This window comes from Malania oleifera, chromosome 7 (genome assembly GCF_029873635.1).
Source record: "Malania oleifera isolate guangnan ecotype guangnan chromosome 7, ASM2987363v1, whole genome shotgun sequence".
Classification (NCBI taxonomy): Eukaryota; Viridiplantae; Streptophyta; class Magnoliopsida; order Santalales; family Ximeniaceae; genus Malania; species Malania oleifera.
In genome coordinates this window covers 97,312,507-97,456,685 of record NC_080423.1, presented here as the reverse complement: position 1 = coordinate 97,456,685, position 144,179 = coordinate 97,312,507, and the positions used below count along the sequence as shown (strand labels likewise).

Below are 144,179 nucleotides of genomic sequence, written 5' to 3'. Positions count from 1 at the left end.
GGACTCCTCTTTGTTCATATATAACCACAATTTTGTTTTGTGCTATTTCTTGGTATATGTGGATGATCTAGTTAGCACTGGCAGTGACATGAACTTTGTACCTTATATCATTGAACAACTTGGAGTTTGATTCTCTTTAAAGGACATGGGCCAGCTTCATTTTTTCTTAGGAATGGAAGTCATTTCAACTAAATCCAGTCTCTTCCTCTCACAACACATATATTCAGGACTTCATATCTAAAACCAACATGACGGGTGCTAAAGAAGTTTCTACTCCGCTGTCCACAAGCACAACTCTAAAGTTGGTTGATGGGACGACATCTTTTGATAGTATAGAGTTTTGAAGTGTTATTGGAGGTCTCCAATATTTGTCTCTCACCCATCCGGGCATTTGTTTTTCAATAAATAAACTCTCATAGTTTATGCACAAACCCACAGTAACTCTTGGGCAGCTGCAAAGAGACTCCTCCATTACTTGAAGCAAACAATATTTCAAGGCATCCACATAAAAAAAATTCCAGTTTTGATCTCACAACATATTCCGATGCTGATTGGGTGGGCAATCTTGATGATCATACATCCACTTCCACATACATAAGCTTTCTTGGATCAAACCCCATATCTTGGAGTTCAAAAAAACAAAGAGCTGTTGCAAGATCGTCGACTGAAGATGAATATAGATCCCTTGCAAATGTTGCTTCAGAAATTGTGTGGCTGCTATCACTATTCAAAGAACTCGGTTTACTAGTGAAAGCTTCACCGAAACTGTTATGTGATAATTTGGGTGCAACTCACCTCAGTTTTAATCTAGTGCAGCATTCTTGGGTGAAGCATATTCAGATTGATCTACATTTTGTTTGTGATATGGCTATACATGGCATTCTCAATGTTCATCACGTCAACACTCAAGATCAACTCATAGATTTACTGACAAAGCCCTTGTCATGACAACACACTAATTCTCTCAAAAACAAGATTGGCTTAGCCAATGGCAGCTCCATCTTGTGGGGGCGTATAAAGGATGACTCCTCAAATCAAGCACAAGATCATACAACTTGATTATTAGGCTGAAAATCTGGTTGTAACAGCCAGAAACTTTTTGTAACAGCTAGGCAAATCATGAGTTAAAACTTTGTAATAGTTAGGCAAATCACGAGTTACAACTTTGTAACAGTTAGGCAAATCATGAGTTAAAGCTTTGTAACAGTTAGGCTTATTTTTAACTTTCATTCCTAGAATAGATTTTGTATACTTGTATATATTTCCACACAAACATTTGTAATGAGGGTGAAATATTCTTCACGAGAGTAATTAGAATTTTACTGTCAATGTTTTTAAACTTCATCAAAACCAAGGTCTTAAATTTCGATTTCAACTCAAATTTCGAAGCTCCAAAATTACGGAAATTTCGACGAAAATTTCAATTTCGATGTCAATTTCGATTTCGATTTGAAAAAATAACTGAAATTAGTAGTAAAGCGTGAAATTCTTTGTGAAACTTTAGAAATGGTTAACAAACATAATAATATAAATTTTAGGACTAATATATTACAAATTAAATACATCTTTGTTTTGTATGAGGTGGAAAAGTTGTAAAATAGTATGGGTATCAAACATATTTGTAAGATAATGCACATTAAACATATTCAGTTAATACAAATGAAATTCATAAATAATTTAAATATTATTTCTTATACAAATAATGATAATGTAGACATGAATGGCTAAATAAAATGTTACTGTAAGTTTATTTTTTCATATAATTTCAATAGAACTTGTAATAATCTTTTGTTTCGATAAAATAAATTAAAAGAGAAATTTCACTTCACTCTTACATCTCTCATTTAAATTCTGATAAAATTTCATTGTATAGTTAAAATTTTGACAAATTTCGAGATTTCGATAAATTTCGGATGATTCGTTGAGATTTCGATGGAAATTATGCAAGATGGAAATTGACTGCCATTTCTATTTCGAGGGTGATGGAAATCGGAAATTTCGACAATTTCGTGAAAATTTAAGACCATGATCAAAACTATTGTATACTTTTGGCTGATTAGTTAAGCAAGAGTGCTATAACTAGTACTGCATGGCCCTTCACAAGGTGTGAAGTGTTCGAACTGTGACACTGACTTGCGCGCTACAAAAGTAATAGGTGTTCTAGAGAAGGCTCAGAAAGGAGAACTTGGAAATCCTTTGGAAGGTTAAGCATGAGATGTAGCAGGCATAGGAATTCTAGTGGCTAGAGTGAATCTAGAGGCATTTTATATTAGAGAGACATTTGTGGGTTTTCATCCTCTAATAAGAGAGAATGCCATGTCATATCTCAACCAATGAGAAGGGGATAGATTATTTGCCTAATGGGGGGATGATACATGGTTAGGGCAACGGATGAAAAGGGACGTGTGACAACTGACAAGTGACACATGATGCATGCAAGGATTGCAATGAAGAAAGTTTGAATTGTATAGGGTGGCTTCTCTCTGCAGGGCAATGGGGAACAAATAAGGAGATTCTTGCCTGGATAAATCACCTCTTCATTTGGAGGAGGTTTGCCAAGCGACAAGAGAGCAAGGCTCGAGGTAATTATTGACTTGTTGAAGTTCTCTAGTCACTCAAAAGTAGGAAAAATGGTAGGACCTCATGATCTTAGGCAATTCCTTTTTAGGAGGGGTGAACAAGAACAAAAGGTTCGAGCCAAGCTAGCAAAGGCCAGCACTATGCCTGATTATGTTAAAGCCAAAGCTTGACCAACGCTTTTATATTTTGGAGGGTTTAGTGCCAAAATACAAGTTGGAGAAGGGAGCTTCCACTAGGAGTGCCAGGGACCACCTATACTTGTTGGAGATATTGGTGCACCGCATTATTTAGAGTCCCAACTGTGAGGAGAAATTGAGACATGTAGGGGTTTTGGATGCAAAACTTCTTAGTGCTAGTTTATACATTCAACTAGATAAAGATAGAGTATTACCTGATTTGAGCCATCTTATCTCTTGGGAGATAACAGATGAAGAAAATGAGTATTTGGTCAAAGATCCTTTGGAAATGGAGCTGAAAACAGCTCTAAATTCTATCCCAAAAGATAGTAGTCCAGGTCCCGATGGCTATGGATCAGGATTCTACTAATCTTGTTGGGAATTCGTTAAAGAGGATTTGTTGGAAGCTGCCAAGGAATTCTTCACTAGAGCGCCTCTTTCCAGATTTTTCACGTCTATGTATTTTGTTCTTATCCCTAAGTTGAAGGATCCAAGAAGCTTTGAAAAGTTTAGACCAATTAGCATGTGTTCTGTCGCATACAAAATTTTTTCAAAAATTATTGTAGGTCGATTGACACATTGCCTGAATAGAATTATCTCTCCAGAGCAAGGGGCTTTTCTCCCTAGTAGAAGTATTTTTGAAAATATTACTCTGGCGCAGGAAATGGTTCACTCAATCAACAAAAAGAGTAAAGGGGGAAATGTAGTTTTAAAAGTGGATATGGCAAAGGTTTATGATAGGCTTGACTGGAGATTTTTTATTTGAGTCTTGGAGGGTTTTGGCTTCTCTAGTCATGTTTTAACTTAATAGCAGAATGTGTTAAGACCCCATGGTTTTCGATCATGATGAATGGTACATATAGGGGTTTTTTCAAGTCTCATTGGGCCTTTGGTAAGGTGATTCTCTTTCTCCATATTTATTTATTTTGATAGAAAAAATACTTTTTAGATTATTATAAAAAAAAAATTGAGGAAGGCAGGATTGGATATTTTTATCTTCCGTGGGGAGCTCCTTTAATCTCGCATTTATTATATGCAGATGACTTGCTTGTTTTTGCTAACGGAGAAAAGAGATCCTTGAGGATGCTTTTGAAGATGTTGGATTTGTATGAAAGTTGGTCTGGCCAATTAATCAACAAGGAAAAATTTGCTCTCTTTTTGTCCAACAAGATCAATATTTCCAGAAGAAGAGGGCTTTTACAATTGACGGGTTTTGCGGAAGGAAATTTTCCAATGATGTACCTTGGGGCTCCTTTGATTTCTGGTCGAAAATGAAATGGTGTGCTTGGTCAAAAGCTTTGTAAACCCCTAGATAAAGGGGGTGTTGGCGTAAGGGACCTTAATGATGTTCAAAGATCTTTTCACATGAAGTTTGCTTGGAGACTGATGACGGTAGATAATCTTTGGACATGGTTCTTTTAGGCTAAATACGTTAAATAAGGTCACATGGCTTCAATCAATTATACTCCTATGGGCTCTTGATTTTGGAAGACAATCTTAAAGGTCTTTCCAAAGGTCTATGGGAATGTTTATGTGAAGGTTAGAGAAGGAAAGGTTTCCTTTTGATTCGTTAAGTGGTTGAGCAGTGGTCCCCTTGCGGAGTGTACTTACACGGTCCAGCACCCTGAACTTAAGATTCAAGACTGTTGGGAGTTTGAGAATTGGGATACAAATATGCTGAAAGATTTGGGGTCCCCAAAACGGATGAGATTTTGTTGTCATCTATAAAGTACAAAGTGGGGTCTAATGTGTTTATTTGGAAGCCTTCCATTAAAAGAAAATTTTCAACTGCCTCGGCTTGGGAGGTGATTAGAATTAAAGGGGAGCAGTACCCATGGATGGAGTGGGTCTGGCATAAATTACTACCTAAGAAAGTATCCATGTGTATGTGGAAAGCCATGTTCCAATGTCTTCCTGTAGATGAGAGAGTGCGGAAACTAGGAGTTGATATGGTCTCTTGTTGCAACTGTTGCGTGAATAAAAAAGAGGAATCTCTTAATCATGTTCTGAATACGGGATCCATCGCAAGTATGGTTTGGAAGAGAGTTGCGTTGCTCTTGGGAATTCTAAATTTTGATGATGAACCTTAGGGGTGAAAATTAGTAGATGTTTCAGATGTGCCAAAAATTCAACCCAAAAAGGTACGATCATCGATTTGTTACGTACTATAATTTCTTGGAGACTTTGGCTCAGACGTTGTAAAGCCCACATGGAAGATAAGTATGAGTTGGGAAACACAGTTTGGTTATTGGTGAGATTTTGGCTCGCAAAAATTGCAGAAGGCGTGAAGGGTTCCTTGCCTGCTATTGATAAGAATTTATTGGAAGAGTTCCAAGTGAAAATGATAACTCCGAAGGTTAGAACTCCTTGAAAAGTAGTCTGGGAAAAACCTCCTGTAGGTTGTTTGAAGCTAAATATAGATGACTCTTGTAGAGGAAATATGGGTTCTTGTGGTGGTGGTGGTATCGTCCGCAACTCATCAGGTAATATTAAGGCCGCTTTCTCTGAAAATTTTGGAGCGGAGTTGTAGGCTCTTACTAGTGGTGTTCGGCTCTGTAAAGAGTTGAGATATCAGAATATTTGTATTGAAAGCGACTCGGAATTGGTGGTGGGATGGATCACATCTGGAATTTGCTCTTCCTGGTACTTATGGGACTTTTGGGAATTGTTAGAGGAGCTACAAGGCCTTCAGTTCTCTATAAAGCACCAATTTAGAGGAGGTAATCAAGTGGCAGATTACTTGACCCGTCAAGGCGAGGGAGGTAACACGATGAGATATTTTGTAGGTTTGCCGAGTAAAATAAGAGGTCTAATTTGTACGGATAAGATGAGTATTCCAAGCCTTCGTCTTTAATTGTTATCTTTTGGCTCTTCTATGTTTTCCTTGGGTTTTTGTTTTGCAGGTATTGGTCTTCGGTTTGCAAGTTTCTTTTTTTTGGTTTGTGTTTGTTTGTTTTGAAAGTTGGTTAAATGATTCAAGTTTTGTTAGGCTTGTTGTGGTTTTGGTGCCTGGGTGGGTTTTGTTAGTTATTTGTAATTCCCTTGTGGCTTATTTGTAACCATGGTTTTCCTCCGACATAAGTGAGGGCTATTAATAAAGTTGGGGTTTTCGTTAAAAAAAAAAAAAACTAGATAAAGATAAGAACTTGTGGCAAAATGTCCTAACATGTTGGATCAGTTCCACATATACACGGTTAATAGTGTGGGGTTAGATTGGGTTTACTTTGGACGGTTTCCATGTTCTAGTTAGAGTGAACTGATTTTGAGAGAGATTCTGGAAATATTGATATCTGGAAGGATTAGGCAGTCATCTCTCTCATAGAAAAATCAAGTTGATAGGCACGCTATTACTGCAAAGAGGGCAACTTTTGTCCGTTGAGTGTGCCCAGACGAGGGAGGAAATTTCCTACAGGGGGGCACTTATTTCTTTGTTTATGATTTTTTATGAAGTTTGTATTCCCTGGGCTTTTTTATTGTCAAAGAAATCTCGATGATAGGGAGGCTGAGATGCTACTCATTCTTCCTATTGTTAGTATGTTAGAATTTGAACTTTGGATGCCTCTGGTTTGTTCTTTTGTAATTTTTATTTTTATTTCCTTTTCCTTTCCTAATCACTTGTAGAAAGCTAAGAATTCCCTCTAAGGTTGTCTCTTAGGCTTAGCTTTTGTCCTTAATGAAAGTAACACTGACAATATGTTGATTAGAAGACCTAATGAAAGTTTGTGTTTTCTGGGTTGTTTGGCAAGAGAGAAATGCTCATATTTTTCATGATCATTCCTTATCCGTTGATTTGATTTGTTGCAGGATCATGTTTTTTTGCCTCACTGTGGATTCTTTTAGTTGGTTTAGCTGTTTTGGTTTCTCTGATTTTTGATGTGATTGGAAGGCCTTGTTGAACATATGTTTCTTTTATGCTTTTGTCATTTTTTATTTCTGTTTTTGTTATTATGTTTTGTTGTATGAGGTTTCTTGTCCTCCTTGTGTATTGTTCCTTCTCTTAATAAAGCTTCATTTTTTTTTTAAAAAAAAAAACATAAAATAAAATAGCAAAAGATATTGTTTTACGTAAGATTTGTACACAAAATGGTTGTACAGTCAATGAATCATTTTGTAAAGACGACTTATGTTTAGAAGGTGCATTCCCAAATGCAATTCTCCCTTTTGCCTTCAATTTAAGGAGGGTACTCTTAATTTTTGGTCATGGTTTAAATTCTCTCAACCTCGTACACCTATCAATTTAACATTCTGTCCATATGTAGGCAACTTCTTGGCTTTGAAAGTCTTGTTGTATTTATCACTTGACATCATATTGGTCAAGAAATTGTAGAGGATCCAGACTTGGACCTCTTCACTTGGAGTTATCCAAGATGTGTGCCTCCATGATATAGATGTAATTTGTTTGCACCAAGATGAGAGGTCTTTTCAGTTATACAATTCACACCTTATAGCACATTAGATTGGGTGCAAGGTGATAACATGGGAGATTATATTCTGATGCAATGTTTTTGATCGTTCGAAGCAGTTTCTGATTTGTAGGAAGAGAGACATCCAGTCCAGGGCCAGGTTGCCACATATTTTGGGAAGGAGTGAGGGGTATACTCAGTTTTTATCAGTTCGATTTTGTGTAAAACTGAACATCGAACTGAAACTGATCGGTTCATATAATTGCAAACCATTATCGAACTGTTAACCAACAGCTTGGTTAAAAAAATTATAGTTCTTCTGTCCGGTTTTTGGTTACTAACCGAACTGGACTGAAATTAAATTACTTAATACAACAGGCCCAATTTCAGAAGTTCAATGGGCCTTAAACAGGGTGGGCCAAGCAACAATTTAATCCTGCTGCAGCCCAAGTTGAGTACTCTGCTTGAAGTAGGAGAACTGCCTTTATAAAAGGAGAAGGCCCCACCAAATTGATGGCAACCAATGTGGGAGAAGACATCAAGGCTGAAGGCGTGAAGGCTAGGTGAGGGCTGGGCTTCCTCATTCCTTTTGAGGATCTTGTCCCACATCAGTAAAAGATCAAAGAAGAGCACTCATCCTCTTGTATAAAATGTCCCTAACCCTTCCCACTCTTCCGCTGTAAATGTATTGGTGTATATTCTAACTACAGTAATATTAGTATATAATAATATTGGAAAGCTAATAATTGAGAGTTAAATATTGGGCCAAAATTTTAGACAAAACATATATTTCAGTTTATTCAGTTTTTTTGGTCTGGTTTCCCTATATAACTGAAACCACAACCAAAAATAGGTTTTTTGAAATTGAGAAACCAAAACCGAACACTGAACACCAAAACTGAAAAACTGTGGCCAAATGTTTAACAGTTCGGCTTCAGTCCAGTTTTTGGTTATTCAGTAATTTTTGTACACCCCTGAATGACGGTGTCACAGAAGGGGGGGTCACCTATTAGGATGATTGCTTGCGTGAGTTTCAGTGATTTATTGCTTTATTGAAGTATACAGGGATCATCAGCCCTTAAGGCACCCTCATCTCTCTAAAGACTAAAGAAGAGGCAGAATGATAGAGTGGTGAGTAAGCAGAGCGCTTGAGGGGTTTTTTTTTTTTTCTTAGCTAGCAAGGGAGAATGCTTTTGATCCCCACCACAGGATGTGCGGGTCAAGAAAGCCTGTACTAGCAATTTTTTATGCTTGTGGTACATCTTTTTCTTTTCTCACACTTCAACATGTATGTACAGCACTTTTTTTTGACTATTTTCTTGCTTTTTATAGGAGGTACTTGCAGGCAGACCCTGCCCAGTAGCTGTTCCTCCAGACAACTTGACCGACACTACTGGTAATGCAGATTACTAGGATTGAGGAGATCACTTTTGGCACTAATTCCCCCAGTTGAGGGTGGGAAAAGAAAAAAAAAATTTTGAGGAGCAACTTTTGAGAGGAGGTAGGAGCAGCGAAAAGGCGGGTTTTGCATGTAACAAAGGCGACACTTTTGATAGAGGCTTTGAGATAAACAATGCTAATGAGAATAGTGGTAGTAAAGATGGTTGTAGCGAAAAGGTAAACAAGCAGGGAGAGGATGAGCGTGATGCCTTTTCACGTCAGTTATCAAGAGGTTGGGGGTCCTTGGTTCCTTTAGGACTCTGAGGGTGAGTTGTGGGTTGGTGCTACATTGCATGGCAATAGTCTTGTTTCAGCCCTCTAGGGTGGCATTGGAAGAGTAGTCTGGCTGTTAAGGACTCCTTAGCCCATGTCTTTGCTTCAGTTAAGAATCTGTGTTCCAGACTATAGAAATCTGTGCATTTCTGGCTTAAGGATGGGAGAAGATTTGATTCCCATTGGGTCTCAACCAATGAGAATGACATAGATTGTTGACTGATTCAATAGGGTGGTGACACATGGTGAAGATGATAGATGAAAAGGGACACAAATGCACAAATGACAAATGTAGGACACTTGAGCTGCCTAAGAGAGTCAGGACTCTCTTTATGAATGCTGATTCGTGCCTGCCAAGCTGAGACTATGTAGAATATCCCATAAAGAGATTGGACCCTTCCAAATGTTTCAGCGTCCAGTCCTAGGGGTGCGTGCTGCAGGTCTGACCTGGTGCAAATGTGTAAACATAATATAGTTACATTAGGTCATAATTGTGTGTCCTACGTGGGACAATTTTATAATCAGTGGCAAGATAGTAATTTTCTTTTTTGCATTTTTAGTTCCTTGTGCAATATAGTTTCTGGTGCTACAGTGCATTCTCCGTTCCAATTTTATCAGATGTCTCAGGAGAGACAGTGCTTTGGGGCCTTTGCTTTCTTTAGTTTTTAATATTTGCGAGCCTTGGATCAATGGTAAGGTTACTCCTTTTGACCAGTTGGTCACAGGTTTGAGTCAAAGGAAACAGCGTCTCTGCATAAAAAGCAGGGGTAAGACTGCGTACACTATGATAAGTGATAGCCATCTCTCTACCTTCACAAAGTGGGGAGCCTTGTGGTCCAGGCACACCTTTTCTTTTAAAGATGATGAACATGGCAGTGCTGCTGCTGCTGCTGTTGACAAGGGCATCTCAACAATGGCACTTGGATTCTTGGAACACAAATTCTTAAATCTTCGGTTATGTTGATTGCAAAATACAATTTATTTATCAAATTCACAGATTTGGGTGCTAAACATGCATTCAAGAATTTTTCCAAAACCTATATCTGCATGACAGAAAGCTTCACAAAATGGGTTTGGACTTAGCAGCCTCAAATCATAGTCCATTTCTTCCAAATACACTGATTTTATTCATCTGATGATTGGGATGAAATAATAAGATAACTTAATGCCTTGATATCAGATTTTTTCAGGATGTACAAGCATCCAGGGTAACTAGTACCTGTAGTCTGTGGAAGATAAGGGAAAGGTAGCTAAAATGGTTTTGCACTTGCAACATAGATCAAATTACACTTAGTGGGAAAGAGCTATTTTGTTGATGTTAAAAGGTATTGGGAAAGGAGGGGGGTAGACCTAGACTAACTTGGACTAGTAAATAATTTTCTAGGATATTGCCCAAAATCCAGTAGAATGGAAGAAAAGGATTCACAAAATGGACCCCAGTTTGTGAGACTTAAAGATATGACTGCTCTTGTTGTACAAGCACTCCTAAATTTGGACTTTGGTTAACAAGATGCCATGAATGAAAGTAAAATATAATAATAAGATACTAGTGGATCACATCCAGATCATTACCCATTTCTCCTGCAAGCAGCAATTGATCAGGTCATGGAACATAGTTAGGTCCAAAGGATGCATAGCTAATTTTGCCTCTAAATTTGATCAACTTAATTTAGCTTGAAAATATTGCAGCAAAATATGTTGGGTGAGTTTTTTTGGTGTAATATGTGCGTCAAAATAACATTGAGCATACAATAAAACAACAGGGAGTACCACATTACTCGTTGTAATGAGTCTGGGTGTTACAGTATGGTATTAGAGCAGAATCTCAACAGGGAGTGTGGTGATGACACTTACCAAGAACGGAAAGTCTTGGTAGGTGGGTGGTATACACTATGTCAAATTCGAGTGACAAACAGCCCAAAAGCATTATTATCTTGGGGTGGGGAGAGTCCCACATCACTTGGGGAGGAGAACGGTTTCAGCTATATATGTGGGTTTGGAACCCCCGCTGGTCACGATGCATTTTAAAATTGTGAAGGGTTCACCCCAAAGAATTTATTGTGGCAGCAGGTCCAGGAGATGCAACAACAACAGCCAAGCCTTAAGTCCCACTAGGTGGGGTCAGGTATGTAAATCTTGAGAGCACGGTCTTTGGCAATATACGCTGATAGATGGAGGGCTGTTAAATCCTTATTCACTCTTTCATTTTGTGTTATCATAGGTCTGACACTACCCTTTTTACTGCCACTAATATTAACTAGCTCACTTCTCCTCATTAGTGCATTATTTGGCTACATTGTAGGCATGATCTTAAATTTCCACAAAATTGTCAAAATTTCTGTTGAAATTTCTGGTTTTTGTCACCCTCAAAATCGAAATGGCAATTGATTTCCATCTTGCATAATTTCCGTCGAAATCTCAACGAATCATCCGAAATTTATCGAAATCTCAAAAATTTTAGCTAATCTTGTCAAAATTTGAACTATGCAATGAAATTTCCTTGGAATTCAAATGAAAGATATGGTGAAGTGAAATTTCTCTCTTTATTTATTTTATTTATTGTTTATCGAAACTAAAGATTATTACAAGTGCTTTTGAAATTATATGAAAAAATAAACTTACAATGGCATTTTATTTAACCATTCATGTCTAAATTATCATTATTTGTATAATAAATAATATTTAAATGGTTTATGTATTTCATTTGTTTCAATTGATTCACTAAATATGTTTAATGTACATTATCTTATACATATTATATTACAACTTTTCCACCTCATACACAACATAAATGTATTTACTTGTAATATTAGTCCTAAAACTTATTATGTCTATTAATCATTTATAAAACTTCATAAAAGAATTCCATGCTTTACTATTAATTTCCATTTTTTTTTAATCAAAATCGAAATTGATATTAAAATTGAAATTTACGTCGAAATTTCCGTACTTTTGGAGCTTCGAAATTTGAATCAAAATCAAAATTTAAGGCCTTGGTTGTAGGCCAATCTGATATGGTATAATTGTAGTTTAACTTGATCTTTTTCTGTTAATTAGAATCTAATCCGTTATCTTTAGTCTGCATGCTTAAAAATATTATCAAATGCATAGTCAATCTTATGCGGAGTATTTCTTTAATAACCTCTTTAGTGAATAGAGGCTTTGGGAGAAATTAATTGTACTAATGAGAGTTTGGAGCAAATTTTTGTGAGTCAAAACAGGAGAAATTGGTGCCAAGTTTTTGGACTCCTAGGCTTCATCTAAAAACATTTCCTCATGATTTGTGTGTAGAGCATCCAGTGAAGAGGCCCAGAAGCATAGTTGATGTCGGGTGCGGAATTGGAGGCAGCTCAAGATACCTAGCAAGGAAATATGGAGCCAAATGTGAAGGCATCACTTTGAGTCCTGTCCAGGCCAACAGGGCTCAAGCTCTTGCAGCTGCTCAAGGATTAGCTGACAGGGTGTGTGAGCTTTCTGATTGCCCACATTCTGAGCTTTATTTTTCAACTTTATCAAATGTGAATGTCAGAAACATAGACCAATTTTCTGCACACCTACCTGTATTTTTCTTAGATATTACTGATGCTTCTGTAATAGTGTCTTCACCATGCTGGAAATTAACCTTAGGGAAGGTTTGTGATGGTTCTTAGAAAGTTTGTTGGCATTTTACTGAAAGAATGCTGAAGCCAATTCTTTGGGGCTATATTCTTCTGGCCTTTATGCTTCCCTAGAAGTAGGACAATCCTTTCCTGAGACTTGTTTTTATCTGTTTAATGGTATTTAGATCATAAAAATGCTCCTTAAATTGCTGTGTTTTGAATAGTATTTCCTGTACGATCTCACTGTCATATACTTCATTTATCTAGGCCTTCTATGACTTGCTTTGCAGGCATAGTAATTCTTGGTGTTGCAGTTTCTGCTTTTTTCTGTATTAATCCCTGATGCATGCCAATTCTTTTTTATTTTAATTTTTGGCACATTCCATGAACTGGTTGGAAAATGTGGGGGTGGGGGGGGGGGGGGTGTGTGGAAATGTGTCTGTTAATCACTTATTTGCATATTCTCTGAGAATAGCGACCCAGTGAATTAACGTTAACATCTGATCACTGGAAGCATGATTATCACATTCATTGTTAGGGCATATATAATTGGTTCTTATGATGATTACATTTTTAAAAAATTTCATTTACAATATTAATTTTCTGTAGATCTCTTTGATGGAAGTATGGAACCTCTTGAAAAATGGTGTGGTCTCCTTCTGCAGGTATCGTTTCAAGTTGCAGATGCATTGGAGCTACCATTTCCTGAAGGACAATTTGATCTGGTTTGGTCCATGGAGAGCGGAGAGCACATGCCTGACAAACAAAAGGTTGCTTATAATCTTTACTAGGATTTAGTTGGATTCATTGCCATTTTATTTAATCTAGGTTAGAAGAATAGTGGCATGCACGCCTTAATTCTCATAGTATAATTGTGTTATTATGGTTCACTTGTTCTCTCTCTCTCTCTCTCTCTTAGTTTGTTCGTGAGTTGGCTCGAGTTGCTGCCCCAGGAGCCAAAATAATAATTGTAACATGGTGCCATAGGGATCTTGCTCCTTCTGAAGAATCATTACGGCCAGAGGAAAAAGTGCTCCTGAACAAGATATGCAATGCTTATTATCTTCCAGCCTGGTGTTCTACAGCTGATTACGTAAAATTACTCCAGCCCCTCTCTCTCCAGGTGGCTACTCTTTCAATTTGCCAAACTTCACTTAAACCTTGGGCTCAGTAGCTCATCTTAAGTCATGTATTGTTTTTTACCCCGATCATGTGGAAAGTAATTATCCTGTAACCAAGATTTATCTCCATAAGTTAATCGATCCAAGTTCCAATTTGATGTGATCTGTTACTTCCCCATATATATAAACTCCTAAATTCTTATGCAGGATATAAAGACAGACGATTGGTCTGAATATGTTGCTCCATTTTGGCCTGCCGTGATACGCTCTGCATTGACATGGAAAGGCTTTGTGTCGCTGCTGCGCAGTGGTAAGATTGAAGTAATTTGCATGTATCAATTTTAAAAAAAAAAATTTAATAGAAAGAACAAAAAGAAGGGAAAAAATGGAAAAGAAAGAATCAAAATTTGCATTTTGCATCATCACTCAACCCGTCTTTTTTTGGAATGGGTCTAAATGTTACCAGGATGGAAAACCATTAAAGGGGCATTGGTGATGCCATTGATGATTGAAGGATACAAAAAGGATCTAATCAAGTTCTCCATTATCACGTGCCAGAAGCCTGAATAAAAAATGGCAGCATGTTGAAGTATGAGGATGGTTTGCTGCCTGAGAAACATTATTCATTTTGGTATATTTTCTTCTCTAAAACAGAGAAAACCTTAAATTCCAGTGGCTCACGCTCAGGCTAGACACTTATTTTCAGGCCAAAAAATTTCTCTTTGATTCTATCAACTGTCCTTTATTCTCCATTGTTGGATACACAGGAGAAAAGAAATGATCTCTTTGCTCCTCTTGATTGGTTGACAAAGAGGAAAGAAGAGCAAATAAGAGAGGAAAAAAGGAGGGTTGTTGTTGTCATTGTCATATTTTGTTTTGTTTTTGTTTTTGTTTTTAAATTTCTGTTTTTGTTTTTCACCATGTTGCACCAACCAACTTGTATCTTGTGAGGAAAATAGAAAATTGTATTCCTTAGTGTCACGGACCCCTAATTTAGACTCGGCTAAGGGGCCGTGCAGCACTCGTCGAGGCTCTCCCTCAACAGAATCGGTCAATAATCACCCCTTCAAATTTGCAAACGTGAGCATCGCATAAGTTTCGACAACCACTTATAATCATGAAATATCAGTATGGACACCGATGGGATAGGAAGGTAAGAGACATTCATGCTCAATGATAAAGTAAAGACTACTTATTTTATTCAAGTAAGAGAACACTATACAAGCCATGACACAAGTAATTTGATATTCATTTACAAATCCCTGGAGAATACATGTAAAGTCATCTCCCTACCCCATTAAATCCCCATTACACTGTCACCCCCTAACATTCTCCCCCACTCATTCTATCCACAACCTCGTCGAATTGTTGTAAAAATACTTCAATCTTTAGGTTTTGCTATTGTTGTCTTGAAGTTTGTAAATTCTTGGATTTTCTGTGTGCGAGATGCTGGAAGTCTTTTGTCTTGTCACCATTGTTCCTCTCCAAACCAAGTGTTGATGTTGACAACCTTCATCATTGTTGACTCTATCTACAAGGATCTTCACTACATCTCTGACTACTATCTTCATTCACGGAAGGGTTGGGCTCCTGCACTTCTATCTATACTGATCTTCTTCGTTGACATGAGGCTTTCCAAGAATCAAGTCTCCAGCTTCAAACTGTCATGGTCATGTAGGCTTTGTGAGTTTGTAGGCTTTCAAGCAAATGTCCATCCTGACAAATATGATTGTTCATCTGTCGCCATCTCAACAAGACATGATTAGTTGCAACAAATTTTACAAAAATTACTGCAAAAATAATACATCTAATAGGAAACATAATTTCCCAAAAAGTTGCTAGTATTTTTCCCCCATTCCACTCGCTACTTGGGCTTTTAAGGACTCCCCAAAAGCCTTAGGGCGCTCCTCATACACTTCTTTTCTCCCAAATCAGTGTTTAAGACCTCTATTCCCTCTTGGATTGTTATCAAGGCATTCAAGGCCTTCCGCTCAAGGTGTTCTGCTACGGGATAGGGCCCCATGCATAGAAAACAAGCAAGTGGTGGTCGATGTATCCCATTTCTTGCATCTTTGTCATTCCACTCTCTCGTTGTTCGGGGTCCCTTATTGCTCAAGAAGCTATTAGATCCCTTGTTACTTTCTCTGCTTGAAGATCTATACGCCCAGGAAGATCTCCGTTCATGATTGTTAGATGTTGGGTATTCTTTTTTGAGAACCATTTGAGTAGTCACCACCTGTTGCTAGGGTCCGACTTGAGAAATCCTTCAATCGTTCAGCTGCTGCGAGAGTTGAGGGAAGGTCACGAATCCCCTCCCTTCGTAGCTTATTCTTCAACCATGTTTTTAGTCCTTGAAGGAAGTGGAAGAGTCTGTCAGAATCTGCCCCATCCTTAATGTCAAGCACTAGGGCTTGGAACTCCCGTACATAACTCCCTATCGAGCCTGTCTATTGTAATTCATATACCTTGCAACACGCCATGTACTCTGTATTTCCTAGGTAAAACTGTTCTTTCAAGGCATGTTTAAACTCTTCCCAAGTATTGATGGTATACCGGTTGTTTTGTATGTCTTCACATTTGGTTCTCCACCATAACTCAGCATCCTCAGTAAGATATACCATTGCAATGTTAACTCGGTCCTCCTCTAGGTCAATCCTTGAGCACTTAAAGTAGTGTTCCAGATCAAAGACGAAGTTGTCTAACTCCTTTGTATCTTGAGCGCCCCCAAAACATTTAGGTTCTGGCACCTTAATCCGATTTCCCACACAAGTATCGGTTATTGGCCTTCAAGACATATGGGCCAATGCATTTAGCTTAGTGCTCACCTCTCGCAAGTTATTCTGAAATTGATCCATTAGGTTCTGAAGCTTACCCACCTCCTTCACACCCTCTTTCATGGTGCTAATAGATTCTTTGACATTATCTGCAAGCACATAAAAATCATCAATTAATTCTCGTAGGGAGGCCTCAAGCTCTATTGGCTGGAGCCCTTGGGATGTCAAGAATGACATTATGCCTTCAATGTGTTTCAATCTATTCTCAAAGGCTTCCAATTGTTCAATGTTCCTCTGGAAGACCTCAAGATCTATTGGTCTTTCCTCCAAGGATTTTATATGTGGAATGAGTTTCTCAAGTTCCACAATTCTCATCTTATGCTCAGATACACTATAGAGGTTTCCTCTAGTGTTCTCTCTATTGGGAATAAACAACAAATTCTCAGAACCTGTGAGAAACAAAATAGAGAAAATAACGCCAAAGAAAAATCAATCACATGCACAAGACAATATTTACGTGGTTCGGCAATTTTGCCTACGTCCACGGAGTTGCAAGGATTTCAATATTATCAGGAAGAAAACACAGAGAGTGCGGCGATACAATGCTCTCCCTCTCGCTCTCTCGCAGGTACAACCACGCAAACCCTAATCACCCGAAAGCAATCCTTTTATATGTTGCGCCTAGGGTTCCGTTTCGAATAGGCTCCAAAATTTTCCCGGGGGCGAACCCCTACGAGTACGGCTTGTACGGCCCAAGCCGCAGCGCTCATGGACTAAGCCTTAGGATAGAAATCTCTAATTAAATAAGGGTCAGGTCAGCATCCAAATTAAAACACAACTAGGCTCCATAAAAGCCCAACAAATCTTCCACTTGGAGACTAGTTTAATCACCAGTATCAACCGCAATCCTCCTAAACAAACAATCCCTCATCCTTGCAACTCAACCTCCTCTCCTCAAGTTAGAAGACCAACTGAAGCTGCACACAGCTTCAGTTTCTCAATAGTAACACCCTTAGTCAACATGTCTGCTGGGTTCTTAGATCCACATATCTTTTCAAGTATTACCAGTTTATCTTCAACAAGGTAACGGATAAAGTGGTATTTTGTTTGTATGTGTTTCGACTTTGAATGAAAAGCCGAATTTTTGGCAAGAGAGATTGCACTCTGACTGTCACTGTGTAGAATGCCCATCTTCTGCTTTTTACCCAATTCTTCTAAGAAATCATGTAGTCAAATCATCTCCTTTCCAGCTTCAGTTGCCGCAACATACTCAGCTTCTGTAGTAGACAAAGTAACAATCTTTTGCAAATTTGAAGCCCAAGATATAGCTGTACCACCCAAAGTAAATACAAATCCAGTAGTACTCTTTCTACTATCATTATCACCGGCAAAATCAACGTCTACATAACCTTGCAGTTTCAAACTTGCACCAGTGAAGCAAAGACATGTATCTGATGAACCCCTCAGATATTGCAGAATCCACTTTACTGCCTTCCAATGCTGCTTTCCTGGCCTACTCATGAATCTGCTCACAACTCCCACTGCGTGTGCAATGTCTGGCCTTGTACACACCATAACATACATCAAGCTACCAAGAGCTGAAGCATAGGGCACCTTGCTCATATGGTCCCTTTCTTCTTCTGTCTTCGGTGACTGTTCCTTGCTTAGTTTGAAATGACTACCCAAGGGTGTGCTCACTGGTTTAGATTCATTCATGTTAAATCTGCTGAGAATTTTTTTCACATACTCTGACTGTGAAAGCTTCAATGTACCATTAGCCTTGTCTCTAATAATTCTCATTCCAAGGATTTGTTTTGCAACTCCCAAATCCTTCATTGCAAACTGTTCTGATAATTGCTTCTTTAGATTATTAATCTCCTCAATGCTAGACCCTGCAATAAGCATATCATCTACATATAGCAATAAAATGATATAAGAATTGTCAAAGAACTTAACATAACAACAGTGATCAGCTTCACATCTTTTGAACTCAATTTTATGCATAAAACTATCAAACTTCTTATACCACTGTCTTGGAGCTTGTTTTAGACCATACAAGCTCTTTCTCAGTTTGCAAACTAAATTCTCTTGTCTCTGGACAATGAACCCTTCTGGCTGAATCATGTAGATGTCTTCCTCCAAGTCACCGTGAAGGAATGCCGTTTTCACATCTAACTGCTCAAGATGTAGATTTTCTGCAGCTACCATTCCCAGTACCAATCTAATTGTTGACATCTTCACAACTAGAGAAAATATTTCTGTAAAGTCAATGCCTTCCTTTTGCTGAAATCCTTTGACAACTAATCTGGCTTTGTAGCTCTTGCTACCATCATGTTCGTTCTTTATTCTGTATACCCACTTGTTGTGCAGAGCCTTCTTCCCTATTGGCAATTCAGTTAGTTCCCATGTCTGATTCCCCAACAAGGAGTCCATCTCATCCTTCATGGCTAACTCCCACTTGCTTGAACTTTTGTCCTACAAGGCTTCATCATAACATTCTGACTCACCACCATCAGTTAGTAGAAGATAATTTAAAGCATGTGAATAACGCTGTGGAGGTCTAGTGGCCCTGAAATATTTACGGACCGCAGCTACAAGTGTAATTTGAATTTCCTGCGATTCTACACTCTCCCTATCATCTTCACCCCTTTCCTGGACAGTATTTTCAGTCAACTCATCCAAGTTAATAAACTTAGAATTTTTCTGGTCTATCGCTGTGACATCTGATACTACGGTTGACCTGTCCTTGTACATAACCTGTTCGTTAAATATCACATTTCTACTTCTGATGATTTTCTTGTTTTGTTCATCCCAAAACCTATAGCCAAATTTCTCATCACCATAGCCAATGAAATAGCATACTTTGGACTTTGCATGAAGTTTACTACGAGTATTAGAATCAACATAAACATAAGAAACACAACCAAAAACTTTTAAGTAAGAAAAATTTACCTCTTTATCGCTCCAAACCTCTTCAGGAAGTCTAAACTCCATGGGAACTAAAGGTCCTCGGTTTATTAGATAAGCTGCAGTACTGACAGCATCAGCCCAGAAAGTTTTTGGTAGTCCAGCATGTAGCCTCATACTCCTAGCATGCTTGTTGAGAGTTCTGTTCATGCGCTCAGCCACACCATTCTGCTGTGGTGTCCCAGGAATGGTCTTTTTCATTTTGATTTCATGTGTAGCACAATACTCTCTGAACCCTCCATCTATGTACTCTCCTCCGTTGTCCGACCTCAAACACTTTTCTTTCAAACCTGTCTCTGTCTCAACCATAGCCTTCCACTTCTTAAAAGTTTCAAATACATCATATTTATTTCTCTAAAAATAAACCCATACCTTTCAGGTCGAGTCATCAATGAAAGTAACGTAGTACCTTGAACCCCCAAGGGATGCAATAGGAGAAGGACACCATAAATCTGTGTGCACTAACTCCAATTTTTCAGCCTTCGGTGTTCTGCCACTTTTCAAGAAACTCACCCTTTTCTGCTTTCCTAAGATGCAGCTTTTACACAAGTCAAAATCAACGGACTTCAATTCCGGTAGTTTCCCTTTTGACAGCAGCATCTTCATCCCCTTCTCACTCATGTGACCAAGTCTGCGGTGCCATAAGCTTGTATCAGTACTTGCTTCAGCAACTGCAATTGTATCTCTTGGACTTGAGGTCATGTATAGAGTACCAGATTTCTTTCCACGAGCCGATACTCTGGCTCCCTTTGTAACCTTCCAAGTGCCACCAGCAAACAGCATCGCATGCCCTTCATCATCAAGCTGTCCGACAGAAATCAAATTCCTTCTCAAGTCAGGAATATGTCGTACCTTCTCTAGTAACCAAGCAGACCCATTTGGCAATGACATCCGAACGTTTTCCATACCCACAACATCCAAGGCTGTACCATCAGCCAAATACACCTTACCAAAATCTCCTGCTACATAGTTCTGTATAATTTCATGGTGTGAAGTAGTATGAAAGGAAGCTTCTGAGTCCAAAACCCAATCATCAAGTGGACTGTCTACTGCAAGAAGTAGTGCATCTTGTACCTCTTCTATTACAGCATTAGCAGAATCATCCTCACTCTTCTTCTTAAGACTTTTGCATTGTCTACTAAAGTGACTCGTTTTCCTGCAATTCCAGCATTGTCCCTTTTGGCCAGGTCTGGATTTACTTTTGTTTCGATTATAATTTCTGGATTTTGATCTACCCTGATCTGAATTTCGGTCATTAACTCTGCCTCTGATCTCAAGGTTTAGGGCAAAGCCGGATCCTGAGGTTTTGCCTGCATCTCTTCTGCAAATCTCCTCAGCCAGAATTAAATCCCGTATATCATTATACTTCAGTTTTTCCTTTCCAGTAGAGTTGCTTACTGCCATCCTCATTGCCTCCCAACTGTTTGGCAACGAAGCCAAAATGATCAGTGCATGAATCTCATCATCAAAATCAATTTCTACCGACGATAATTGATTTGTGATAGTATTGAACTCATTCAGATGTTGTGCTACAGATGCGTTTTCTGCCATCTGTAAATTAAATAATTTCTTCATCAGATGTACCTTGTTATTTGCTGATGGTTTTTCATACATACCAGACAAAGCCTTCATCAGATCTGCTGTAGTTTTCTCCTTCACGATATTGTGTGCAACAGACCTGGACAGAGTTAATCTTATAACTCCCAATACCTGTCTGTCAAGGAGAGTCCATTTCTCGTCCTTCATAGTAGCAGGTTTTTCTCCTAGAAGCGGTAGATGTAACTTCTTCCCATAGAGATAATCCTCGATCTGCATCCTCCAGAATCCAAAGTTTGTGCCATCAACCTTTTCTATTCCAGACGCCTTTCCTGCTTCCTCTGCCATTGCTCCCACTCGAACCTAACCCTAGGCTCTGATACTAGTTGTTAGGAATAAACAACAAATTCCCGAAACCTGTGAGAAACAAAATAGAGAAAATAACACCAAAGAAAAATCAATCACACGCACAAGACAATATTTACGTGGTTCGGCAATTTTGCCTACGTCCACGGAGTTGCAAGGATTTCAATATTATCAGGAAGAAAACACAGAAAGTGCGGCGATACAATGCTCTCCCTCTCGCTCACTTGCAGGTACAACCACGCAAACCCTAATCACCCGAAAGCAATCCTTTTATATGTTGCGCCTAGGGTTCCGTTCCGAATAGGCTCCAAAATTTTCCCGAGGGCGTTGCCCCCGAACCCCCACGAGTACGGCTTGTATCGATAGAAATCTCTAACTAAATAAGGGTCAAGTCAGCATCCAAATTAAAACACAACTAAGCTCCACAAAAGCCCAACACTCTCTGGCGCCCTGAAGCTCTGTTGGCACGCCTCTCTCTTTTGACATTTTTGTCCCCAACGCTTGGAGTTCGAAGAAGTGTGACTCCAAGGTTTCAAGGTTTGTTGCTCTCGTCTCTAGCGCTTCAACGCGCTCTGTCTTTGCCGACTTCGTAGATTTCATCTTGCCGTTTTTGGTGCTCACACACACCGTGCTCTGATACCAACTGTCACAGACCACCAATTTAGACTCAGCTAAGGGGTCATGCAGCACTCGTCGAGGCTCTCCCTCTACAGAGTAAGCCAATAATCACCCGTTCAAACCTGCAAAGGTGAGCATCACATAACTCTCGGCAACCACTCATAATCATGAAATATCAATATGGACAATGATGGAACAGGAAGGCAAGAGACATTCATACTTAGTGATAAAATAAAGACTACTTATTTTATCCAAGAGAACGCTATACAAGTCATGACACAAGTAATTTGATATTCATTTACAAATTCCTGGAGAATACATGTGAATCCATCTCTCTCCCTTATTAAATCCCCATCACATTGTCACCCCCTAACACTTAGCTTAATAAATCCTTGTTTCTTGCTAGTATCTTACATCCTTCAGCTTGTTTTTTGTCTCCATCTCTATTCAACCTAATGGCTGATAATGCTTGAACTAAGGAATTGTTACACACAATCGCAATTTTATGATTGTAAGTTTTGATTGGTTGTTCATTGCATGTACAGTAAAAATCACATGAGACGCTTAGATTTGCACAATATATCAAACAGTCTCAATTATGTAAAGTTTGCTTATGCTATGAAAATTTGTAGTTACACGCACTTGGAGTTTAACAAATTCCGTCTCTATAAGTTTCAAGTATCCTAGGGGTTATGGGTTTGAGGTGTAGTTTGCAAAATTATAATGTAAGGTCATATATTGTAGACATGTCACGATGTGTCCTTTTTTTGGACCTCGCAAATACAAAAATTTTGTGTTCAGAGTTTTCCTTTTGAGAGCAAGCCTTTGATCAACAATAAGGTTGTTTTTATGATTGATTGAAAATAAGTTTGAATATAAGGATATAGTCTCTTTGTGTAAAAGTAAAGGTAAGACTGCATAGAATTTGAAAACCTTCCCTCTTTGTGGTAGGGGTGGCAAAACGGGTCATGACGCGATGGATTGCCCATGACCCACCCGTTTATAACGGGTTCGGATTTATAAAAATTAACCCGTTTATAAACGGGTCAATCCGTGACCCGCCCGTTATAAACAGGTCAACCCGGGTTCGGGTCTTATTTGGCTCCTTAAATGATTTAACCCACCTAATGAGAGAAAACCTAAATCCTTATTCCTGCGCTGCGGCTACCTCCTACTGCTCCTCCAGTCCTACCATTTCCGCAGCAGAACGCGAGCTCTTTTGCAGGTGGAAGGCTCGAACACTCGAAGACGAAGGGTTGCTGCTGGTTCGAAGGCTCAAAGACTCCAAGACGAAGTGTTGGGTTATTTCTTTCCATGTGGAGAAAAGCCCAAGTGGACTTTATTAAAAGCCCAAAGCCCAGCTGTGAAAACCTAAAGGAAGTTATAAAAAGAAAGGGAAGAAGAGAGGAGTCGTCACTTCTCAAAAGAAAGAGAGAAAAAAGTGATTTTTCTCATGCTGCCTAGATTTCATCAAGACTCCGATCCCGCTTCGTCTGTAGTCCGATCGAGCTTAAATTTGGAGGAGAGGTTCACGACTCAAGGAGTTACAATCTGAACAGTGGAGATCGGATTTGGAGCTCGGGAGTTGGGATTTTTGCCCGTGAACAGTAATCGCAAATTTGGTATATTCTCTCAAATTCTCTTTGTATTTGCCAAGATTGTTGATATCTTAATGAGAGATATTTGTATCCTCTAATTACGATTAGAGAAGACTTTGTGTACCAATTATTTGATTGATAGTGGAGATTTCAATTGGATTAGGTCTCGTGGTTTTTCTTCCTTATACTGGGAAAGTTTTCCACGTAAAAAATTGCTTGTGTTTTTGTAACTTGGTGTGATTGATTATTTTTCTTATTATTTTCAGCACGTATAAAAGTAGAGATACACTATATTTGCTTGCATATAGGGAGAAGAATTATTCCGTTGTGGTTGTTTATTGATATCTCTCCCAACAAAGTAATATCAGAGCCCGGTTGACAGATTGTCAGGTTGGCAGTTTGAGTTATGGAAGCAAATACTAGTAGAATGATTAATCTCAATGGTTTAAATTATCAGATATGGAAAGGAAAAATGGAGGATCTTCTTTATGTGAAAGATTATTACCTACCGATATTTAGTGCTAAAAACCAGAAAAAAAAAGTGTGATGTGGAATGGACTTTGTTACATCGACAGGTGTGTGGGTATATCAGGCAATGGGTAGATGATAATGTTTTGAACCATATTAGTGGAGAGACAAATGCACGTTCTCTATGGAGTAGGCTTGAACAGTTATATGCTAGAAAGACTGGAAATAATAAGTTGTTTCTGATTAAACAAATGATGGCTTTGAGGTACTAGGATGGGACTCCTTTATCTGATCACCTGAATACATTCCAAGGAATTATTAATCAGTTGGCTGGAATGAGTATTAAGTTTGATGATGAGATACAAAGGTTATGGTTGCTTGGTTCATTATCAAACTCATGGGAGACGCTCAGAACTTTATTATCTAACTCCGCTCCAGAAGGTGTAATTACGATGGATATGGCAAAGAGTTGTTTGCTAAATGAAGAGATGAGAAGAAAAACACAGGAATTCCCTTCACAATTAGAGATCTTGGTTACAGAAAATAGGGGGAGAAGTAAGAGTAGAGGTCTGAAGAACAAAGGTAACAGCAGGAGCAAGTCCAACAAGTTTGCAAATGTTGAGTGTCATCATTGCAGGAAAAAGGGACACATCAAGAAATATTGCAAGCAATTGAAGAAATAAAACAATAATGAGAAAGGGAAGGGAACGAAGAATGGAGATAACAAAGATGGTGATGATAGAGTTGCTACTACCACTCCTGCGGAATTCCTCATTATTTATGATGACGAGATGATAAATGTTGCATATCATGAGACTAGTTGGGTGATTGACAGTGGTGCCTCCATTCATGCTACATCTCAGAAGGATTTCTTTACATCCTATAGATCTGGTGACTTTGGAACAGTAAAGATGGGAAATGATGGCTTGGTTAAAGTCATTGGAATTGGGGATGTGTATCTGAAGACAAATAATGTCACGAGTTTAGTTCTTAGAGATGTGAAGCGTATTCCTGACGTTCGTTTGAATTTGATTTCTGTAGGTAAACTTGATCACGAAGGGTATTGCAGCACTTTCAGTAATGGCCAGTGGAAGCTCACCAGAGGTGCTATGGTTGTGGGTCGAGGCATGAAGCACTTTGCATTGTACATTCTGTAAGCAAAGATCTCCAACGACATTGTTAATGCAATGGAGGATAATGGTATAGCAGAGTTGTGGCACAAGAGACTGAATCACATGAGTGAGAAAGGATTAGCTCTATTGGGGACGAAAAGTCTACTATGTGGACTGAAAAGTACACTTCTGAAAAGGTATACTCATTGTTTGTCAGGGAAGCAGAGCAGAGTTTCCTTCAAGAATTCCCCTCATTCGAGAAAGTCTGAGATACTGGATTTGGTATATTCGGATATTTGTGGCCCTATGAAGACAAGAACACTTGGTGGCTCCAGATACTTAATGACCTTCATAGATGATCATTCAAGGAAGTTGTTGGTATATATCTTAAAGTCAAAAGACCAAGTGTTGGCTTAGTTCAAGAAATTTCAAACCCAGTTGAGAGACAGACTGGGAAGAAACTGAGGTGCATCCGGACTGATAACGGTGGAGAGTATTCTAGTCCATTTTATGAGTATTGCAGACAGTAGGGTATTTAACATCAAAAGACTCCTCTGAAAACTCCTCAATTGAATGGCATAGCAGAAAGGACGAACAAAACAATGCTTGAGAGAGTGAGATGTTTGCTTTCACAAGCCCGATTACCAAAATCTTTTTGGGGGGAGGCATTGAGCACTGTTGTTCATGTGTTGAATCTTACACCCTGTGTTCCTCTACAGTTTGATGTGTCAGACCAAGTTTGGATAGATAAGGATGTTTCCTATAATCATCTGCGTGTTTTTGGGTGCAAAGCATTTGTACATATTCCAAAAGATGAAACGTCCAAACTTGATGAGAAGCAAATTGTGAGAAGCTTTATGATCCAGTTGAGAAGAAAATTGTGAGAAGCAGAAATGTCGTGTTTGTAGAAGATCAGACGATTCAGGATATTGAGAAGGCAGAGAAATCTGTCTCAGGAGGGTGACAATTTGACTGATGTGGCTCCAATTCCTTTGAAGAATTTTTCATCTCAAGTTAAAAATGATGTTCAGGATGACCATCAGAGTAGAGGTGATATGGATGTTCCCTTACAGGTTCAAAGAGATGTTGAGACTGATGAGCAGTTGACAGTGCCAGAGATTCCACCAGAGATTCCATCCAGGAAGTCAGCCAAAGATCGACATCCTTCCACTTGGTATTCAGCAGAACAATATGTGTTATTGACTGACGGGGGAGAGCCCCAGTGTTTTGTAGAAGCCATGGAAAATGAACACAAGACAGAGTGGGTTGAGGCCATGCAAGATGAGATGCAGTCATTGCATGATAACCACACCTTTGAGTTAGTGAAGCTGCCTAAAGGAAAAAGAGCTTTAGAGAACAAGTGGATTTACAAGAAGAAGCCAAATGAGTTCTCTTCACGGCCACGGTACAAATCTAGATTGGTTGTAAAAGGGTTTGGTCAGAGAAAAGGTATTGACTCTGATGAGACCTTCTCTCCAATTGTAAAGATGTCATCGATCCATACAGTAGTCGACTTAGCAGCTACTCTTGACTTGGAAGTTGAGCAGATGAATGTGAAAACTGCCTTCCTTCATGGTGATTTGGAGGAAGAGATTTATATGAAGCAGCCAGAGGGTTTCAGAGTGAAAAGGAAAGAGGATTATGTGTGCAAGATGAAGAAAAGCCTATATAGTTTGAAACAAGCACCACGACAGTAGTATAAGAAGTTTGAGTCTATTATGGGAGAACAAGGCTACAAGAAGACAACTTCAGATCACTATGTATTTGTTCAAAAATTCTCTGATAATGATTTTATTTTTTTGCTACTTTATGTGGATGACATGCTAATTATTGGCAGGAATGCTTCAAGGATTGACCAGTTCAAGTAGCAATTGAGTAAGTCATTTGGTATGAAGGATTTGGGGCCAGTAAAGAAAATTCTTGACATAAGAATCAGTCGTGACAGGAGTGCCAAGAAATTATATTTGTCACAGGAGGAGTACATTGAGAAAGTGCTTCAGAGGTTCAATATGGACAAAGCTAAAGTGGTTAGCTCTTCTCTTACTACCCACTTCAGACTAAGTACAAAGGAATGTCCTTCTACAGATAAGGAAAATGAAGACATGGAAAGAGTTCCTTACACCTCAGTAGTAGGAAGTTTGATGTATGTAATGGTTTGCACAAGACCAAATATAACCTATGCAGTTGGTGTAGTTAGCCGATTCTTGTCAAATCCGGGAAGAGAGCATTGGAATGCAGTGAAGTGGATCATGAGGTATCTTTGAGGAACTTCTAGTTTGAGACTTGGTTTGGGAAACGGACAACCATTGTTAGTTGGCTCCACAAATGCAGATATGGCTGGGGATGTGGATACTCGTAAGTCTACTTCGGGCTATTTGATAACTTTTGCAGGTGAGGCTATAGCTTGGCAATCGAAACTTCAGAAGTGCATTACTCTTTCTACGATAAAGGTAGAGTTTATTGCAGCAACGAAAGCGACTAAAGAAATGCTATGGGCAAAGAAGTTCTTGAGAGAACTTGGTTTTGAGCAGCAAAGGTATGTGTTGTTTTGTGATAATCAGAGTGTTATTCATTTTGCTAAGAGTTCCAGTTTCCATGTAAGATCGAAGCACGTTGATGTACGCTACCATTGAATCAGAGATGCGTTGAACGATAAGTTATTGGAACTTGAGAAGGTTCACACAATGATAATGGTTCTGATATGTTGACAAAGACACTACAAAGGGAGAAGCTTGATGTTTGTTGTTTGATCGCCGGGATGGCGATTCCCTCCATATAGTTGGAAATGGGGAGATTTGTTGGGTTATTTCCTTCCATATGGAGGAAAGTCCAAGTGGGCTTTTAATAAACGCCCAAAGTTCAGTTCTTTTAGTGTGAAAACCTAAAGGAAGTTATAAAAAGAGAAGGGAGAAGAGAGGAGTCGTCACTTCTCAAAAGAAAGAGAGAAAAAAGTGATTTTTCTCATGCTGACCAGATTTCATTAAGACTCCGATCCCGTTTCGTCTGTGATCCGATTGATCTGAAATTTGGAGGAGAGGTTCACAACTCAAGGAGCTACAATCTGAACGGTGGAAATCGGATTTGAAGCTCGGGAGTTGAGATTTTTTCCCGTGAACAGTAACCGCGAATTTGGTATATTCTCTCCAATTCTCTTTGTATTTGTCAAGATTGTTGATATCTTGATGAGAGATATTTGTGTCCTCTAATTACGATTAGAAAAGACTTTGTATACCCATTATTTGATTTATAGTGGAAATTTCAACTAGACTAGGTCCCGTGGTTTTTCTTCCTCACACTGGGGAAGTTTTCTTCGTAAAAAATTGCTTGTATTCTTGTAGCTTGGTGTGATTGATTATTTTTCTTATTATTTTCAACACGTATAAAAGTAGAGATACACTACATTTGCTTGCATATAGGGAGAAGAATTATTCCGTTGTGGTTGTTTATTGATATCTCTCCCAACACGAAGGCCTCTTGCTTGTTTCGCGCTGGTTCGACGTCGTCTTGTGCTGTTGCTTCTTCTTCTTCGTGCGCGACGCAGGCAGAGAACAAGAAGCCTTCGTTGTGCTGCTGCTGCTTCTTCTTCTTCTTCTTAGGCTTAGTCTTCGACTCCCGAGTCTCCGGTGTTCCTTGATTTTGGGTTTGAGAAATTTGAAAATGGAAGGGATGAAAATCTGGGTTTGCCCTCCTCCTTCAGGCTTCAACCGAGAGATGAGAGATGAGAGATGAGAGATGTGTTTAATAATTTAATTTTTTGCTTTAAAAATCTGCTCCTTCCTCTTCTTATCCTCCTCCTCCTTCAACCGAGAGCTAAGAACTAAGAACTGAGGGATGTGAGATACGATTGATAATTTAAATTTTTGCTTTAAAAATTTTAAATAATTAATTTTTTATTTTTTTTAAATGGGTGATGACCCAAACATTTAATAAATGGGGCAGGTTAGAGTTAACATGTGTGATCCATTTAACATTGATCCGTTTATGACTCACGATCCGCCTGCCCGGGATTTTAACAACCCTACTTTGTGGCCCAGAAATATATATATTATATAAAACATTTATATATGTCAAAAGTTTGAATTTAAAAAAGGAGAGAGATTTGTGAATAGAGAGTCCTCCACAAGTGATTTAGAATCCACCAATCATAAGAGGTTTTATCTCAGTATTTAGACCATTAAAATGGTGTTATCCATATCATTGTGATCCATATTAAACTGTCTAATACGAAATTCATGTGTATAAGTGTTAATGGGAAATTTTGCAATTAGCAAGTTTCAAATTTTAAGTAGAAAAATCATCTTGAATATGTTCTTTTCGAAGAAAAATATAATGAAATGAATATTCAAAATGAAAAGTGTTAGGCTAAAATAGAATTAACTAAGTGTGCAATATTATATAATGGATATGTAAAATTATAAAGACAATCTTGATTTGGAAGCATGAATTTAAAGTCTTATATTTAAATTTATGTATATTTAAATAAAAATAATATAAAATTCTATTGAATTTTTAAGTTCATACAAATTCAAATTCAAAATACATCTTCCCAAACACTACTAGAATTGTTTATTTCATTTCATTCCGTTCTTCAATATTAAATACCAGTGAGCATCTTCATTACTCAACACATTATGGATGTAGATTACTGTAGTGAAGTGTAAAGTGGATCCAGAGTGTAAACATGAGAGCTTTGCACGTTGAGACAATGCTTGAATGTCCCATTCATTCATTACAAAACTAAATAAAGGGGGAGAACGTGAGAAAGAGTTCTTACATTTTGATTATTTTATAGGGCCCTGATGTTTACCTCTTTTCAAGTATAGATATTAAGTGAGGCTTCTCAAAAAAACCAAACATTTCAAATGACGTACAAAGAATTTAATTTGAGCTACTCTCTTGAATGATCTACGAGTGACTTGAAAGGACTAATAATTATTGTTTATTAGATGCTTTTTTATTCTTTGGATTAAGTTTAGGTTGAGATAGGCCGAGAGGGCCTCTTAACCTTCACATGAGTGAGGGTTAAAATGCATAAGAAAAAAAAAACTAACAAAAAAACACTCTAAATATATTTTACCCCATACCCTATAAATGATATATCAACTGTGACAGAAGTATTATATCAATTTTAATATAATAATATTCGATTCAAGTAAACTCTACAAAATAATAATTTACGAACTAGGTCGATGCAGTACCCTAAATATTGAAAGTTGAACAATATTTGAGGATGTAACACAATATTTATCAGTTTGATAAAAAAAAAATCTCATAAGAGGGTTCTACACAAATTAATTTAGATATAAATCAATGAAGAATGGATGTATAATCTAGTACTTTATAGGTTTTTGTCCTAATATTTTAACGCATTATAATAGCATAAATACAAGAACAAAACAAAATGGTATATATAATTTTAATTTTTTAACGCTATACTAATATTAAATTTTCAAATATCACAATAATGTGTGATAATAATTTAGTATAAGGTAATAATAATAATAATAATGTAATATTTCATAAATAGATGAGTATTATATTATCATAAATGGATAATCTCGATATTAGAATACATTTTTTTCAAAAATATTATCAATGTATTATTGTGTGACAGTAATGATAATACTATATTATAAGGTAAAATATATATTGTTATATAATTTTATTAATAAAATAATATTAAAATATTTCTATGCATTAATATTATAGAATATAATAATATATTATTATTATAATAATATACTATATTACCTCTTATAAGAAATTATAAACATATCATAATCACACAAAAAAATCTAACTTAAAATGTCAAAATTTTAAAATCTGATTATTTTTATTTTATAATGTTTTAAATATTATTTTTTACAAGTACTTTATCTTTATAAGGTAGTAGAGCGAAACGACGACATTTTCGTGACTGAAGCGCGGTGTTAGTGGTACCTGAAAAAGCTAACAGCTCAGAAGGTATTGTGAAGGGGCATCGACATTGGCACTGAGAGAACAAAGCTTCTGACAGCGAGGGAAATGGCGAGTCGAGAGTCGCAAAACCCGAGTTGAACCCCTCAAATCTATCGAATGAGGTGTGTTCATTCTTCCTCTTATGCCCTTTTATTTCGCTCTTGATTCTGAGTTCTTTCTCTCTCTCTTTCTCTCTCCGCGTTGATGTTATGTTTGTTGATTTTTGAGTTGTGTATGATCGATTTGCTTTGTGTGTTTAGTTTTTGATTGTTTTTGTGGATACGTTTATGCTTCAGATTTATTTTTCATATTCTGTATCAGGCCGTGGAATTTGATCTTCGATGTCTTGTAATGGCATTTATGGCTTAGTAGTGAGTTAAACTTCAGTGTCTTCATATGATTATGCATAGCGTGATGTTTATACTGATATTATCCTGTTGATTTTATAATTCTCTGTAAGTTCGTAGTTGTCTGATCGTTTTGAATATCGGGAGGAAGAGTGATGTGTTCGTTGTGAATATAGATTTTTGTGCCGGAGCTTGAAGCCTTGGGTATGATCATGGGCGCTATGATGCTCAACTTTCATAAGAGAAGACGTGGAATGGAGCATTTGCTAAGTTGAAGTCGAGTGGATGGTTAAGGATGGGAGTTGAGACACCTCATATCAACATCTTTGCATTTTGCTTCATTTTTTTATTCATTTTTTTTTTTATAAAAAAATTGCACTGCATCACTTTTTTGTTTTTTTGTTCTTTTTGGTCAAAATATCCATCACATGTCATTTTTACTTTCCTGCATAACTTACAATACTTCAAACATTCATGAGTCGGACTAGCCACTGCAGATTTGTGCCATATCTTTACCTTGATGGTTGTATGATTGTGCTCATGCAATGCACATATATTTAAGAACTAATTTGTGCATATATAAATTATGTATTATATAATTTTTATACATCTTGTTTTTGCCTTTTCTTTTTTGGGGTGATTCAGGGAGTTCTTGAAGAGAAGAGTGTCACTCATGATAATATGCTGAAGTTTCTAATAAACCCAGAAGCCTCCTTCCAAATTTGTATTATATTATTGGGAGGCCTAATGAGTCCCTTGAGTGTATGCATAGCTTTGTCTTATTCATTTTCAAGTTATGGGTTAGGGGGAAAGGACTTCCCAAAATGACATTAGAGTAGAACTTGTCTGAAAAAAAAAAACTAATGCAAGACAGTAGCCTTGATGTGATTAGCACTCAAAACTTATGCTGAATAGCATTTTTGGATGTAGATTGGTGGATTATTTGCATGTAACAGCTGGTTTTCAGGGCATGAGGTCTGAGGAAATGCTTGAGATTTCCTCACTATAAGGGCATTTTATGATGTGCATAATACACAATTCTAATATGACACAACGAGGAGACATCAATTAATTAATTTTAAGTACGTATTTTTGGAGATAGAAGGAAAAATATTTACTAATAAAATTAATATTTAATAAAAGTATAACTTATCAAAAGCTGAGGCATGGAAGGAACATTGTCCTTAAAGCCGATTTCGCACCTACATAGGTAAACTCAACCTCACAATTGTTACAATTGCACCATTCAAAATACCATAGAGATGATCAAAATAAATGATAGTGCTCACCAAACTACTCAATGACTTGTTATTACCCATTGAACCTATTTCATGGGATCTCCAGTCACATAGGTTGGATTGCCTTCATTAGTAGTTTGTGTCAAGGGCTTAAGGACCCATCCCCCTCGATGTTTCTTCTATTAGCTTTTTAGCTAGTCCTTTAGTTAAGGGAATCATTAATTAACAATTGTTTCTCAATTTTCATATTTTGATCATATTGATATTAGGTTGCCCCCATATTTTTGTGATCACACTAATAATATCCCAATTTGACTATTCAATTAGTTTAGGTTAGTCCACAAATATATTAACCAATGCCAATACTATGACTATGTGTCTATTATCCACTTGGATAATGCACCACAAAAATAAATAGTTTACACACCTATGTGTGTTTACACTTAAATTTCTCCATGCCATTTTATGGTTGAGTGACTCCACCCCCACACCATTGCTTCCATGTATTATGCCTTATTTGCACTTGTTAATTTGCCTCTCAGAGACAAAAAAATCATTAATGACAATCATGGAGCATATATATATCTACATGTTTATGCATCATCACACATTTCATGAATGAACAAGAATACCAAAAACCACATTGGATACCTCCCAAACTAGAGATAATAAATTTTTGTGGCTTCTGAGAATTCACCTCATAATAGCAAATATTAAAAAAAAAATTATCACAATGGAAATCTAAGAACAAAAAAACACTTGATAAAAATATGCAACATATTTGTACCTTTTGCATGAGTGAAGGCCGCATAAGACATCCCTTACCAACTTGAGAAAATTCTAACTTCAAATCATTTGGCGGATCCCTTTCCAATTTCTTTATTTTATGATCTCATTGGAAACAAAGTTAGGATTAAATGGTTATATAACAAGGATGTGTATATATAGTAGGTTGCTATGATAAGTAGTTGGGTATTTTAGAAGGTGTGCTAATTTAACAATTATTATGATGTAGGCATGTGCAATTATGGGTATTATGAAAAAGTCCATAGTATTTTTGTCAAATATAATGTCTTACAATCTTAATGCATTATAACTTATATACATAATATAAATATGTATTATTAATTTTGACCTGAAAATGTGAAATTGCTTTGCCTTTGAGACTTAGGTCTTCATCAATATGGAAATTGGTTTTGGAGAAGCTCCCTGTTATGCTGCCCTTTCAGCATAAAAAATGTAGTTTCTTTGGTGTTAACAAAAGTGAATTAGAAAACAATTGTTTGAAATTTTTTGTTTGCTTGTTGTTTCTTTTTTTTTTTCCCCTCTTTTCTTTAGAATTATTCAGCAACACTTCCCCTCACAGATTATAAAACAAGCTTGTTATCATAAAATAAATAATTTAGGCATCTTATAAAATGTGAAAATTTTCTTTTAGAGATGTATGCAAATACTAGACTTTATAAATTTTAAAATGAGAAGATAGAATCTGCTAATATTGTGTTACAAATATCATCTAATATCTTTATAATAAGCCTAAACACAACAAAGTATTATTAATATATGAAACAACTTAGTGAGTATACAAGAGAGTTAAATTATTTGGTATAGTAAGATATTATAATTCATTCGTCACTGGAAATTAAAAAACTTCTACAATAAGGTGCACATATTACGCCTCATTCTAAAACTCTAATTTTAAGAAAAATAGAATGTATTACAACTTGGTGACCGCCATTAGATGTAATGTCACTGATGTTTAAATTTAATGGATAGAATGTCAGATGCTTTAGTAATTCATAAATTCCCCATTTAGGGCCAATTTTGACATGTAGATTTGGCTTTAAGATTGTTGGAAATATAATAGAAGGAAAAATATTTACTAAGAAAATTAATATTAAATAAAAATATAAATACTTATAAAAAGCTGAAGCGTGGAAGGATCACTGCCCTTAAAGCCGATTTCGTGCCTACGGAGAACATTTCTCGGTGTATATATAGTCACTGCGCGCACGACCTCTATGATTACTCAGCTAGCTTGGTTTTGTGTGCACTCATAGACACTAGAGCTTTAGGAGATGTAGTGTCATTTAATTACCCAACAAAATATAAATCTCAAGAAAGTGTAGACAATAAAGTTATCTTGAAGAAGAAAAACCATATCTTGAAATGAAGCTAGATCACAGTTTGTATAGATAAAATTAAATATAACTTTCAGCATCATAAATACAAAACGTTAAAGTAGTAGTTAATATTTTAAAAACGTTAAAACTAATAAACTAATTTTAACGTATACTTAATTAAAATAAAAATCGACAACTGTTATATAATCTTTATTAAATTGATATATTTTTTTTAATTTGAAACATCCAACGTAAATATCAACATGTATTAGGCATATTGAGAACATTTTTTTTTTTTTTTTTGGCTTTAGATGTAAAATATTGTAGTAAAAGGAAATTTGTGATGCGTTATAGGCATCATTGATTTACATTCTACAAATAAATTTCCTCTACTTTCATTGCTTGCATTTATATTTCAAAATTTCACAATTCACATCTATAAAAATAGTATGAGATTTACAAGATAATCATAAAAGAATCATCAATAATCAAAAGTCACCTCATAACAAGAAATAAGCAGTTGGAAATAAGGAGCATGAAACACATCCATCCAAGAACAAGCAGTAATCTAGCAAAAAATATATGAAAAATGCAAAATACATTGGTGTTTCCTAGCGTCTCCTTTCCAAGTGCAAGAGTTCAGGAATGAGTATTCCATTTCTAGTCATGCAATAATGCCATCTGGGTTGATTTCACAGATGGGTTTAAAATATTTGACTGGAGCATATTTAAGGGCCAGATAATTTCTCCTTGGTTTGAGGTAGAGCTGTCTTTGGGTTTGTTGTGATGTTTGCTTTCAGCCCTTTCAAAGAATTGCCACTGGTTGACAGAGGGATTGGCAGGCTTTATGTCTTTAGCAGTGTATATATTTATTTGTTTTAGATTGATGGTGGGTATCTTGTCCTCCTTTCTGAAATTTCTTATTTCTTCCTTAATAAAATTCTTTATTTATATAACAGTTGTGCTTAAACTCACTTAATGTGATTACCTCTATCCTTATGTCATGAAAACTGCCAGAAATGGGTACTCTGTACCCAAAACCATGTTATTGTTGTACAGAAGCAAAAAGAACTTTCAACAAAACATCCTGTGCTTCTTCTTCCCATTTTGAATTCACCTCGTCTTTTTCCTCCCTTTCTCCTAGCATGTTCCTTTATTTTATTTACACTTTATTTTTGTCTTTGATTAGGTTGGTGCATATTAGAAGGGTCAAATATTTATTTCCTTTTATTCTCATGTTGCAAATACTTTTTTGATTGGTAAGTTTTGAACCCTGGATCTCTCTTACACCCCTGCCTTTACAATTTTTTTTCGTCTGAGCCAGTCCTAAAAGGCTTTTGTGTTGCAAATAGTTCACTATGAAATGTATTCATTCTATGAATTTGTATACTTTGGTTGTCTTTCATTTGTAAGGATGGTAGTGTCAGAAAATTTTAAGGAAAATTGAAATTTTGTGGGAAATGATTGATTTTCTGTATTTTTTGAAAATTTATTTATGATTTAATTTTAGTATTTTTTCAAGTCAGTCATAAATTAACTAGCAAATTAAGTGTAGGGGTGGCTGAAACAATAGAACTTCCATCAAATTTGAAAGCATAATAAGTTAATAATAATCGACAAACAGATAGCTAAGTGCTTAAAAAAAATTAGTCAAGCCAACTCCAAGTAGATGTGAGTAGGCTTTGTTTAGTTAAATTAAGTGTTGGTAAAAATTTGTCATCCCTAGAATGATTGATCTAGAACCTTGCATCAAGAGCTCTTAAAGTTTTTTGTTTTATTCCAATTGTTGTATAATTGTGCTGAATTCTTATAATTGTTGTATAATTGTGCTGTTTTTTGTGCTGTTTATGTTTATGTTTATGTTTACACCCCAATTTCAATCCCTCATTGTTTCATCTAGCTTTAATTTCATAGCCGACACTCTCATTGCACTTCATTTGGTTATTTGATAACTCTTATTCTTATACATTAGGGTTGCGTGCATGGGATGATAGGATTCTAAGTTATTCAGTCCTTGCATTTTATTGGGCTTGCATAGCAGATTGCATGATGGGTTTGCATGCATGGAGTTAGGGTCAAACCTAGGACATGCATTTTATGCATTCTCTTGGTTTAGAAGGTAGGGAACATCTGAACATGCAGCTTTGCATGCATCCGATAATCAAAGTCAAAAAAAAAAATTCACTAGTTAAGAAGTTATCGTCATCTCAAATAGGATGCATGCATTTGAGAATTGGTTCTTGTATTTTAGAGGGAGTTTAGATTAGTAGGGCACTTAAAGTGTGGGTTTATATCCAGAAAAATCTTTTTCGTACTAACCTTTTATTAAATGCTAAACACTGCCAAAAGGCCCCTGTTACCCAGAGTGACCAAATTGTTCCTTTTACAAAAGAATCCTGTTTTTGCTCCAACCAAATCTTCTTTTCATGATGAAGTTGGACCTTTAAAAATCATTATTTCTTGATCAATGGGTCTGCATGTCCATACCTTATCCAAATTGGCAGTAGTGAGCTCACTGAGCTTAAGTCTCTTAAAATAGTCTATAAACATTAGTTAACTTTGAAGGTCAAATATGGTTCGTTTTATTTGGTTCGGTTATTAACAAAACCAAGCACCGAACTGAAATTTTAGGTTTTAAAATTTCACAAACTGATACCAAACAATAAACCGTCGGCTTATAAAAAACTTAACCACCGGTTTTCTGGTTCGGTTTGGTTCAACTTTGGTTTTCGAAATTTTAAATTATAACAAACTTTTAGCCATTAGCCTCCATGGGCCTGCCGGCTGCAGCCCACAACCCAAACATGGGCCCAGCTTGTAAAGCTGAAGGCTGAAGAGGAGGGAGGGGTGGAGTTGGTATTTATAGGAAGGGAAACCAATTCCCTTCCCATGTGCAACCGATGTGGGATGAGGAGTGTGACCCATTTAGAGGTAGCTTTTCAAGATCCCAGCGCAGTGATGAGAGCTGCAGACTGCAGAGTGAAGAAAGAGGAGGAAGAGGAGTGTGTGGAGGCCACGCATTGCCGGAGAATCAGTTCACCGGGTGACAGCCGAGAGCTCTGCAACTTCCGGCAAGTTGACATGGATGCTTCCTAAAATTGGTTCATCTTCTCTCTCGCTGCCGGTCCAAGTCCTAAACTTGAGGGCTTTCTTGGTGGCTGTGGTGGTGTGACCGCATCTGGAGGACCACCTGGTCATTTTCTCAGAGAAAGTCCGGCGATTGCATCTGAAACGGAGATATATGACTCTGAGCTGAAGACCATGACCGCAACTTATTGTGGTGGTTCTCCAATGAGCAGAAGCCTGCCGCTCAAACTGTGCGGGTTCTCTGAATATTAGTATTATATAAAATTATACAATTATAATTTATTAATTCAGTTTTTTTTTTTTGGGTTTGGTTTTGGACCAAAACCGAAGCCAATCTTTTAAAACTGAAACCAAAATCGCAAACCGAAAGACCAAACTGAGATATGTTTCAGTTTGGTTTCATTCCGATTTTTTGTTTTTTGGTAATTTTTGTACACCCCTAAATATGGTAGGAGAAGGCTTTAAGTTGGCTTTGTGAACTTTCTTTTTGTGGGCCATTATTCATAATATTTTCATGGTTCATTTTTAGCCAATTAGTTTGTGTTGTAAAATATTCCTTAAGCTGTCATCCTTGGACTAGGGTTTATATGAAATTGTGAGTTTATGCATGTATTTTCTTGGATCTATGACACAAGTGGTTAAATCTAGGAAGTTTATTGCTTATGTGACTAAACATCTCCATTGTCTTGTAAATTTGGACGATGTGAATCATATGATTTCATAAAATATGGACGTTGACTGTGGAAACTTGGTCTTTCTTTGAATTCTCTAATATGAATATAATAATTAAAAATAAATCACCACGACTAATGGCTGGTTTCTTCCCCATGTTAAATAAGGATCTGAGGAGGGTGTGTAGCTTTCTACTATTTCCTGTTGAAAGGTATCCAAGATGTTGGATGAATTGCTTTTTCTGTCATTTGGTCAACCAAGAATTGTTTGGTATGTGAGGAGAACAGCTGGATATTTAAAGAGGTATAGAGACTAGAGCAATGTCTTCACAGGTGCACTGTTACCAAAATTTAAATGTGTGTATGTAAAGGATGAAAGGACTTTACAGGGTCTACACCATAAATTTTTTTGTTGGAATTATTTTTTTATGAGATGAATTTTTAGTAAGTGGATTTGTTGTGCATAATTCTTAAAATTATTTTCAATTACAAAACTTTTCTTGACATTTTTTTAATCCTAAAAGAGTAAATAAAGATGTTTTTTTTGTTCATGCTATTCTATTTTTTGTTTTATTCATTATTTTTTTGGGGGGTAGGGGTCACTGTACTTGCTTCAGTGGAAAATCATGTATTGGTTAATTTCCCATGTCATACTCTTTGTTGTCTAATTTTTTTTCTTTTCAAACCTTGTAATTGATTAAGTTGTGATGTTTGCCTATAAATGTTTTGAAAAATATGTCCATTGTCTATAGATCTAAATCAGTGAGCATGCTCTTTTCCTGGTGCAGTTTGACAAAATTGATCTGTCATACATATCACGATGGAACTTGGTGCATTGTCAATTTATGTCATATTTGGATGCTTCTGAGTTCTCCCCTTCAATACTTAACTCGCTTTTAAAATGAAATCGAGAGCCAATGGGATACCTAGGGCTCAGCGGTCAAAAAATTTTCAGGGTGAGGGGCCAAATTGGGTCCTCATTGCTGGTAGTGCCTTATTAAGCACATTATCAATTCGCCTCGGATACAAGCTGAAGCAGATATTTGACACAAAGCAACAGGAGAATGCTAATCACCGTTTGAAAGGTCTCACCTCAATACATCATGTGAAGCATTTGGAAAGTTGTCTTATTGATTTGTACATATTCTTAAAATAAGATTTTATCTAATGCAGGAACTGGAAAATCCATGGACAGGAGGAAGTTGGGCGGCTGCCATATGCATTCAAATGTCTGTTCTTTTGCACCCTATGAAGATGGATGCTTCAATTGCACTTCAGGTGTGTAAATTTTTCATTCCTCAATTCCAAACCGGTTTTTTTTCTTAATTAATTTATTTATTTTATAAACAAAAAATTGTATTGAAGAAAGGATTATGATCAAGAAATGGAAAAAGAAAGTAGAAAAAATGTTCATTTTGCTTGGCAAGTGCTAATTTTTTTTTGGTGTAATGGAGCGTCCACAGTAATTCCTATATTCCTTTGAGCTGAAGCTTCCCTGGTGCACCATTTGAAAATGGCAGTTGCTATTTGGAGAATTTCAAATGAAGGCCAAATATATTTTTGATTTGTGCTCATCTTTGTTGTTGGACTTTCATCAGTTTGGACATCTGTGCACACTAGAAATTGGACTGCAAAATTGAGATTATTCACCGTTCAATTTTAGTTCTTAGTAAGCTTGCTTGTAATATCATGCTTCTTGCGAGAAGTCTTCAGACACTTGAGCAGCTTATAATTGGGTTGCATTCAGCTGTCAAGTTGAGGCATTTCTCTTGATACTTTTGACTGTTAATGTTCTATTTTTTTTTTCTTTTTATTTAGTCTTTGATTTAATGGGAAATTTTTGTCGAATTTCTGGTTTCTTTCTAATGTATTTTTGTTAATCCTGTTTTATTGATGATTTAAGGGGAGCTTAGGCGCAACAGTAAGGTTGTCGCCATGTGACCTAGAGGTCACGGGTTCAAGGCGTGGAAACAGCCTCTTGCAAAAATGCAAGGTAAGGCTGCGTACTATAGACCCATTGTGGTCCGCCCCTTCCCCGGACCCCGCATACGCGGTAGCTTTGTGCACCGGGCTGCCCTGTTTTGTTGATGATTTGCATTCTAGACTTCTATTATCATCATGCCAATGGCTTCTTCAATGGTTTCCTGAGAATTTTCTTTTCGTGCTTTCATTTTATGGGTTTTGAAGCAGGAAACGAAGAAATAGCAGAGATCAAGTTCCCCCACAATGGCCAAATTTCGATTGAATCTGATGTGGCACTCCCTCTGGTCACAGTTCCTACTCTTGAATTTAGTAAAGAGAGTGGCATTATTTGGGCATCTTCTCCTGATTGCCTTGAACTTCCTCCAAAGCCATTCCACCACTCAAACAGCTCAGACTCACCATCTGTCTCCGAATGTGGTTCTGATATATTCAGCAAGCGGGAAGTAATACACAAGCTGAGGCAGCAGTTGAAGAAAAGGGATGATATGATACAGGAGATGCATGATCAGATTGCAGAATTGCAGAATTCACTTGAGACTCAGATGTCACATTCTGCCCATTTGCAGTCACTGCTGGATGCTGGAAACAGGGACTTGTTTGATTCTGAGAGAGAAATCCAGATGCTGAGGAAAGCAATTGCAGATCACTGTTTGGAACATGTAAACTCCAATGATAAGCCCTCCACAGGTACAATTTGGCCATCTGAAGGGAGAAATGGTCATGCAAATGGGTATCTGAATGGAGACAGGAACTTGGAATCATTGGAAAAATGGAGAGCAGATGGAGAAAAGATTGAGAAGCTGAAAAGGGATGTGGGAGACTTAAAGGAAGTGATTGAGGGAAAGGACTACCTCCTTCGGAGCTATAAGGAACAGACAGCAGAGCTCTCTATGAAGATCAAGGAGTTGCAGCAGAGATTGGATTCTCAGCTGCCTAACATTTTGTAGGTATTGTTAGTTTTGTGTATTCTTGTTTCCTTTCCTTCCGATTTTCTTTCTTTGGTTGGACATTCCAAATTTGGATGAAGTTTCCTCTTTTCTTCTTTTCTTCTCATCATGGCCTTCTTTGAAAGTTTCAGGCTGTATTGTCCATTATTTTTCTTTCTTTTCTTTTATTTTTTTGAGTGAATTTTAATTTTAAAAAGAGAGACGTGTGGGGGTGGGGGAACCATGATGTTGATATGGAGTGGACTGTCTGCTGGAAATGTTTGTGATCAATTTGAAACAAGTTTCACAAAAATCTCAACTGCTTGTGACTCTGAGTCTGCTGTTTTCTTTTCCATGACCATGAAGCCTCTGGATCTTTAGAGAGAACAGAGGGAAAGGAAAGTTAATGAAAAGAAATCTTGAGGAAAAAAAAAAAAAGCATCCATTTTAAAGAAAAATTTCCCTCTTTCCTCTCAAAATTCCTGAACACCAAACAGAGCAGAACAGTTCTACAAATGTATCCTACAATGGTGAGTCAACTCTGGTTTTTATCCCTTTTTAATTGATACATGGAGTGATTGGTTTTATTCTTACTCTCATTTTCTTCAATAATTTTTGTGCAGTGTACTTAAATCTGAAATGGGCAATAAGTTTGAGGCTTCACAACAAAGTTGCACCACATTCCTAGGGCTTCCATCTTGCCTGATATCCTTGAGCAGGAAGGATTAGGGTTTTATTCACCAATATATAACTGGGATTCAGAATGTACTGTTTGCTAATCAATTGGGTTTAAGTATGTTAGATATAGGATTTAAAGGCAAAGTTATGCTTGGCAAATTTTAGGGTTTAGGGTTGAATTTTAAAAAATACATGAGTCTAGATAAAATTTAGCGCAATGTTTATTTTTTTTCATGTTTAGTTTTGAAATGAAGTGAAAAAGGAAGTAAAATGTACACTAAATAAACTATATATATATATATATATATATATATTTATACCATTGTTAATTTTTAATTTTAAAAATTTTAACGATATTTGAACAATTTTTTTATTTTAAATAGTTTTCCTTGTGAATATAATAAAACGAAAACTTGATATCATTTTTATTTATTTTTTCTTTCATTGGTCAGGTAAAAGTTTTAATATAAGCAAAGCCTGAAAAAGATTCATAATCTCGTAATAAAAAAACGCATAATTAAGGGAATATAGCGTAAATAGAACTCATTCATTCAAATACACATTCATTCAAATATCCGAGCATTTGAGTATCATATCTGCATATAGGGCTTCTCACATTTTTTTCAGTTGATTGAAAATTCACATTAAGGTTTCATTATCTCACTGCTCTTTTATCATTGGTCCTACTTTAACTACTATATCTTCAAGAGATTCTTATTCCTTTTTGTTCCAATCTAATCAATTAAAGCACTAATTTAAAAGGTACTTTCACTTAAGTGGTTCTAAATGATCCCTAAAACTTATCATGTGAGGAGAAATTACAAGATAAAATTCACAATTTGATGTGTCTTTATTTCAGACAAAAAAAATTTATTTGGGGTTTGAAAAAGATTTGTGAAAATCACAAAAGACTGAAGTACACTACGATATTAAAATGGACTCTGGGACGTCTAATAAATAGTCCCATACGCTCTTTGTAACAGCTGGGTAAGGGGTGCCCACGTATAGCTCAAGGTTAAAGCCACTAAGGATCTGTTTGGTTTGAATGAAAAAAAAAATGCATTTGTTCAAGTTTGGAATCTTGTACTTTTATGGACATTCATTATTAACATTCCATTTTTTTTAATGGAAAAATAAAAAAAAAATTCTCCTATTTTTTACTTTGTAAGTAAAAAGACATAAAAAAAAAAAAAAAGTAATTCATCACTTTATAATATGAGATAAATAAAATATGCTAGCTATCATTTTTGTTGTTCCTAGTGCCAAATGTGTCTCCTTTTAAAATTTTATTTATAATTTTTGCAAACATATTATTTTTGGTAATTCTTTAATGAAAATAAAAATTCTATTAAAATGTGAATTTTCATCAAAATTTACATAAATTGACACATTATTTTGTCATCAAAAATAAAAAATTAGCTCTTTTCGAGAATGAAAAAAAAAAACTACAATAATTTTCTTTTTCCAATCTCAATTGACAAATGACGAGTATCAACAACATTGATGCTTGTGGGAAAGATTTTTGTGACAATTTATTTTTATGCTAAACGCCACCCTCCAGACTATAGTTGCGTCCATTTTCCTTTTTTCTTAGGGTAAAAGACACTTTTTTTTATATTTGACAAAAAGATAAAGATCTTCCCTAATGTTTTAAAAATTCTAAACATCCCTCTTGAGATTTCAAGAATCTTAAGAGTCTCCCCTAAAATTTGTAAAAAATACATAAACCTACATTGTATTTTGTAAAAAAAATAAGTTTTTTGAAAAGATGTCTGTGTCTTTTTCGCAAGCTTTATGGGAGGTTCTTAAGATTTTTGAAACCTGATGGGAGGTCCCTAAAAGTGGATATGATCTTAGACTTTGTTATGTCATATGATTTTAGTATAATGAATAATTGCTTTAAGAATAGTGAATAACACTTAATAACCTTTACACGAGAACAAAATAAAAGTCAAATAAATTTTTTTTTTTAATTAGGAGGGTAGATCATTTATCATACAATGATTGTAAAGTTATTACAGGTAAAAGCCTAACCACACAACATAGAGTCTTAGTGTTAGATATATGTATCAAAAAATAGAAGAAAAATGATAAAATAAATCAGTATAAGATAACTAGGCGGTGGAACCTGAAAGGATAAAATATAATAAAATTTAAAGATAAAATGATCAAAGATGAGGATTGGACTATAGAGAATGAGATAGATACAAATACTCTTTGGAGTAGATTAGTTAGCTCTATTAAAAAGATAACAAAAGAGATTTTAGGTAAATTAAGGGGAAGATTCTTAAATAGAAAAGAAAGTTGGTAGTGAGATAAAGATGTTAAAAAAGTCATAAAAACAAAATAAATTTAGTATAAAACGTGGCAAAATTGTAAAAACATATCAAACTTTGAAAAGTATAAAGAGGTAAAAAAAATGCAAAAAAGATCCGTTGGCCTTATAAGGCTTAACATCTTGTTTTAATACTAACAAACAAGTAGAACTTAACATGTTTTATTTAAGTGATGTATTTTCACGACTCAATAATGAATACAAGGTTAAAGAATTCATGAAAGTTTATATTTTAAAAAAGGATGATCAATATGAAGCTTGAAACATGGATTCAAAAATGGATTTAAAGATAAAGTTTGAAGATTATGAGAGCATGAAGATTAAAGAAAACTTGATGAAAGCTCAAAGAAAGATGAAGCAAGCATAAAGATCTCAAGGAATTCAAGAATTGAAAATTTAAAAGAGTTTATATGAAATTTCATGTAAGTACTTCAAAATTTTCAATATAAATACATGAAACTCTTAGGTTAATTTATTGGACCTAGATACCTTTTAATATACTTAGAAAATATTTTTATAAGGTCAAAAATTATTTCAAAAATGTTAGAAACATTTTTGGAATGAAAAGCACAAAAAAGAGGATTTTTCAAATGTTGTTAATTTTTCTATATCTATATTGAAGTGTATTTTTTTATATCCAAAGCTCCTTATTTTAAAAAGTATTTAACATGAAAGTTGTAGGATTTTCTCTTAGCTTTCGTTTGACACCAAGATCGTCAAATTTGGAGTTATAAAAAAAATATTATGACCAAAATACTGAGGGGTACTCAAAGCTGACAACAGTGTTGTGTTCTACCAGTAGACTACCTGAACCATGACAGGCGCCTGGGTGGTCAAGCCAAGCGACTGGCTGTGTCTTTGCAGGCGACTGTCACCCTACTGTCCCTATTTCCTTTTTAAAAATAACGTGGCATGCAACTGCCAGATTGTGGCAGGCGACTGCCATTCGAACAGAATTTTAAAAAGCTCAACGAAAACATTTTTTAACTAGTTTGTTTGGGACTCAAACTTTGTGAAAACTTGGGGAATACTCCAAGTCACTTGGGGATCAAGTTACATACCTTTTTCATGTCTATAAATAAGCCTCAAAGATCATTGAATCAATACACCAGGAATTCAAATTCAACAAAAATTCAAAATCTCTCTCAATTGCTCTCAAATTCTCAAGGCTCTCTCTTGCTCTCAACTTGCACGAATTCAACTAAGTTTTTGCTGATCTTCTTCCACCGGAATTGTGCTACAAATTCTAAATCTTTTTATCATTGAAAGAATTAATCGATGATATACTTCATTGAGCTTCAAGTTAATTTCCATATTATTATTTACTTTGAAGTATATTATAGTTTTGAATTGTTGTACTAATCAACTCTTTTAAAAGCAAATTCTTTGTACACAAATATTTGATTTGTATATTGTAGATTGACGTTTCCAAGGGTTGTTTGGATCGTTGGTTAAGTAAGAGGATATTACTTAGAGAGGGGGGCTTTAGCTTAGTTAAGGAGTGACCGAACGAGGAGACATCGTTTGGAGAAGGCGAGCTCTAGCATTAAGCAAGGAGTGTTTTAAAGGTTTGTTCCGTCCGTCAAAGGAACAGGTTAAGTGAATCATTTGGTGGTTTGCCAAAGGCAACAACAGAGGCTGGGTTTAAACCTGTGAGAAACAAATAGAGAAAGAATAACGCCAAAGAAAAAAAATTCAATCACACGCACAAGACAATATTTACGTGGTTCGGCAATTTTGCCTACGTCCACGGAGTTGCAGGGATTTCAATATTATCAGGAAGAAAGCACAAAGAGTGCGGCGATACAATTCTCTCGCTCTCGCTCTCTCTCGCGGATACAACCACGCAAACACTAATCACCCGAAAGCACCCTTTTTATATGTTGCGCCTAGGGTTCCGTTCCGAATGGGCTCCAAAAAATTTTCCGGCCCAAGCCTTCGCTCCATGGACTAAGCCTTAGGTTAGGAATCTCTAATTAAACAGAGGTTGGGTCGTCATCCAAATTAAGACACAACTAGGCTCCACAAAAGCCCAACAAGCCGAACCTCGTAAAAATCTCTGTCTCACTCTCTTTCCCTTACTCTTTATTTTCAACATATTTAAATTGTGTGGATGGTTTAATTGATAATCATCTATACTGCGTAATATAGAAATCAAGTAAACTTGAAGTTTAATTTTGATTTGGGTTGCGAAAATTGAAAGGGAGTACGTTGGTTATACCATACTATGCGGAAACTATATGAGAGTACGTTACCTGATTAAATGCCCAAAGATAAATTAACTGAGAGTTTAGTTGAGTTCTGTATATTGAGAAAAATGTAGATATTGTGTTGATTGGATATTGTATTGCACATCATATTGAAGAAGCAAAACAATCAATACAGGGCTTTATATCAGCAAATACAAATTTTATATATACAGGGCTTATATAAACAAACAAACTATTTTAAGTGTTGCAGGTAACTTGTGCTTGGCAAATCATTTGGTTGTTTGCTTTCAAATTGTGGATGATTGACTTGGTTACTTGAATGATTGATTTGGTTGCTTGGTTGTTTACATAGTTGTATTGATTGATTGAATTAAAAGAACTAAGTTTTTGAGTGATTAAAGAATTAAACAAACAAGTCAAGAATTAGTTCAAAGAAATAAAAGAAGGTTAAAAATTATTAAAAGGAATTAAAAAAAAAATTATAATCCAATTCACGCCCCCTCTTGGGATTACACCTTACTTTTCAATTGGTATCAGAGAGGGGTTATAGCAAATCTTAATTAGTAGTTATAAAAAGATCTAAATGACTCAATTAGGCGTAACTCCCTTTGGAGAGGGACAATCTTCAACTAGACCATCAATCTTTTGTGGACACAACTATACATTTTGGAAAAAGAGAAATCAAATATACTTCAAACCATGGATTGGAAAGCTTGGGAGGTTGTCACGGATGATGATCTAATTCCTACCACATTAGTAGATGGAAAACAAATACCTAAGGAAAAGAAAGACATGACTGAAAGAGATTATAAAATATTACAAATAAACTCTAGTACTATGAATGTTCTATATTATGCTTTAGATGCCAATGAATTTAATAGAGTAATGACTTGCAAATCAGTTAAGGAAATATGGGACAAGCTAAAAGTAACATATGAAGGAACTATAGATGTTAGGAATAATAGGATCGATATGCTTACAAGTGAAAATTAAGCTTTTAAGATGAATTCAGATGAATTCATAACTAATGTGTTTACTAGGTTCACTCACATAATTAATTCCCCAAATGCACTAGGAAAAACCTACACTACTTATGAGATGATAAGGAAAATTCTTAGAAGGCTGCCACCTAAATGGGAACCAAAAGTCACTGCTATAACGGAAGGAAGAAATCTGGAAACCACTTCTTTAGATGAGCTTATAGGTTCTTTACTCACATATGAAATGACAATGAATGAAAAAAGTGGAAAACCAAAACCCAAGACACAATAGTCTTCAAAGCCTCAAAAGAGAACTCAAGTAATGAAGAAGAAATTGACGAAGATGAAGTAACCTTTATATCTAAAAAGCTAGCAAAAATTCTAAGAAGGAAAAATAAATTCAAAAGAAAATCTAAATTTGAATCAGATGAAGTAGAAGAAGAAGTTAGCAAAATATCAAAGAATAAAACTCCTACGTGTTACAATTGCAACAAAACCGGACATATTAAACCAGAATGTCCACTACTAAAGAAAAAATCTAAGAAGAAAAAGAAAAATGCCATGAAAGTCACTACTTGGGACATGATGAGTACAAGTAGTTCAAAAAATGAATTAAGTGACCAAGAGATTGCTTATACGTGTTTTATGGCTTGGGACAATGAGGAAAGTTCATCATCTAAATCTTTAAATAATTCTTGTAGTGATGAATCCGATGATGAGAGCATGTCGTCTTATGAAAAATTTCAAAATGATTTATACAAAGTTCATAAGATGCTAATTAAAGCAACTAAACAAAATACTTCATTGAAAAATATGAACGAAGGAAGAAAGAAAGAGTTAGAATTCCTTAAGGCTGCAGAAAGAGAAAATAATTCTAGAATCAAAAAAATAAAAAGTAAAAATGAAGCTATGACAAAGAAGTTAGAAGCTAAAAATCTTGCTGAAAATGAAAAAGATTTAAAAATTAAAGAATTAGAAAGCAAAAATGAAAAGATGATAGAAGACCTTCGATCCCTATACTCTATAGAATTTAAGAAATATATATGTATATATACATATATATATTTATTAATTAGAGGATAAGATAAGAAAACTGTAGTGACCTGAATAATAGCATGTTAATAATAATAAGAGGGAGAGAAAATAGGTACTGAAATAGAAGGAGGTCGTAGACTTCGTCGACGAACGCGACATTGCATTTTGGAGATAATATTAAATAATTAAAAATACAGGAAATTGCCAAGCTTCGTCGACGAAGGCCTTCAGAATTTCGTCGACGAACACAGGGCTTTGTCGACGAATTTAATGAAGAACTCGTTGACGAGGCGACGTGTCTCGTCGACGAGCCGGGTTGTATAAATAGTGGAAAGACGGGTTTTTTATTCATTCTCTTGCCGCTCTCTCTCTCTCTCCTCTCTCTCTTCTACGACTCTCTCTCCCTTCTTTCTTCATTTTCGGCCCCACCAGTCGCCTGATCGACGATCCGAAGCTACCATGACGCTCCTGGCGGAGTTCTCTACGCATCTGTCGGAGCAGATCGTCGGGAAAATAGAGTTGGAAATCATCCCAAATTCAAGGTAAGGCCTTTTAGTCTCCTTTTGGCCTTGTGGCAGTTAGAGAAAATGTTATAGACGGAAAAATACTGATGTTTAGTTTTGGAAAATATTGGTTTCAGGGTGTTTTGCAGAAGGCTCTGCGAGTATCAAGCTAGAATACAGTAGGAGCTTTTCAGAGTTAAGGTAAGAGAAATATGCTATGTTAGGAAAGTTCTGAATATTATGCAGTTTATTTATTTACGAAAATTATGTATTTTAGTATGGTGTGGCTTATGATTATGTATATGGTACGGGGATATGTTTATGAATTTAATTTCATGATTTTACGAATTTCAGAATTGTGATTATATGCATTTTAGTACCATGATTATACGAATTTCAATACCATGATTTTATGATATTTTAGTATCATGATCTTATGAATTTCAGCACCATGATAACACGAATTCTAGTATTACGAATATGCAGTTCCATGTTATGATTATTCAGATTTCAGTACGTTATGCAGTATCATGGTTATTTCAGTACTTCATAATCATGGTAAATCAGATAGACATGCATATAGAAATATATTATACGATATCAGACCCTGTTGGACTTGCAGCTACAGAGCACGGTATCATTGCTACAGAAACTATGTTACCAATTCAGATATACGTGGTACGGTCGACCACCTAGGCCTTTGAAGAGGTTAAGCTCCCCATCCAGATATAGGTTGAGGAGGGCAGGTCGACTGACGAAGTTCAGTGATTTATTCCTGATTGGCCAGCCAGGGTAAATCCAGCCTACGGGCTACACAACCTCGTCATGAGGGGCATGTCATGACACAGATAGCCACAGGGAACAGTTTCAGTTACTATTACTTACGTATTGATTTACAGAAACAGAGATCCTACTATATACACTAGAAGTATTTTGAATTATAATCATAATACTAATATGTTAAGCAATAGGGAAAAGGGGTGGTGTGTTTTATTACTTGTACTGTACTTCTGTACTCCGTTATTCATGTTTATATGAAACAAATTTCATGATATGTAGTAGCTCATTTGCCACACACTAGTAATAGCATATTTTCTCTTACTGAGCGTTGGCTCATCCCAATGTTGAAATATTTTTCAGGTGATTCGGGTAGGCGAATAGATCAGGCTCACAAATAGAGGGCTTCTGTAGTGCCCCATCAGAGAGTGAGTATCATTTTTGGGAATGATTTTGTATAGCTCTAGCTAGTTGAGGGCATTTTTGGGGATACAGTTATGTTGTATGTATTGCAAAACATTTCGAAACTCTGGTATTGAATGTAATGGTTTAGGTTTTGTTTATATGATTATGCTTCTCGCTGCTTAGGATAATGTTACGGTATCAGAGTATGATAATTATTACAGTGGAAAAAAAATCAATTTATTAAGCAGGTTGTTACAAAAACTATCTCTAAAATTATAAAAAACACTAAAAAGGTTGACAACAAGAAAGAGATAGAGTTAAATGATCTAAAAAATCAAATTAAAGATAAAGAAAATATCATTTATAACTTTACAAAAGGAAAAACAAAATTTGACAAAATGGTAGGCTCCTAAAGAATGTCTCTAAACAAAGAAGACATTGGATTTAATGGAATTGAAAATAAAAAGAAAAGGTATCTTTACATGGATTATTTCTCAAAATCTTCCAAAGATAATGCAAGCACATCCCTTAATGCTTACACTAACACCATATGCTATCAATGTAAAAAAAATGGGCATATAAAGTCTGAATGTCCATTTAAGAGAAAATGTGTGAAAACTAAACAAATATGGAGAGTTAAAGAAATATCCTTTATGAAACCAACTAGACCCAAGAAAGTATGGGTACCGAGATGAAAGACTAGTTCATAAATAAAAAACTCCATGGATTAAGTCATTCCCTTTAAAAATTGAGAAAGTAACTTAATTCATGATCAACAAACAACTAGTTAAAATAAAAAAACTTAAAGAAGAGTTTAAGATAAGTTTGAGAATGAATGATTATATGAGATGCTATATGCTTACATGCCTATATGATATGCTACATGATATGCTTGACTTATATTGAAATTTATGATTCACTATGTTGAAAATTTAAGCATGAGATTATTGAGTATAAGTATGAATTTTGATATGAGATTAATTTTTGATCATGCATGCTATTGATGAATTACATGGATAGACTTACTGCTTTTTATATTGATATCCATGAGTTATGAGAGATATAATGGTTATATTGGTATTCATGAGTTATGCAAAATGTGATAATAACTTTGGTATCTATAAAGTCTTTGGTATTTATGAATATTTTTAGTATCACATTTTAAAAATTTTAATTGGTATCACAATTTTTTTTTTTTTTTTTTAAATGCTCATTTGGTATCACAATCTAAAAGATCAATTGGTTTTTTTAAGTATGACAAGAATAATTATATCTATGAGCATGGTATGACATTGATGATATGAGCATAATATTGATATTTGATACATAATGTGAAGCTATGTTTTCAAATATAGGATGATGAAAGCAAAATTGATAACAAAACTGATTGTATTGAATTCAAGGGGAGTGTTATGTCATATTACTTATATTATGATTGTTTCCATGTTAATCAATTTAGAGAATTTTCAATTGGTATCATGAATTAAATTTTCAATTGGTATCAATTCTTAACTGGTATCATGAATTTTAAATAGATATCATGAATTCAATTTTAAATCGGTATCATAAAATCAACAATTGAAATCTTAAATATTGTCTAAAGGAAAAAGCCATTAGTAATGAAGTTACAGCTCATATACTTGAATGTTATAACACACTACACATGCTATATTGAAAAATAATAAATTGAGTGTGTTCATATGTTTGATACGCATGTTTGATGATATGCTCAACATGTGATTTTACTTGAACTTAATCATTGTCAAAAGGGGGAGAAGTTTTAAAGCAAACATTGAGCATAGTATTTCAAATTGCAAAAACTAAGTATGAACATAATATATATCAAAAGGAGAAGTATTTGATAGTGATGAACATGATTGTAAAAGAGGTTTTGAAATTGATATTGATCTTGCAAATATTGTTAAGATGATACTTATTTAAGGCTCACTCTAATTTTTGCTTCTTATTTGTCATCATGAAAAATGGGGAGATTGTTGGCCTTACAAGGCTTAACATTTTGTTTTGATGCTAACAAACAAGTAGAACTTAACATGCTTTATTTAAGTGATGTATTTTCAGGACTCAATGATGAATGCAATGTTAAAATATTCATGAAAGCTTATATTTCAAAAAAGGATGATCAATATGAAGCTTGAAGCATGGATTCAAAAATGGATTTAAAGATAAAGTTTGAAGATCATGAGAGCATGATGATTAAAGAAAACTTGATGAAAGCTCAAAGAAAGATGAAACAAGTATAAAAATCTCAAGAAATTCAAGAATTGAAAATTTGAAAGAATTTATAGGAAATTTCATGTAAGTACTTCAGAAAATTTCAATATAGATACATGAAACTCTGAGATTAATTTATTGGACCTAGATACCTTTTAATATACTTAGAAAATATTTTTATAAGGTCAAAAATTATTTCAAAAATGTTAGAATCATTTTTGGAATGAAAAACACAAAAAAGAGGATTTTCCAAATGCTATTAATTTTTCTACTTCTGCATTGAGGTGTATTTTTTTTCTATCCAAAACTCCTTATTTTAAAAAGTGTTCAACATGAAAGTTGTAGGATTTCATCTTAGCTTTCGTTTGACACCAAGCTCGTCAAATTTGGAGTTATACAAAAAACTTTATGACCAAAAGACTAAAGGGTACTCAAAGTTGACAGCAGTGTTGTGTTCCACCAATAGACTGCCTGAACCATGACAGGCGCCTGGGTGGTCAAGCTAGGCGACTGGCTGTGTCCTAGCAGGCGACTGTCACGCTATTGTCCCTACTGCCCCTTAAAAAATAACATGGCAGGCGACTGCCACTCGAACAAAATTTTAAAAAGTTAAACTGAAACATTTTTTAAATGGTTTGCTTGGGGCTCAAACTTTGTGAAAACTTGGGGAATACTCCAAGTCACTTGGGGATCAAGTTATATACATTTTTCAGGTCTATAAATAAGCCTCAAAGATCATTGAATCAATACACCAGGAATTCAAATTCAGCAAAAATTCAAAATCTCTTTCAATTGCTCTCAAATTCTCAAGACTCTCTCTTGCTCATAACTTGCACGAATTCAACTAAGTTTTTGCTGATCTTCTTCCATCGGAATTGTGTTACAAATTCTAAATCTTTCAATCATTGAAAGAATTAATCGATGATATACTTCATTGAGATTCAAGTTAATTTCCATATTATTATTTACTTTAAAGTATATTATAGTTCTAAATTGTTGTACTAATCAGCACTTTTAAAAGCAAATTCTTTGTACACAAATATTTGATTTGTATCTTGTAGATTGACGATTCCAAGGGTTGTTTGGATCGTTGGCTAAGCAAGGGGATATTGCTTAAAGAGGCGGGCTCTAACTTAGTTAAGGAGTGACCGAACGAAGAGACATCGTTTGGAGAAGGCGAGCTCTAGCATTAAGCAAAGAGTGTTTTAAAGGTTTGTTCCACCCGTAAAAGGAACAGGTTAAGTGAATCATTTGGTGGTTTACCAAAGGTGACGACGTAGGCTGAGTATAAGCCGAACCTCGTAAAAATCTCTGTCTCACTCTCTCTTTCCCTTACTCTTTATTTTCAGCATATTTAAATTGCGTGGATGGTTTAATTGATAATCATATATACTATGTAATATAGAAATCAAGTAAACTTGAAGTCTAATTTTGATTTGGGTTGCGAAAATTGAAAGGGAGTACGTTGGTTATACCATACTATGCGGAAACCATATGAGAGTACGTTACCTGGTTAAATGCCCAATGATAAATTAACTGAGAGTTTAGTTGAGTTCTGAATATTGAGAAGAGTGTAGATATTGTGTTGATTGGATATTGTATTGCACATCATATTGAAGAAGCAAAACAATCAATACAGGACTTTATATCAGCAAGTACAAATTTTATATATACATGGCTTATATAAACAAACAAACTATTTTAAGTGCTACAAGTAACTTGTGCTTGGCAAATCATTTGGTTGTTTGTTTTCAAATTGTGGATGATTGACTTGGTTACTTAAATGATTGGTTTGGTTGTTTACATAGTTGTGTTGATTGACTGAATTAAAAAAACTAAGTTCTTGAATGATTAAAGAATTAAACAAACTAGTCAATATTTAGTTCAAAGAAATAAAAGAAGGTTAAAGATTCTTAAAATGAATTGAAATAAATTTTTATAATCCAATTCACCTCCCCTCTTGAGACTACACCTTACTTTTCAAGATCATTAGTGAAGCTAAATATAGAATATATGAAATGCAATTTTAGTAATGATAGAAGGAATATTTGAGACAAAGTTAAACTTGATGATGATGAAGAAATAAATAACATTTGTAGATTTTGATATCTTGGATTTATTATGTAAACTGAAAGAGAAATTGAAGATGATATAACGCATATAGTTAAAGCAGATTGGGTAAAATGGAGATATGTTTTAAGTATGTTATGTCATCGTAGAATACCCTTAAAATTGAATGAGAAGTTTTAAAGGATAGTTATAAGACCAGTTATGCTCTATGGATCAGAATATTGGGCCATGAAGAAACATAATATCCAAAAAGTAAACGTTATCGAGACGAGAATGCTTAGATGAATGAGTGATATAACATTGAATGATAAATTAAGAAATGGACATATTTGTAGTAAATTAGGTATAACTCCTATATAAAATAAGATAAGATAAGAGAGTGATGACTTAGATGGTATGAGCACTTGTAATGTAGGTCGTATAATACATTATTGAGAAAGAGTGAATTAGTTACTATGAGAACAATAAAAGGGGTAGAGGTAGACATACAATAACTAGGAAAGAGATAATAAATAAAAATTTAATATTTATAAATCTATCAAAATAATTGGTTCGAAAAGATTTATATAAATGACCCACCTAGTGGGACTTAAGGTTTGATTTTATTGTTATGTAGTTGTGTCATTTTTTTAGGAAAACCAAAACAAAAAACGGTTTTTGGATAATTCCAATTCGCAAACACGGCACACTGGCTTTGTGCACAAACCATAGCTCAGCTGGGCAGTCGAAGCGTTTGAGAAGGAGAATAAAGTACTAGGTCTTATTGAAGCAGGAAGATGGATGAGGGCTTACAGGATCTGTACTAGGGCTTCTTCTTCTTCTTCCTCATTCTTTGCTCTCCTTCCGCAGCCGCCGTCGCCTTCATCGTTTTCCGCGTTGCCTCTGAAGGTTCGTGATTGGCTTAAACCTTGCTCCATCGTCACTGTGAGCCTGTTGTCCCGTTCTATTTCTTGTTCTTCTTCGTCGAGTTGTGATATTGCTATGCCGGGACTCGAACCGGAGATGTCGGCGCTGCAGTGGCCGGCCAGCAAGGCGAGGGACACGTTCATCAGGTTCTTTGAAGGGAAGGGGCACGTGAAGTGGAACTCCAGCCCTGTTGTTCCTGTCAATGATCCCACTCTTCTATTTGCCAATGCTGGTTTGGTTCATTTCTCTCTTTCTTTCCCTTTTTTGTTCATACTCTTTGTTTTGATGAAAAATTCTCCATCCGCAAAGGAATTTTTTTTTTGGATGTTGTGAGAGAGTGCTTTCTCCCAAAAATTTTTGAGGAGGAAAAATATCTGGATATTTTTATGTGACAATTATTTTATTTTTTGTCAAAACGAACTGAGATCAACTGACGTTTCTGCGCTGTTGATATGTATGCAGTATGCTTCGGTTAATTGTTTCCTGTTTGACGCTTTTGTTATATCAATTGTCTACACAAATCAAATTTTATGTTGATTATTTGTGAATGTCTTAGGTGTGTAATCAGTTGATTTTCCCCCAATTTTATTGGAAACAAAGATGGTGGAAAGTATGGGCTTAAAATATATGTTTCTTTCTTACTCTTCTTTTCCTTACCCAGTTGGAAAACATCATTGGGAAACAAATGCCTCAAAAGGCTTGTGATTCAAAATTTTACTTATTTTGTATTTCACATTTTGGTAATGTTGCCAAGTTTTCTTATTTTTTCAGCATATGAACTGACTGTAAGCAACATACATAAGCTGCTTTCTTATTGTATCTTTATTTTATATTTGATAAGGTATGAACCAGTTCAAGCCAATATTTTTGGGGACTCCTGACCCTAACTCTCCCTTGAGTAAACTTACTCGTGCTTGCAACACTCAGAAATGCATTCGAGCTGGTGGGAAACACAATGATCTTGATGATGTGGGAAAAGACACCTATCACCATACCTTCTTTGAGATGCTTGGGAACTGGTCGTTTGGTGATTATTTCAAACAAGAAGCCATTGGATGGGCGTGGGAACTTCTTACTGAGGCAAGTGGACCATTTTGGAGTTCTCCCTGGGGTTGAAAACCTATTTTCATTGTTTCTTGTTTTGGTTATATTCCAATTGTTATTGCTGGAAAGAGAATTTTATTTTTTGAAACTAGTTAAGCTTAATGTTTGTTGTGTCGAATTTAGTGTGTTGGTGGCTTGGCCATTGTCATTCATGAACGATTTGCTTAATCAATATTTTGTTTTACCAACTCCACTTGAAATTGTTGATGCCATTAGTTTAATTCTCCATGAAAGATATGCATGACATTATTCTCAATGTCTAACTAAACAATTGTACTCAGTCAACAAGTCATCATTTGGTGAGAATGTTATCATTTTTTCTTCACTTTTTATGTGACGCTGAGCACTTAGAGACATGTTTTTAGATTAACAACATTCATATGTTCTTCCCCTTTGTTGCCTTTGTGGATGGTAAGGTGCTAAAATTTCATTATTGCTACCATTGCATCTCATGTACTATCATTTTTAATATTTTTTACTTAAATTTTAATTGTTTTTGCTCTCCCTCCCTGTTCTTGGTTTTAAATAATCCTTTAGGCACATAGTTATATCTATCTATATTTATGTGTGTAAGTATTTATGTATGTATCTATGTGTATGTCATGATCTTTAAGTATTTTTACTCTTTTATTTTTTTGGTGGAATGCTCATATTTTTATGGAGACGATGATGTCTTGGATTATCCTTTGGGATAGGATTCAGTATCTGGCCTCTTGGATTTTGCAGCAGGATGTTTCAAAGGGATTTCTTTCTCTGATTTTACAGCATGATTGGCTGGCTGTGCTTTTTTTTTTTTTATAAGGCAAGGACACTCACCTCCCCTGAGGTTTGCCAAAAAGAGAGACCTCCCTTGAGGTTTCAAAGAAGCTACAAAAACCTCCCTTGAGATTTCAAAAATGCTGGAGGTTTGTGTCTTTTTGGCAAAACTTAGGAGAGGTTCTTGGAATTATTGAAACCTCAAGGAAGGTCCCTAGAATTTTTGAAACCTAAGGGGAAGTCATTGTCTTTTTACCAAACCTCAGGGGAGGTTAGTTTCTATTGCATTATTTTTTATTTTATTTGTCTTTCAATTTTATTTTATTTTATTTTTTGTTCTTTGTTCTTGTACTTCTTCTTCTCCTTAAGAAATATTTTTCTTTTCTTTTTTTTGCTAAAAAAATAATTTGAGCCAATATTTTTTCCTCTTTGGGATTGATTTTGTCTTCTTATTTATTTATTTATTTTAAAATAGTAAGACTGCATTAATTCTACTTGTAGGTTTATTGAAAAAATGAAATGAAAATTTAAAGGCTCATACTGCACCTTTTCTGGTCTATCAATTTTCTAATGTGTTCATGGTCTTAGGTAGCAGTTGTGAATGTTATACGATGCTGTTATGTAATGATTTTTGAAATCTTGAAATTCACAACAGTAGTTGCAGCTGTGAACAGCCCCCCGCTGTGTGACAGGTGGTACAGTGCAGCTGCGGATACTACATCGTTAGAACGATTTTTAAAGTTTTTTCTACTCATTTTTTGTCATTTTTTTCACCATCTACATGAATCTTGATTGGTTATGTAAAGAGGAGGAGAGCATGATTAGTATATACTTAATAAGAGTTTCTTTAATTGATAGTTTGATTATGAGGGATTATGAAGGATTTTTTGTGGTTGGGGGTAGGGGGTTTTAGGGATCATTTGGTAAGTTGGGGGGTGGTGGGTATGTCTAAACAGGAGGGTGGTTTAGGTAATGGAAATTTGGTGTCTAAAAGCACAACTTTTTTGGCTAAATGACTTTGGCAGTTTCTGCTAGAGAATTCTTCTCTGTGGCATTTAGTTGTTAAAAGTAAGTGGATTAGACGAGAATGGGCAGGATAATAATTTGAGATTTTGATTTTCTTTGGGGAGTCCGTGGAAAGCTATCTCTCAAAGTTATCCCCTCTTCATTCCCCATATTCAATTCCTAGTGGGGAGAGGTAGTAATATGTGTTTTTGGGAAGACCGTTGGTTGGGGAGTGTAGTTTTGATCCATCTCTTTTCCATGCCTTTTTAGCTTGAGCTTAGTCCAAGATGGTTCCATTTCTTCTTTTGTTGTTGATCCAAGTGGTCCTTTACCTTTTTGGGATTTTCACTTTTGTAGATCGTCAAATGATAGGGAGATGATAGTGCTGTCCCCTTTGTTAGTCTTGTTGAATAATTTCCGTTTTGCTTTAGAGGAGGATAGGCGGTCTTGGTCTTTGGATCCTTCGGGGGTACATTATTGCTAATATTTTTTGGGATTTTTTAAATAAGTCTAATTTACCTTTTCATCTCTTTAGTTCCATTTGGAAGGCCAAAGTCTCCTTTAAAATCAAGGCTTTTATCTGGTTGGCTGCGCTTGATAGAATTAATACCAATAACTTGCTACAGTCTAGGAGACTTTTGAAGTCTATATCTCCATACATCTGTGTTCTTTGCTTTGATTGTTTAGAATCTTCATCGCATTTGCTCATTCATTGTGACTATGTTTGGAGGGATTGGAAGTAGTTATTTGGTATTTTAGGGGAATGTTGGGTGAGTTCTGAGACAGTGGAGGACTTTTTGGCAGTGTCTTTTGCTGTTTTTGGCAGGAAAAAGGAAAGGGCAGTGCTCTGGGAAATGTGTTTTTTTTGCAATCTTTTTGGGGCTGTGGATGGAGCATAGTGTGCATATTTTTCTAGGGAAGTTGTCTCTTTTGCTGGTTTGGGAAAAGATACATTATTTGGCTTTACTTTGATGTGTGGGACGGGAATTTTAAGGGGGTGAGCTTTTTTGATATTCAGCATGATTGATGTTATGAGTTGGAGCGTTGGTTCGTGTTGGTTTCTGTCTGTCTTGTTTTGTAGTTTTCAGGTTGTTTCTATCTGTGTTAAGGAGATGCTTTATTCTCCTAGCTTTATATTCTTATTCTTTTAATGAAAATTTTCTTTCACTATAAAAAAAATTGATAGTTTGATATTGACCATTTTATTTTAAACAATTTTTATTTGATTATGTCAATATTAATAATTTGGTATATTAATATTTTGTTCAACTTCTTTTTCCTTTCTAGCATCTAAGTTGTTCAAGATGTTAGTTATTTATTCTCTCTTTAGTATATAATGCTATAGTTTTATGACACATGGAGTGTAATATGATTATGTGAGTTGGTGAAAAATTTGGTATAATTTTTAGACCATAAATGATGAAATAATGAACCTCGTATAGTTTCTTGTATGGAGATATTCAAAATTGTAATAACTATCGTGGAATTAAACTTATGAGTCATACGATGAAACTATGGGAAAGAGTAGTTGAACAAAGATTAAGGTTAGAAACGAAGATCTCAGAAAATCATTTTGGTTTTATGCCTGGGAGATCTACCACAGAAGCTATTTATCTTTTAAGAAGATTAATGGAAAAGTTTAGGGAAAAGAAGAGGGACTTGCATATGATATTTATTGACCTTGAGAAAGCATATGATAGGATACTAGGGAAGTTTTATGGTGGGTTTTAGAAAAAAAGGGTGTATGTTGTAGGTATACCGATGTCATTAAGGATATGTACGATGAAGTAATGACTAGTGTAAAGACTATAGATGGAGAAACTAGAGAATTTCCAATTACCATAGGTGTACATCAAGGATCTGCTTTGAGTCCTTATCTTTTTGCTTTAGTGATGGACCAATTGACTAAGAGTATTCAAAAGGAGGTTCCATGGTGTATGTTGTTTGCAGATGATATTGTATTAATTGACGAAACTAGGGATGGAGTAGAGGCTGAGTTAGAATTATGGAGAGAAGCTTTGGAATCTAGAGGCTTTAAGATAAGTAGAAATAAAACAGAATATATGAAATGTAATTTTAGTAATGATAGGAGGAATATTGGAGACAAAGTTAAACTTGATGATGAAGAAATAAATAACACTTGTAGATTTCGATACCTTGGATCTATTATGTAAGCTGAAGGAGAAATTGAAGATGATGTAATGCATAGAGTTAAAGCAGGTTGGGTAATATGGAGAAGTGCTTCAAGTGTTCTATGTGATCGTAGAATACCCTTAAAATTGAAAGGGAAATTTTATAGAACAGCTATAAGACCAGCCATGCTATATGGATCAGAATGTTGGGCGACGAAGAAACATAATATCCAAAAAGTAAAAGTTGCCGAGATGAGGATGCTTAGATGGATGAGTGGTATAACATTGAAAGATAAATTAAGGAATGAACATATTCGTGGTAAGTTAGGTGTAGCTCCTATAGAAGATAAGATAAGGGAGGGACGACTCAGATGGTATGGATACTTGCAACGTAGGCCTTATAGTGCACCTGTGAGGAAGAGTGACTTAGTTGCTGTGGGGGGCAGTAGAAGGGGTAGGGGTAGACCTAAAATAACTTGGGAGGAGATAGTGAGTAAGGATTTAATATCTTTGAATCTATCAAAAGAAATGGTCCATGATCGCATAAATTGGTGGAAAAGGATTCATATAGCCGACCCCACTTAGTGGGACTAAGGCTTGGTTTTGTTGTTGTTGTTGTATAGTTTCTTGTATGCTTTTTTTTTTTGGTGCCAATATATTAATTGTGTACTTAATTACATGCATTATCTATTATTTTTCATTAATTTATTTATCTTAAACTAATTGTGCTTTGTTATATTTGTCAATTTATTTTATTTTATTAATCAACTATCAATTTATATATTTATTGTCATTTAGTAATGAAACTTGAAATTTTTTTTTGCATGCCAATGGAATCTTGAAACCAATGTAAAATTAATTACTCTTATTAAATAATCTTATTAGGTTGAACTTTAGGGTACAAATGCACTGAAAATCTTATTAAAAAGGGTAATGGTTTTAAAACATGCAAATCTACCAATCCAGGCAAGGTTGTCATGCTTGAAAGAAAAGAATCACGAGTGCTACACCTTTTTCCTGTTACATGACATCTGTTCCTTCCACTTTTTGCTACACCCTGTTCATGTTACAATACACTAACCACTGCCTCTATTTTAAACCATGGATCTGGTAGCCCATTGGTAAGACCTCAAGCCCTTCTGAAAAAATGGATCCTTATCTTGATTATGTGGCTACTGGCTGCATCAAATGGCTGAGTCTATTGTTATTTGATTTTGAATTTTGAAAGTGCTTTATTTGGCATTCCTATGAGCTTCTATCATCTGCTTCATGTGAAAATTTACAGTATGATCCCGACACTATAAAATTTAGCATACCTGTGCCAAACTCACACCTACCTGAAAAAGTTCATACTATGGCCCCAAATCAATTTTGTAAGTGGGTGCATTCTTAATATCAAATATGTGTAGATTTTGATAATATACTTTGCCAGCTTTTTTGATAATTTGTTGCTCTTCATGTTACTCTGTTTTACTTGTTCTCTCATTTACCATTCCTTTTTATCCGTGAATTTTCCTTTTTCCCTCTTTGCATTTCCAACTAATTTGTTATTTCAGATTCCAGTCTGGCTATCTTTTACCACCACAGTTTCATTGTATTTTTTGGTGGAAATGAGTATTTATTAGGCCCAGTTGAACCCAGCATAGCAGACTTTGGAGATTTCAATAGCTTTAGCTAACGTAACTCTGGGCGAGGCAAGTTTAACTGTAACTGTGGCACTCATATCTTTGAAAAAGAATCATGCAGTATCTAAATCCTGCAAATATTAATATTTAAAGTGCCCAATTTTAGGGTCCTCACCCTTGAATTTCTGTAGAAATATATGTTTGCAAAACCTGTACAGTTAAATCTGTCCCCAGCTATCCTGTGGTTAAGGATAAAGCAATTGTCTCTACTATTAGAAAAGAGATTCCTCTTTTTTAGTCTGGTGTTTAACATCTCCAAAATGCTACCCCCCTATAACTACCCATTAATATCTCAAAAATCTCACTATAACTACCCATAAATATTTCAAAAATCTCCCTATAACCATCCATAAATATTCCAAAAAAGGCCCTATAAATACCCCATAAATATTCAAAAAATACCCTATAGCCCCCTAAAACTACCTTAAAATAATAATTTTTATTTAAATATATTTATTGATTCTTTATTTGTAATCTGCTGTCTCCTTTCCTAAGCTTCTTCAATTTACTGCTTCCATTCTCTGTTTATTTCTTTCAGGATTCTTGAGCTCTTTCTTTGTCTAGTTTATTTGAAAAAAAAATGCTAAACCTGTGCTTGAGTCTCATATGTGTTGCTTTATTAACACTTGATTTTTGAGGTGAAAACATTTTTGGTTTGTTATGACTTACATTAGTAGCTTTCCTAATTGTCCATCATCAAAGCTATATCTCTTGCTGTTCCTTAATATGATTAAATTGTATTTTTTTCAAAGTCTATGTTTTACTATTGGTGTATTTGATGTACGCTCTGTATTTGCTTATTAACCTACAGGTCTATAAATTACCTTCTGACCGACTTTATGCTACATACTTTGGTGGTGATGAGAAAGCTGGCCTTGCTGCTGATAATGAAGCCAGAGACATATGGCTCAATTTTCTGCCACCTGGGCGTGTACTTCCTTTTGGTTGTAAAGTATGTGCTCTTTTGAATTTTTCTTCTTCTATTTTTGGAATTTATGTTAAATATTATGATTACAAGCACCGCCTAACTTAAGGTTGTTGTGGAACTAAGAATAAAAGCAGCATTTTGTACAAAATCCTGCTTTTATAGTTTCTTAGTTTTAAAGATGTCATAATTCTTTTGCTCTAAATAAAGAGTATTAATTGTGTCTAGCTTGCTTTTTCTGGCTTGATAATCAAATTGTTTTGAAATAAAAGGAATGGGCAGACAAATAATAACTTACACTTCTCTTTGACATGTTACTTTTAATTTTTTTTTTCTTTTTTTTGCATATATGCTGCCAATGAACACATGTATTAATTGGCATATTTTTTCCTAGCATGCTATGATCTCTGTGAAATGCAATATTGATGTTTTTAGAACTTCTGTTTCTTATTCTTTTTTAAATTTTAAACAGGACAACTTTTGGGAGATGGGTGATACTGGTCCTTGTGGGCCTTGCACTGAAATACATTTTGATAGAATTGGTAATCGTGATGCTAGATCATTGGTGAATCATGATGATCCTACATGCATTGAAATTTGGAACCTCGTTTTTATTCAGGTATGACACTGCTATTTTTTCTTTCTTTCCACTTATTGATTGTTACCCCCTTCTTGTGAAAGTCCAATGCCAATGCCTGAAAATGCTTGACATATTATGTCACTCTGGCCATGCTCGTATGTACCTGGTAGACCTTATGCATTTATGTGAAGGCATAACAATGAAGGTTGAGATGTTTATGCATATGTTACACGGTGTTTTAAAAAGTACAAGGCAAACTAAGTGTCAAGGGCTTTTGGTCCCTCGCAAAGGTTGGATTGCTCATTCTGGCAGGCACATGGATAAAATAAAGTGCCTATCTTTGAAATAGGATGTGCAATGATCTATTTAAAAAAAAATTAACATATAAACTACCAAAGAAAAAAGAAAGACTGTGTCCAAGGGTGAAAATAGACATTTGAATAAAGAAAAAAAAATCAACAAGGCATTGGGTTGTTGTTTTGTCTTTCATTATGTACTATATAATGTTATTTCTTTCTTTATTTTGTATTCTTGTTTTTCTTTTGAAGTACTCAATAAAAGTTGATTACTTTGCCTTGGAAAAAATAATAATTTGAAGCAAAGGGATAAAAGTCAACAAGGCATGCTTTTTTGAGCCTAAAGCATCAATTCTAGGCACGTGCCCCTTGCGTCACAAATGCATCTATGTGAACGTGCCTTCGCTATGGGCTTAGAGGTTCTAGAGTCATGTGGCTTCACACCTTGGGGCCTATTAGACACGCTTGAAACAACACTGATTACACTTCTTCATTATTATTTATTTGTTTCTAGTGTGGGGATTTGGCATAATGGTACCCTAATGATTAATTAAAGCTATGCTCACCTTTGGCTTGCTCAATCTGCTGCAGTTTAATCGGGAAAGTGATGGTTCTCTGAAGCCTCTGCCTTCTAAACATGTCGACACTGGATTGGGTTTTGAAAGATTGACTTCTATTCTCCAGAACAAGATGAGCAATTATGATACTGATGTGTTCTTACCCATCTTTGATGCCATCCAACAGGTAAGATGACAAGACCAATGTAATGTTCAAATTTTCATGGTTATGGTTTTCTCTTTCTTCTTCTACTTAATTTTATTTATTTATTTTATTTTCTCTTTACAAATAGACAATAAACCTGTGATTGGCATACTTTTCATGCTACACCTTTGGCTGCAAAAGAGGCTGTACATTATTGGATTGATGATGCTTGCTTTTAGCCTCTTGATAAGCTAAGATGAATCCCCTGACAAGCCATGAATTCCTTTTGTAGAGTGGTTTCTAAATGCTATATTTGGGTTCAAACAGGTATTCTATACCATGCCAATGTTTTAAGGCTATCTGGTACTTATCCTCCCATGACTTGCAGTTGATCTATAGATGAATGAATTAGTTTCCCTTTCCTAGTCAACTGGGCTGGAAGGTGTAATGATGGTTACAATGCATTATAGATTAAACTTCGGATTATCAATTATAATGCCTTGCTTTAGTTAAATTTTTGCAGTTGATACCTGCTAATACTGTTTATGAAGCATGCTTATAATAAGGATTCAATTTTTCTATCAAAGAAAAAATAAACTAATAAAGATTTAATCTGGTTTCTCACTTAAAAGAAGAAGAAAAGAGAAAATAGGAAGGAGAAGCAGAGGTTTTGCCATTTCTGTCGGTTGATAAAGTAAGTGGAAAGGTACGGAACTCAGGGAAGATGAACTCAGGGAAGAAAAATGGTTTTTTTCACCTGAGGCTTTTCATAAAGTACTAGAAACTTGTGCTGAAATGTTGTTTTCTATTTCCAACTTTTCTTTCTGTTTCAAAGAAAAAAGATTGATGGGTCAAAGGATAATTTCTGCTCGTGAATGTTACTTAAAATAATATTCCCAAACTTCTCGAGGAGTTTGGTAAGGCCCCCCTCTGATGTCGCTGCCTATCTACCTTCCCTTTTTGTTAAATGCTCCAGATGAGGAAAAATGGAAGGATTTTTTTAGTATTGTCATCTATTTCCCTTTCCCTTGTCAAATTGAATTTTATGTTATTGTTATATCATTGGGTCCAAGCAGATGAGAATAGTTGCTGATATGGTTAAAAAATCACAGCTTGAATCATAAAAAATTTATTGGTATTGTCTATACTTAACCCCTTTTAAGTGTTGTTATAGCATAAAAGCATAGAAAATCATTTCCATCATTATGTAAGCTAAGTGGGGGATAATTTGGTCATACTGACGACGAGGTTACTGAATTGTGCTCGACTCAAATTTAAAAATGAGTTTTAGCTCTTAGGCGCAATCTTTGCTTGGTTAACTATGACTGAACACTGCGTCCAATTGAAGAGTTTAAAAACTGTGCTGTTCATTCACAATACTAGAAAAAATTTTAATTATACAAATTTCTTTCTTAATTTGGATGAAGGCGACAGGGGCTAGGCCTTATTCTGGAAAAGTTGGATCCGATGATGTAGACAACGTTGACATGGCATACAGGGTTGTTGCTGACCACATAAGAACTCTTTCATTTGCCATTGCTGATGGCTCCTGTCCAGGTAGAGTTCAGAAGACTTAATGTTCCATTTCACCCTCATCGTAAGTTAGTTCCTAGTTCATTTGTTTGATTTAATAATATAGGAACTTCTGTTAATGGGATTTTGGTCTTGCCCTAATGGTGTTCTAACAAACTTTTTTTTTAATCTTTTGATTTTTTTGATGTTTGGCTTGGTAACATATGTAGTAATATAGATGATTGTTCATAGTTTGGATTTCTTTTTTCGAATGTAGAGTCTAGATGCTTGTCTAGTTAAATGCTACGCTTTGGAAAGTTAATGCATGTGCAATCCTTTTTCTTATTCTTATTGTGTTAGTATATGACATTTATTTATTTATATATAATTTACATATGCAGATATTAATTGCACACTTATTTAAAATAAATAACTTATCTTCTTCTTATATATATATATATAGTTTCTTCTTCTTCTTGTGATAGTATGCTACATTTATTTATTTATATATAATTTGCATTATGCAGATATTAGTGATACATTTATTTAAAATGTATAACTCGTATTTTTTATTATATTTTAAAATTATTAGCTTAAAAACTATATGATATATGTCATTATAATTATATCAAAACAAATATTTTAAAAATGTCCAAGTTGCATTTTGTGAATTTTAAACTATAAACAACAGTTGTTAGAATCTTACAATTCATGATTTGATATGTACAATTCGTAACAATTTCACACTAAATTGATTCAAACTTTGATAGATACAATTCGTGTCAATTTCACACCAAATCAATTTGAATCTTTTTGGCATATCGAAAAACAACTGAATCTTTGCTGAATCTATTAATTCACCTTGTGAATCTAAAGAATTGATCTAAATCAATCGATTTTCATATGGTTGTTATAGACATATCATATCCTGTCAGACCCGACTGGTTTAAAACAACAAAACAGCCAATTCTTTCTGTTTTCTTATAGTTTTTATTTTGCACAATTACCCCTTATTCCTTGTCTGAGCAGTTTTGTGCTTAAAAAAAGAGGAGAAAATAGAACTTTAGGTCTTACGTTGCCCTCACAAAATCATTCTTCACTTGTGGAGCAGTATAGTGTTCTATCATTGAGAAAGAAGGGCAGAACACTCATTGGCTAAGGTGTTAACTCATGTTTCATTGTGCTGTTAAGATTCAAAAGTTGGTTTTTAGAAGTTTGTTTAATTATATAATTTGTCAGATCACTATGATTTGAATCCTTACAGAATATTTGCTGGGGCGCCTCGTACCCCTACGAGCGACGTGTTGCACTTGAACCTCCAGGGTGTAGCTAAAAGTGTGGGAGGGTGGGTTAGGTCATCGCCCAGAAGCGACGTGCCGTGTCAGCGCCCAGGTATGGTGTCAAATATACGAGGGTTTTTGCATCATTCTGGACGTGGGCAGGTAAAGACGTTAGTTCAGGAAATTAGGATTAGATTAGCAACTTGGAATATAGGGAGGTAAAAGCATGGAAATTGTGGATACAATGATCAAAAGAAGAATTAATATAATTTGCCTTCTAGAAACTAAGTGGGTGGGGGAGAAAGTTAGAGAAATTGATAAATCAAGATTTAAACTTTGTTACATTGGAAAAGAAAAACATAAGAATGGAGTAGGCATTATTATAGACATAAACTTAAAATATAGCATTGTGGATGTAACTAGAGTAGGGGAAAGAATTATAAAAATCAAGATGGTATTAGGACAAGAGATAATAAATATCATTAGTGCTTATGCTCCTTAAGTCGGCTTAGCAGAAAATCTTAAGAGACAATTTTGGGAAGATATGGATAGTATCATACAAAGCATACCAGGGACTGAGAAAATATTTATAGGAGGAGATCTGAATGGACACGTTGGAAGAGATAATAAAAATTATGAGAGGATACATAGAGGATATGGATATGGAGACAAAAATGAGTTTGGGGAGATGATCTTAGATTTTGCTATGTCATATGATTTTAGTATAATGAATACTTGCTTTAAGAAGAGAGAAGAACACTCAATAACCTTTAAAAGTGGACAAAATGGAAGTCAAATAAATATTTTTTTGGCTAAGAGGGTAGATCATTTATCATGCAAGGATTGTAAAGTTATTCCAGGTGAAAGCCTAACCACACAACATAGAGTCTTAGTGTTAGATATATGTATTAAAAATGGAAAAAGAAGGATAAATTAAACCAGTGTAAGAGAACTAGATGGTGGAACCTAAAAGGAGAATATATAATTAAATTTAAACATAAAATGATCAAAGATGGGGATTGGACCATAGAGGATAGGATATATACAAATACTCTTTGGAATAGATTAGCCAGATCTATTAAAAAGATAGCAAAAGAGATTTTAGGTGAATCAAGGGGAAGATTCTCGAATAGCAAAGAGAGTTGGTGGTGAGATAACGATGTACAAAAAATCATAAAGACAAAAAGAATTTGGTATAAAACGTGACAAAAATGTTGAAATAGAGATAACTTTGAAAAATATAAGGAGGCAAGAAAAGATGCAAAAAAGGCTGTTAGTGAAGCTAAATATAGATCATTTAATAGTTTGTATGATAGATTAGCTACAAAAGAAGGGGAAATAGATATATTTAAACTTACTAAAGCTAGAGAAAGGAAGAGTAAGGACTTAAGGAAATGTAAAATGTATAAAAAATGAGGATGATATTGTCTTGGTTAAGGATGAATACATTAAAGAAAGATGACGAAGTTACTTTAGTAAGTTGTTTAATGAAAATAAAGTAGAAGACTTAAATTTAGAATTGTCAAATGAGGAAAAAACAAAAAATATGAGATTTATTCACAAAATTGGAACTAACGAAGTTAAGTTTGCACTAAAAAAGATGAAAAATGGGAAAGCTATGGGACCAGATAACATCCCAATTGAAGTTTGGAAATGCTTAGGTGATAACGGAATTATATGGTTAACTAATTTATTTAATACAATTGTAAAAACTAAGAAAATGCCAGATGATTGGAGGAAAAATACTTTAATACCTATACAGAAATAAAGGAGATATTCAAAATTGTAATAACTATCGTGAAATTAAACTTATGAGTCATACGATGAAATTATGGGAAAGGGTAGTTGAACAAAGATTAAGGTTAGAAACGAAGGTCTTAGAAAATCAATTTGGTTTTATGCCTGGGAGATCTACCACGGAAGCTATTTATTTTTTAAGAAGATTAATGGAAAAGTTTAGGGTAAAGAAGAGAGACTTGCATATGATATTTATTGAGTTTGAGAAAGCATATGATAGGATACCTAGGGAAGTTCTATGATGGGTTTTAGAAAAAAAGGTGTATGTAGTTGGTATATCAATGTCATTAAGGATATGTACGATGGAGTAATGACTAGCGTAAGGATTATAGATGGAGAAATTAGAGAATTTCCAATCACCGTAGGTGTACATCAAGGATCGGCTTTACGACATCTTTTTGCTTTAGTGATGGACCAATTGACTAAGAGTATTCAAAAAGAGGTTCCATGGTGTATGTTGTTTGCAGATGATATTGTATTAATTGACAAACTAGGGACGGAGTAAAGGCTAAGTTAGAATTTTGGAGAGAGGTTTTGGAATCTAAAAGCTTTAGGATAAGGAGAAATAAGACAGAATATATGAAATGTAATTTTAGTAATGATAGGAGGAATATTGGAGACAAAGTTAAACTTGATGATGAAGAAATAAATAGCACTTGTAGATTTCGATACCTTGGATCTATTATGCAAGCTGAAGGAGAAATTGAAGATGATGTAATGCATAGAGTTAAAGCAGGTTGAGTAAAATGGAGAAGTGCTTCAAGTGTGCTCTGCAATCATAGAATACCCTTAAAATTGAAAGGGAAGTTTTATAGGATAGCTATTAGATCAGCTATGCTATATGGATCGGAATGTTGGGCGACGAAGAAACATAATATACAAAAAGTAAAAGTTGTCGAGATGAGAATGCTTAGATGGATGAGTGGTATAACATTGGAAGATAAATTAAGGAATGAACATATTTGTGAAAGTTAGGTGTAGCTCCTATAGAAGATAAGATAATGGAGAGACGACTCAGATGGTATGGACACTTGCAACGTAGGCCACATAGTGCACCTGTGAGGAAGAGTGACTTAGTTACTGTGGGGGGCAATAGAAGAGGTAGGGGTAGACCTAAAATAACTTGGGAGGAAATAGTGAGTAAGGATTTAATATCCTTGAATCTATTAAAAGAAATGGTCCATGATCGCATAAATTGGCGGACAAGGATTCATATAGCCGACCCCACCTGGTGCGACTAATGCTTGGTTTTTTTGTTGTTGTTGTTGTTGTTGTTTTTCCCTTTTTAAATTGAGAAAGAATATGCATGAAATATTAGTTTTTAATTATTGATAAACTCAAAATTCAGTTTATTACTTTTTCTTGATTCTCCTTTAAACAGTGTAAAGTTTATATTTTTTAATAATATTTCTTGACTCTTCCTTTAATTTTCTTTTTTTTTTAAGGGAAAGGATATGCATGAAATATGTTTTTTTTTATTGTCAAAATTTAAATGTATTTTACTATTTTTCTTATTGTTCGTATATCAATATATGAATGTGAATTGATTTTGAAAATTTGTACCAAATCTTATGATTCAGTTCTCGAAATTTTGTTGATTCTTGATTCCCAAAATTAGAATTCCAATTCACGATTCGGATCTTGATGACAACTATGTTTGTAAACAATTTGAGTTGAATCGAGCTTGAACATCTCACAGTGAAATTGAACAAGCTTGTCGATATCAATGAAGTCAAAAAAGCATGTTTGAATTGAAGCCCTATCTTTGAGGAGTTGGATTCAACTCCATTCTATTGTAGCCCTAGTCCTATTAGAAATATAATGAACTTGATCTGATTAGGCTTCCTTTAGCCAACCCAGCTAGCTAGTATTTATGGTCCAGGGTTAGAGCACTTTGTTTCACTAGCATTCCTGCACAGAATTAGCGATAACAATCTCTCGCAAGTTAGAAGGCCTAGTGAGGCATTGTTTCATGATGCTTTTGTGATGTGCTTTAGCAGTGGCCAATCTATTTCTCACCTTTTTGTTTGGCACTGGTCTGCTGCATGATTATTTGAGGTCTTTTTCGCTTACTTCTGGGCATGGTTTTAAAACTTTGGACCATTGACTGACCGAGTGAAGCCATGGGTTGGTCGAACTGGTTGGACCAGTGGGTTGAACCATTGATGTCCGTATGACATTATAATATATGTCATTGTGTATATCTATATTACAAAATTACACCAGTACGTATAAATATTACATACATGTTGATTAAAATGACATATATTGGCCAATTAAAGCTAAAAAAGGTCACTAACAGCCATCTAAATAAAATTTGATTAATTTTTTCATTTTTATAAATTATTCTTTAATTTTTTTTAATATTTTTTTTAGTCAAAACTATATATTTGAAGCTGGTATGCGTGCTTAGTGTTTGTGTGTATGTTTGTTATTACATATATCATTTACTCCATAAATAAATGAAGGAGTACAATAGGTGCAGTGGAAATCCACTTCTGTATCCTCCTCTTAGTACCTGGGTTCGAATCCAATGTTCAGCACCTCTGCAATTTTTTTTTTTTTTTGCCAGTGGAAAAAAGTATATATTAAAAGGGCATCAAGGGGATGCCTAACTCTAGCACAAGAAATCAAGCACGTTGTAGGATGTCACACAAAATAAAAAATTACGTTAAACTCTTTTCCTACAAGTCCACTATGCCAACTAGTAACAACAGTAAACCACTGCTCTTTGCTGAACTGAAGTGTCAAGATTGAATTTTTGAAAATCCTTCTGTTCCTCTCTTTCCATGCACACCAGAAAATTGCAAGAGGAATGAGAAACAAGGCCTTCCTCTTTTCCTTTGTTGCCCGCATCCCTCTTTATGCCCAAAGCTCCCGTCCCTCAGATCTATCGGTAACCCACCGTCGTCTAATAAGAGTCAAACCCTCATTCCAAAGATTTCTAATCCAGGGGCAATGGAGAAGGGTATGGTCTATTGATTCAGCCTCAACCTGCAAAGGGTCAGGTAGCTGATAGGGAAGGATCCTAATATGCACTCAAGATACGCGCAAGGAGAGATCTTCCTGAACGGTCACCAATCAGAATGATTTTGCTTTTTTCGAGATTGACTTTCAAACCTGAAACAGCCTTGAACAACACATGTTTAGAATATATGGAGGGTCATCCTCACAGAAAATGGTGGCATCATCTGTGAATAAAAGGTGAGAGACCTCCTAAGATCTTCCATTCTTGCCGACTCTGAGGCCTTTTATGAGTCCTTTGCCAGTGGCGTTTTCCAACATAAGGCTGAACACCTTCATCACCACAATGAATAAGAAGGGAGATGAATGATCCCCTTATCTCATACCACTAGAGCAGCCAAAAAAGTTAGAGGGACACCCATTTGTGAGCACTGAGAAGCTTGGAATACTTATGTAATTGGTAATCAAACTACACCATTGCTCGTATCAAAAGTTTTATACATATCAAGCTTACATACCACACTGCTTTTCCTTCTAATAGGTATCCACCATCTCATTAGCGATGAGGGCTGGATTCATGATCTGTCTTCTAGCTACAAAGGCATATTGCTATTTGGTGATGCCTAATAACTTTTGGAAGGACTCTTTTGATCCTTTTAGCAAGGACTTTAGCAAGAATCTTATACATACTCCCCACCAGGCTGATTGGACGAAAGTCCTTGATGTTAAAAGCCCCTAATTTCTTAGAATTAGAGTAAGAAATGTTAATGTTGTGCATGAATCTACCAGGTCTAAAGAAGTCCTCAAAAATGTCGATAGGGTTCTGTTTGTGAGTGCCTTAATCATAGTTGTTAGAATCTTACGATTCATGATTCAATTCATACAATTCGCATAAATTCCACACCAAATCGATTCGAATCTTTCTAGTGAATCTAAAAACAACCGAATCATTGCCGAATCCATCAATTCACTTTGTGAATCTAACGAATCGATTTGAACATATTGATTCACACGATTCTCTAAACCTATCATATCATGACAAACCCAATTAGTTTAAAACCCCAAAAATACATTCATTTTTTTCATTGCTTTTATTTTTATATGTTACCTTCCATTCCTTGTCTACATCATTTTTGTGCTACAAAAGATAGGAAAAGAACTTTAGGTCTCATGTTGCATTCTTGGAGGAGTATAATGTTTTGCCATTGAGAAGAAGGGTTAGAACACTCATCGGCTAAAACAATACTTGTGTTTCGTTGTGTTAAGATTCAAAAAGTTGTTTTTTCAACAATATATTTAATAATTATCATTTTTTTAAGTTAATTATTTTCATCTTTTTTATTCAAAAAAATAAGCATGAAATATTATTATTTTTTAGTTGTTGATAAACACCAAAAGTTCAATTTTTTATTAATTTTTCTTGATTATTCACTTAAACAACGTGAAGTTCATTTTTTTATTATTATTTCTTAACACATTCTCTTACTTTTCATTGTTTTGGGAAAGTTTACGGATGAAATATGATTTTTTTAATTGTCAAAATTAGAAGTATTTTACTATTTTGCTCATTGTTCATATATCAATAATTACATGTCCTTTAAAATTGATTCTGGAAGTTTGTACCAAATCTTACAATTCAATTTGATTTTTGATTCTCAAAATTGGAATTTCGATTCACGATTTGAATCTCAATTTGACAACTATGGCCCCAATTAGGTTGAAAGAAGGATAAGCACGGGTGGCAAAACAGGTCGAAAATCGACGAGTGACTCATGTCCTGCTTGTTTAAACCGGGTTTGGGTATAAGACAAGCTGACCCGTTTATAAACGGGTCAACCTGGACCCGACCTTGTTTATTAAACAGGTTAAGCGGGTTCGGGTCGGGTCACCCGTCGGGTACCTGTTTAATTTGGTGTGTGTATATATATATGCAATATATTAGGGCTTTCTTTCTCTTAATCACATTTCATTTCTATCTTTTGCCTCTCCTCCCTGTTCCCGTAGGTCGCAGCTTTGGCCTCTGATCCTCACCTCTTTTGCGGTCGCAGCTTTCAATTCTTGCCTCTTGGATCTCACTCTCGTCTCTTCCTCAGGTCTCGTCTTTGTTCTCTCAGTCTCAAATCAGACTCATAGAGCCAGTCTCACTCTCGTCTCACCTCTCTCGCGGTAATAGCTCTCACCTCTAGATCTCCTCCCAGTCTCATGGCAGTGCAGCAGTCTCTTGTCTCACCTCTCTCGCGGTTGCAGTTATTCTTCTTCTTCTTCTTCAAACTGATTTTGATTTAAACCCCCACGATTTAAAAATCTGATTTTGATTTAAACCCCTTATTCTTTTTCTTCTTCTTCCTCAAATTGATTTTGATTTAAACCCCCATGATTTAAAAATCTGATTTCTGAGATTTCGGGCTTTGTTTCTCCACTATATCCATATGCTCCAACCGTACTGGATATAGGTGAGGTTAGTAATGTTTGGGATGTCCTGAGGTCCTGGGGACTCATTTTGATTGATTTTGATCCGATGCTGCATTTCTCGTCTTTGGTTCTTCATAGAGAGAGAGAGAGAGAGAGGGAGAGAGGGGGAGAGAGAGAGAGACTCAATCAAGAGAGAGAGAGCCGATGCTCTGTTATGTAATTTCTTTGGGCTTTAAAAATTTAAAATAAATAAATTATATTTTTTAAATGGGTAACTTGTGACCCGACCCATTTACGACTTGCCCAGACCCGGCCCGTGGAACCGTTTTGCCACCCCTAAGGATAAGGAGAAACCATCAGGGCCAAATCCTTCGTTATATATTTATTTTTTTATTTTAAAGCAAAGGGCCAAGTTTGCCCGCCTTAGAACCTGGTTTAGACCAGTTCAAGCTGGTTTGGACCAAGATGGCTGGGTTAGCGTAGGTTCGGTTGGGGACAGCTGAGCCAATGCTAGTTCGCATCATAGCTAGTATTGCAAAGTTGACAAGATTGGCCCGTTGATCACTTTGGTTGAACCTGGTTGGACTAGCCTTGTAAAACCATGCTTTAGAGGTTTTGAACTTTTGATAGGAGTATAGATGCTTAGAAGTAGTGGATTTTGTGTGATGCTAGCTGTGGTTTAGGATGTTTTTGATTGGGGAGATGTGCCAGATAAGCCTAGGAGGTTAGGGAAAATTCAATCTGGGACAATATAGTTGAGTAGTTTGCCAGTTATACAATCCAAATAACTCAATGTGACTAGCCTTGTGCTTGATTAGAATGGAGGATCACTTTATCAATGACATAACTTTCAAATTACAAATCAAAGATTGTTTTTTTGAGTCTTAAGTGGAATGTATAACAGACATAATCCAAATTATATTGCACTTATATACTATTTGCTTCATATGCAGAAGAACACTTGGTGGTTTAGCTCCCACTTCGATTACCAACACTCATTATCATTTCAGATCTTCCATGCCCTCTAATAATCAAGCCTCAAACCCAAGTAGGTGTTTCTTATTCAAATCTCCATAGCCCTTTGACAATCCAATCTCAATCACTACTTTTGTTCTAACTTTCCAATACCAGTGCCCTTTGGCTTTTCCATTTTCAAACTCAAGTTTTCCAACACTTTGAATGATTTGCCGTCTATCCAAGTTGCATTGGAAGTTACTTATAGAATGCCATCTAGCCAACACGGCACATGTGCCCTTTGGCAACATGGCTCAAATACCCTCAAGCAAACAAAATCCCAATGCCCTATGACATTTCTAAAGATAAAGCCCGCAAGCCAATGGTGCACACACTCTCAACCATCAATTCAACTATTGTGGTTTCCACTGGAACTTAGATCAAGACCTTTCCTAGGTTTATTGAAGTCCCTTGAGCAACATTCACGATTTCTTGAATTCCATACTCAACTGAGATTTTGTCATCACTAGGACCAACACAAAGCAACACTCATGTGGCTTTTGGTTTAGCTGCTTAAGGTCTTCAGTAACTCTCCTTTCAGAGATCCAAGAATCTCATCTCTCTCTATGGGGTTGAACTTCCCAAGTTTAGTGATAGACATCTTTGTCCAAAGTCATACATTTGTTCATTTCCATTAGATCCAAGAACATCACCTTTGACTATGAATTGAGGCCACCACAAAATCTCAGCGGATTGTTATCCAAACTCTAATGCCTACCAAAATAGGATCCCATAGGTTACATTTAGTTCGTGAAATGCCTATTTTTAGGGTATTAGTCATAATGGGTTAGCTTCAAGTAGTTATACAAGAAATTATGCTGTTACCCATTAATCAAATAACAGAGTGAATGTTCATTACTTTCTTATTACATGTTGGATGAAATACACAGGGAATAATTATTACCTTTATTCCCAAATTTCTTGTTGTATTTTATATTAGTCCAAGGAATAACATTTCTATGAACTAAATGTAACCATATTGAGGGCATAATACTGGCCTCTAGAGCACAAGGCGTTCTCATCCTCTTAGTTCCCACAAATCAAACCCTCATCCCCTCATTCAAGGTATAGGGTACAACCAAGCATCTTGATTTTTTTTTTGACAAGATAGTCTGTCAAAGGACAACCTTAACCCATCAGCCTAATGGGCCACATGACAAGAGGGGAGAGAGTGACCAATACTCATCCAAAGGTAGTCTGATCCTTCTCCCAGTTAGTGTCACTTATTGAATTCCAATTAGAGAATTGATGACCATAGCATCAATCTTGTTTTTGTTTCTCATAGGAGAGTCCTGCTCTGGTACCAATGCAAATTCCAAGGCCACAAGGAATCACCCTTACCTTAATAACCTGAGATGTGACGGAGACACGCTTGTGCGGTGACAAGACCATGCAAAGTCTTGTTAGATGTACTCATTCATGGAAGCTAGTGTCCTATTCAATGACCAAGTGTCTCGACATGAGAGCTCTTGTTTCACGAAGATTTTTGCTTAGGAACCATGACTTAAAACTCGCATTGCACAAGCTTCCAGGTTAACTCTCATCCCAACAACAAACTTCTTATGTAAGAGCACTTGCCACTTACCACCCACTGCCGGAGTTGAGGGAAGTGACACCATGCACTGCTGAAGTCAAATGTACAAAGGATCAATGTCCCTTGATAGTTAGATCGAGTATTGATACGACCAACTTTCAAGTCAAGAGTGATGCATGACTTCATTCTCCAATGAGTCGTCCATAGGATTCTCAATCCCATATGGAATCCCAAGACACCTGTCAAGTATGTTAACAACCTGCCCTGTAGGGTGGCTCACTTATGCCCAAAAGGACATCGGGGGTAGTGTGCCACTCTTTTGGATTCATCCCTGAAGAAAACTCTCTGGCATTCTTGCTTACACATGAGTAACCATCTATAAATCTATTGATCATACATTGTAGCTCAAGAATGCTCCCCAACAACTGCCTAGATTCACCACAATGTCATTGTAACATTCAGAATGCATCCTATGACATTTCCACAATCAAATCAATGTTAATCAAAATTCCTTCCGCAACCCATCTAACATGAACACCGTATCCTTCCAAGGTTGCCAGTTAGCCATTTGACATTTGTCATGGATGCAAGAGTGCAACAATGTGACACTATGCTCCCTCCATGCTTGAAATTCATCTAGAATACAGTTGGAGTAATTATTTTACATACTTATGTTTTAGTTTCTCTCTATTTTTCTGTAGCAATACTGCAATAGTTTTGAAGATGCATATTTTATAGAATTTCTAGGAAAAAATAATTTTTTTTTTAGGAAAAAAGTTTAGAGTGAATGCTTTAATGAACTTCCAGTTCTGTAAACACATGCAACGCCTTTTTTTTTTAATATTTTTCTGTCATGACATTGTCTGGTACTTGTAATTGTTAATACTGGAACAATTTATCTCGAATATAGAAGCATAATATTTAAATATGAAGTAATATGATCCTGTTCATATCAAGCCTTCTGGGGTTGCTCAGGCTCAACCTGCCAAGTTGCTTTAGCTTTATATAGTTGAGATTGATATCATCTGCGCCCATGTATTTCGATCCCCTGAGCATATGCTGAAATGTCATTTTTGTTCCAGTAGAATTTTTGATGTCCTGATTATTGTTTACTGAATGGTTATTATTTTTTCAGTAGTGTTTATGATGTTCTGATTATTTACTACTTTGTTTTCTCCTTGAAGGTTTGGTGGTTTTTTGCATTTTACAATGCAATTCTTGCCTGATTCTCTTTGTATCTGTCATTCAAATGTATTGAAACTCATGTTGCATCAACTTGCTGTATAGGAAACGAGGGTCGTGAATATGTTCTAAGGCGTATTCTTCGTCGGGCTGTTCGTTATGGGAGTGAAGTCTTAAAAGCTCAGGAAGGATTTTTCAGTGGGTAAGACTTGACTTTATTTTTATGTAGTCTGATTATTCATCTTATTGGTTTTCATTCAGGTTCAGCTTGTAATTGTACATTTGTTAGTGATTTAAAATCCCCGTTGTTGTTGATATTTAATGACTGTTCGGTTGAATCCAGGCTTGTAAAGGACGTGGTTAAAGTGATGGGGGATGTTTTCCCAGAGCTGAAACAGCATGAAGTGCATATCAGGGACATAGTTGTTGCTGAGGAAGCAAGTTTTGGCAAGACATTGCTTAAAGTAGGGCTTATTGAATCTGTCAATTCATTAAGTAATTTTGATCCAACTTTCTAGAATGGCTGAACTTTGATTGAAGTTGATATTATACATCTGTGATTACTTGTCCTAGAAATGTGTTATAAACTAAAAATGTTTGATGGACTTGCATGAATTTGGTGTTTTTTGTGTAGTTTTTTTTCTGGAATTTTGAATTTAAAAATATTACCATAAATGGTTGTAGTGTTTTCTTTGTAAGTTATCACTTTCTTGGATGAAAATGGAAAGTGAAAAAATTAGGCTCCCTTTTTGAGAGTTTGAAAATGGTAAAAAAAAATCTGTTTAAATGAGGAAGTTGTGTTCCTATTTGTACGACCAATTTTCCTTCTAAGAAAAGCATTTCCTGTTGATACATTCCTTTGCAATCCAGACACATCACTAAGGAAAATATATTTTTTTTTCTGGAAACATTTTCCACTTTTATATGGTGCTTAGAATTCAGTCCTGCAAAAAGAATGCTATATAGCAAGATGGTTTGTATCCTCATTATTGAGAGTGTAAATATTTTACAGCTACTTTTGGTTTGTAGCATTGTTGATTTAAATTCAAAAGGAATGAAAGTGGAAGCCTGTTTAATGCAAGATGCTTAATGCCTCGGCTTTAGGTGTGAATACTTTATGGCTTGATATTTGTTCAAAGTTCCCTTGCTGCAAGAAAACAAAGCATTCATTTCTATTTGATGAAAATTATATACGTGATAGTGTGCTATCAGCTTTATAACATGCTCATTTACCTGTCTACAGGGAATTGAGAAATTTAAGAAGGCTGCACAGGATGTTCAGGGAAAAATATTGAGTGGGCAGGCAAGTTTTTTTTTTTTTGCTTTTTAAAATAATTTCTAGCTTATTTAGAATCTTTTTGAAGACATATCCGGTGCTTTGTGCTTCAGAAGATAGAACTATATGCACTATGGCATGTTGTGAGTTGTATCAAACACACTTTTGTGTTTAGTCTCATGAAGTGGTTATGATGTGAAGTGTCTTTGTCACTGAATTACTTGCATAGATTCTTGTGCAATAGTGCAGTAGATATTTTATCTTTTATTTGGTTGATGTTGCTAGCCTGCAAAATAGGAAAGAAACTTGGGTGGCCCAGAGTGGCCTCCAGGGGGTGTCTCCAGTGCGTAAGTTAGAATTAGGATAGGAAAAAATGAGGGAGATATGGATTATAAGTAACAGCCACTATATCTTACCTCTGTTCCATCTTTTTCTCCCTTTTATTGGCTTATTTGAGGGGTTAATGCCCTGTGTTAATGGGAAAGTCACCTTTGGCATTATGAGGAGGGTTGTGTCTGTTATACCTCCTTAAAAGACCCTCTTCACCTTTGTAAAGCATGGGACAACTTTATTTTACCTTCATCAGATGCCTGCCGCTCCTGAGCCTAGAAGAGAAGTCTTCAGGGATTCAGGAGTTCACATGCATCCTATGTTTTATCTTAACCCATAAGAAATGAGTTCACAATCTCTCTTCTTGGTCATTTTGTGAAGTTTACCTGCTAGGACATTTTGGCTAAGGTGGATTGCTCTTCTTAGCTGTTATGCCAAGCTTAACAGCTCGCTCTTTTTTGGCCAAGGATGCCTGCCCCCCTTGGCAATTCTGCTAAGATTATCAGCTTGTTCATTTTGGCCATTTTGGCCAAGGCGGTCTGCTCTCCTTGGCCATTTTGTGATGGTTACCAGTTTGGTCATTTTAGCCAAGGTGGCCTGCTGCTTTCCATGAAGTTGGTTGAGACTTAAATGGGATCCACTTCCTAGGCGTTGTACTATCTCAGGCTTTCTTTTGAATTTGGTTCCCTCCATTTGATGGTTATGCAACTTGTAGGACTGGCCAAGTGAATGGACATGTTGTGCCTGCGGGTTTTTCTAGATGATCCTGATCATCTTCATTCCATCTGGGGATTCTTGGCCATTACTTTTGTTTATAAAATCCCCTTGTCTTCTTCCATTCCTCACCTCTTATCCTTGGAGAAATTTGTAGAGCATTTGGCGGAAGCAGTTCAAGTTTGTCCTAATTTCTTCATAGGTACGCTTCTCCTCCTACAGTTCTTCACTTATTCTTCATTTGTTATTCACCTAGTCTCCATTTCTTCTTACTAGTTGGTTCAAAACCGTAAATAGAGCTAGAACAAATGATTAAGCCTTCATGGTTCAATTGATGATTATTTATTTAAATTAAAACCTTTCCTTGATCACTCAAAAGTTCAATTATTTGATTGGTTGTCGATCATGTGATGTGGTTAGGCAGCCTAACCTTATAATTTCTCGTTGAGAAAAGGGATGCCTACCAGATCTGCACTCCACAGTTTCAAGATGGAGAAACAGAGCCAAACTATGGATTTTTGGTTGTATAATATTATGTAAACTTTTGATTAAAAGGCTCTAATATCTGCTTCTGGGTCTCTGAATCTGTAATTTTTTTGCAGGATGCCTTTGTTTTGTGGGACACATACGGATTTCCTTTAGATTTGACTCAGGTATCTGGACTTCATATTGTTTGATGATTTACATATTCTTCTGTGTGGATTGGGGCTTTATCACTTTTTATTTTACCAGTTGATGGCAGAAGAAAGAGGCCTACTTGTTGATGTTAAGGGATTTAATTCTGCTATGGATGAAGCAAGGGAGAGATCAAGGAGTGCTCAGAATAAGGTATATTATTTGCTTTGTCCGTTATTATCTTTTATATGCCCATCATCACTAAATTGGTCGCTGAATCACATATATGTTATGCAGCAAATGCTATAAAAGAAGAGAAATTAAAAAATATTGGGAAAAAAATAGTAATGCTGACTAAAAATTGGATAAAGTCTGTGAAAGGATATCAAAACTACATTGTGTTTCACATGATTTATTAAAATGAGCAGGACTTCTGAGTATTGTTTACTAAAACTTGTTCACACTTTGGAGTACCAAGTACTTGCATTGTGATTTAATGTTTTGATAAAAATTGTTGGAAGTTATTTATGGTGAATAAACACTTCATAGGTAAGCATTGTGTTTGAAAATTAAGCAATTATGTTCTTTGTTTCCTGTGTTAAATTTATTCTTTTCTCTTCATAGCAGGAAGAATCCTACATACATTATCAGTAGACAAAAAGTTTAGAAATGGTTTTCTCACACCCTATCATTTTGCAAAATAATCCACAATAAGTAATTTCCTTGCATTCGTATGGTTATGGCTTATGGGTGTGTGCAAAATAACCTTCCATAAACGGAAGGTAGGACACAAAAGTACACAGAAAACATGCATGTAGCAACACTAGCATCAAAGGGCATCCATGCTTTATCTATGCAGCTACTGCAAAGTCGCTTCTATATAAGAAAATGAGAATAATGAAAAATAAGGGGACATTTCTTAGTAAGGGGGAATAGATATGACATGCACATGTTATACACCTGTTTATATGTTTATGTGCTAGTTACTTTGGCCTGCAATTGCTTTGTGCTCTTGATGATGCACATGTTGATTTTTGTGATGCTTAAAAAGGAGCTTTCATAGTGTTGTTAGACTTGATGGCTAATTGTTGAACAGTTTTTAATTAAAAATCACAAATGTGATTAGTGATAAAACCATCTTCTACCATGCTTGTCAATCTACCATTTGGCCATGGCTGCATGGACATATTGGAGCAGTGTCATTCCATCGAGAAAAATAGTGGTACTAGATGACAGTATCTAAAGAACTCTGAAATGTTGCAGAGTCATACAAAAGTGCATGCTTGTAATATTAAAACAATATAAAAAAGGTAAATGCATCATACACTATGGCCACATTATTGTGGCCTGAGTATTAATTAATTTAATTTAATTTAATTTGCTGTTGCTATTCTCCAAAGTACATTTCATCAAGCTCTAATGCATTACCATTTGGATCAACTCCGTCTTGATCCAGCACCTTGTTCTCATTCTTCTATTGTTCATGCAATGCATCCCTCACACTACATTGCCTGATAAAATCATGGAAAATCATTTGGTTGCAATGGTGTGAAGTTGTATTCTCAGATTCACTATTTGAAAGACATAAAACCACCAAAAAAGAAACAAAAACGAAATTGCACAAGGGAACAGAACAAAGGGCCTTCTTTGGTCTCCAAAGGGCCAATCCTAGTCTGTTAATTTTGAATTAAAAATAAAAAAAATAATAAGAACCAATTGAAATGGTTTTATGAAATTGAATAAATGAATAATGTATTTATTATATAGCGGCCACACAATTTAGGATTCCTGTTTAGTGGAATCTTATAAAAAAGTAAAAACATTCATTAAAAGAGATAAATCAGTTAAATTATAAATTGAACAATTGACTCCTGAGATTGCTAGATTAAAAAGTAAACATGCTCAAGAAATTGGATTAATTAGTTAAATTAAATTGAATAATTGACTCTTGATATAACTAGGTTAAGAGATTGCATAGCAAAAGAATATTTACAATTTAAATAGTCAAATATGCACGGATCCCTGCTTGTAAGTAAAATATGTTTTTAGATTTGCAAAGGAATGGGGCGTGACTATAGTTATTAGAGGCACAATAGGAACTAAGTGCAAAGGGTCCTTGGGGCATTGGAATGGAAAGATGAGTTGTGCATTTATTAAAAAAGGGTGTATGTGACAAATTCTGTTTTTTTTTTTCAATACAAATTACCATTAATGTGTTAGGATTCCCAAATGAATTGGGATTTATAATTAATATGATTCTCAAATCAACTTGGATTCTATATAATATTAAGATTATTTAATGTTGTTAGGATTCCCAAATCAATTGGATTTCTTATTAACGTTGTTATGATTCTCAAGTCAATTGGGATTCTATTTAATGTTAGGATTATTTAATGTTTGTAGGATTCCCAAATCAATTAGGATTTGAGGGGATATTTTATAGTCCTAATAGGAGTAAGTTTCTCTACCTTATATATATGTGACCCCTACGAGGCTTTTGGCATTCAAGAAAGCAATGAAGCAATAACATAATTTATAGCCTTTGACTATTTGGAGGTAGATCCCATCAAAGTGATCAAACCCTATTTTCTCTTAGTATTTTCCCTTCTTTAAATTTCCCCAATTTCTTCACGATAAAACCTTGGGGTCTCATCATTTGGTATTAGAGCTGAGGTTCTTGTGGATGCCATTAACCCATGACAAACGCAAGATCTTGGAATTATTGATCTTTACTCATATGCAATGGCCTTAGAAAATTCTATAGAATCCCATATGGAAGCTACGCTAAAGGCTGAACTTAGCAATATGCTTAAGTCTCAATTTGAAGAGATCTAGGCATCACTCTCTAAAGTACTTAGTACATCTTCCTATAAAGATAGAGAAGATGATGTCTCTACATCAGTTAATTGTGGGAGTTGCCATACATGCGTGAAGGAGGTTCCTAAACAGAGTATGATCATGGTCCTTTTCGTATGAAAGTGAAATTTCCTTAGTGGGAGAGTGATGACCCTACTAGTTAGGTATCTAGGGTTGAAAAACACTTTCGCTTTCACCGCCCTCTAGAAATATCTAAAGTTGAGAATTGAGATTGCTTTTATTAGTCCGGACGGCGATGCTATTCAATGGTATGATTGGTTTGAAGCTCGTTATTGAATGCCTTCATGGAAAAAATTTGTTTCTGGATTACTTGATCAACTTGGGCCCATTGGATATGAGAATATCGGTGGAGAGCTTGCTAAAATACGTCAAACTAACGCAGTGTTGGAGTATTAGACACAATTTGAGTGACTATAAAATAGGACTAAAGATTGGAGTGAGAACCACTCGGTCCTTTTATTGAAGGTCTCCTACCTGACATTCGAAACATGAGGTCAAAGTGTGTTGACCATGGACTATGACCGTTGCAATTTCCTTTGCATGGTTAGAAGAATAAAAGTTGGGAGAAGAGCGACATCACTCTAGTGAGACTATTAGCAAGCAGAATGTTAGCAACACTGTCATACCACCTGCTTCTTACAATCCTCCTTTCAAATGGTTGACTCAAGAGGAACTTAAAGAGCGAATGATAAAAGGTTTGTGCTGGCATTGTGATGAAAAGTGGTATAGAGAGCACCATTGCAAAAAAGGACAACTCTTGATGATTGAACTAGTGGAGAGGCCAAAGGCCCAGAAGAGGTTGAGGATGATCCCCCTTATTCAGATTAGGAAGGTATGAATTTTGATGGTAATAATGAATCTATCACTTCACTTCATGCTTAAGTTGGTTATGCTAATCCTCAAACCATGAAAATCAGTGGCTTCGTAAATGCCAACCTGTTACTATCTTAATTGATATGGATAGCTCTAACAATTTCTTGGTCACTAAAATTACTAAACAACTAGCCTATCCTGTGGAGCAATGTGGAAAGTTTGATGTGAGGGTTGATGGAAGAACCTTGACATGTTAGAGCAAGTGTCCGAAGGTTAAACTTACTATGCAAAATCATGGGTTGTATGTTAATTTCTTTTTGTTGTCACTAGAAGACTGTGAAGTGGTTTTGGGTATTGAATGGTTAAGGACTTCAGGTGATACAGATTGGAATTTCTGTAAACTGGTTATGAAGTTCGCTATGAATGGCCAAAGACAGATTCTTAAAGGAAAACATTGTCATAATATCAGTACAGTTTCAACCCATGGTATAGAGAAGCTCCTTAAAAAGGAGCGACATTGTTTCCTAGTACAACTTCGAGCACCAGAGGAGTTACAACATCAATCTGACTAGATCATTTAGGACATTTGCAAACTGTACTCACCTCTTCATGAGCATCATATGTTTGTCAAGAAATCTAAATGCAGTTTTGCTTGACCGCACGTGGAATACCTTGGGCATACTGCTTCCCAAGAAGGTGTTTCAATTGACCCTTCTAAAATATTGGTGATGACAGCTTGGCCTATTCTACAAACAATAAAAATGTTGAGGATTTTTGGGATTGGTTGATTACTATTGCAAGCTTGTCAAGGATTATGGAACGATTAGCACTTTACGGACCGCTCTACTGAAAAATTATGCATTCAAACAAACCATTGTCAAGCTTAAGTGTCGTCCACATGAATTCTTGCCTTGCCAGATTTCAACAAGGTGTTCATCATTGAGTCTAATGCATCAGGAGTTGGCATTGGTGCAGTTTTAATGCAAGACAGATGCCCCATTGCTTTTAGCAGTAAGGTTTTTTCTCCATCCCACATCGACATGACTGACAAAGAGATGCTTGCCATTGTGCAAGCTGCTACAAAATGGAGAAATTCTCAGAGTTTATTGCTACTCAGCCTTGAGGACAAGGCTGGTTTGAAGGAGGCGAGAATGTTAGGATTCTCAAATGAATTGGGATTTCTAATTAATATAATTGCCAAATCAATTAGGATTCTATTTAATATTAGGATGATTTAATGTTTTTAGAATTCCCAAATCAATTGGGATAGGATTGTTTAATGTTTGCTAGGATTCCCGAATCAATTAGGATTCAAGGGGATATTTTATAGTCCTAATAGGAGTAAGTTTCTCTACCCTATATGTATGTGACCCCTATGGGGCTTTTGGCATTCAAAAAAACAATGAAGCAATAACATAGTTCATAGCGTTTGGCTAATTTGGAGGATCCCCTTGAAGTAACCAAAGGCTATGAATTATATTAGTGATTCATTGCTTGTTTGAATGCCAAAAGCCCGGTAGGGTTCACATATATATAGGGTACAGAAACTTATGCCTATTAGGACTGTAAAATATCCCCTCAAATCCTAATTGATTTGGGAATCCTATCAAACATTAAATAATCCTAACAGTAAATAGAATCCAATTGATACACATTAATTAGAAATCCCAATTGATCTGGGAGTCCTAACAGCATTAAATAATTCTAATATTAAATAGAATCCTAATTGATTTGGGAATCATATGAATTAGAAATCCCTATTCATTTGGGAATCCTAACATAAGGCTCATTCAAAATGCACATGTGAACACCACTACTCTGAGCTGCAGCAGGAAGAAGCCAATTGAATCAATGCACAGTGATTAGTAGAGTTCGATAAATTTTTTTTTTTGGTTCAAAATAAAATTTCCCTTGCTCAGTACTTGTATATTGACCAAAATTTTCGAAGGCCTTGAGGCTTGAGAACTTTATTTTGGAAAAACATTCCTAGGTGTTTTGCGTCCTAATCATGTTAGGCAAAACTAAAAGGGGCTGTCTTCATTTTCGTCATTGTACAAGTGACAACTTATGGCAACATATTTGTTATGTTAGTTTTTTTGGGTTGTCTGCTTTCACAAAAACTGAATACTAGATTGTTTCTAGTTTCTGTGGAACTTATTGGTACGTTATTTTATTATCCAAATATTGATTTTTGTGGATTAGATCATTCCTTTATACAAATTTTTAATTAAAATAAAAATAAAATGACCATTTGAACTTAAAATATAACTAAAATAAAAATGTTTTCAGAAGATCTCTACAAATTTGGAAAAAGAAGTCATTAAAAAAATATCATTTTTACCATTTCTCAATTATCATGTTCAACAGATTGTTTTTGGAGTACTAAAAAGTTTTAAAAGATAGTAATAACATTAAATAACTATAATTAATTTTTATTTTTTTTGTAATATTTTATAGATTATATTATTTTGCATTTTAATTATTTTAATCATATTTATTAAATGTTATTTGATTCAAGGACAAATGAATATAATTTTACTTTTTATCTTTGAATATATTAGCAAAACAGGTCTCTAGTGTTCATTTTTTAGGTTCAATTTTTGGTTTTGAGTTTTTGTTTCTGGTTTTTATTTCCATAATTTTTGGTAGTGGTACCAACAAAGCCCCTAAGTTTCTCAAGCCTTGAGTTTTGAGGAAAAATCTCCCTGAACTTGAACTTGGGAGTGCTTTCAATCTTTCTTCAATTTTGTCTTTGAATGGGAGAGTTGACATATTTATTCTTCCCAGTCTTTAATTTTAAGTTTTTTTTATTTGAATTCCAGAGTGCAGGCCTCGGATCAACAGTAAGGTTGTTCCTTTGTGATCGTTTGGTCACAGGTTCGAGCCCGAGGAAACAGACGCTTTGCATAAAAGTAGGGGTTAGGCTGTGTACCTATGACAACCCTCCCCCTGCCTCTTGCAATGCAGGGAGCCTTGTGGCCCGGGGATGCCTTTTTTATTGAATTCCAGTTAAGAATATTTACTTGTTTACATGAAAAATCTCAGGTAACCATTTAGTTGAATGTTTTCACTTGTAAAATAAGCTGCTGATTTTTCTGTAAGACCAAATCCAAAATATGCTGCTTTCCGAATATGCAGATGTGCTTTTTTTGTGCCTAGCACAAAGCTGGCATTCTTGATGTAGATCACCCCATCCAAGTCTACTTAAAGCACAAGCCTTGCTGCATATGCTTTGCTCCTGAGGCATAAAAAATTACGAAAATAGACATGATGGTCATAAGCACAGAGCCCTTTTGCTTGAAACTGTTATATTTGCATAGTTATAAGGCACAAGTGAACAACAAACACCCAAAAAAATTTTTTAAAAGAAAATTTTGCCCAATGGCAGGCTGTGAAAACCGATCTTTATTGAAAAGCCATATTACCATGAATAGTCGGGAAACCATGCCCATTAATTTTGTACTAAATAAAAATTATAGAAATTCAAAAAATACACCACAAAATTTCAATTTTTTGGCTTTTTATTTTTTTAATAATAGAAGTAGAAAGCATTAATTTTTCCTTTTTATATTTTTGACAAGTTAAGATGGAAAATATATTAGAAAGCCACCAATATAGAAATGAGGTGGTGAAAGATCAGCAATATCAGTGGCAGTCCACATGTTCATTGGGTTCTGCATGCTAAAACCATAATTTTGAAGTATAAATCCACCTGCAACTCATGAAACCAAAATCTTGGAGTTTGGACCCGCCTATGTTTATGTCAGGGGAGAGAATGAGAGACGACCCTTCTTCATAGAAGTTATCATGGTCTAAAACAATAAATTTGACATGGAAATCTATAAGTGATGTAAAGTACAGGAAAAAAAAAATTGGGACATTATCAAAAATTGAGCTGTTCCTCAATATCTCACTTTTTTTTTTTTGATAAGAAAATTCACCCTGGATCTCACATTAATGCCCTATTTATTCAGATGTAAGGCTAACATTGATACAATTGAAAAGCCTTAATTTCTATTAATAAAAAATAATACAGAAAATTTCTTGCATGAAAATTATGGACCACCAACGTTGTTAAGTCATTCAAAATGCTGCCCAAAGCTGTATATGATATAAAAATCTTATGCATGTGTTTGTATGTATATTGGCAGCAAGCTGGTGGTACTATTGTCATGGATGCTGATGCCACATCAGCATTACACAGGAAGGGGGTTGCAGCTACAAATGATCTCAGCAAGTTCACATGGTTCCAGGTTAGTATACATTATTTTTCTGCTGAATTTCTAGAAGCAGAATTATGTTTCAAACTGTCATTTGGGATGTTTGTGTTGTGATGTTGCTATTGGTTATTAGCAATTGTAACAGTTCCATAAATATCAGTTGCAACTTCATCACCAGAAAACATACAGAAAAGTAGTTATAATTGTATAGTTGTAGTATATGCGAGCATGCATGGTCTCACATGCACAGCATGGGCATGCACATGTGAGTACATGCATGAACCTGTGAATGAACCTATGGAGCTGTGAATAGACATATTATTTCCACTGCTCGCACTGCACATTCCCAGTTACTCCACTTTTGTGGCCATGCCATCACTGCTATCATTTCTAACCACACTGCTCATGTTACGGTGCCTGCACATTGCTACAGCCTTGCCTCCAACACCGCCACTGGCACACCACTGCTACCAAGACCTACTTACAATCAATTTTACACTTGCCACCAGCTCCACCTATTTCATTAAGTCCATGGCACACTTTGTTGCTATTGACTCTCCACTGATGTCAACTCTTTGCAACTGCATGAACACAAGTACTTGTTACTCTACCACATTGCAATCTGTTGAGTTAATCTCAGTGAAGGTATCAAGGGGTGCAACGTCTTTGTCATACATAAAGTGGAAACAAGATAAAGCTAAAGAAAACTTTCCCAACTATTCTTTGTTTGCACCTAAGCAATCCCAAATAATGCGAAGACTAGCTCTCACTGGTATCTGCTTAAATGGGTACTGTGTAATTTTTATTTGATGCCTTTGTTTAAAATGATTTTCTGTGCAACTGAGTTTGTGCAATATGGGTATAAACTTTTAACCAACAGAAATGTGCAGAAGAACCTCATGCGGAACTGGAGGTTGTTCTACTTTTCTTGTGTTTGGCTTGTTTCCTATTCCTTCTATGTCGCAGGGTTGAAATGAAAAAATATTTGTGACTTTTCCAATGTTTTCTCACATTTTCAATAAAATGTCCTGAGCATGGACCAGGCCTAGTTTGGTTTAGGTTGGGCCTAGGGATAGTACTAAGATTACTTGCCTCACCCTGAGCCCAGGCCAATCATCAGGCTTGTCTCACCCTTGCTCAGGCCTGCCTTAAAAGATCAATGAGTGTGCCAAGGAATGCTTGCTTAAGAAAGGGACACACATGAAGATCTTCAAATAAAATAAAAAATATAAAAATTTGTCAAACTACTTTGAGCTGAGTCCTAAATGGGACTCATGGCCAAGCCTGGACATGAGACATCATACCTCAGATGTGGGATGAGAGTTTCATTTAAACTCTCATTCCACACACTTATTCCGTATGAGTGGGATGAGGAAGTGGGGCTTTGGGCATTTCACTCTTGCCAGACTAAACTACGTCCATCGCTTCGATTTCACAATACTTATGACTATTTCTATCACAACCACATCATTTAAAAACCACCACTTTAATCTCTGAAATTATCAGTCCCTCCATTTTGAGCTCCATGACCTCCACGTCTGCCCCCATTAATATCCTTTGCGTCACCTGCACATTTTTTTTTTTGGTGGGGGGGGGTGATTGTTCTCTAAATGCTTAATCGTTACAGTCACACTGTAGATGAAAATACATGGCATGTTAGTGGCCTTTTATCATTGTGAACCCTTTACGCCTGGAAGACTTTTTATCATATGAGCTTTTGGCATATGGCATATTTAGAAGAACATCTTGAATTTAATTCAAAAAGGCTCAAATCAGAATGATGTGACAGTGTTGATGCTTTTTTTTTTTTTTTCAGTGGTACCATGCACTTTGATTCCTTTTTCTTGGGGTACATATTACTTTTGATTTTGTAATTATGAATAGTTTTAAGTGGTTACAGATTTTCATAGGTAGTTTCAAATCATTAAATGTGTGATATATATTTTTTTAAATATACTTTTAATTTTGGAATATTATGACCCAAAAGTGTAGGTTGAAAACTGCCTAAAGTTCTCTTAGTTGATTAGAGATTATTTGTGGTTTAATTAGTTTACTCCTTGGTCCAACTTAGAACTGATCATGCTCTAGTTTTTCCTTCAAGCATTAATATAAACCCTTTAAAGTTATCGCTTATGATTTTTTTCTTGCATGGTTTATATGGATGGCCTACAATTTTATATCTGATTTTTCCATTATTTGATTTGTCCCTACTTTCATTTGTAGTTTTCTAATCCCCCCTCTCTGTTCTCTGCCTCTTCTTTATTTCTTGTTGATGTTTTTAACACTTCATCAACTGTTTCAGGATCATGAAAGTGTAATAAGAGCTATTTACACTGGATCTGAGTTCTTGGAAACTGCTGCTGGTGTTGGTGAAGTTGGTATTGTTTTGGAAACCACAAGTTTTTATGCTGAGCAAGGTGGTCAGGTATTGTGCAACCTATGTCTTTTTTGAACTCCTTCACCTGATGACATATTGTTGTAAACACTGGAATTTCGATGCATGGGTTCTTTCAACTAGACTTGGGACCTAAATGATGAATACTGTCGTGTTTAACATGCGTATAGTGAACTGCAAAATGGCGTGAAATTTGAGTAATTTTAACTTGTCAGCCACTGTGGCAGATCATTTATTTAGGAGACTAGTAGAACATGACCATTATGGGGAAATTTCATGGTTATGCTCTATTTTGTGATTGGGTATTGAGGCTTGAATAAATTCTTCGTTGCACTTAAATGAATCACTGAACAAGTATTACTTCGCTTGAGCATTTCTAATTAGAGATTTGTTTTATATTTTTCATTTGATTTTTGTAAAGAGGGTATGTTGGAACAATCAAATATGGCAGCCTTCATTGGGCATGACAACTGGAGGTCCTACCAGCTCATGAACCAATGCCAGGAGAGGTCTTGTGAACAAGCCCTCAGAAAATGATTCTTCCTTGGTGGAATCTGTTCAAGCTGTCATGACATTATGCTCCCCGCCCCCTATAGACCATCCCATGTCTGAAAATCACATTCATGCTAAAATCTTTTTGCGCTGTTGTCCCCTTGGGTTCAAACTCATGACCTCCCTCCAATGCAAGCCCTTACAACCAAGGACTTAAATTTCGGTTGAAATTTTGACATTTCAATCGAAATCTCGAATTTCGAGGGGTCCTGAAAGGAAATTGAGATACAGATTTGAGTTTGCATAAATTTGACTGAAATTTTGAGATTTCGGTCACTTTCGAAAATTTATTCTATTCTTCCGAAAGTTTCTGGAAATCATGGGAAAAAAAAATTGGAGGGGGGGGGGGGGATTTCAGTGCTGTTCTCTGACTTTATTTTGTTTTTCCCACGTGATTTGTTGACTCTTTTTGTGCAAGTTGTGCAACCCGTGAGTATACAGTGGAAAAAAGAGATCTTGCAAAGATGCTCTGTGGATTCATGCCAACAATTCCACAAATTTGTCAAAGGCTTAAGGCCCTACGGGCTACCAGTGAAAATATCTACACAAATTTTTTCTATAAATTAGCTTCATGCTTGCATACCTCAAGGACCTTGAGAAAAGCCTTCTTCTTCTTCTTCCATCTTCAAACTTTAAAAAAAAAAAGACCATAGATTCCAGCTGCCTCCTGCCTCCATCTTTGAACTCCGAAAAGCCCTAGCCTTTGGATCTCCTTCAGTGCTCTGACCTTTCAACCCCCTGCCTCTAGCCTTCGGCTTCACCCTGCACCTCCATCATCGTTGCAGACTTGCAGCCAGCAGCAACAACTCCCGTCGCTGCAATCTTCCTCTTGGCTGAGGCTTTCGCAGAGCTGTGAAAAAGATACGAACAGTCGAGAGACTCAATACTCAAGTCCACCTCCACGAGCAGCAGCACGAAAAAAGGAAGGGCTGAAACTGAAAGACTGAAAGGCAAATTGCTGGTTTAAGTTTTAAATTTCATGTTTTAACATTTAACTTATATTTTTGTTTTATTTACTCAAAATCTCCCTTTTCCCTAATTTATTGACGAGATTGCCCTCCCTTAGATGCATATTCCCCATTAACCTCTCCCATTTACCCCCTTAATCCTACATTCCTAGTAAATATAGTAAATAGTAAGCAAAGTAACTGAATAAAATTAGAATAATTTACTAATTATTATCTCATTATAGTATAAATTAATAAATTATTTCATTTATTTTAATGTTTTAATTTCCACAATTTATTACTTAATAGTAATTTTGTAAAAATTATCATTAATTTTGTAATTTTAATTTAATAATTTAATATTTTTTTTGTAGTTATTAATTTATATTTATGTAGCATCTAAATATTTTTCTTTTAAGTTTGTAGAGTAACATTCAAATGATTTAAAAAAATAATAATTTTAGAGTAATTTAACACCTAATCATTATAGCCTAGTAATTAAATAAATTTAATTAATTTACTACTTATTAGCTTAACATAGTTTAAATTATTTCATTTATTTGACTAATTTAATTTTCATAATTTATTAGTAATTTTGTACATTATCATTAAATTTCGTAAATTTAATTTAATATTTTAATGTTTGTCTTATTTATTAATTTTATATTGATAACAAAACATCTTAAATAATTTCCTTTTAAAATTGTTGACAAATTTAACACCTAATTTTTGATTCATTGTAACCTTGTAGGAAAGTAAAATTATTTGCAAAAATGTTTGAAGGAAGAAAACAAGATCTAGCATGGGAACATGGGTACCCTATACCCAATGTAAAGAAGGGATTTATTTGCAAATACTGCAGAATACAAATGAAAAGTGGTGATGCAACAAGATTAAAAATGTACTTAGCAAATTATGACCCACATCATAATATAAAATTTTGCGACAAAGTACCTCTAGAAGTTAAGCAGGAAATGAAAATTGTTTTAGAAAGAAAAACAACAGCTAAGGCAAATAAAGTAGAAAGAATGGAAGAAATAAAAAATAAATTGCGTGGGAACTTGATGCAACCACAACAAATTGATGAAGAGGATGATGCTGATGATATTGCATACCCGCTTGAAATTTCCCCCTATGAATGGTCTGCATACCGTCAACATTCTATGCTTCAAAACAGATAGAATGGGAAAGTGACCAATCTCGTAGGTTTGCAGGTAGCCAACAAGGAGGCAGTTCTGGGGCTGGTAGTAGTGGAGGGCGACCTCCGATGAGGCGATCATAAAGTGTGAGAGAGCCAGAAAAAGAGCCATATATTTCAAAGCCTTCTCAATATTACAAGTCAGATGTAGTAAAACAAAAAAGCTTGCAAAATTTATTCAAAGGAGGTAAAATAAAAGAAGAAATGAATAGGTTGATTTCAAAGTTTTTATTATATGATAATGTTCCACTTGAGAAGGCAAAATCACCTCATTTTAAAAACATGGTATGTGGTTGCCAAGCAGCTAGAACGGAAGTTGATCCACCAACATCTTATGAAATTAGAATAAAATACCTTGATTTAGAGGCAAAAGAAATGGAAGGTCACGTAGACGAAGTGAAGAAAAAGTGGGCCAAGTATGGCTGCATTGTAATGCTTGATGGATGGATAGACCCTACGAAATTATCCATCATAAATTTCATGGTTTACTTGAAAGGAAGCACAATTTTTTCTAAAGTCAGTAGATGCTTCCGACAAAATGAAAGATCATGAATACATATATTCCCTATTAAAACATGTTGTACAAGTGGTAGGAAAACAACATGTTGTCCAGGTGGTGACCGATAATGGAAGCGCTTACAAGAAAGCCGGTCTAAAATTATTGAAAAAATTCAACTTGTATTAGACTCCTTGCGCTGCCCATTGTATTGATCTCATTTTTTAGGAGATCGGGAAAAGAGAGGCAATAAACACAATGATCTTGTAGGGGAGATAAATCACTAATTTTATATATAATCATAGATGGTTGCTTGCTAGAATGAGGGAGCACTGTCAAGGGGATATTGTGCGTGCAGAAGTCACACGATTTGCTACAAACTACATTGTCCTTGATGGCCTACAAAAAAATAGAGTAGGTTTAAAATCTCTATTCACATATGATGAATGGGCTAAGCATGCTCTTAGCCGAACAAAATTTGGTAGAGAAATTGAAAGCATTGTTCTTAACCATCAATTTTGGGATAGAGTGACGAAAGTTCGTAGCATTTATGAGCCTATATATCGAGTATTGTGTACAGTCGATAGTGAAGTGTGGCCAATATTTGAACTTGTGTTTGAAGCGATAAGGGTGATGAAAGAGGCCATTGAAGTAGGTGCCAGAAGTGCAAGATGGGTTCTCAAAGTAATCAATGACCGGTGGGAAAGAACCCTTGAACATCCTTTCATGCAGTAGGTATAAAATATTTATAAATTTCAAGAAATTTATATATCAAATTACTTATTACATATTTATATTTTACTTTAATTGATTGACAACTTATTTTTTAAATCCAAAATGTCAATACAAAGAAGGTGTTGGGGAAGATCCTTATTTTCTTGATGCAGTTCATAAAGTTTTCAAGATCCTCAAGTCACATTCCTCTGGCCTGAATCAAATTAGAAATGAGGTATATTTTTAAAATAAAAATTAAATAAAATAAGTCTTAATGCATGTTTAATTATTCAATAACAATTTTTTTTAGATTATTCTATTTAGAGATGTTAAAAGAAGCTTCGGAGAAGCAGCTGCTAAAGCAGCTAGGGCAACCATGACACCTGGTAAGTATTTATATATACAAAGTGCAATACAAAGTTACAAACTTCAAGTACAATTTACTAAGTACTAACTTATGTTCTTAAAATATCTTGCATAACTGATTGGTGGATGATGTATGGATCAAGTGCTCCAATCCTAAGGAAGTTAGCATTGCGCATTTTGTAGCAAACTGCATCTTCATCAGCTTGTGAACGAAATTGGAGCACATTTGCTCTCATTCACATAAAGCAAAGAAATTGACTAGTCTACGTTAGACTTCAGCAGCTTGTTTTTTGTTATTACAACATGAAGCTTCGAATAAGAGATATGGAGGCCGAAATGGACAAAGTGGCTGAACAAGATCCTCCGGACCTTCTTGACATATTAGTTGAATTGGGTGATGAGGATGAATATCCACTTTTCCAGTGGATTAGACCATCCCATCTTGATGAATGAGACGGAAGTCCCCACTCACAAATGGCGAAGCATGCACAAGATGAATTTGACATTGATGTTACTCAGGTGATGGTAGAAGAAGTAATATCTAGTAGTGATGATTCACTAATGAATCTTAGGTCTAGATATGGAACTTCATCCACTATGCCCTTTGGTGGTGGTGATGATAATGACGGCAATGCTAGTGGTGGCGGATCTAACCCCGGCCGTAGCAATGGACAAGGTGGTGATGGTGGGGACTATGGAGGAAATGAGGGATGACAAGATTATAAACTAGGAGTGAAATATACACGCTCTCCCCAACTAGAAGATGAGGGTCCACAAAGATAAAGGCGCCCAGTTGATAGGTAGTACAGTCGTAGAAAGGGAAAGGGGAGGATGCATCAAATAGAAGAGGATACCTTTTCCCTTAGCTTGGAATCAATGAGTATAGGAACAGGTTATGACTCTAATAGTTATAGTGGTTATGAATCTGCACAGAACAATTCCTCACAATCTACATATGGTCAACCGTTTCCATATGCTTATGAGCAGGCATGACAATATGGAAATTGGCAACCACATGCCTCTGGGTATGGACAAACAGACCAAGAATATGGGTATGATCAGTATGCAAATGCAAAACAATCCTATGGACAGACACAACAAGTAGAACCTGTAAGAAGACATCCTAGTACAAGATCTTCTGGCCGAGTAGAAACTGCCATGAACCAGATGACTATGGAGGAGTATGAGCAACCAGTGTTTTAAAAGGCGTTCTTGAGGCGCGCCTCTTGATGTGTTTTGGGCCTAAAATGCCCTAAGGCGTTAATGGAAATGCATAATTCCTAAAAGACGTACACCTCAAGGGAGAAGGCGTACGCCTCAGGTGTAAAATCTCGCCTTTTTACGCCTCAATGCCAAGGTTCCTCCCTCTCTCCCATGAGGGTTCCTCTGTTATGCTCCCTCGACGAAGCCTACAGCGAGCCTTCTCCTCGACGATAGCCTTTGCTCTCTCACCGACGATTCCTCCAACACCTCCTCTCTCTTCGAAGACTCGATGGCTGCTTCCAACGATTCCTCCAAGCTTCTCGTCTTTCTTCGACGAGTCGACGTTCCCTTCCAAACTCTAATCGGCCTACGACGACTCCTTCTGACATATTTTTTCCCATTGACAAACCCTTCGGAGCTGTCGTCTCTCTGCAGGGACCCTCTGCAGTCTCTTGCCTCTCTTCGCGACCCCATCACCCTCTCGTACTCTCTGCCACTATGTTGGCTGCAGCTGGCTTTTAGAAATTAGAATCTTGACACATTTTTAATTTGGCTTTTTCTTATGGCTCATGCTTATTATTTTAATATATATTGTTTGTGTTTGTTAGTTAAAAGTTAAAACTTAAAATTGGCCTATATGATATTTAAAAATTATTTTTAAAATATTTTTCTCTATTATTTTAAAAATTTTCAATTTTTTTATTATATATAAATTGATTTGATTTATTAGTAATTTTAAAAAATATAGTCCCAAAATGCTTACACCTCAATGCCTCACCTTGCAGAGGGTAAAATGCCTCGCCTTACACCTTCACCTTTTAAAACACTGTGAACAATACATGTACACCTATACTCAATATTTTGGAAATTATATGACATGGAGTGATTATTGTAAACAATATATGTCATCTCGAAATCCCAATGATAGGATTTCGCCATATGTAGTTTAATATCCTACACACTAAAAACTTGTATATGCATTTTTTAATGTATTTTGATACCATATTAATCATCTATTTTAATATTTTTGAAAATTTTATTGTTAATTTTCATGATTTACTATAAATGTCTGTAATTTCTTTAAATCGAAATCAAAATTTCCATCGAAATTTCCGTAAATTGAGACCGTCGAAATTTCCATCGAAATCAAAATTTAAGTCCTTGCTAACATCTAGGCGGCCACCATGGTGCTAATTGCTTTACAATGATTTATAGTGGTCATACATGTGTACCATGTTAACAACTATAGAATTCATAATTCACAATGATTAGTGTCACATATAAAAAGCAGTGGTTCAAGTACAGATTTTTTAACCTTTTTTCACGGAATTTTTTCGACTCAACTTTCTCAACTTTTTCTTCAAAATCATTGTTGATTTTTTTTTTTTAACGGAATGTATTGTATAAAAAATGATCCTTTCTTGGCGATCTTATTGATTTCTCCCTCACGCCGTTCTGAATAAATTGATAGATTTTTTCTGTCTTTGTTATAGGGAAATGGTGAAAATTGGAGGCTTAATTATTTTCTGAGTCCTAGCAAGCAACTGCATCTTTTCCGATTTCTTGTTTTGCTTTTTTGCTGCATTATCTTGTGCTTCTTTGCAATTTTTATGAACTTATTTCTGTTGAGATTATTTGCCTTGACAAACCAGTGATTATTTGGTTGTAGATATTTGATACCGGATTGCTTGAGGGCCCATGCGGATCTTTTCAAGTTTACAATGTTCAAATTTATGGTGGATACGCTCTTCATATTGGCTCATTTAGTGGAGAGACTGGTAGATTCTCCACGGGCAATAAAGTAATTTGTAAGGTAAATTGGTATTTTATAATCTGTTTTTAACTGTTCTTTTTACATATTTATTTGTTCAATTCTTTTTGTTTTCAGTTATTCCTATTCTGAAAGCTCTTTCTGGATTGTGCAGGTTGACTATGACAGGCGTAAGCTCATTGCCCCTAACCATACCTGCACACACATGTTGAACTTTGCTCTAAGGGTATGCCCAATGATCTTTGTTTATGATCCCTCTCACTTTTTTTGTGTTTTTTTTCTTGGAAAGAAAAAATTGTATTTGGTAGCTAACTGTGTTATAGCTGCTTTAACATTGATGCAGGAAGTGCTTGGCAATCATGTTGACCAGAAGGGGTCCATTGTCCTTCCTGAGAAATTACGATTTGATTTTTCCCATGGCAAGTTTTTATTTCTTAGCATTTCTTTGCAAGAGATTATTTCTTAAGTCATTTCCTAGTGTTCTGATATTTGAACAGGCAAGCCTGTGCATCCTGATCAGTTGAGAAAAATAGAGTCAATTGTGAATGAGCAAATCAAAGATGAGTTGGATGTATTTTCAAAGGAGGTATCCCTTGCCGATGCCAAGAGTATTAATGGCTTGCGAGCTGTGTTTGGAGAAGTATAACTGCTTAAATTCAATCATTATTTCATTTTTTGGTTTTACAATGAGAGACCAATGTTCTAAATATCCTTTTGTTTTTTATATAGATATATCCTGATCCAGTTAGGGTTGTGGCAATTGGTCAAAAAGTGGAGGATCTCCTGGCTGAACCTGAAAAAGAAGAATGGTTATCATTTTCAGCAGAACTTTGTGGAGGTTAATGCAGTGTTCTCATATCTCTCAAGTGTCTTCTTAAAGCCTTGCCATCAAATTTTTTTTGAAATTAATTTGTTGATATGAACAGGGACTCATATAGCAAATACTCGGGAGGCTAAATCATTTGCTCTCTTATCTGAGGAGGGCATTGCCAAGGGGGTCAGAAGAATAACTGCCGTTACAACTGATTGTGCTTTTAAGGCAATGGAATTAGCATGCTCATTTGACAGTGAAGTAAATGATGCCTCCAAGATGGAAGGAAGCTTGTTGGAAAAGGTGGTTATTGTTTTTAATACTATTATCAAAAAATAATAACAAAAGAACACACATGCGCATACACAACCACTATGTTTCTTGAAAATTTTTAAAAAACAGAAGAATTGCATTATATTTCCTTGGAGTTATGGAAATTATAATCCTCTGCTGCACAGGATTCTCATGCTGTTATTATATGACAAACTGCACGCCTTTTTGCCAGTCTTTTGTTTCCACTGATTTCTATACTTCACTTATTTTCCCCAGGGAGGGGGGCAGGTGTTTGGGCTTGGTTTCTGTGGGCTGCGATGAGGCTACTGAGCTGCCTTTGACCCCTTTTGGCTTATTTCAAATTGTGCTCTGAACTTGCTTTAACTACTACTAATTGCTTCCCTTCATTATTCTTTGGAAGATGGACTTCTACTTGTGCATAGTTGGGATCATGTGCCAAATATGGTTGTTTAGCATATCATCTGATGGTACCTATCAAATCCATGCTTTGGGTGTGCACTTGTGCACCTGAGGACACCTGGGTTCACTGCAAGATGCCCCTAAAGGCCTTGAGGCTTAGTCTAAAATACCAAACTTCAAAAAGGCCAACACTACAAACACTGAGGAGGCTCAAGTGTTCGTGTACTAGGTGTTTATTTTGTGCCTTTTAAATTGAGGCTTACTCATTTTGGATGCATGAATCTAAGATTTGGCTATAAAATTCTAACCAGATGTTTATATGAAAGGGAATGTCCTGATATGACGATCTCTGAAATTCTTTGAACCTCAACCCTTCAAAACTAGGAGACACTAACACTTCTGAAAGGCTGTAGTGTCGGTATGCTGCACATGCCAGATACCGATACCTGCCTGACACATGTTGGAAATTAATTATTTCATTTTTATTTTTGGACACGGATGAGACACTTCTTGATACTTCCCAACATTGCAAGCACACGTCCTGGGACAGTTCTTGCAGAACACTGCATTTTGTTACCCCCCTTAATTCTGTTAGCAGAATCCCCAAAAGAGAGAATGTAGAAGCCAACAAACTGACTCGCAAGGTTCTTTGACATTGTTGTGGTTCGACTTTGGAGCCCTAGTGCCACTGCGTCAGCCTTGCATAGCATCGGAAGACCTAACAGCCTCCAGAATTGCCCCGTTCTCTAAAGCCACTAATTTTTTCAATTCTTTGTTAACCTTTTTTTTTTTTCCCTTTTTTCCTTCATGAGCCATGCCCTTTGCCCTCCATTAGCCATTTCCTTAGGTCGATGATAGTATAACTATAGTGCATAAATCATGCAATTGATAATTGTATATTGTTAAAGGCTTTATATACATTGTTGGCCCGTAACCTAACAATTTAAGATTTTAGGTAAAGTGGTAAAAAACATGGCATCAGAGCTGGTTATCAGGAGGTCCTGTGTTCAATTCTTGTTGCCCACATTTATTGTGTGGTGTTTAAAAATTATTGTACTCCCCTTGTAATGGGTGTTATTTATCTTTTGTTATCTCTCCACATGCTGTTGGACTACACATGTGGGGGAGTGCTAATGGCTTGATGTATACATTGTTGGCCCACAACCTAACAACTTAAGCTTTTAGGTAAAGTGACAATCTAACTTGTATGAATGATGCTTATATTTCATTTTAAATTAAAATTACCTAGTATTTTTCAACTAAAAGGAAAAAAATGCCTAAATACATTTTATATTAATTAATCAATGTATCACTGTCATGTCATATCCTCATTTTTTTTCAAAATTATTGTGTTGCCATGTTGATATCATGTTGTATCCGTCCCTTATGTTGGTATCAACACTTCCTGGTTCCTAATTAATTGAGCTGCATCTTAGATCATGAAAACAATTTGAGCATTGTGATGTTACAACCATCCCTTGGCATGATTCACTTAAATGAACTCAAGTAAGTATTTTTGAATGGATTACAAGTAGAGGACAAATGGTATATGATCTTTTTAATTATATTTGTAAATTTATTTTTTAAAAAATATATGTAATTTTTATTGAAATATTTTTATCTAAAAAATAAAATTCTCAAAGGGCTTATGCTTGAACACCTTGAGGCTTATTCCTTGCCTCATAAGGGTTAAACTGCCTTTCCTTGTGCCTTCACCTTTTAAAATATTGATGCTCGTTATTTCATACTGTTCCCAACCTCTTTTTTGTGTCAACCAATCATGATATATTTTATGTTTGGTAGCTAATTGTGACGATGAGATTTGGGATGTGAACAAAAAATTTGGATGTGTAAGACTGTAAATTGATCTGTATTTGGTACTTACAAATGCTGGCTTAAGGGGGAGATGAGAAGAAATGAGAGTTTAGCTCTTAGCCATCTGTCTCTGTGTACAGGGACCCAGAAAGAAAGATTCACATGATTTTATTTTGTTGTGTTTTATGTAGATGTTTATTGCCAAGATGAGAATGCTTAGATGGATGAGTGGTATAACATTGAAAGATAAATTAAGGAATGAACATATTCGTGGTAAGTTAAGTGTAGTTCCTATAGAAAATAAGATAAGGGAGAGACGAGTCAGATGGTATGGACACTTGTAACGTAGGCTAAATAGTGCACCTGTGAGGAAGAGTGACTTAGTTACTATGGGGAGCAGTAGAAGGGGTAGGGGTAGACCTAAAATAACTTGGGAAGAGATAGTGAGTAAGGATTTAATATCCTTGAATTTATCAAAAGAAATGATCCATGATCGCATAAATTGGCGGAAAAAGATTCATTTAGCTGATCCCACTTAGTGGGACTAAGGCTTGGTTTTGTTGTTGTTGTTGTTGTTTATGTAGATGTTTTAATCATGAGTCCATATTTTTTACCTCTATCAGACTTAATTTCTAGTATTTGCCTTGGATTACACATTCCAGGCACTTGGATAAAATAAACAGAACTTTCTATGATCTACATTTCTTGGATATTTCTATGATCTAAATTTCTTGGATGGACTCACTCTCTAGGAGATGGGCATTCATTGGATTTAAAGTTTTCTAGATTGCGGTTAAAATTTAAAAAGTAGTATTTTGCTCTCTCTGGTGTATCCAGTCAGCTGAATATGTTCTTTTTCCAGAAAGTAGCTTCTTTAAGAAGTCGTGTGGACTCTGCGCCTATTCCAGCAGCCAGGAAAGCTGATCTTAGGGCTAAGATTGCCGTCCTTCAGGTAGCGCAGCTGGGATGAACAGTCAACTATTTATATTTTGTACACTTTAATGGTTTATTATATTCTCAATTCTTGTCAACCAGTATGCCTGCTGCGTGAAAATTGTTTACATGGAATGCAGTAGAGTAAAACAAGTTGATTTATTTTTCAGGATCAAGTCAGGAAGGCACAAAAAAGGCTTGCAGAAGAAAATATACAGAAAGCTGTCAAAGTTGCAACTGAAACGGCAGAAGTTGCTGCTTCAGATGGACAGATCTTCTGCATATCCCGTGTTGATGTTGGTTTGGATACCACTGCAGTTCGTGAAGCCGTTCTGAAAGTAATAGAGCATAAGGTTGCTAATAGCTTCCTGAGTTCCCTTAATTTTATTCATGGCTGCACAATATCATTTGCTTCCTTACAAAAAGTTATGCTGACTCTATGCTGTGGTTGGACAGGGGCTGTCAGTCATGGTTTTTAGTAAAGATGAGACCACAAACAAGGCTGTGGTCTATGCTGGAGTTCCAGATAAAGGAGGTAAGTGCAAGCAGTTAGAGGTTTCAGAGTGGTTGACGGCTGCTTTGGGACCTCTGAAAGGCCGGTGTGGTAAAGGAAAAGGCGGTCTTGCTCAAGGCCAGGTCAGTAGTTTAGTTTTTGGTGGTTTTTATAACTTGTGTATTATTCTATCTTTATGTGGAGATATTGGGAAACATATAAAAATATGTTTTCCAGATTTCCTATACAAATGGTGGAAGACATTGTGGCAGTTTTGTAATTCTTTAGAAAACTGAAGATAGAAAATAGAGATTAAGATTGTTTACAGGCGTTTAATATTTCTCATGGGAGATATCTTTAAATTCAAGAGTACTCCAATTGCCTGTGGCATAAGTTTATTTGTTTAGCAAGTAGCTTCCAGATATATTTCAGGGCCCAACAGTAGTTGGGTCTCATCTAGTTTAATATTTACACCAATAGATGTATTTTGGAAAAATAATAAAAATCAGTAAATCTAGTATGCATCCTTTAATGCATCAACGCCCCCCACTCCCCTCCCCCCCCCTTTTTTTTTTTTTTAAAACTTGCGATTTCTCGAAATAGTGTATGAAAGCCTTCAAATTGTGCCCTTTTCCTGAATTTGGTTGTCATTTCATTGTTTTTCTTCTGAGGATGATATTCGATTTCAGGGGACAGATGCATCACACGTAGAGGAAGCTATGGACGTGGCAACAAAATTTGCAACAATGAAATTGAGATGAGGAGAGATGCCCGAGTCCATGGTTCCAGGTGTGATCTTCACGTTCATTTTCAACCAGTGTTCATTGATTTGGATGATTTAAGGATATTCAGGAAGGGGGGGCGGGGTGGGGGAGGAAATACTAAAAGTGGGAATTGATTCTTCTGTTACAGAATCAAATTAATTTTTGCCCCTTTAAAGTGACAAAAATATTCTTTATAAGTTAAATAGCAGAGTTTAATATTTGCTTGATTAACTTCGTTGTGAACAGTTTTCACTTGCTCTGTATGTTTAATTTGATTAAGAAAAAGTAGGGACAATGAAGCAGAGCCACGCCATTAAGCTGAGCATGTCTGTCAGAATCCATTACTTGGTGTGATTTCATTGGGAGGGGACAGGAGGGCTAAGCTGGTGCTTCCGGGACTACCTAATTTTTCCTCCTGCAGTCCAGGTAGTGCAGGGATGAGTGGCAGGGACAACTTGTTCTGGGCTTGAATTGTTTGCATTCCTGAAAAAATAATAGTAAATAAGGGTGTACTTGAATCAAGTCAAGTCAATGTAGTGGGATGTTTAAATTCAAATTCACTCAATGTAGTGGGATATCTAAATTAAATAAGGTTGTACTTGAATCAAGTCAAGTTAATGCAATGGGATATTTAAACTAAATAAGGTATACTTAAATCTAGTCTAGTCAATGGTCGCTGGGGTTTCCTTTTCCTCAACCAATTTTGTTGACTGACCTACATATCCTATTGGGATTTCTCAGGTTGAGCCAGCCCATCGCCTTTGCCCAAATCTACTGAAGATGCTCTAGACCTGCCCACTGCCCCTCTGGAACTATCCACCGCTTCCCCGCCAACCACCTTCTTTAGAGGAAAGGAAGAAATGAGAACGAATTCAATGCAGTGGGGTATTTTAATTCAAATCAACTCAATTTGGAAATTTTAAAGTACGATATTATTTAAATGGAAAATAACATTAAATTTGATAATGTTTATTTGGATAAAACCAAGTATATGTACATAATTACTAATATACCAAAAAAAATAAAACAATAGAATAACAAGAAATTTATTCAGCTTGATTAGAGTTGTGAGTTTGTATTCATTTGTAAAGATGCTGAGTGTAGCTGGAACTTGAATAAGATGGTCAGGTATCTCGACTCAACTTGGTACTTGAATTTGAGTAGTTTTCCAATTTGCTTGATTCGCTTGCACGGTAAAGATAACTATAAATTCTATGTTAAAAAAATGGAAATTAAAGAATAATCAGATTGGAAAGAACCGAGGAATTATGATCATTTAAACAATAAAAAACTGACAATTAACCATTGATGAATGTGCTGCGACTGTTTTAAGCATCATGATTCCTTCTGTTGTTGACGAGTAGAATCAATACAGTTTCTAGCATAACAATAGTTTTACTGAAATGCACGCTGCTTTAATTTGATTGTCTAAAATGTATAACTGGCATGCTGGGTTGCTCCAGCCTCCGAGGTTGACAGTTAACAGTGCGTACCCAGTATAACTCATGATAGAAGCTTTTGGGGTTGAGAAGAACCTGGACCACCTGGCAGATAGAACCCAATCCGCAGTTGGGGGCCTGTTAACATCCAAAAGGTTGATTACTCTCCTATGACTTTTCTCACCACCGCCTTTTTTTCCTTCCTCTTATCTGCAAGCGCCATAGTTCTTTGCTTGCCCGTAACAAAATATGGAGACCTGGTTCATCATCTTCCTCTCTCTCTGCATCTCTGCACTCATCAAATACTTCCTGAATTTTCTCTCTCCTTCCAAACCCAAACCCAACCTACCACCTGGTCCCCTTGCTCTTCCCATCATCAAAAACCTGCTATTGCTCCGCAGATCCTTCTCCGAGCTTGGACCCATCCTCCGAAAACTTCACGCCAAGCATGGCCCCCTCATCACCCTCCGTTTTGGCTCTCGCACTTCGATCTTTGCTGCCTCCCACTCCCTTGCACACGAAGCCTTAATCCTTAACGGTGCCATATTTGCTGACCGCCCCAGGGCTCTTCCCACCTCCAGAATCTTGAACGGGAACCAACGCAACATCAGCTCCGCTGCCTATGGCCCCACCTGGCGCTGCCTCCGCCGCAACCTCACCTCTGAAATCCTCCATCCTTCACGCATCAAGTCCTTCTCTCATGCCCGCAGTCGGGTCCTGCATAGCCTCACCACCCGCCTCAAATCCCAGTCTCAATCTGGACAACCCATCTGCGTTTTAGACCATTTCAGGCATGCCATGTTCTCTTTGCTTTCTTCCATGTGTTTTGGCGATGAGCTTGACGATGAGAAAATAGGAGAGATCCAGATGGTTCAACAGCGAGTTTTATTGGCTTTCACTGAATTCAGAGCACTCAATTTCTGGCCAAAGATGGGGAAGATCTTGTTTCCTAATCGTTGGAAGCGACTTATGCATCTGCGTAAGAGCAGGGAAGACATACTTGGCCCTTTGATAAGAACCCGGATGAAAGCTAGACATCAGAAACATAGCAAAAAGAACCCAAAAGATGATCAGAGAGAGGACATATTGTGTTATGTAGGCACTTTGATGGATCTAGAGCTGCCAGAGGAGAGGAGGAAGCTCGAGGAAGGAGAGATGGTGAGTCTGTGCTCGGAGTTTCTAACAGCCGGTGTTGACACCACATCAACGGCATTGCAGTGGATCATGGCCAACGTGGTGAAGTACCCACATATCCAAGAGAAGCTATTTGAGGAGATCAGTGGGGTTTTTGGAGAGAGTGGGGAGGGAGAAGAGGAGGTGAGGGAAGAAGATTTGCACAAGATGCCTTATCTGAAAGCTGTGATATTGGAAGGTTTGAGACGGCACCCTCCAACCCATTTTGTGCTGCCTCATGCTGTTACTGAAGATGTGGAATTGGGGGGCTACTTTGTGCCGAAGAAGGCTACTATAAACTTTATGGTTGCAGATATGGGACGGGACCCAGACGTGTGGGAAGATCCAATGGCGTTCAAGCCAGAGAGGTTTTTGTTGAATGGAGGAGATGATGGCGGGAATGGAGGGGAGCTGTTTGATGTAACAGGGAGTAGGGAGATTAAGATGATGCCGTTTGGTGCCGGGAGGAGGATGTGTCCTGGGTATGGCCTGGCCATGCTTCATTTGGAGTATTTTGTGGCCAATTTGGTGTGGCATTTTGAGTGGGAGGCTGTGGACGGGGGAGAGGTTGATTTGTCGGAGAAGCTGGAGTTCACTACTCTCATGAAGAATCCACTGGGAGCCCACTTAACTCCGAGGGCAAAACAGGGGTATTTATTATGAATTGTTGATAGCAGGGCAGCAGTAATAAGCAGCAGCAACAAAGAGTGCGGTAACCTGAGCAGTAGCAAAACAGTTAGCAACAACAGAATAATTTAGTTATAATTATAGTTTAGTTATTGAGTTGTTAAGATTTCTGTTATTATCTTCTTGTATATATATTCTCTCTTGTAAACTCTTATTGAATCGTAATGTAATGGAAATATTTTCACAAATCTTGATATGGTATTAGAGCAATTTTAGAGCATTTTTCTCAAGCCTCTCAAATGGCCGATGCTCCAATTGCATCATCTCTTTCTTCATCATCAACCATTGATGATTTTATGTCTTAGTAATTCAGATCATCCAAGTGCTGTGCTTGTTTCTCATGTTTTAACTGGAGACAACTATCATACATGGAGTCAATCAATGCTTAATTCTTTGAATGCAAAGAATAAAATTACTTTCATTGATGGATCTCTCCCTCAACCACCGACTTCTGATTCTCTTCACTATCCATGGAGCCGATGCAATAGCATGGTTGTTGCATGGCTTCTTAATTCAATTTCTAAAGAAATTGCAGCTAGTGTCATCTATGCAACCACAGCTCGTGCAATTTGGTTGGATCTTCGTGATCGTTTCTCTTGCAGAAGTGGTCTTCGAATTTTTCAACTCAAGAAAGCTATCTCAGATTTATCTCAAGGCCAATTTTTCATTACTCAATATTATACTCAATTGAAGGGTTATTGGGATGAATTTCAAAGCTATCGTCCTTTTCCCTTCTGTTCTTGTGTTCCTGCTTGTTCTTGTGGTGCCGTACAATATGTTATGGATTTTCAACATTATGATCATGTTTTACAATTTCTAATGGGATTAAATGAATCCTATAGTCACACACGGGGTTAAATTCTTTTACTTGATCCTCTTCCGCCAATCAACAAAGTATTTTCTCTCTTCAAGAATAGAGTCAATGACAGATTACAGTTCCATCTGCTCCTTTTTATTTAGTTGCAATGATTAGTTCTTCTATTCTAGCATCTTCCACACGTAGAAACACAAAGTCTTTTGTCAAGAAAGATCGTCTTGTCTGTTCACATTGTGGTATAACAGGTCATACTGTGGACAATGTTATCGGTTGCACGACTATCCTCCAGGATACAAATTTACTAAGTCTAAATTTACAGCACCAAGTTCAGCCAACAATGTTTCTACTGCAATTACATTTGATTCTCCATCATTGCCTTTTACTCAAGAGCAATATCAGGAATTGTTAGCCCTCATTCAGCCACCAGTTTCGTCAGCCTTAGCAGTCACTGGTACTTCTTTAATTCCAACACACATGACAAGTATTCTCTCTCATCATTCTTGTTCTCCTTTTTCATCCCAGTTACATGCTTTTGCTTCACTTACGGGTAACTCCCCTTCCACTTCATGGATCATTGATACTGGGGCTATAGACCACATGGTTAACTCGGTTACTTTCTTTTCTTCTATTATATCCATTGTTTCGAGTTTTGTTATGCTTCCTAATGGTATTCAAGCACCTGTTACTCATATTGGTAACATTGTGCTGTCTGATTCTTTAGTTTTAAAGAATGTTTTGTGTGTTCCTCTTTTTACATTCAATCTTATCTTTGCCAGTAAACTGATTTCAGATCTTTCTTGTTCTTTCATTTTTTTTTTCTTCTTTTTGTTTTATACATGACCTGCAGCAATGGAGGATGATTGGCTTGGGGAAACTGGTTAATGGTCTTTATCATTTGATGTCGCCTTCTATTTCAGCTCCAAAGTCTCTCACTGCTGCCCATTCTTCTTTTGATGTTTTGCATAAAAGACTTGGTCATCCATCTGATTCTAGACTGTTATTATTTCGTGATTTGTTTTCTTTTTCTTCTTTTAAGTCTACCAATAATTGTCCTTGTAATATTTGTCCCATGGCTAAGCAACATCGCTTGCCATTTCCTTCAAGCACTTCGGTGATTACTTTTAATTTTCAGCTTGTTCATGCCAATATTTGGGGGCCCTTTTTGTAATAACCCAGGAAATTAATCAGGGTCTCGTCAACGAACACAGGAGATTCATCGATGAGAATACATGAGGGTCTCGTCAACAAGGACACGTCTCGTCGACGAGAAGATACAAAGAGGTTATTTTCTGAATTTTGAATTTCGTCGACGAGTAGGCATTCGTCGACGAACTTCCTTCTTGTCACTTCATCGATGAAGGTCAATGTATAAATAGTCTAAACTCGAATTTTTAGGCAGAAAATCACGCACGAAACCCTCTCTCCCTCTCTCTCTCCTTCGTCCCCTTCCCCTTCTCTCTAAGTTTTCGGGTTGGATTCTTACTGGTTTGACGATCCGAAGCCACCACGACGATCCTGGTAAAGTTTTTTTCAAGTCTGCCGAAGCGGATCGTTGGTGGGGTTGGTTTAAATTTCATCCCAATATCAGGGTAAGACATTTTATACAATATTTGCCTTTACCATAGTTATAGGAAATGTAGTACATTGAGAAATACTGATATTTTGTTCTGGAAGATATTGTTTCCAAGGTGTTGAGCGGGGAATCCTGCGGGTATAGGGCCAGATACAGAAGGGATTTTCAGAAATTAGATAAGAGAAATATGCTATGTTAGGAGTTTTTAGAATGTATAACAGAAGATTATGTATGTATATTTTTAAGCATGTTAATTAGTTATTTTTTCAGAATATCATGAGTATTATTATTTCAGAGAAATTACTGATATGAAGCATGAGATTTTATTTACACAGTTGTGTGACTTGAGTTTATTATAGTTTAATATGTTGATTAAGAAATTTTATAGATATCTTGTTATACAAGTTTGTTAGTAGAAAGTAAGATTTACAACATTTTTTAGAATAACATGATTTCTAAACCATGACACTCAGACAGACAGATATTACAGACATAAATTATAGATAGTACAGACAGATATTATAGATATTTCAAAAAGAAATTATAGATAGTACAAACAAATATTATTGATATGTCAGAAAGAAATTACAGATATACCGACAGATATTACAGATATTTCAGATAGATATTTTAGATATTACAACTCAGATTTATAGTGTTATGGTTGTTTTGAAATCATGTTAAAACAGTAAGATAAATATATTTATATATATATATATATATAATATTACTCAGTATCAGATCCTTGAGGAAATTATAGACAGAGATATACAGCAGAGCATGGTACTATTGTTATTACAAATAAAGTGCAACCACATTACTCAGATAGTATGTAGATTCTTTCTAACCGAATTAGGAGAGATTGCAATCTCCCCAACGAGCTGGGTTAAGGTGGTCGATTAGACGATGTTAGATTTGGAGATTGCCCGGAGAGATTGCAGTGTGTTAGATTGGCGGATGTTACAAATATAGATTGACTTGCTTGGTAGGCCAATTAGAGTAAGTCCAGCCTACGGGCTGCACAACCCTATCATGAGGGGTTATATCATGATATATAGAATCCCATGGTATAACATAAGTTCTAATGTACAAATATATCACACAGCAGCAGTTATATTATCATATTAGCAGTATGTACAGATAGTAAACTCAGATACACAGTTATATTTTAAATTGCTTTACAAGTGTTTAGTTCAGTATATTAGCTTACTCATTTTACAGTATCAGTACTATTTCAGTATGTTAAATATGTAACTCATTCGCGACACACTAGTGATAACATATTTCCTTTTACTGAGCGTTGTCTCATCCCAGTGACTTACTATTTTTCAGGAGATCCAGTTAGGCGAGCAGATCAGGCTCGCGGGTAAAGGTTGTCTTGTGCTGCCCTTGCTGGAAGGGTAGGTGTATTTTTGGTGCCAGTGTTTTGGGGTAGATCTCAGGTTTTTGGATGTTGTCACTAGGTATTTTGTGTTGTAAATATACTTTAGAATATTATAGTTTTATGGTATTGTGTATTTGACAGTTTACAGCTTTTTGTATACCGTTGCTTAGGGGTGTTTGGCATACAAAGTTTTCCTCAGTGCTCCTTTGAACTTGAGATATTTTCAGTAGTATTTCAGACAGATGATATTTATGTTTTATATGTTATGGAAAAAAAATTGGTTTAAGCAGCAGGTCGTTACACTTATTCTGTGGCTTCCTTACAAGGATTTCGTTATTTTCTTTCCATTGTAGATGATTTCTCTCGATGTACATGGATATTTCTAATAAAAAATAAAAGTGAGACATATGAATCTTCAGAATTTTTTTTTTCTTGTAGAAAATCAATTTAATACATCAGTCAAAATTCTTCGCATTGATAATGGGCAGGAATTTCTTATGTCTGATTTTCTTGCTTCAAAAGGTGTCATCCATCAACACACTTGTGTTGCTACACCTCAGCAAAATTCAGTTGTTGAACGAAAGCATCAACATTTGCTTAATGTTGCTCGTGCTCTTCGATTTCAAGCTCACCTTCTTTTAACTTTTTGGGCAGATTGTATTCTCACTGCAGCATATCTTATAAACCGAATGCCTACTCCTATTTTGTCTAATAGATCCCCTTTTGAAGTTCTCTTTTCTAAATTTCCTTCTTATAATCATTTAAGGGTATTTGGTTGTTTATGTTTTGCTTCAACTTTATCTTCCTCTCGTCACAAGTTTGATTTTCAAGCTCGAAAGTGTGTGTTTCTTGGTTATCCTTTGGCTGTCAAAGGTTATTGATTATTTGATCTTCACTCTCATGAAATTTTTATTTCACGTGATGTTATTTTTCATGAAACACAATTTCCTTTTTCTTCTTTTCCTCCAAATTTTCTCACATCTACTTCTGATTTTCTTTCTTCTTCTTTAGTTCTTCCACATCTTTCTAATGATATATTTTTTTTCTTTTCCATAAAACACCATGGTCTCTCATTCAAACACTTTGGATTCTCCACATAATTATGTTTCTAATCATTCTCATGTCACAATTTATGATCCTCCTCGTCGTTCTACTCGTATTCTTCATCCTCCATCATATCTACGTGATTAACACTGTAATCTGGCCAATGTTTCACACCTTAGCAAATCTGTACTTCATCGCTCTCTGCCTTCTTCAAGTAAGCCCTATGATCTTAGTTCAGTTCTTTCATATACTCCCCTATCTCCTTCCTATTACTCTTTTTTTCTTAATGTTTCTTCCACTAAGGAACCCCAGTTCTATCATGAAGCTATTAAGTTTTCTCATTGGAAAGATGCTATGATTGCTGAGATTAAGGCTCTTGAAAAAAAATAATACATGGACTGTCACTGCCTTTCCTCCCACACATCATCCTATTGGTTGTAAATGGGTATATCGAATTAAGTATCGTTCAGATGGTTCCACTGAATGTTATAAAGCCCGTTTAGTAGCTAAAGGGTACACTCAACGTGAAGGTCTAGATTACATTGAAACTTTTTCCCCAGTTGCTAAGCTTGTTAGTGTTTGATGTTTACTTGAGGTTGCTGCCTCTAGGAATTTTTTTCTTCATCAGCTTGATGTAAATAATGCCTTTCTTCATGGTGAATTGTCTGAGGAAGTATATATGCAGCTTCCTCCTGGTTTTGCAGTTCAGGGGGTGAATATGATTTGTAGATTAAATAAAAGCTTGTATGGTTTAAAAAAAGCTTCACGTCAATCGGTTTCCAAGTTGTCATCAGCCCTTTTATCTTATGGTTTCACTTAATTGAAGGCTGATTTCTGCCTGTTTACTTTTTTACTGATGCTGATTTTATAGCTCTTCTCATATATGTTGATGATATTATAGTTTCTAGCTCCAATATGTCTTGCATCACTTGTAACGCCCCGAACCCGCAGGTGGGTCCCAGGTGTGAATTTAAGTAACCTAACCTGTCTCTGTATCAATTTAACATACATGATACAATACAAATAAGAGGGTTTGACCCCGTGGGGTACACAATTGTCCTATATACAAACACATACCAATCCATACTCATCAGATACGCAGCGGAATATGGTCTTTTATACATAAACAAGATCATACCAGAGTCTATACAAAATAGGACATACATTCCCATAATTACAACACATATCGCAGGTGTCTACAAAACTATCCTGACAACCTGGATACCAAAACTCATACCTAAGAGGTACTAGCACTAGCTACGACACCCCTTGCTTCCGGACGCTAGGATGCTACTTACCGCTACCTGAAGGACTTGAAAAACATTGTACGTATATTCGGGGTGAGATACCTCTCAGTAAGGAAGAAAACAGTTTATATCAGTGTGTGACATACCAGTGTTATTTTGCATACTTCATAACACTATACATACGATACAGTTTGAAACAATTCGTACAGTTTCATACAATTCCATACAGTTTCGGTATTTTCAGAAAACCATTCTAGTTCATATGATACCCAAAACATACATGCATACATACATACGTGCATACATACATACGGTTAGTGTCGTCACACTAGTTCACAACTACGCAAGGTCACCTCGTCTCACAGCGATTACATTACTTCATACGCAACTATGTTGCGACGATCAAGGCCCAATAGTGATTACATTGCTCCATACGCAACTACACAAGGTCACCTAGTCTCACATCGATTACATTGCTACACACGCAACTACAATGCGACGACTCAGGCCCAATAGTGATTACATTGCTCCATACACAACTACACAAGGTCACCTAGTCTCACAGCGATTACATTACTACACACGCAACTACGAAGTGACGACTCAGGCCCACAGTGATTACATTGCCACATACGCAACTACACAAGGTCACCCAGTCTCACCACAATTACATTGCCACATGCACAACTACGCTGTGATGACCTAGGCCCACAGTGATTATATTGCTACATACGGTGTATAACACACCCTTCGGTCACCAGCCGGAACATACTGGTGATATTTCACACCCTAGATATAGAGCCGGCCACTCTCGCCCACGGTAGTTAACCGATACATGACTGTTTTACAAAACTCTGGAATCATTTTAGAACTCACGTTCCTATACATTTCAGTATACGGTAATTAGCTGCCACATAACTGTTTCACAAATACCTGGAACAATTACATACAACCATACATACCACACTTATTTGGTTTATGACAAATCATATCATTTACAATTTCAAGTATACAATTTATACAAATATGGATTACGGCCACCTTAATAATACGGTTTTAATACAACCGACAGTTTTCCAAACAAAATAGAGATGATACCCGAAATTCCCAATTTTTTCGAAGAACTGTAACCCGAAAATCCTACATTTTTACTTGATAAATTTCCCCAAATAAGTAGTCAAAACATACATACAATCGTAGCCTACAGGCTTACCGATCCTGATTTTGAAAATGAACTGATATAAGCAAAATCCCCTTACATTAACCCGAATTCCAACTACGAACTCTACGGTCCTCAAAATTACGAATCGGGACTCCAAAACCTACAAACCACAGTACAGTTCATGCTTACAATCCGTACTACTACGCATATATCGAATTAAAAATGAAAACCGAGCCTTACCTCGATTTTAGACTAAAACTTGAAATCCTCTGAAACGAGATTTCGATCCGTTAGAGACGTAGAGAATCCTTCACTGATCCTCGCAGTAACTTCGGATTTGCGATTCAGGCGACAAATAGCGAAGTAATCGAGGAGAGAGAGAGAGAGAGAGAGAGAGAGAGAGAGAGAGCTTCAAATCCTAGAGAGAGAGAGAGAGAGGAAAACCATAACTTATCCAAGAAGAAACTACAAATATCCTTATAAAGACCTTTGACCCGGGGGATTTCGTCGACGAATTGGTGTTTCTCGTCGACGAGACAGAAATTTCGTTGACGAATCCTGATATTTCCAACTTCCGCCTCTCGACTTTTCCTCGTTGACAAATCTCTGATTTTCGTCGACGAGAAGCCTTCTATCTTCGTTGACGAATTATGGTCTCGTCGACGAAGTCTGCAGAATTCCATTTTTACCCCTCTTTTACATAATAAATCCACATTTCACGATTGGGGTCTTACATCACAGCCATTAAATCATTTCTTGATGAGAAGTTTAAGATTAAGGATCTTGGTTCCTTACGTTATTTCTTGGGTTTGGAGGTAGCTCGTTCTTCAAAGGGTATTCCTCTTTGCTAGCGGAAATATGCCTTAGACATGTTGCAAGATTCAGGTCTTTTAGGATGTAAGCCTGTTGCTTTTCTAATGGTGCAGAATCTCAAACTTAACAATGAAGATGGTGAGTTACTTGCTGATTCGTTATCTTATAGAAGGTTGGTTGGTTGCTTGCTTTACCTTACTATCACTCATCCTGATCTGACCTACAGTGTTCACATTCTTAGTCAGTTTATAGCAAATCTATGCACTCCTCATTTACAAGCTATTGAACGTGTCTTATCTTAAATTTAGTCCTAACCAAGGCTTATTATTTTCAAGTAAATCAAGTTTTCATCTAAGTACTTTCACTAATTTAGACTGGGCCAACTGCTCTACAACTCGACAATCTCTTACTGGTTTTTTTGTCTTTCTTGGTTCATCTCTAATTTCCTGGCATTCTAAAAGGCAAACTACAATATCTAGATCTTCTGCTAAAGCTAAGTATAGGGCTATGGTGTCTACTACTTTTGACATGGTTTGGCTCATTTCTTTACTTAAGGATCCCCATGTCTCTCATCTACAATCTATTACTCTATATTGTGATAACCAAGCTGCTATGCATATTGTGTCCAATCCAGTTTTTCACGAACGCACCAAACATATTGAAATAGATTGTCATTTGGTTCGAGATCATGTTTAGTCTGGTTTTCTTTATTTGCTTTATGTGTCTTCGCGTCATCAAATGGTAGACTTTTTTACCAAAACATTGGGTTCAGATGTCTTCCATCATTTACTTGCCAAGTTGGGCATAATAAACATACACCGTCCAACTTGAGGGGGCGTATTATGAATTGTTGATAGCAGCAGCAGTAATAAGCAGCAGCAGCAATAGAGTGCAGGAGCCTGAGCCTGCATAGGTTTGTTAGTAACAACAGCAGCAGAACAGTGAGCAAAAACAGACTAATTTAGTTATAATTATAGTTTAGTTATTAAGTTGTTAAGATTTGTGTTATTATCTTATTGTATATATATATATTATCTCTTGTAAACTCTTATTGAATCGTAATGAAAAATAAATATTTTCACAAATCTTGATAGGTACAAAGAGTCTTCCACTCTATAGAGTGTTGCATGTATCAAGAATGATTATTTACAATTTGTCTATTGTGCAAGGAAACATGCAATTCATTACTCTTTACAAATTTGAAGTGGAGTAGGTGAATTTTTTTAAGGCCTTTTTAGTTATTTCTTTTCAAACAGGCTAAAGAAAAGATGACTAAAGGAACCAGATAGTGAGTAGAGCTTAAAAAACTTTGGATTTTAATCGATCTATTCATAATCCATAGAGTAAAAAATGAATTTATCTAAGTTTAAGAAATTTATTTTTTAAAATAAGGGTCATTAGAATTTATCTGATTTGTTATCTCACTAAATTAGGTTTGGATTGTCATTATTTTACACGACTATTGCTACCTAAATCCATACTCAATTTATATTAGACACTTCCTAGAGCTTTCATCTCTTTGCTTCCATGAGGGCACAGTTGAGGTTTCGAGACCTTTATTCAAAATTTTTGGATATAAAATTATGAGCCTCTCTCTCTCTCTCTCTCTCTCTCTCTCTCTCTCTCTCTCTCTCTCTCTCTCTCTCATTTGCCATTTCCATTTCTTAGTCAAGTAGTGCTTTAATGACCTAGACTTTTGGCCCCATCTCCCTTTCATAGATGATTTCGTCCTGCACCCCTCCCCCTTTTTTTATGTTCGTTTTACTTTTCTTTGCTCAAATTTGTTTCCAAATAATTATTTCTAAAACATAGGGTAAAAGGTATTCATTTTCCATGGAAAGATATTGAATTTTTCTAAAGTTTTAAAATTTTTAATTTCTTTTAAAATTGTAAGTATTTTATAGATCTTTCTTGAAATCTAATAAGAAAAACATCTCTTTTTATTTTACAAAAAGATAATTTTTTTCAGTGTAAGTGTTTCAAAAATAAAAAATCTACGAAAGCATACAGTATTTTTGAAATTTCATAAATTTTAAAAATTTTTGAATACATTTTTATTTTTTTATCAAATTTTAGAAATATCAATATATTTTGTCTTTATAATATATATATATATATATATATATGTATGTATGTATTTCCAAAGTTCATATCTATAGAAATTTATTAAAATTTAGAAAACCATTAAACAATTCAACCAACAAAAAATAGAGAAATTTACAAAGTATTTTTCATATTAAATTTAATAATAGAAAAAGCAAGAAAACTTTCATAATTTAAAATAATTCACAAATATTTACTTCAACTATTATATTTCTTGTACAGTTACAGTGACTAATAATACCAAGCATAACCTTTAACAATAATAGTAAACATAATACTAATGCCCACTCAAAGCATAAACTTTAAATTCAAATAAAGGTTGTATTCATATAAAAAACTAAAACTTTTTTTTAGATAGTGTCTATAAAACTTCAACTTGATTTGTGGCATTTTCTTTTTTTTTTTTTTTTTTTTAATTTTTTGGGTTTGATTGAATGAGAAGATTCTGTCATATATCTATTTTCAATTCACATGCTTTATGTGGCATGTTAATTTTTCAAAATTGAGGAAAATCATGTATTTCTAACTTAAATTTAATCTAAACTTATCATATATTAAGAGAGATGTTAAATTTAAATTAATATTAAATTTAGATTAAAAATTATACCAAATTTTTGGAAATTCATTCTTCAACAGCTGCTGTAAGACAAATCCAAAATCCTTGGGATGAAAAATACAAGATCTATCAATCTACAAGCTCAAAAAAGAACAGGATTTATTATGATCACAAAACCAAGTCAATAGTCGACAGAAGACTCACCACATTCGTAGATATCATTATTCACCACTCAATTTATCCTCACAATTCAATAATATTTCAAATCCCTTCTTCCACTTCCTCACACCAAAAAAATCAATGGAGACTTGGTTCATTATCCTCATCTCCCTCTGCATCACCACACTCCTCGCCTACCTCCTAAACCCCTCTAAAACCTCCACAAAACGCAGTCTCCCTCCAGGGCCCCCCTCCTATCCCTTGGTCGGCAACCTCCTATGGCTCCGCCGGTCCTTCTTCGATCTCGAACCGACCCTCCGCTCCCTCCACGCCCTCCACGGCCCCCTCATCACTCTCCGCATCGGCCCCAAGACCTTAATCTTCATCTCCTCCCGCGCCGTCGCCTACCAGGCCCTCGTCGAGGCCAGCGCCGTCTTCGCTGGCCGCCCCGCCGGCCTCCCCACCGCCCGCGTCATGAACAACAACCCCCAAAACATCAGCTCCTCCACCTACGGCCCCAACTGGCGCCTCCTCCGCCGCAACCTCACCGCCGGAATCCTCCACCAGTCGCGCTCCAAGTCCTACTCCGCCGCCCGCGAGCGCGTCGTCCGCCTCCTCATCCGCCGGCTCTCTTCGGCGGCTGCCGAAGGCGGCGCCGTCCCTGTCGCCGATCATTTCCCGTACGCCATGTTCTACTTGCTTTCTTTGATGTGCTTTGGCGGGGACGAGCTGGAGGAGAGGAGGATCAGAGAGATCGAAGATGTGCAGCGAAGGATGCTATCGAGCATCAACAGATTTAACATACTCAATTTGTGGCCCAAATTTGGGAAAATTTTGTTCCGGAGCCGATGGAAGGAGCTCTTGGATCTGTGTGAGAATCAAAAAGAAGTATTGCTTCCTCTGATTAGAGCTCGAATTAGGGCAAAACAAGAGATGCAGGGGAATGAGGATATGTTAACATACGTGGACACGCTGAAGGATCTCGAACTCCCGGTCGAGATGAGAAAGCTTGACGAAGGAGAGATGGTGAGCCTGTGCTCGGAGTTTCTCACCGCCGGCGTGGACACGACGACGGCGGTGTTGCAGTGGATCATGGCCAATTTGGTGAAATACCCACACATTCAAAACAAGGTATTTGCAGAGATTAATGGGGTTTTTGAAAATGGAGAGAGAGATTGGGTGAGGGAAGAAGATCTGCAGAAGATGCCATATCTGAAAGCTGTAGTTTTAGAGGGTTTAAGGCGGCACCCTCCTGGTCACCTATTGGTGCCCCATTCCGTGACAAAGGATGTGGAGCTGGGTGGCTACTTCTTGCCCAAAGACACCACAGTGAATTTCATGGTGGCGGACATGGGGTGGGACCCGGAAGTCTGGGATGATCCCATGGCGTTCAAGCCGGAGAGATTTTTATCAGACGGCGGCGATGGAGGTGGAGACGGCGGAGGAGGGGAATTGTTCGACGTGACGGGGAGCAGGGGGATAAAGATGATGCCGTTTGGGGCGGGGAGGAGGATATGTCCAGGTTACGGATTGGCGATGCTGCATTTGGAGTATATAGTGGGAAATTTGGTGTGGGCATTTGAGTGGGAGGAGGTGGAGGGGGCAGAGGTTGATCTTTCTGAGAAGCAGGAGTTTGCCATTGTTATGAAGAACGCGTTGACTGTCCATTTGTCTCCAAGGTCCAAAATGCATCATAATTAAGATTATATATGTACTTCCGTACAATTTAATTTCTATGTTTTTAATTTTATTCCTATTTTAATGTTGTCAATGGTTTGCATGTTAGAAAATAAATATAATATTTTAAATTAGTTTCAGAATTTTTTTTATACTATATTATCAGCAAAAAATTGGTAATGTGTTACTGTTATATTGATACTATTGTTTTTTTCTTTCTTTCTATAATAAAAAGCCTATTAATTTAATATATTTAACTTGAATGATATTAGTTTATGTATTGTTTTCAGTATAAAATATATTATTTTGGTAAAAATATTCACTTGTATTCTTTTGTGTATTTTTCCCCCTCTTTTCTACTACTTCGCCTTGTTTTAAGTTAAACCGATCCTAACCAAAACACTCGATATTCAAGTTGATTCAAAATTGGATTGGTTGGAATTTTAGACCCAAGGCATTTCATGAACCCTCATAAATTTTCTTCGGGATTTGATAAAAATACTGAATTTCTTGAGGTTTTAAAATTTTTACATACCTTCCTTTGGGTTTGTCTTATAGGACACAAATATTTTATTATATTTTGTAAAAAGATAAATCTTTTGAGAGTTATAAATACCTCAAAAATCAAATGTTTGGAGGAGTTTGTGACATTTTTAAAGCTTCCGGTAATGTTGATGGTTTTTTTTGAAATCTCAAGAAATGTTTCTATTTTTTTTTTTATTATTAAATTTCAAGGGAAATTAATGTCATTTGTTCTATTTTCTATATTAACTTGAGAGAGAGAGAGATGTTTAATATTATTATTACTATCAATAGTCAAGAATTGTCTAAAATGCCTAATTATTTAATAGAAAAAGACATTCACCTCTTCTGAAATTTGACAAAAAGATAAAAACCTCTTTTGAGATTTTAAAAATGTCATAAAACTTTCGTAAGGCTTACAAAAAAAGATACAAATTTCTTCTAAAAAAACTTGTCTTTTAGCAAATACAACGAAATGTTTGTTTTTCTAACAAATCTCAGGAAAGATTCCTACAATTCTTGAAATCTCAGTGGAGATTTTTAAAAGTTTAAGGGAGATTTTTATTTTTTTGTCAAATCTCAAAAGAGGCCAACATCTTTACTTATAATTTTATTTGAAATTGTCCCATGGATTCAATCAACACTTTTTGAATTTAAGGCCTTTTCTCTGTCCCATTGTTTTTTGGACTGATTTTCAATTTTGAAACCAAAAAAATATAAAAATGAGTCAACAACCAATAATGTATCAGTCCACTAATAATGTTTCAAACAATGTTTGTCCTAATTTGATTGGTTTGTTTTAACTTATAATCACGATATTCCTCCGTAAAAAATGAGGGTATATTAATAAATCAATGAAGGTGCCGCCCTTTTTTACTCTAAAAGAAAAGAAAAAAAACAATTAAAAGATTCCAAGTTAATCATAAAATGGAGTAGAAATGAGTGCATGAGATAATAGATATACTCTCTCTCGTTTTTTTTAAAGAAATTTTTTCTTAATAATTCAGACTTTTAATTTTTAAAGATAATATTTTATTAAAGCAAAAAAATAAAAATAAAATTGAGAGACATTCATTGGAGACTTGTTCTCCAAGTAAGAATGGGGTTAGCCAATAAAAGCTCATGTTTTCTAAAATAAATTTTTCCAAAAACATCCAAATCTTATGTCGCAACATTGCCAAACTATATTTTTAGTAGCAGAGTCACTACAAGAAGACGTTAAAAAAAATAGCCATGATAATTTTAGCTAATCACTCAACTTGTATATAAATATTTTATTATTCACATATATGTATAAATTGTGTATCAAAAGTTATTAAATTTGGCTCATTCATTTTACAATTTACAAATCAAAAACATAACTCATATATATGCATGAGATATAAAGAGTTAATATTGCTCTTACATAAAATATTTGATATTAATTCTCATATATTAACATTTTTATTTGGAATATGCATGAACCTTATAAAATATCTTTAAAAAAAAAAGAGAAATATGTCAAATGTTTTGTCAATAATATAGTTTTAAACTATATTGTTATATGAAGGGCAACTCAAAAAAGGGTGAATTGGCTTTAATTAAAAATTTTAGCGTTTAATTATAAATTCATGCAAACACAAGTAATTGCATACAAAGAAAAGTAAACATAAACAACTCATCATGTTGGTTTGACTTCCTCAAACATGTGTCCATTCTAATTACCTTAAAATTTTACTAAACTAAAATGCTTGTAACAAGCTAAAAAATGACCCAATTTTGGATATAAGCCTTTTGGACTTTAGCCCACTATGATATTTTCCTTGGGCCCAAAACCCTGTCGCAATAAAGGCTTGCCCAGCACAAACATGTTTTTCAACCATTTATAGAAAAGTATTTTTTTAAAAAAAGTTATTATTCAAAAGAGTACTTGTGTTTGAAATTACATATTTATAAGTGTTTTTTCAAAAATGTATTTTTTTTTTCTAGAAAATACTTATTTTTCTATAGAGGGTAAAAAATATTAACCTCCACTAAGGTTTGGAAAAAAGACATTGACCTCTTTTGTTTTCCCAAAAAATTCATAGATTTCTCGTGAGATTTCAAAACTCCCACGGATCTCTCCCAACACTTGCTTTTGTTATACTAATATTGTAATGCCCCCTGAACCCAGAAGTGGCGTCCGGGTACTACTTTAATAATATATGTATTCCTCATACCATAATCATCATATAAACGCAGCGGAAATAAATCAAAACATTCTCAAATACATTACCAGAGTTCTAAACTACCATCTGTTGGCCTAACCAAGGCTTACGACTATTGATTTTGATGATAACAAAGTAAGGTTATTTAATGTTATTCAAAATTGTGATATTTCAGATATTGAGACAAAAGCATACTTCATGGGGACAAGTGATCAATTCTGAAAGCTCAAGAGACCAATATGGAAAGACTCAAAGATCACAAGAACATTGAAAGCTCATATCAACTCAAGTCATCAATATTGAAAATTCAGGAACTCAAAGCTTGTATTCCGAAGAAAGAAAATCAAATGAAAGCTTAGCATGGATTACTTAAAGCATGATATCAAAGATAAAACTTGAAGATCATGAGAGCATTGATATTAAAGACAAAACTTCAAGAATGAAAGTTCAAAGGATCATTGAAGCTCAGCAACAAAGAGAAATCAAAGAAATGAAGAGAGCCAATAGGAGACGTATTGTAAGTACTTCGAATATTTTCAAATTATGAAATTTCATTTTAAAGCTCATTAGGAATGAAGAGACCTAGAGACTTTAATTTTAAAACTTGGAACATATTTTTCAAAGAGAACAAATTGATATTCCAAGAATTAAGAAGCAAAGAGAGAGAATACAAACATATTTTAAAAGTCAGGATTTTTACTTGATAGACACCTGATTGAACATGGTCAGTAGGCTACCACTTAAAAGGCTTTTAAAATATATAGACAGAAGGTTGTCAGGCTATTGTCTGGGTATTGACAGGCGCTTGACTGTGCAAAGTAAGAAGCCTGATGAGGTTTTATCAGACTACTGCCACCATTCTGCCTCTTTTTTTTGAAAACTGGGTTATTTAGTGACAGACGCTTGACCCTAAGGTGTCAGGCAACTGCCACCCTACTACTTTTGTATTTTATTAGTGTAATTGATGGACATACAACTGACGAGAACCCCTCAGGCTACTGCCACACGACATAATTTAAAATTTAAAAAGGACATATTTTTGAAAAGTCAATTACTTGGGGCTCAAACCTATTCAAAACTTGGATCCTCCTCCAAGTAAACTTGGGGAACAAGTTAGATACTTTTATAAATCTATAAATACACCCAAGATCAATTAATTCAAAAACCAAGAATCAAATTCAGCATTCAAACTTTCTCAATTGCTCTCAACAATCAAAGGCTCTTTTACTTTCATCTTGTGCATGAAATTTACTAAGGTTTTGTTGATTCTAAATCACCAATCTTGTGCTACAATTCTGAAATCTTTCATCCATTGAAAGAACCATACGGTGATATACTTTTTGAGCTTCAATCCGAATTTCATATTTGAATTTCTTTGAAGTTTATAACTCTGAATTTGTACTAATATGATCTTTAAGAGAGTGTTCTTGTACGCAGCTATCATTTTGTATTTTTGCAGTGATTTTGACAATTCCAAGGTATTTGGATCGTTGGCTAAGCGTGGGGGATTGCTTAGAGAGGCGGGCTCTAGCTTAATTGAAGGAGTGATCGAGTGAGGGGATATCACTTGGAGAGGCGGGCTCTAGCCTACTGAAGGAGTGTGTAACGGTGTTGTTTTGCCCGACAAAGGAACTGATTTAGTGGAATCCTTTGGTGGTTTGCCAAAAGCGAGGACGTAGGCTGGGGATAAGCCAAACCTTATAAAAATTGTGGTCTCACTCTCTCTTTCCCTTGCTCTTTATTTTCAGCACATATAAACTGCGTGGATGATTTAATTTCTTAATCATATATACTACGTAAATTTGGAAATTAAGTAAACTTCAAGTTTAATTTTGATTTGGGTTGCAAAAACCAAAAAGGAGTACGTTAGTTGATCAATACTTTGCAGAAACCTTAATGGGAGTACATTGATTGGTTAACACCCAAAGATAAATTAACTAAGAGTTTATTTGAATTTTGAATTTTGTGAAGAGTGTGGATGTTTTGTTGAATATCAAATTGAGAAACAAATTTCACAAATACAGGGCTTGATTCAAAATTTCATTCACTACAGGGCTGCAAACAAACTAAACATCTTGATTGAATATTTTGTGGATTTGATTGATTGGTTTTAAAGTTTGATGTGGTTGATTGATTGTTTAATTGTGTTGTGGATTGTATAAAAAGAATTAAGTTCTTGTGTGATTGTTAAATCAAACAAAGAAGTTAAGAATTAATTAAAAAGATTTAAAAGAAATTTTAAAACCCAATTCACCCCCCCCTCTTGGGACTACACCTTAGTTTTCACCATCATACATAGAAGTCTCCAAATACCCATATTACAAATCGGTAAAATGAAAGAAAACCAACTCAATCCATACTAACGACTTACTACTACTAGATTGTAGTGCCCCGGTTCGCCGGGTGGATTCGGAGTGCTAGTAAAACATATATACTCTCTAAACAGCACATATATATATTGCAACCCATCCTTACCAGGGAAACTTGGGTGCATATGTCATTAATGGTATTAAACCATGCAGTGGAAAATACTAACATCTCAAAACACTTTACCAGAGTTCTAACTGTTCTCAAATAAATACATACAATTACCTATCTATATAATACAACCCATCAAAATAACAAAAGGTAACTGCTGGGGACTCACTGGCTCTGTCTATCACCCCTAAAAATCTATCCTTGCCCCATAGTACGCTAGGCACGGTTCTCAGAAGAACCTGAAAAATGATTTGTATAATGGGGTGAGACACTTCTCCATAAGATGAATTATATTATTATCAGTATGTGGCTAGCATGAGTTCTCGTGTGAATATAAAACTTTCATTATTTAACCACATATAAAATGACATTTTTAAAACTGTATTGCACTATATATTTGAAAATACATAATTTCAGAATAATAAACTATTGGCTCAATATAACCCATTTTATAGTAAATTTGCCCATATATGCATAAAAGACAAAACCTCGATTGCTAAATTAGCATAGTCACGCTATCACATACTCATATGACATGATTCCCCCCATGATGGGTTGTGCGGCCCGAAAGTTGGACTCAACATATGGTTGGACGACCATAACTAAGTCAAAAAATGGTTAAGTACGATTGTGCCTACCTATGGTCACCCGGAACTGCATCGGATGACCCCCCCGACACTGACCTCGAGGGAGTACTATGCTCAGGTCTCCAATCGACTATCCCATATCACACTTCCATCCCCGTGTGATTGCACCTCCTCCTAAATCTAGCTACGGTATCGTACTCACATATCACATATCGTATATCCACAGGGTTCTAGAATCATATATGACAATTCACACAATAAAAACTGTATTATAACTCATTTCGTATAAAACCTGACATTTAATAAAACTTGGCCCCCGACCATCAAGTAAAACCCAGCCCCTAGCTGTTATATCAAAACTTGACCGCCGACCATTATATCAAAACTCGGCCCTTGGCCGTTATATCAAAACTCAGCATATAGCCATCATATTATACTGTATAGTATCAGTAAAAGCATTCTGCTCTAATATACCATTTAAAAACTGTTCTCATGCCATACAATTTTCATCTAATAACCATAAATAAATAAATTGACGGGGAAACATACAAGTTGTTGAAAACAGGGGTATAAGCGTCTCTAGGGTTTTATTTAACTCAAACTACATATTTTATTGAAAATAGGAGATTTCAAACCATTCACGTTAGTTTTCCCTAAAAATGTATAAAAGTCCAAATGACAATTTCCATATAACCGATTCATTTAGAAAATCTTATATATCATTTCTGTAAACATAAATTGCAATTTAACTGGTCCATAATTCAAAAACAACAGATATAATATAATCTCCTTACCTGTTCCTGAAGAAAATACCTAAAACCTTCAAAACCACAAAAATCAAATTGCATGAATCCGTAGAAGATCGACGACCTACGTGTTGGAAGAAGGGAGAGAAGATCGGAGAACACTAGCGGATAGTTCCCGAGCTAGAGAGAGAGAAAGAATCGAAACCTTAGATTTTAGAGAGAGAGAGAGAGAGAGAGAGAGAGAGAGAGAGAGAGAGAGAGAGAGAGAGAGAGAGAGAGTTAAATAATTTTCATGGCAAGATTTTTCACCCCAACAAATGGTAAAAATGTTATTTGCCAAAATTTTCTTTGCAGCTGCTGAACTTTCAAATATGTATTTTTAATGTAAGGAATAAGAATTTTAAAACTAGTTTAACTTGAACCTATTTTATGTTGATTTCAATCAATATACTTTAATTACGTTAGCTAGGTCTGTATCAATTCTTCTCATTTTCAATTTGGGAATACGTCTCAAATGATTCTAGGATCGGTTCTCATCAAACCTCATTGGTTGGACTGGTTGGTCCTAGTTTTGCTTGTACAAGACTTAAAATACAGGGAAAAAAGTACAAGAAGGAAAGAAGAAAATCTGTCTTGTGAAATTAAGGAATCAAAAAAAGGTAAACCCCTTAATCCCCCCCTCGTGAGCCTCCGGTACTCACCCTCGTGTAATCCAAGTTCAGCGTCTCTTCGAATTGTGAAGGAGTTTACTACAGATTTTCTGTTAGAATAATGCCCTGATTTTCAGGGAAATCTCTAGTCATTAGGGACACCTATTTGTATTTGAATTATTTCAAATTTCTGTTACCACTTTGCTTTCTAGTTTCTGTTAAGATCATGTATTGAATGGCTATTTAAAGAAAAAGTTATTGTTAATAAAATCAAGTCATTCAATCCAGCTTGTTGTGTTCTTATTCTTCGATCAAAGTTCCCAACAATCTGGTATCAGAGCCCCCACTGGGCCTGACAAATCAAAGCAGCAGTCTTTGAAGTTCTTGCAGCAGCACAGAAGATGACTACAGAAGGGAGTTTTATACAACCATCCATTCCTCGCTTTGATGGTCACTATAACCATTAGAGCATGCTGATGGAAAATTTTCTATGATCTAAAGAATTTTGGGGGCTAGTGGAGCCTGGCTATATTGAGCAAGCAAGTGAGTTGGTGCAGACAGATGCACAGCGAAAGAAGAATGATGAGATGAAGCTGAACGACCTGAAAGTGAAGAACTATTTTTTCCAGGCGATCGACCGGACCATTCTTGACACCATTCTCAAGAAGGATACTGCTAAAGATATATGGGACGCCATGAAAAAAAAATTCGAAGGAAATGCAAGGGTTAAAAGGTCTCATCTTCAAGCTCTCCGCAGAGAATTTGAAACTCTTGAGATGAGGACTGGGGAAGGAGTGACAGAGTACTCCTCTAGGGTCATGACAGTGGCCAACAAGATGCGAATTTATGGAGAAGATATGCAGGATGTTAAAGTGTTGGAGAAAATTTTGCACTCTTTAACTGAGAAGTTCAACTATGTTGTATGTTCTATTGAGGAGTCAAAGGACATTGATGCTCTTACTATTGATGAGTTACAAAGCTCATTAATAGTGCATGAACAGAAGTTTCTGAGACGTAATGGTGAGGAACATGTTTTGAAAGTGACATCTGAAGGAGGAAGAGGTCGTGGTCATGGTACCTACAGAGGAAGAGGAAAAGGGAGAGATCGAGCAAACTTCAACAAGGCAATTGTGGAGTGTTACCGATGCCATCAACTTGGACATTTTCAATATGAATGTCCTTCTGGGAACAAAGAAGCAAATTATGCAGAACTTGATGAGGAAGAAGAAATGCTTTTGATGTCTTATGTGGAGTTGTATAAGGCCAGAAGAGAAGATGCATGGTTTCTTGATTCAGGGTGTTCTAATCACATGTGCGGCGATCAAACTATGTTCAATGAACTCAATGAAAAATTTTGACATTCGGTAAAATTGGGGAACAACACTAAGATGGATGTGATGGGAAAGGGAAGTGTGAAGCTGATGCTGAATAGAGTCAATCATGTGGTTGCTGAGGTATACTATATTCCAGAGTTGAGAAATAATCTCTTGAGCATAGGGCAGTTACAAGAAAGAGGCTTGGCTATTTTGATCAAGGAAGGGATGTGCAAGATATTTCATCCAAAGAAGGGTTTGATAATTCAAACCAACATGAGTGCCAATCGGATGTTTATCTTGCTACCTTAGTCTCAAGCTCCTTCTCAAGTACAATCCGATTAGTGCTTTCACACAAGAACTCAAAACTTGTTTTATCTTTGGCATAAGAGGTATGGGCATCTGAGTTACAAGGGTTTGAGAACCTTGCTGTACAAGTGTCGCGGCGTCCCGGGAGCGCGTGTGCCCCGGGCGGTGAAATTAAAATCATTTTAATATTTTCATGAAAAAACATGGAATGTCGGAGTCGCCACTAACCTTTAGTGTGGTTAGAACACGTGAGGACTACCCCGTTAGGGGTAAAATAGGTCTACATTACCAGAGTTAGGCTCGGGAGTTCGGTTACGCGAGGGGAAGGTACGAGCACCCCCTACGCGCCCGTTCTTACGAACGGTACCTAATTAATTTGAAATTATCCCTAAGTTAATCTAATAAGTCTTTAAATTACTCCTTTTTATGAACTTATAAATACATATGAAAACAAAATAAATAAATAAATAAATAAAATCATATATATATATATATATATATATATATTCCCTCAGAGCTTAAAGGTACGTGAAGCCCGAAGGCTACTACCCCCCCCCCCCCGCAATAAAATCATAGGGAATAATAAAAATCAATAAAATATCTAAGAAAATACGCTCCCAAATTTTGAAATTGTATATAAAATTTTTATAAGAAAATACTAGTATGAGAGGTTTTAATATATGGTAATAGAGTAATAAGCAACTCACCCTTACTAAAATATCATGAATGTCAAAATAAGTAATTAGATACCATATTACTATATATATATATATATATATATATATATATATTAATATACTAAGGATACTATAATACATCTGATCACATGTAAACATAATAGCAATACTATAATACTATCACTATATATATCAAAATACTAAAAAAAAATACCATATATGCTTAGATTCTAAAAATTCTAAAAATACCATAAACAGTATGAATTAATCAAAACCCTAAGATATATACGTAATTAACATAGCAATAGGGAAGAACCCAAGGTATATGGTAGTAATGCAACAATACTAATAATCCAAAAGATACCATATTAACAAAATCATAATAATAGTTCAAAACATACCATATTAACATGAAGTAACCGAAGCCCTAATATATTATAATAATAATACACTACTTGTACCAATAATACTACTATAAAAATAACACAACCAATATGTATATATGTATATATATCATAGCACATAATTACCAATGATAAATGCTACTAGAATAAAAAGGTGTATACATCATAATATTAATAACAATATAGGCCCTATATAACTTTAATATGATCATAAACAATAATATCCAATAATAGGGAAGAAATCAAACCCTAAAAAGGAAATCAATGTGTAACAATATGGAAACAATAAATACATATATATGATAATATAGAAATAGTCAAACTATGGAAATCAATACGTGATAAAATGGAAACTCTGTAAATCCAAATAAGGAATCCCTAAAAATGAATATGAAATTTAATACACACCCTAAATACAACAAAAGTATAAACTTGAAGGTTAAAACAAATTTTAATTGTAACACTTCTACAACAATAGTAATGTTCATTAAATAATATGCACCACCAAAATACCAACAAGAACATCAACTAACAAATTTTACGAACCCTACAACAATGGGAACAAATCAATTAATATTCACAATAAAAAAATATAGACATGGGTATTAAATATGAAAACAATTAAAAATATGGACATGGGTATATATATATATATAAATAATTACAACCCTAAACAAATTTAGACCTAAAATAATCGACATCCTAAAGTAAAGAAAAATCCTGCAATAAAAACAAATTGATGTTAAATATATATATATATATATATATATATATATATAATCTAAATTAATATTATAGCCAAAGGTGGAAAAATCAGAGGGGGCCAAAGATGGGAGTCGTGGCTGGAGGGGGCTCGGTTTGCCTGTGAGATGGTCGGAGACAACCGCGGCTGGGACTGGTGCTGGAGTGGTCGCCGGAGAGAGTTGCAGAGGTTGTAGGGTGGTCTGTGGTGAGGACGGGTGACGGCCGGAGTTGGAAGGAGTCGCCGCTGCTGCTGGGTTGGCCTGCTGGAGGCTCTGCGGGTAGCTGCTGTGTGGACGGAGTTGCAGCAGATGGCCTTGTTCTGCTGTGGAGGCTGGCCGTGAGCTGTTGCAGGGGTATCCTGGTGCCTCGGTTTAACTGTGGAGTTGAGGATGGGGCGAAGGTTGTTAGAGAATCCTGCTGGCAGAGGAGTAGAGGAGGGGATTGACTGGGCTGGATTGCAGGGAAAGGGGGCAGTGTGTGAGAGAGAGTGGGGAGGTTGATGATGGAGGCTGTGCGGCTGGGTGGTGGGTGCGGCTATTGCCCAGCCGTGAAGGAAATTAGAGATGGAGAGGAGATGTAAGGGTTTTTTTTTTTCTTTGGCTGGCTCCCTGGCTGTGCGCTGTGCCCCCCCCCCCCCCCTTAGAAGAGAAGAAAATGGTCCTTTTATAAAAAAATTAGAAACCCTAACTCTCTCTTTTCCTTTTTGGTTTATGGTATTTTAATTATATTTTTTTGTTTTGGAAATAATATATATGAGTATAATTGCTAATATGGTTATAAGGATATAATAAAAATGATAATAAGGTAATAATAATAAAGTGAATATAGAAATAAAAATAATAAATAATAGCAAGAGTAATAAAAATTAATGATAATAGCCAAATAATAATGTTAATAAAAATACTAATAATAATAATAATAATAATATAGTGGTAAGAATAACCAAAAATAAAAAAATAAAAATAAAAATAAAAATAGTGTAAATAACAACAATAGAAATCATAATAATAATAATAATAATAATAATAATAATAATAATAATAAATTACTTATATCAATATGGAAAAATGATTAATAATGATTATAATAGTGAAAATAAAAATAATAAAAAATATTGGGCCTGGGTAAAAATGGGGTGTCTACAACAAGAATATGGTACGTGGACTTCCTCAACTCTCTACCTCAAGTGTGACATGCATTGATTGCATCAAAGGGAAGCAACATTGTGACCCTATTCAAAAGAAGCGTACTTGGAGAGAAACTCATAAGTTGGAACTTATTCGTGCAGATATTTGTGGTCCGATCACTCCTACATCTAATAGCAACAAGAGGTACATCTTGTTATTCATTGATGATTATAGTAGAAAAGCATGGGTGTATTACATGGTAGAAAAGTCAGAGGCTTTAAATTCTTTCAGATGCTTTAAGACTATGATTGAAAAAGAAACAGGGTTATTTGTTAGATGTCTTCACACCGATAGAGGAGGAGAATTCAATTCAAATGAGTTCAATGATTTTTGCAAATAGAGTGGGATCAAGAGGTAGTTGACCACTGCTTATACTCTGAAACAGAACGGTGTAGCTGAAAGGAAAAATAGAACCGTGATGAACATGGTTCGTTCCATGTTATCTGACAAGAACATTCCCAAGAATTTTTGACCAGAGGCAGTGAACTGGACTATTTATGTCCTAAACAGGTGTCCTACATTGGCAGTCAAGGATGTTACACTAGAGGAGGCTTGGAGTGGAGTGATACCCTTAGTAGATCATTTTCGGGTCTTTGGTTGCATAGCACATGTTCATGTTCCAGAAGAAAGGACGACTAAACTTGATAATAGAAGCATTACTTGTGTGCTATTGGGAGTTAGTGAGGAATCAAAAGGTTACAGGCTATTCAATCCTGTTGCTAAGAAAGTTGTTGTGAGTAGAGATGTAATTTTTGAAGAAGAAAAGCAATGGGATTGGGATGTGAGTTATGAAAAACAAATAGTAGTAGACTTAGAGTGGGGTGATGGTGATGGTGAGAATGCAGAAGGGGTGAGTGAAAATGGTAATGGAGAAAATACTGATATAAAGGTAGGAGAGACTCGTGATACGGGAGTTAGAGAAGAGGAAGATGGTTCTAGTGAGGGTGAAGAGAGAGCGAGGGAGTTGAGGCAATCTCGTGAGAGGCAACCTCCTACGTGGATGGGTGATTATGTTAGTGGTGAAGGTCTATTTGAGGATGAAGTTCATATGGCATTGGTGGTGTCAACTGATCCATTGTATTTTGAGGAAGCTGTGAAGAGTGCAAACTAGAGATTGGCCATGAATAGTGAAATCAAATCCATTGAAAAGAATCAAACATGGACATTCACTGAGCTGCCAGCTGGGGCCAAAAGAATAGGAGTGAAGTGGGTTTACAAAACCAAATACAATGAGCATGGAAAGATTGATAAGTACAAGGCTCGTTTGGTTGCTAAAGGGTACTCTTAGAAGTATGGATTGGATTATATAGAAGTTTTTGCACCAGTGGCAAGGCTGGATACAATAAGGATGATTATTGCTTTTGTTGTACAGAAGAATTGGACAAATTTTCAGCTGGATGTCAAGTAAGCTTTTCTCCATGGTGAGCTGAGTGAAGATGTTTATGTGGAGCAGCCAAGAGGATATGAAAAAAAAGGTAGTGAGCATCTGGTTTACAAGTTACACAAAGCCTTGTATGGATTTAAACAAGCTCCACGAGCTTGGTTTAGTCGAATTGAAGCACATTTCATTGGTGAAGGCTTTCAGAGGTGCAATAGCGAGCAAACATTATTCACAAAGAGAAGCAGAGAAGGAAAAATTATCATTGTAAGGGTTTATGTTGATGATTTAATTTTCACTCGTAATGATGAAGTTATGATGTCTAAATTTAAAAGCTCTATGTTAAGAGAGTTTGATATGTCTGACTTGGGGAAGATGAGGTTTTTTCTTGGGATCGAGGTGCTACAAAAGTTTGATGGCATTTATATATGCCAAAGGAAATATGCATCGAAGGTTTTGAGAACGCTTGGCATGATGGAAAGTAATTCAGTGGGCACTCCAATAGTTCCAAGTGTCAAAATAAGCAGAGATGGGAATGGAGACTTTGTTGATGAGACGTACTACAAACAGCTGGTGGGTAGTTTAATGTATCTCACTGCCACGAGACCTGATATGATGTTTGTTACTTGTCTCAAAAGTAGATATATGGCAAAACCAATGGAGATTCATCTACAAGCAGCTAAGAGAGCACTTCGATACTTAAAAGGGACTGTGAACTATGGAATTCATTATAAGAAAGGAGGAGATGGTGAGTTTTTGGCGTTTACGGATAGCGATTATGTCGGAGATATGGAAGGCAGGAAGAGTACATCTGTTTATGTGTTTTTAATGAGTTCAAGTGCTGTTTCATGGTGTTCAAAAAAGCATCCTATTGTGACTTTATCAACCACATAAGCTGAGTTTGTAGCAGCTACAGTCTGCGCTTGTCAAGGAGTCTGTATGAAGAGAATTTTAAAGGAGCTGGGACATTCTGATGCAGGCTGTATTACTATGATGTGCGACAACACTTCAACCATCAAGCTGTTTAAAAACCCAGTTATGCATGGTCGCAGCAAGCATATTGATGTGAGGTTTCATTTCTTAAGGAATCTTAGTAAGGAGGGTACAATTGAATTAGTTCATTGTGGAAGTCAGGATCAGATGGCAGACATAATTACCAAACCATTGAAGCTTGAAGTTTTTCAGAAGCTTCGAAAGCTGCTGGGAGTATGTGAAATTTCTAGTATAAACTAATTGTTTCACAGTATTTAGTTTAAGGGAGGGAATGAAGGAGTTTACTGCAGATTTTTTGTTAGAATAATGCCCTGATTTTCAGGGAAATCTCTAGTCTTTAGGGACACCTATTCGTATTTGAATTATTTCAAATTTCTATTACCACTTTGCTTTCTAGTTTCTGTTAAGATCATGTATTGAATGGCTATTTAAAGCAAAAGTTATTGTTAATAAATCAAGTCATTCAATCCAGCTTGCTGTGTTCTTGTTCTTCGATCAAAGTTCCCAACAAATTGGACATTCACAGTGATCCTATCCAGTAAGTTCGTTTATGTTTCAATCCTCGAATTTTAGTTTGTAGTTTTGGTCCAATTCTGTATTTTTCTCATAAACAATTTCCGTGGTAAGATTTTCCACTGAAACAAAAGGTTAAAATGTTAGTTGCGAAAATTTTCTCGCTTGAAAAATGTTTCAGAAGTTAGTTGTTGTCTGCTGCTATAGTTTGCTGCGTAGCAGATTGGAAGCAGGAACTTCTTATCTTGGTGTGTGTGAATCATTTGTACTTTGAATATTGAGGAAAAAGAAATATTTGTGGGCTTGAGGGTAGTAGGACATGTTGTTGCATGACAGTGGATTTAGATGGGGGAGTTGGAATGATGGATGGTTCCATGGGAAGGGAATTGATTGCATCTGAAGATTGTGCTGTTGTAGAACCATATGTTGGCATGGAGTTTGATTCTGCAGGTATCGTGCTTTTGTAACTGAACTGAACTATCATTCGGATTCTGATAACATATAATACATGATAATATACATGTCTAACATAAATAGATTGATAACATTTTCAGAAATAATATACATACATATGACCTTGCGCCAGTTTCTTTTGTATCTATGGCCTTGCACCGAATATTCATAAATACGGCCTTGCGCCAAAATCATACGTAAAACACGGCCTTACGCCGGCTATCAATCACGGCCTTGCGCCGAATATTTCATTCATATCATTTTGAATAAATAATTCGTTTATCATGTATTTTTAAAAACCATCGTGTACTGCATTATTTCATAATTTTTAAAAACATGCTTTATTCGTAAAATTGCCATAACATAATACTTTTCATGTAAAATAATATTCATGCCACACAATGCTGAATAAACCGTACATTCCATTCTGAAATCATATTTTCTGGCATTCCATACTAATGTATATACATTTCAACATAATAGTAGTATTTTCCCAAATATGCATTTTACCAATATTTTCGTGTACATTATACATGCTTCCTGAAAATAAATTTGCTGATAAATAATAATATAATTTGCATAGAAAATAACTACTTTAGTTTATTCTCTTACCTGATTTTTGATAAGAAACCCCCTAAATTATACTCGTCTTGCACTCGCAGGGTTCCCCGTTCAACACCCTAAAATTGACAACTCTTAGAACTAAACTTCAGTATTTTTCCATGAATAACATTTCCTATAACTATGAGAAGACAAAATTTTGCATAAAAAACCTTACCTTAACCTAAGGATGAATTTCAACTCGGTCCCGCCAATGATCCGCTTCGGCAGACTTTGAGAGAACTTCCCTAGGAGTGTCGTGGGAGCCTCAGATCGTTGATCCAGCGAACGTCAAAGCCGAAATCGAAGAGAGGAAAGAGGAACCGTAGAGAGGAGAGAAAGTGAACTTTTTGTTGAATTTTCTACGTAAAAATCTGAGGTTTGGGCTATTTATACCATTGGCTTCGTTGAAGAGCCACGTCACCTCATCGACGAGGTCAAGAAGGCTACTCATCAACGAACTCTCCCCCTCGTTGACGAAATTCAGAGTAGCTCAAATATCCTCTTGGTATCTTCTCGTCGACGAAACATGCCTTCGTCGATAAGCCTATACTGCCACGTCGTTGATGAACGCTTCACGTTCGTCGGCGAGGTCTGCTGCCTCCTTCTATTACTGTTTCCATTTTTCTCTCTCTCTATAATTATTTAAATACTTTTATTCTTCGGGTCATTACAGATGGTCAGTCAGAGAGGACCATCTAGATATTAGAAGATATGTTATGGGTGTGCGTACTAGATTTCGGTAGCTATTGGATCAGATATTTGCCATTGGTTGAGTTTGCCTACAACAACATTTATCAAGCCAATATAGATATGGCACCATATGAGACTTTGTATGGTCATCGGTGTTAGTCTCCGTTGTACTAGGATGAGATGGGCGAGTGGCATATTTTGGGACCGGAACTGATTCAGTAGACCTCTACAAAGGTTGAGCTTCTCAGGGAGAGGATCAGAACAGCTTAGAGTCGGTAGAAGAACTATGCAGATATACGCCGACGAGAGTTAGAGTTCAAGGTAGGTGATGCTATATTGTTTAGGATTGCTCCGATGAAAGGAGTGATGAAGTTTGGTAGGAAGGGCAAGTTGAGCCCTAAGTACATCGGGCCATTCGAGATTTAGAAAAGAGTCAGTTCAGTGGTGTACAGGATAGCATCACCTCCCGCATTGTCTAGGATTTACAACGTGTTCCACGTGTCCATGCTTAGGAGGTATATACCAGATCCTTTGCATGTGATCAGTTACGAGTCATTGGAACTCGGGGACACATTAGTATATGAAGAGATACCAGTTCAGATCCTAGATCATAGAGAGCAGGAGTAACGTATGAAGAATATTCCTCTAGTAAAAGTACTGTGGCTTAATCATGCAGTAGAGGAGGCCTCTTGGGTGTTAGAGTTAGAGATATGTCAGAAGTATCCTCATCTTTTCAGAGACGCTCAGAGCTAGTCAGATAAGTAGAGTAGCAAGTAAGTGGCTTTATGTATGTTTGTTTTGTTCATGTTTAGAGTATGTATAGTCTCCGGGAGAGTTTTGTATGAATATTGTAATCTCTTGAGACATGGTATGTAACCATGGTATTCCTCCGTCATAAGTGAGGGCAGGTAATAAGCTTGGGACGTGGCTACTATGTGGGTGACCACCGACTCTTCTAAAGTCGGCCCAGCAGATCATGATCAGTAGTAATCCGATTTCCTTTATTTGGGCAGGTAGTATATGTATGGTATCAGAGATATGTATGACACATATGTATAGTAGCACTCCGGGTCCACCTAGAGGGTCGGGGCGTTACATCTTATGAGTTTCTACTACGTGCAATTCACAAGTCACTGAAATAGCCATGCAGGTGACATTCAGTTCAACCAGCATGCACTCTTAATCAACTCCCAGCATGGATTTCACAATATTGCATCAATCATGCAGTTGACGTTCCATATTAATCATGCCCACATAGTATATTCAACTGTATATTCGTTATTAATTTTTGTTAATGGTATTTTTTAATGTTTTAAAAGGCTTAATTGAGGCTCACCTCAATGCAAGGCATGCTTAAAACACTTTTTTACAAATAAGAACGCTTTTTGCTCCTTTTTAGTTAAGGCTTACGCATCTTGGGTGCGTGATTCTCAAGTTAGAATTGGTTAGAAAATTTGAACTACATGTTTTTATAAAATAAATTTCATAATATGAGTTTATTTTGAAACAATAATTCATTTTCAATTAAAATCCAATCAATAATTCATTTTTTTCTAATACCAAATTTAAAACACTAGATTACAACATACTTGTCAATTAAATTACACATAACACATAACAAATGAAATGAAGTTTTGATTATTATTTTCTACTTAATATAATTCACATTATTACTTTCTAATTAACAACAATACATAAATGTGCATGTGAATGTGAGTTTGCATATGTATATTTGTATACATGTGTAAGTATGTGAGTATGTGTATATATAGATGTCTAAGTGATTATTGTGTTATTGCAGGTCAATTAATTTTATAAAAATATTAATAATATTAATATATGTGTGGGATATATTATATATCACTCATATAATATTAAAAATATAATAAAATTTTTAAAAATTATAACTAATATAATAAAATTTGATCCCTACTCCTAGATAATTTGCGTTCCAATGATAGTTAATAAAATTAGCTGAATTTGTATAAATTATCAATTAAAAGTTTGTTAAATTGGATTGACAGAAGATTAAAAAAAGAAAAGAAAAAGAAGGATATGAGTAAAATAAGCTCAACCCAGTATAATTTTGTAATTGTCAAGCTAAGCCTAAAATTAAATTATATTTGACAATCATAAATTTTAAATTTGAAAATAAAGTTCATGTAAGTTTAAAAGAAATATAAAATAATTTGAGATTATATTTTATGTAAAATAACAAGTTTATGTAAGTTTAAAAGAAATATAAAATAATTCAAGATTATTAAGTTTTATACTTAGATTAGGTTAAATGACAAGTTTGAAAATTTAATCACAAATTAAAATTGAATTATTAAGAGAACATTTATTAAAAATTGTGTGAAATAGTTTGTGACTTTTTTCTTTTTAAATATTTTAGGATTAATATTTAAAAAATAAATGTGAAGTGTCAATAATTTCTCTATATATCATAAATACATATAAAAAATCATAAAATAATTTTAATTTTAAATTTTTAATAAAATTATGACTTTTTTTTCAGCTCTCATTATCTCTTAAAAGGAAATAAATTTGAAAATGTGGAAATATGCCCATAAGTAGAACCTAAGAATTGAAGTATCTATCAAACTGCCATATTCAATATTTGAGATGATAAAATATATATTTTTTTGAAATTTTTATAGGTTGTGTAATACTCATGGAGATGGAGATGGAGATGAATTTACTCAACAATATTTAATAAATCAATATATAACAATTTTAATTTGATATAATACAAATAATGAAATAAAAGCCTTACCTCAGATGAGGGTTCCAAATACAGCTTCCAAACAACAAATCGAAAGTAAAATATTAAATTATGAATCTATGATAGCAAATCTTCAATAGGTACTACAAAATAATCAAGAAGAATCAATGAAAATAAAATAGATTTAGGGTAAGAAATACATACCCCATTTCTCCCCTTTTATAGCTTGCTCGAGCTCTCGAACAATCACTTGCCACGCTGAACGGTCACCTGCCACGATGAACGGCCACTTGCTAGCCTGTACTGCTGCCGTCCTTCTCCCTTCTAGACTCTTTGCTCTCTACCTTTACATCGTGCGTTTGCGAGGAAGCGAAGGAGAAAGGAGGAGTTGAAGGGTGTTAAGGAAAATCTCGCTGGACCAAGTAGTGAGTTTTGCCACGCGTCACACATCAATCAGCCATTCCATTTCCCAGGCAAATCTCGCTGCTTGGTCCAGCGAGATTTGCCTTGACACACGTCAACACTCGATTTGCCTGACCCTTTAAATCTCGCTGCTTGATCTAATGAGATTTGTTTAAATCTCGCTGGACCAAGCAACGAGATTACGTGATCGAGCGTCATTTTAGGAAATATTTTCCCGAACAAGGTATTATTGAATATATTATTTTAAAATAAAGATAAAACGAGAAAACACTCAGAACCATATTGGGCTTTCCTTTTGAGAGCAGGGAAGGAGGCTTTCCTTTTGTAATACATGCGACATGTTAATTTTTACAGGGGAGGTGCAGCTCCACGAGGAGGAGCCAGCTCCCCTTATAATTTCCCCTAGAGTTGGATTAAATATTATCGGAAAGTAGCTCATTTCACATCTCATACCTCGTTTCTCTAGTCACTTCCTTTTGTGAGTTAGAATATTTTTACATTTTCTTTTCATTTATTTGTTAGAAGACCATTGATTTGTGGAAGGTCTTGTTCCTACCATCTCTAACAACATAAAAGTAACAAATATTATAACTAATATTTGCAAATTTTCGGATACATTTTTTTTTTTTTTTTTGTATTTAGGTTTTTAATAACAAAAATTGTATTAATTTTTTCACAAAGAAGATTAATAATATTTGTATCAATAAAATGTGTCATCACATTTATTAATTTATGATTTAAATATTGCATGTAAGGAAATATAGATGCCCATAATCACAACACCAAAAGAGCATCCCACTTAGTATATAGAAAAAATTTAATTAAAGTAATCAAGTACGTTATATCCAAATAAAAATTTAATTATGGACAATAATTAAAGTATCTCTAGTTAATTAAGTTACATTAATTTATAAGCCCCACCATTGATTATAAGCTCCATGGTGTGGTGGGTGAGGCCACTACATGTGCAAGCTCAGTCCCAATTAACAAAACCCTAGGCCCCTCCTATATAGCCTGCCCGACAACTAGGTCAATTACATTATATATGCATGTATAGTTGGTAATTGAATTGGGATAGATCAACTTTAGCCCACTTTAAATATTTTTTGCTCCCCAGAAAACTCTCCTTTCTCATCCCATCCCCCAACAAACAAATATATCATAGCATGGTGGGGTTGGGAATCACCTTAAAACTATTTGTTGTTTTTGTCTATGGAGAGAGAGAGAGAATTGTCTAGTGTTTTTGGTGAGAGAGGATAGAGAGAGAATTGCATCATGATGTGGAATAATTTGTACAAACTAATCCTAGAAGAGATTAGTTAGACAACTTGATGATCTCATTACGTATTAAATTGAATAAGTTAGGGTGTCAATGATTTATTTTTTTCAAAGTATCAATAACATTTCTGATTTATTTGACAAGTAAGAGTGAAGTGGAATGGAATGGAATTGGTGTTTACAAGTTTACAAAGTCTTCATGTAATTTTTCTTTCCATTTCACTCTCAATACTAGAGTATCAAAAATATCTTTTGTAAAAAAAATATAAAAATAGTTATAATAAATTTTTATGCATGAGATAGTGATTGCACATTTCGTACATAAAAATGGAATGAAATAAAAAAAAAATAGAACCGAATTTATTAAATAGAATCAAATTATCATTTCATCTAATAAAACCATCATCTCAATTTTTCATTTCATTCATTTTCTATCTTATTTCATTCTATAAACATGGGGTGAGAGTCTATAAATTTGTGAGTAACTTTTTAACTAATATATTGACTTATCAAACTGTCTATTAATTAAAAGTTTAATTTCAATTTTATAAACTTCTTAGAGTAATAACAAAGAAAAATCAGCTTCCATAGTATACATATATATATATATATATATATACATATGCATTTGCACGATGGTCATGCTTCATCAATAATAATAATATTTACGTATACCCCAATAACATATTTGACACTTTGTCATTTATATTTCTTCAATGTAATACAAGAGAATTAATAGCAGCAAGCAAGCCCTAACATGGAGTTCTGGTGCAGCTGCGCCATCTTCACCCTCATCATCTCTCTGCTCATCTCTGCGTTACTACTGCTACATATCCTCAAGCCCCCTAAACAAGCTAAAACTACTAGAGCCACTCTCCCTCCGGGACCCTCTGGTTTCCCCCTCATCGGCAACCTCCTCCTCTTCCGCAAACCCTTCTCCGACCTCGAACCTATCCTCCGCAACCTCCACGCCCGCCACGGCCCCCTCGTCACCCTCCGCCTGGGCTCCCGCCCCGCTATCTTCGTCGCCGACCGCTCCCTCGCCCACCATGCCCTCATCCAACGCGGCGCAGCCTTCGCCGACCGCCCCCCCGCCCTCCTCACCGGCCGCATCACCACCAGCAACCAGCGCACAGTCATGTCCGCCTCCTACGGCCCCACCTGGCGTCGCCTCCGCCGCAACCTCACCTTTCACATCCTCAACCCCACCCGCGTCAACTCGTATGCGCATGCACGCGCCCGCACTTTGCACACTCTCGTCGACCTCCTCTCAGCCGAGGCTCAGTCCGGACACCCCGTTCGAGTCCTAGACCACTTCCAGCACGCGATGTTTAGTCTGCTGGTTTTCATGTGTTTCGGGGACGAGGTCGACGACGATAAGGTTCGAGGAATCGAAGCTGTCCAGCGCAAACAGCTTGCGTCCTTCAACAGGTTCAATGTGCTCAATCTCTGGCCGAGGTTGGGGAAGGTTTTGTTCCGTAAACGTTGGAAGGAGTTCCTGCAGATGAGGAAAGACCAAGAAGATCTACTCATCACTCTGATAAGAGCCCGAACCGATGGGAAAGCCAAAGAAGAAGTTGAGAAAGAGCGTGTGATGTCCTACGTAAATACATTGATAGGACTTGAACTCCCGGAGGAGAAGAGAGAGCTTAATGAAGGAGAAATGGTGAGTCTATGCTCGGAGTTTCTAAACGCCGGTACGGACACAACGGCGACCACGCTGCAGTGGATAATGGCCAACCTGGTGAAATACCCACATGTGCAAGACAAGCTTTTCGCAGAGATAAATGGGGTTCTGCGGGGAGAATTTAAAGAATTGAAGGAGGATGACTTGGACAAGCTGCCATATCTGAAAGCTGTGGTGTTGGAGGGGCTGAGAAGGCACCCTCCAACCCACTTCGTGGTGCCTCACGCCGCGGCGGAGGAAGGCATTGAGCTGGGCAGCTATGGGGTGCCCAAAAACGCGCTCGTAAACTTCATGGCGGCGGAGATGGGGTGGGATCCGGAGGTGTGGGAGGACCCAATGGAGTTCAGGCCGGAGAGATTCTTGAAAAGCGACAAGAATGGGGAAGTGGGTGAAGTAGGGTTTGATTTGAAAGGGGTGAGGGAGATCAAAATGATGCCGTTTGGGGCAGGGAGGAGGATGTGTCCCGGGTATGGGTTGGCCATGCTCCATTTGGAGTACTTCGTGGGAAATTTGGTTTGGAATTTTGAGTGGAAGGGTGAAGGGGTCGATCTGTCGGAAAAGCAAGAATTCACTTTTGTGATGAAGTATCCTCTTGGGGCCATCTTATCTCCAAGGTTGAAATCGAATTGATTGATAGCTCAAGGGTGATGAAAGTGAATGTAAAGTTTGCAAAAAGAAAAGTGTTGGTGTTGTGTTTGTATGTGGACTGCACTACGTTTGAGATGATGTTTGATGGCACAGAGGGATTCCTTTGTGGGAAATAATGAATTCAAGTAGCAAGACAAACTTTTTGTTTTTCAGTCTTCTGTTTCCCTTTCGTGGAGGATGACTTGAAATTTATGGAATTGTTAATTCTAGGCTAACTAGTATCTTTTATTTTTAATTAGAAGTGATTTTTTAATGATTTAGTTATCAATTAAGAATAGTTACGAGGCAAATTATTGAAGATTCCTCTTAAAATAATAATTCTGGTTTAGGAGTCACTTCCAAATTTATTAAGACATCTTGAAATTTGGAATGCTTCAACTTACCATGGATACTTGGAGAGTTCCACATTCACCGATTTTGCTCAATAATTCCTTTCTTAGGGTTACTCAATAAATATGATATCTAACTTTAAGTGAGCTTTCATATTATTTCTCTATCTAGTATTTATACGGTATTATCCAAATTATATTTTAACTTGCTTTGTTTGGTTTTTGATGCTGCTATCTAATATATTCTTCTTACCTTTTGTAGAGAAATGAAAAATTGTTTAGTTTGGAAGTTTCAGGTTAAAAAGAAAGTAGGATTCATGATTATTCGAAACGTAATCGAATCATATACACGGGTCATTGTAATCTCACATACCCAGCCATTCTTCCTAATAATTTTAATTTACTAGTAAAGAAGCACTTTCAGAGAGAGAGAGAGAGATCTTGAAATTTG

The 144,179-nt window shown here is 35.8% G+C and overlaps 6 protein-coding genes and 1 long non-coding RNA gene across 17 annotated transcripts in view; all 7 read left to right on the top strand.

Moving 5' to 3' along the window:
- LOC131159274 (gamma-tocopherol methyltransferase, chloroplastic) overlaps window positions 1–14,459 on the top strand; it is a 23,922-nt gene extending 9,463 nt beyond the window's left edge. Inside the window, exons 2-6 of the mRNA XM_058114024.1 lie at window positions 12,164–12,333; window positions 13,137–13,241; window positions 13,391–13,594; window positions 13,800–13,902; window positions 14,059–14,459. Of these exons, the coding sequence (XP_057970007.1) occupies window positions 12,164–12,333; window positions 13,137–13,241; window positions 13,391–13,594; window positions 13,800–13,902; window positions 14,059–14,162 (686 nt within the window). The 3' untranslated portion in view covers window positions 14,163–14,459. The remainder of the gene's footprint in view (window positions 1–12,163; window positions 12,334–13,136; window positions 13,242–13,390; window positions 13,595–13,799; window positions 13,903–14,058) is intronic.
- Window positions 7,946–9,429, top strand: LOC131159275 (uncharacterized). Its single transcript, XR_009137773.1, has 2 exons — window positions 7,946–8,290; window positions 8,492–9,429. It is a non-coding gene; the product is annotated as an uncharacterized LOC131159275 (long non-coding RNA).
- A 16,471-nt stretch (window positions 14,460–30,930) lies between the features above and the next one.
- LOC131159272 (uncharacterized) lies at window positions 30,931–41,677 on the top strand. 5 transcript variants are annotated; one of them, XM_058114019.1, is made up of 5 exons: window positions 30,937–31,111; window positions 31,513–31,637; window positions 39,244–39,540; window positions 39,629–39,733; window positions 40,643–41,677. In XM_058114019.1, the coding sequence occupies exons 3-5, from the start codon at window positions 39,357–39,359 to the stop codon at window positions 41,383–41,385; spliced, it is 1,032 nt and encodes a 343-aa protein (XP_057970002.1). In that variant the 5' UTR covers window positions 30,937–31,111; window positions 31,513–31,637; window positions 39,244–39,356; the 3' UTR covers window positions 41,386–41,677. The 5 variants fall into 5 exon arrangements, with proteins under 5 accessions (XP_057970003.1, XP_057970001.1, XP_057970002.1 ...); XM_058114021.1 differs by having other exon boundaries at window positions 30,938–31,111; window positions 40,646–41,677; XM_058114020.1 differs by lacking the exon at window positions 31,513–31,637 and having other exon boundaries at window positions 30,931–31,111; window positions 40,646–41,677.
- A 13,602-nt stretch (window positions 41,678–55,279) lies between these two features.
- LOC131159270 (alanine--tRNA ligase) lies at window positions 55,280–111,736 on the top strand. 7 transcript variants are annotated; one of them, XR_009137770.1, is made up of 26 exons: window positions 55,280–55,727; window positions 56,337–56,575; window positions 62,989–63,129; window positions 63,575–63,721; window positions 64,570–64,722; window positions 66,108–66,237; window positions 78,481–78,577; window positions 78,719–78,839; window positions 79,619–79,678; window positions 81,298–81,348; window positions 81,428–81,523; window positions 89,152–89,253; window positions 91,523–91,645; window positions 98,761–98,904; window positions 99,017–99,088; window positions 99,206–99,281; window positions 99,360–99,502; window positions 99,592–99,700; window positions 99,789–99,976; window positions 103,044–103,133; window positions 103,285–103,467; window positions 103,571–103,750; window positions 104,297–104,396; window positions 104,658–104,797; window positions 105,113–105,256; window positions 111,393–111,736. XR_009137770.1 is itself a non-coding variant. In XM_058114016.1 (24 exons), the coding sequence occupies exons 1-23, from the start codon at window positions 55,370–55,372 to the stop codon at window positions 104,366–104,368; spliced, it is 3,075 nt and encodes a 1,024-aa protein (XP_057969999.1). In that variant the 5' UTR covers window positions 55,280–55,369; the 3' UTR covers window positions 104,369–104,396; window positions 111,393–111,736. The 7 variants fall into 7 exon arrangements, 2 of the variants coding, with proteins under 2 accessions (XP_057969999.1, XP_057969998.1); XR_009137772.1 differs by lacking the exon at window positions 104,658–104,797; XR_009137769.1 differs by lacking the exon at window positions 111,393–111,736 and having other exon boundaries at window positions 104,661–104,797; window positions 105,113–105,550.
- LOC131159271 (cytochrome P450 89A2-like) lies at window positions 105,513–107,858 on the top strand. The gene has a single exon (XM_058114017.1). It carries the CDS (start codon window positions 106,060–106,062, stop codon window positions 107,644–107,646), a length of 1,587 nt encoding a protein of 528 aa, XP_057970000.1. The 5' UTR covers window positions 105,513–106,059; the 3' UTR covers window positions 107,647–107,858.
- Window positions 111,737–118,383: 6,647 nt separating the features above from the next.
- LOC131159269 (cytochrome P450 89A2-like) lies at window positions 118,384–120,348 on the top strand. Its single transcript, XM_058114014.1, has one exon. It carries the CDS (start codon window positions 118,670–118,672, stop codon window positions 120,227–120,229), a length of 1,560 nt encoding a protein of 519 aa, XP_057969997.1. The 5' UTR covers window positions 118,384–118,669; the 3' UTR covers window positions 120,230–120,348.
- Window positions 120,349–141,821: 21,473 nt separating this feature from the next.
- LOC131160950 (cytochrome P450 89A2-like) lies at window positions 141,822–143,381 on the top strand. Its single transcript, XM_058116820.1, has one exon. It carries the CDS (start codon window positions 141,822–141,824, stop codon window positions 143,379–143,381), a length of 1,560 nt encoding a protein of 519 aa, XP_057972803.1.
- The last annotated feature ends 798 nt before the right edge of the window (window positions 143,382–144,179 follow it).

What these genes read in the sequence shown, in the direction of transcription:
- LOC131159269 (XM_058114014.1), top strand. Translation starts at nt 118,670, where the DNA reads ATGGAGACTTGGTTCATTATCCTCATCTCCCTCTGCATCACCACACTC.
- LOC131159270 (XM_058114016.1), top strand. Translation starts at nt 55,370, where the DNA reads ATGAGGGCTTACAGGATCTGTACTAGGGCTTCTTCTTCTTCTTCCTCA. An exon ending in GCAAGTTCACATGGTTCCAG is followed by an intron (nt 89,254 to 91,522) that starts GTTAGTATACAT and finishes CAACTGTTTCAG; the next exon opens with GATCATGAAAGTGTAATAAG. An exon ending in GCAATAAAGTAATTTGTAAG is followed by an intron (nt 98,905 to 99,016) that starts GTAAATTGGTAT and finishes TGGATTGTGCAG; the next exon opens with GTTGACTATGACAGGCGTAA.
- LOC131160950 (XM_058116820.1), top strand. Translation starts at nt 141,822, where the DNA reads ATGGAGTTCTGGTGCAGCTGCGCCATCTTCACCCTCATCATCTCTCTG.
- LOC131159271 (XM_058114017.1), top strand. Translation starts at nt 106,060, where the DNA reads ATGGAGACCTGGTTCATCATCTTCCTCTCTCTCTGCATCTCTGCACTC.
- LOC131159272 (XM_058114018.1), top strand. Translation starts at nt 39,357, where the DNA reads ATGAAATCGAGAGCCAATGGGATACCTAGGGCTCAGCGGTCAAAAAAT. An exon ending in TGCTAATCACCGTTTGAAAG is followed by an intron (nt 39,541 to 39,628) that starts GTCTCACCTCAA and finishes TATCTAATGCAG; the next exon opens with GAACTGGAAAATCCATGGAC. An exon ending in ATGCTTCAATTGCACTTCAG is followed by an intron (nt 39,734 to 40,642) that starts GTGTGTAAATTT and finishes TGGGTTTTGAAG; the next exon opens with CAGGAAACGAAGAAATAGCA.